General features: G+C 41.3%; 1 protein-coding gene across 1 annotated transcript; it reads left to right on the plus strand.

Annotated features, from left to right (window-relative positions):
* The first annotated feature begins 17,131 nt into the window (after positions 1-17,131).
* Positions 17,132-103,315, plus strand: LOC124799161 (odorant receptor 49a-like). Its single transcript, XM_047262700.1, has 7 exons — positions 17,132-17,389; positions 55,191-55,469; positions 77,122-77,396; positions 88,441-88,540; positions 89,189-89,293; positions 95,500-95,655; positions 103,259-103,315. The coding sequence occupies exons 1-7, from the start codon at positions 17,132-17,134 to the stop codon at positions 103,313-103,315; spliced, it is 1,230 nt and encodes a 409-aa protein (XP_047118656.1).
* The last annotated feature ends 40,864 nt before the right edge of the window (positions 103,316-144,179 follow it).

Below are 144,179 nucleotides of genomic sequence, written 5' to 3' on the forward strand. Positions count from 1 at the left end.
CATTCTGGACAGTTTGAGCGACTGATCTGGCTACCCCCATCGCCCGACATGAAAGGCATCTCACATTTATGGGACATACTCGAGAGATCAGTTGGTGCACAAATCCTACACAGACAACAATCTCGCAATTATTGATGGCTATATTTTTCTACAGGAGACTTCCAACGATTTGTTGAGTCCATGCCACGTTAAGTTGCTCTACTACGTAGGGCAAAAGGAGGTCGCACATGATATTAGGAGGTACCACATGAGTTTTGTTACCTCAGCGTATATTGGAAGACTCCATATCAAAAATCTTCTTTTCTTTGACCATGGTATTCGCAGTACATTTTTGCTAAAAAAACAGGATTACTCAGAGCTGGCCTCCAACACCCTTCCACCTATTAACGTACGCTTCCAGTACCACACACAACGAGCCATAAAGCAGCATGGATTATGTCGATATGTAACAGGTTCCCATATTTACTCCGTTCCATTAGAGACTTCAGTTTCTATGTAAAAAACTACAGTATTTTCTTAGACTAGCTGCGTTTTGTGCTAGATAAGGAACTTTTCAAGTGTGAAAGTGGAGTTTTAGGCCATTGAATGAGAAATTGACGCCGTTACATGTTGATCTATACCACATTGGTATGTAGAGCATTTGTTGACAAATGGCATATAACTCATTTTTGGTCAGTGTTACTTGATTATGTCATAGCTGTGGTTGTTATTGTTGATGCGATCCTAAGAGTGGTGTGATGCATGTTACTTTATCCTCTGGAAGTGTCTTGATCTCCTAAAAACTATTTCAATCTACATCCATCTGAAGCTGCTTACGGTATTCATCTCTTGATCTCCCTCCGCAACTTTTATCCCCTCCTGTCCGCAACACGTACCTCCAACAATAAATTGGTGGTCTCTTATTATCTCAGAAAGAGTCACGTTGTGCCTCATACTTCTTTCTCCCCTATTCTGTTCTGTACCTCCTTACTAATTGCATGATCTACCCGTCTATTGAGCTACACATTCTTCTGTAGCACCACATTTCAAAAGCCTATTTTGTGTTCTTACAGCAAAACTAATCTACTATCCTTACATCCTCGTTTCCTAATCTAATTTCTTCAGCAGTGCCTTATTTAATTCGACTACTTTGTACTGCCCTTCTTTGGATTTTGTTGAAGTTCGACTTATGTGCTCCAATCAAGACACTGTCCTTTCCATTCAGCTGTTTCTCCAAGTTCCTTGGTGTCCCTGACGGAACTATAATGTCGTCGACATGCACAAAGTTTGTATTCGTTCTCCCTGAACTTAAATTCCGTCTCCAAATTTTTCCTTGTTACCCTCTACTGCAGTAAGAAGTCAACCTACGGCCAATGAAATAGTTTGAAAGGAGTATGAGGCAGAAAAAACTCGTTCTTCCAAGTCCCTTGCTGTCCCTGACAGAACTACAATGTCGTCGACGTTCTCAAAGTTATTATTTGTTCTCTCTGAATTTCAATTCTTTCTCCAAATAATTACTTGTTTCCCTTTACTGCAGTACGAAGTTAGCTTATGGCCTATGAAATGGTTTGAAAGCAGTATGAGACAGAAAAATCTCTTGCTATAAAACATAAATCACAGGATGTAGGGACTATCTAGATCGACACCTTCATCTATACTCCTTTAGCCGCCTTACGTATTATGGCCCAGGGTACTTTATGTAGGTATGTCACTGCCCTCTCCTATGCTTTTCCTGTTCGAGGTGCATATGGTTCGAGTGAAGAACGATTTCTACTAAGCCTCTGTGTGGGCTCGAAACCCTCCAAACGTATCTCCATGGCCTTTTCGCGAGATACACGTAGGAGGAAGCAATATGCTGGTCGACTCTTCTAGGAATTTACACTACCGGAAATTTTATAGTATACCATAACGCGATGCAGAACGCCTCAATTGCATCGTCTGCCACGGGAGTTGATTGAACTTCTCCGTGGATCTTTCGTGATTACTAAGTGAGCCCGTAACGAAGCGTGCTCTTCTCCTTTGGTTCTTCTCTATTTCCTATATCAGTCCTGACTGGTACAGATAACATACTGACGAACAGTATTCAAGTATTGATCGAACGAGAGCTTTGTAAGCCACATCTTTGTTGATGGGCTGCATCGCTTGAGGATTCTTCCGATGACTCTTAGTCGGGCGACTGCCTTACTCGTGGTTAATTTTAAAAGAAGAAATGATGATTGGATTTAATGTCACGTTGACACCTCGGTCATTAGAGACGGAGCACAAGCTCGGATAGGTTAAATGACAGGGAAAGAAATACGCCGTGCCTTTTCAAAGGAACTATAACAGCATTCTCCTGGATTGATTTAGGGAAATCGCGGGAAACCTAAATCTGGATGGCCGGACGCTCATGTGAACTTCTCATCCTCCCGAATGCAATTCCAGAGTGCTAACCAATGCGCCACCTGGCTCGGACTAGATATGTTATGGAAGTAGCTGTTTCCAGTGATTGTTCCGAAATTTTGTAATCATACAGTAAAGGGTCTTGTTTTTGTATTCACAACCCGTTAAATTTGTTTATGTTGATGGTCAAGTGCCACTCCGTGCACCCAGTGTCTTTCCTCTACAGGTCTTTCTGCGTTTTGTTAAATTATCTGATGTCACGGCTTCTCTCTGTGCAACAGAATCACTCTCGAAAAGCCTCATGGATGTTCACAGTTTATCTACTAGCTCATTTACGTATATTGTGTGGAGTATTTGTGCCATAACAGTTCCCTGGGGTATGCCCAAAATCATTTTTAAACGTGAAGGCTTCCCTTCATTCACATTACATGCTGTGCTCTGTTTCTTAGAAACTCTTCAGTCAACCCACTCAGATTGTCTGATATTCCATACGCTCCTGTTTTGTTCATTAGATGGCAGTGTAGAATTGCGTAAACCGCTTTTCGGAAGACAGAGATCACGGTAACTACTTGGACGCCTCAATTCTGTGTCTCGTGAACGGACAAAGAGAACTCGGTGTACAGTATCCGTTTCAATTAATTGTTGTACTCCACCAGTTAGTTTTCAGAGAATATTACCGAATGCGAGGAAGAAATTCCTTTACGAACGTCGTTTCGGCGAGGCGTCCTCTTTTGCCGCACCAGGGGAACGCTAAGGTGGGCACTCTGCAGGCAAGCGCTTCACAACCTCACACTCTCACGAACTCCTGCCGGAGTCCACTTCGCGTACCGCCTTTGATCTTGCGCAATACGAGCCGCAGCACGCATTCCACTACGCACAGAAGGAATGTCTTGCTTTTGCATGCGGAGACGACTATCGCGAGATATTTTTACTGTGTGAACGGGCTGCTAGACTGCATTTGGTTTCACGCTTGACAGAGTCTGGGATACGAAGGGAAAGAAGTCAACACAAATCCACTTTGAAAATAGAGTAGATACCTTGCAAACAATAGAAGACATTAGCTTTTTTTCTTGCGTTTATTTAATGTCTATGTGGTTTTATTATGCTGGTAAAAGGGTTGATTGTCCTCACTTGTCATTTCTTATGATGCTATTAGTGACTATGAAATCATTTACTTCAGTTGAAAACGTAAGTTCTACCTATGTTGTCACACTCATTTTAACTCTGATATTACCACGTAACAGCCTTTTGGATGAAGGAATGCGCTATCAATATAAAATACTCCTACTTGAATTAAATATTTCTGAATGTAACTTTGTGAGATTGATGACTGATGTATTGCGCCAGGAATTATAGATAAGGTGACTGTTTATGTAGACAATATACCACTGGCAACTCCCACATGGGAAGGGTGGGTGGTTTGGGGAAGGAGACCTGACAGTGTGGTCATCGGTCTCATCGGATTAGGGAAGGCTGGGGAAGGAAGTCGGCCGTGCCCTTTCAGAGGAACCATCCCGGCATTTGCCTGGAGTGATTTAGGGAAATCACGGAAAACCTAAATCAGGATGGGCGGACGCGGGATTGAACCGTCGTCCTTCCGAATGCGAGTCCAGTGTCTAACCACTGCGCCACCTCGCTCGGTACCACATGGGAAGAACTTACCGCTATATTGGACAGGGTGCTATAGGAAAAGGAGGTATGAAATTAAAGTTACAGAGGTCTGAGTGTGGTAGAGACAAAATAAAATTCTTAGCAGGGAAAGTATATTACCTGATCTTTCAAAATTATCAGTCATGGAAAAGTTTGAAGCACCCAGGAATAAAAAGCAGCTCAGGCCAATGAACGATTTATTAGGGTTTTAACGCCATTTTGTAAAGATCACTTGTTCAATACACCTTGTTAAAGACGAACTTCCGCACTGAGTTCGGACTGAAGAGTGCCTGCCAGATTTTGAAGTATTAAAAAAACTGTTTGATGAGTAGTCCTCTATTACATATTTCAAATTTTTCAAAACACTGTTCCATATCAGTTGACGCAAATGGTTACGGGATTGCAGTAGAAGTGTTTCAGACTGAAACAGAAGGCGACCGAGAGGAACATAAAAAAAACTGCGTCTACGAGTCGTTCACTCAAAATTACGGAATGTCTCTACCAGAGGCACTGACTATTGTGTTTGGTTTACAGAATCATTATTTGTTAGGTCACAATGTGATAATATATAGTGACCACAGCGTATCACATTCTTATTCATGGTAGATTAAGAATCATTTGTACCTGAAGTAGAACGTTCTAATTATAGAACTCGATAACATTCATGAAATAATACAGATGTATCAAGTTTATAAACTGTATTGTAAATAATAACGGTTACAAAGAATCTTAAAGAGGCACTTCAGAGGTAAAGTTCTACTGTTAGTTCCATTCTAAAATTTCTGGCCGAGAAGTTTAAATGCAGTCGAGCTCAATTTTTTTTCTGTAACTGAACTCTATGTAAAAACTGAGAAGATTGTAAATTGTTAAACAACAGAGCCATTAATTATTACATGTCCTTTAAAGGAGCCATTTAAATACCTGTACCTAGAGCGGTTAACGGCAGACGTTGTTTGCGGTCCACTGCGCTCCTATGTAATTACAGCGAGGAGACAGTGGTGGGTCCACACTTTGCGCTGAGATACCAAACTGTCCGCATCAGACAAACGCCCGCATGCGTTGTACCTCGGCTGACATCAGAGCTCCGCAGACAGGAATGCGTTTTCGTTTAACGTAGGAAGTAAACTCTTGAGAACTGTATACCGTCCTGGATCCCTTGGATTTCACGGAAGAAAGTGTTTGTGTGCCACTCGTAATGGTGGCAGAACCGAGTGGCCAGTGACTACATTATTTCACGCTTTCAAGGCGTGCATTAACGTTTGTTAATTAGAAGTCATTTTACTTGGAAATTACCGTAAAAGTCGCCTCTGAACTGTTAATAGTGCTGTTACTTGCTGGGATATTAGTTACAATACTAAGACCTACATCTTTAGTGTGTAAACTCTTACAGTTTATAGCAGTGAGTTAAAACCCAAAACTTTTATTTACAGTCGTAAATGGTTCAAATGACTCTGAGCACTATGCGACTTAACTTCTGAGGTCATCAGTCGCCTAGAACTTAGAACTAATTAAACCTAACTAACCGAAGGACATCACACACATCCATGCCCGAGGCAGGATTCGAACCTGCGACAGTAGCAGTCGCTCGGCTCCAGACTGTAGCGCCCAGAACCGCACGGCCACTCCGGCCGGCTTTACAGTCGTAGTTCCGGACCTGCCGAGTAAGCAGCAAGTGGAAAGATTTTCCATAAGTGATCACAAAGAGTAATGTGGACTTTCAGACTGGAAATTATGGTCAGTTTGCTATCCACCGCTTTCTGGCTCTTGTAGGTTATAGATGTTGATGGAAAGGACGTACTGTCTATTCATAATGGCGTAATGAACTAACGACCATATGATTATTACTCGCCATTTCACAATTTGGTTTGCCATTGCTTCCTCTCTTTTAATTTTCTATTACCTACCCCTAACGATAGTTTGGGCTGTAGAAATTCAACAGACCTCTGTCAGGGGCTGTTCAATCAAATAACAGGCGAACAAGTGGTGGAGCATAAGGAGCCACACCTGATAATACTAATGGGAGGATTTTCAGTTTCGATCTTTTTCTTGCAACGAATGAGAAGAGCATCTTAACTCTGGTACAGTGAGCGCTGTACTCATATCTGAGTCGACTGCAGAGAATATGAATGGTGGCGACTGCTCCCCCTTCGCCAGAATGGCTTGTGCAGCTGTGGACTGTGCAACTGCGGTAGCTATCCATACAACATGTTGGCAATCTTCCGTCCTTGGTAGCATATTGATGCCCATTCAGGGCCAATTTTCATCAAATTGAGTGTCTCAGGCTTAATAGACTCTCACCAACACCTTGTACTTTAATCTCCGAACTACAAAACTCATGTCAGTTATTTCTTTCAGAATCGTTTAGTGTCTGTACCAGTTTCTATAGGGAAGACATTACCACTAGCCCTTAAATATTTCGCGGTCAACGGTTCGTCAAAACATGCTAGGTATAAGCATTTCTTTCGGGCCTCACGCGTGATTTGAGTCTACACTCGAAATTTCTAATGTCGACGTACGATATCAGTCGACAAATCTGGTAAATAACTTACTAGTAAACATTTTGTGAAGAGATAGACGAATGTGGGCAATGATCATGAAGATTGTTACTGAACGTATTATAGTTAATTTCTTATCTTTAATCTTTTTATCTTGTGCCTTCTACTTTGTGATTCTTTATTGGCATTCCAGCTGCCTCGCTTCTGATGTGAATTACACAAAAGACCCAAAGAAATTGGTAAACCGGCCTAATGTCGTGTAGGGCGCCCGCGAGCACGCAGAAGTTCCACAACACGACGTGGCATGGACTCGACTAATGTCTGGAGTAGTGCTGAAGGGAACTGACACCATGAATCCTGCAGGGCTGTCCACAAATCCGTAAGAGTCTGAGACGGTGGAGATCTCTTCTGAACAGCACGTTGCAAGGCATCCATGACATGCTCAATAATGTTCGTGTCTGGGAAGTCTGGTGGCCAGCGTAAGCGGTTAAACTTTGAAGAGTGTTTTTGGAGCCACTCTATAGCAATTCCGGACGTGTGGGGTGACGCAATGTCCTGCTAGAAATGCCCAAGTCCGTCGGAACGCACAATGGGTATGAATGGAAGGAGGTGATCATTCAGGATGTTTACGTACGTGTCACCTGTAAGAGTCGTATCTAGACGTACCTATCTCTCCAACTGCACAGGCACCACTCCATTACAGAGCCTCCACCAGCTTGAACAGTCTCTGAATGGTTCTCACGCTGACACTTGTTGATGGCCCAGCATTGAAATCTGCAGCAATTTGCGGAAGGAAGGCCCCTCTGTTATATTGAACGATTCTCTTCAGCCGTCGTTGGTCCCGTTCTTGCGGGATCTTTTTCCGGCCGCGGCGGTGCCAGAGATTTTATGTTTTACCGGATTCCCATATCCGCGGTACACCGGTGAAATGGTCGTACGGGAAAATCCCAACTTCATCGCTACCTCGGAGTTTCTGTGTCCCATAGCTCGTGCGCCGACAGTAACACCAAGTTCAGACTGACTTAAATCTTGATAACATGCCGTTGTAGCAGGTGTAACGGGTCTAATAACTGTTGCTTTACCGACGGCAGTGCCGTATTCTGCACGTTTACATATTTCTGTATTTGAATACGCATGCCCCTACAAGTTTCTTTGGCGCTTCAGTGTAGAAGTGAGATGGCCGTTATGGTAATTATGTCGGTAGTTGTTCGGCACGGTTTTGTAAATATATTTGCTGTTCTCATTGAACAAGTCACATAGAAACGCTGAGTCCTACACTCCGTTACCAAGCTTGCAGGTGAGGCAACAGCCATAGTGCTGCGAAGGTAAAATATTTAGGTCACACGGGCATTAGAATACGCGGAACCGCATGCTCTTTGTTTTAAAGATAACACTCGTAGAATGAATGTAACGTTGCCATAAAATTATGCTATATATAAAAGTACTTTGAGAGGATGTGTTTGCTTGTCTATTTTGCAAGAAGCCGAACTCTACAGTGAGGCTCTTTATTGCCCTCTACAAAGCAGTGTTTTACTCGGTTTTGCTACGGACAAGAATCTCCTCAACCAGCTGTCACATTAATACAGCAACGGAAAGCTGTTATGCCATTTCGTTAAATCTAATTACAAAATAACGCCGTATGTCGTTAGTTCTAGTATTCACGCTAATCGTCTAACAAAACGGGGAAAAGATTCGTAATTGTGGTGTACGATGGCTTGTCGGTAACAATAGCCTATCGCATTCTGGTTTCGTTTCACTGCCGTGGACGCGATAATAATGCTGCTTCAGTTATGATGGGCGTGTAGTAGTTGAGGAGCCATTCCTTGCCGACGTTACACGATAATCACGTACTGCTGGCACCGCTGAAGACAGGATGTAATTACACGTTTCTGCGGAATGTCAGCACGGAGACTACTTCTGAATATTCGCAGAGAGATGTGAGGCTACGCGTGCTGTAATTGACATGTTGTATCTAACACAGAACGCAGTGCCGTATTCCACTGACGGTAATTACCACGGATATGTTCGGCGCCGATCCTTGGGTAAATTTGCTGCCGTCATCGAACTGGCAGCGTAGTAGCGCTGTATCGTAAGCTCTGTTAGCAACCTCCAAGGTAAGGAAGCAGCCATCTTTCTACCCATTTATGTGTCTAAACTATTTTAGAATCACGGAGTAAATAGTTGATTGGAATTTCAAACAAATGACAGAACGGCTAAGAATAATGTAAAACTCAACATCTACAGTTGTCTTGGCCTTAGTTTCGTCCGTAATGACGATGGGACGTTGAAAGAAATACCCTTCCTTCTGGATACAGAGCGCTGACTACAAATTTAGGTTGACAGAGGGAAGTAGGTCTGTTATTGTGTTTGAAATGAAATGTTTGTCGCACAGCAAATCCGAGATACTAACGAAAATATGTAGTCGAATGTTTCTTGCATTATGGAAAGGACAATTGACTACAATGTTTGCGTATTATGATAAACACAGAGTGTTTTGAATATGAACGTAATACAAAAGAGCTGGATATTGAAATTTCTTGGTTACTTAGAAAATTCAATTAGGTCAACCTCCAACTACACATACTATGTGATCAAAAGCATCCGGACACGTGGCAGAAAATGACTTACAAGTTCGTGGCGCCCTCCATTGGTAATGCTTTAATTCAGTGTGGTGTTGGCCCACCCTTAGCGATGATGACAGTTCCACTCTCGCAGGCATACGTTCAGTCAGGTGCTCGAAGATTTCTTGCGGAATGGCAGCCAGTTCTCCACGGAGTGCTGCACTGAGAAGAGGTATCGATGTCGGTCGGTGAGGCCTGGCACGAAGTCAGCGTTCCAAAACATTCCAGAGGTGTTCTGTAGTATACTGGTCAGGACCCTGTGCAGGCAAGTCCGTTACATGGATGTTATTGCCATGTAACCACTCCGCCATAAACCGTGCATTATGAACAGGTGCTCGATAGTGTTGAAAGGTGCAATCGCAATCTCCGCTTTGCTCTTCAACAGTGGGAAGCGAGAAAGGGCTTAAAACATTAATGTTTTCCTGTGCTGTGATAGTTCCACGCAAGAAAACAAGGGGGCGAGCTCCCTCCATGAAAAACACGACCACTCCATAACACCACCGCCTCCGAATTTTACTGTTGGCACTACACACACTGGCAGATGACGTACACCGGGCATTCGCCATACCCACACCCTGTCATCTGATCGTCACACTGTGTACCGTGACTCGTCACTCCACCCAACGTTTTTGCACTGTTCAATAGTCCAGTGTTTACGCTCCTTACACCAAGCGAGGCCTCTATTGGCATTTACCAGCTTCATGTGTGGCTTATGAGCAGTCGCTCGACCATGAAATCCAAGTTTTCTCACCTCACACCTAAGTGTCGTAGTACTTTCACTGGATCCTGATGCAGTTTGGAATTCCTATGTGATGGTCTGGATAGATGACTGCATATTACACATTACGACCCTCTTCAACTGTCGGCGGTCTCTGTCAGTCCACACATGAGGTCGGCGTGTACGCTTTTGTGCTGTACGCATTCCTTCACGTTTCCACTTAACTACCACATCGGAAACAGTGGACCTAGGGATCTTTAGGTGTGTGGAAATCTCACGTACAGACGTATGGCCCAAGTGACACCCTATCACCTGCCCACGTTGTCCGCCCAAATAGCTGAGTGGTCAACGCGACGTAATGCCGTGAAAAGGGCCCGGGTTCGATTGCCGGCTGGGTCAGAGATTTTCTCCGCTCACGGACTGGGTGTTGTGTTATTCTCCTCATCATCCTATCATCCCCATCGACTCGCAAGTCGCCGAAGTGGCATCAACTCAAAAGACTTTCACCATGCGACTGGTCTACCCGACAGGAGGCCCTAGCCTTACGACATTTCAATTCTACCTGACCACGTTCGAAGACCGTGAGTTCCGCGGAGCAGCACATTCTGCTCCCTCATCATGTTGAATGACTACTGAGGTCGCTGATATGGAGTACCTGGCAGTAGGTTGCAACACAATGCACCTAATATAAAAAAGGTATGTTTTGGGGGTTTCCGGATACTTTTGATCACATAGTGTAAGCAGTGTGTGACAGAAGTATTCATCCAATAATTGGTTTAATCTCAAAAAAGAAATAAGAAATTGGCATGAATGTAGTGCTCACATTATTAGTAAAATATTAATATATTCCTAAGTAACTTTATGGCAACTGTTGTTCATGTATGTGAGGAGATTCACACGTATAGTAACAGTAGTACCATCTCATCGACCAGACTCTTACCTGACCTTCACCTCTCAACGATGTGAGAAGGGGCTGAATCTATGATTACCCCAATCGCAAAGATTGTGCGAAGCTGTTGCAGTAAGGTCACACAATAATAAGACATCATAAAATATGTATTTCAGTGGAGGAATCTTCTACAAAAAGTGGCATTTATTCCTTGTGGAAATTTTGCTTCAGTTGTTTTAGTAGGTACTGCAAGTTCTGGACAGGGTAACGATCTTATCTCAAGGTCACTGATAATGACTTCCAGTCTCCGGTTACATACTTGTGGTAGTTATATTCAACCCCAACCCCAGTCCCTTCCAACAGGAAATAATCACATGTCTACGTGGCTCATCCAAGGTCATACCTACACACTTTAGACTAGTTAAATTCAAAGTCATGACATGACTATGTACCGATTATGTCGTGTTGTGCCATATAAAATTGGCGGGAAACCCCTCCTCTCCCTCAGCCAATTGGAGCAAACTAAAATAGCACGAAAACTCTCACCTCTGATCTGGGACCAACAAGATTCGAGCTCCACATCCACTCCTCAGTCTTTATAGCTAGCTCAGTCGCATAGGCCTCTTCATTCGAGGTCAGTGGATTATTTACAGAGGTTTAAGTTTGTTATAAACATGTTTTAATAACAATAGGTCCATGATAAAAGAGTTTGGGAATAATTAGAATGATGTAAGAAATTAACTAATAACAATATTTGTGGAGTTCAGTTAGTTGACAGTATTGTTAGATTTTTGTTAGCAGTTTCTTCACCATTGGTCATTCTCTAAAAAAATTCGTCATTTTCTGTCTGTAGGTGGGAAATAAAAATAATGACTAACAGCAACAGGTGAACAGAAACCATACATACGCACACATAGATATACACATATTGTACAGTGAGGCAAGCGTATTCACACATACATAATTATGACAGGTACTTCATCCAAATATTCTACTAACATATTCGACATTTTCAAATAAAATAACCAGCCAGACAATCATTCAATTACTAGTATGTGTATGGGAAGGATCCAGTGTCTCCCCAACCCCCTCCGATGGACCATTCCCCATCAATACGTGTTAGCCCTGCTTTTAGCTACAGTGCAGTACGTACCTCACGGATTTGCGATCGGAAAACTGCTTGGCGCGCAGTATGTGAAGCGGCGCCAGTATAGTTGAGCAGACTCATCTTTTGTTCAAAAATGCCTGGCGTACAATATGTGAAGCAGCGCCAGTCTCCTTGAGCAGATCCAGCTTGTATTCCTCAACTGAGTGAGCCTTTGAAGCTGCCAAACTCTGTGTGTCACCTGCATAACAGCGGTATGTATACGTATTCGAGCTCAGCCCTGCTAACTCCACCATATGTAAACATTGACCTCACCTTTCATCAGTCTGATAACATTCTTGTTTTGTGGTGCAATTCCACAAGGATTATCGTTCACATATCGAGTTGTGTAGAATTTATCGTGATTGTACTTAATTACTTCATATGGTTTGCAACCTTCCATCCAGCCGATGGAAGTCTCTGTAAACGTACAAATTAACTTGCAATCGGTGAAGTTTTTCTTTGCAAACTTCTACTTGAGTCGACACTTATTGAGTCCGGAGAGGTTTGGAACATGTATACCAATACCGACAAGCTTCCTGAACTACTCTGAAACCTTCGCTGTCTCTACAGAGAGCTGTCCTTCATTGAAGATGGTGGCCTTTGTGTAATTTGGCTTTTCACTAACACCATATCCCAACCCCCAAAAAAGGAAAGTAATTTAGTTACATTTTATAATCTCTTCCATGTCTTTTTCCGAAAATTGATTCGTTCATTAAATAGGCGAAATATTTTTGAAAGTCACATGTCGCAGAAGCTCTCTGTTTCGTGTTTACATTAATGCACTCCTTCAAACACTGATGTTACTTGAAGAAGATGCTGCTGGTAATTCTAACACGTTTCATCCCCACACTGAGGCACTACTGGAGATTTCTGTAATGCAGAATATATCGCAGCTTATTTCTCGCCATTGTGAGCAGCTTCGTTTCAGAACAATTTCACAAGCCTAGGTGCTACAGAAGCAGTGAGAAGTCACTGTACTTACCATGCATACGGGCAGGATGTGCTAACTCTCCCTCCAGAATCCATCATCAAACTCTGCAGCCCAATGATTTCCTTTTCGGACAACCATCGGAACACTCTCCAAATGCCAGACTTCGCTCCATGGCATAGACATCCACATGGTGTTTACATCCAAGTGAAAGATGTGGCACACAATGCCATATCGCCTCACCCTCATCCAAAAACCAGCCTTCCCTCCAACAGCCATTAAGAAAACAACTATTAAGAAAACAACAAAACGCAGACATCATCTCTCCCACTCCCACATATAAAACATTGCAAACTACGCCAGATGACATTCAGCACATGGACACCAGACCTCGCCTTCCAAAATTTTCCCCTGCCATCCTTATCTTCATTCTCCCCAGGCCAGATCTAACGTTTCTCAAGTCCAGATTCCTGCTCTCAGAATAAAGAAATACCTTCCATACCTCCATGACCAACAAATTACCCCAAAAGAAGATTCCATATTACTGAAGTTGCTGAACTCCAGTTTTACACTGGCTAATTCTCTAAAATTCCTAGTTTCTCTTAGCTTTCTTAGCACCTCTCACCACCACACCCAGGGCCAAACAATTTCACCCTCCCCACTGCCCTCCCATCCTGACTGCAGTGATTGCCAAGATCGACCTTAACATCACAGATGAGGAAGTGGCATCTGAAATGGGAAACCACCTAGATACAGAAGTCCAGAAAGCCCCTCAGATCAATATCGACCTTTGCCACATTGGCCTCATTCGTTTTTTTCCCTGGATGTGTCTCCACTATGGGTTTTCTCCTTGCAAAGGGAATCCTTGTATGCCACTGATTTAAGATCAGACCTTCCAAAACCCATCTTGAGTCCTACCGCTGCCAGAAACGATTCCATTCAAATTATTACGTCATTGCACTTTGTGGAAAACCACCCACTTGTTCACACTGCAGAGCATTCCATTTTCTTTAACAAAGCCTTAGCTCTGCTTCCCATCTTACGTGCAACATCTGTGAAAACTACCACCCAAACTATTCTGAGAAACGCAAAGCCAAGTCACAAACTACAAACCAGCTAACGCCACACACCCCAAAAACTCATTCCAGTTACTTCCCACTTCTGAAGATATCATAAAATTCAGGAAAGTCACCCTCCAAAACATCAATCCAGCTTAACATCCATACCCATTGAAACAGGTATCCCTTCATGCCTGTTTCATCTTTGTTCTCAACACTCAAGCCACATACTGCAAGTATGAGGACCACTACGTCTTCACCAGCGTCAACATCCTGGTCTAAACCAATAAACCCTCTGGAGCCTTCACCCACACAAACAATTCTTATGCCTTATAATGGAGAGATAGCCCTACAAATTACAGTACCACAATGTCTGTTCCTTACCAACCAACAGACGTCTTTCAATACGTACCATGTCCCAGCACAATTTCCGTGCCATCATTCTTAATGAAACATTTCTCCCAAGCTGTGACACCAGTAGAACTTCTCCTTATATCCTAACTGGGTAAACTTGGGGACTACATCCCTTCACCATCCACATCGCTACATTGCCTTGATATTACCCATCATCTCATATGCAAATGTTGCATTTTTATCTGCCCAACCTAAGTTTTATAAGTTCCTCCAAACCATGCATTTCATCTCGCTTTCCCAATCAGTCTATTGCCCCCACTCCTCCCCCCCCCCACAAGGATCCTCCATCATCTCCTCAAATTCCCATCTCTCCCACACCAAGCCTCTTTCTATGTCCCGCATTATCCACAAACCTGATATGTGTGATCTCACTGTTTCACCTATCATCACAAAAACTTATATAGTGCCACGCCTTTATTAACACATCCCACCGTCCCTACACATACACACACTGCATAACTTATCACATCAGAAATTTAATCGACTTCCTCTTGCATCCAATTAATTTCAATCCATTATTTATCTGTCCTACCAGCCATATCTTTCTCCACCTATTTCCACTCCACATCAGGCTCTCCCTTCTATCCTCTCCACTCCTGATATCTCGACCTGTCTACCCTTTAAGCTGATCCTTCATTTCCCTCTTTGTCAGTATCGTCTCTCATTCCAAAAGCGTTAAAAGTTCAGACCCCCGACTAACCTAACGTTCAATCACCCCACGCTGTCTTTACTCAGCGCAGCTCCTTCAGCTTTTTAGTGAAAGGGCAGATCTTCTTTCTAATGAACTTCGCCATTCTGTTAGTTTTTGAATATCTATTTTATCTTTTTATCTTTACCTGTCACATGTTTTATTTCCTTTTTAAGTTTGAAATGAAGAAAACATCATTGTATATTTGTAATCGCATCTACACTATATCTCAAACCCTATCGTATTTTGCTTGCGTAAATATCACTTGTAATGTCTTCACATACTTCCTGTAAATAGTCTACGTTTGAAGATCGGTATGTTGTACTGCTGACAACCCAAACAAGGGCAAGATAGTCCATCATACAGACCATAGGTCCCACAGGTACTGATAAGACTGCTGCCCGTATTCAGAAACCACAGGTATCCGTCCATTGTGGTTGCACCTATGGTATCGCCCTCTGTGTTGTAAAGGTACATAAGCCACCCCACCTCGATAAGCTCCACAATTGATGGGGGAATATCTATGTTACATGTCTAACTTATTTTGTTTCATCTGGTTCATGAATAAATGTTTATGGTACACAAAGAAACGTATGGTCTCAGTTGGAGTGACTGTAAATTATCTGGTATTTCTTTTGTGTTCTTTCATGTGATAACAGGATTTTCCTTTCTTAGGCTCTGCTAGCTGATTGTAGATGGCTAGGTAAGTAAATAAAGGGTTATATCAACCAAGATACTGTAGACTTAAGAGTTACATTGAACGATAATTCTGTTGAAGTCTGTGGCACACTACATATACAGGTTTTCAGAACGTAGAACGCTTAGTCTAATTCGGTAGTATTCGGCACCACCAGTTCGTCTATGTAATAACACGAAATTTAATAGATCGTGAGGATTTCCAGAGAAATGCAGAAAACAGAAACCAATTATTTATTATCTGCTCCCGAGTAATCTATTTACAGTAGCTGTAATCAGTGTCGAACGGCCAGAAGTCAAACTCCTTTCCTAACTGAAGTGCCTAACGCAGCTATTGCATGCACACACGAACTTACAGAGTGTCTTGGTGGTGAAAGATTCCTGCCTCCCAGTTTGTAGCTCATGAGGAGAGGAGAGACACTAATCCTCACTTTCTGATTCCTAAACGTATCACCACAGCATCCAGCGTTAGTACACCTCTCCACAGTGTCTCATGGAGTAGGAGGATATGACAGTTTTGATTGTGGTAAGTTAATCAAACAGGGACGTGAAGCTCGGGATTTTGATGTTGTCAGAGAGAAATAGGTGGTCTCTCCTCGTCATCAACAATTTAAACATGACTCTAAGCACCATATATGAAGTTCAAAGTCGTTAATAGTGGTCAGACACATTTGAGACACAACATTCCTTCTATGCAATAGAAGAACAGGAGGTGAGAGGAGATGAAGGATGGGGAGACGAAAGGAGATGAGGGGATTCGAGTCAAGAGGAGGGGAAGGGAATGAGGAGAAGAGCAGGGAGAGGAGAGGAGAGGAGAGAGAGGGGAGCTTGTGGGAAGCAGTAGGGAGAGGGCTTGGAAGGGAGCAGTGGGAGTAGACACGGGAGTGGGTGCAAGGGGTGTGTTGTGCAGGAGCCTGGGAGTAAGGGTCAGGGGGCCTAAATGAGCCAGCTGGATGAAGAAGGTAATGAGAGGCAGAATGGAGAATACATGGGGAGGAGGAGGGGTAGGGAGCAAGGGGGATGGGGCATGGGGAGGGGCCAGGGGAGCAAGAAATGGTGGTGTTGTGGGAATGGTGAGGGTGATGGCTGTTGTAGAGCCGGAGGGATAGCCAGAGAGGAAGGTGGTGGGAAGAGTTGTGAGATAGAATGGAGGGGGAGGGGAGAGAGAATGGGGAGAGGAGGAGAGGTGATAGGGTATGAGAGAATAAAATAAGAGAGAAGTAAGCTTTTTCAAAGTAGGGTACTTCCAGCTAACAATCCAACCCACCTTTATCATCCTCTACAAATGTCAATTATTTCGAAGTTATTTTGATACTTGTTTTGTTTTTTATTAACATTATGCATTATGGAACTTTCGTAGACTCTGTTTTGAATGTGAAAATAAAATGCATGGTATGGTATTGCTCCAGTTCCATTTGCTGGAAGATCACCCCAAACTTGTGCACTTCCAGCATAGGTGAGTCATCATGAAGAGTGAACAAGAAGACAACAGGAATGTGGCGATGGACTTCCTGGTCACCCTGATGCACGCGTGGGCCCTCGTATCACGATCGATCTCTGGGCCGTGGCTGCTTGTCCATCACTTTTATAAAGCCATAGTATTCATCTGTATGGGTTCGCTGCTCGTCTCTGAGCTCATCGCCATAGGAATCGGCGGCGACGACATGCTCACCCTGTCGCTGAACACCTGCGTCATGCTTTCCAACGCAGTCGCTATATACAAGGTAATATCACAGTAAAATGGTGAAATTAATCTGATACAATGGTGTACAGTACAAAACTGAGTCGTTTTCCGACCAGCCCATTTTGCTTCACATTTTAAATTTGTCCTACGATTATGCTTTGTAGAACCTCAAAAAATGGTATACTTAGGATACATCCTTCTATGTCAAAACGAGAACGGCGACCAATGTATCAGTAAGAGCTGATGTGTGCCTTACTCACTTTCCTACTCACAAGAGTAGTCAATCGCTTTGTAACGAGGACAGATATGAAAATGAATTTCTGTTAATCAGAAACGAGTAATTTTCAAGTAGACGTTGCGTCACCACACTGCTGAATAATAACAAACCAGCTGTATTAAGAACATACACAGGTCAGAATTTACGTTTAAGTGAAACTTACAACAGAACGAAGTACATCCACTACTAGAGAACGAAGACCAGATAATTATAATTAAAGTGGACTGAAATTCATACAAGGATATACACTGCTAAGCCAAAACGCTATGGCTAGCGCCCGCTGCGAAAATGAATGTGGCAAAGTAATGTTACGGGCACATGATGCGATAAGGGCAGTATATAACGGAACAGAGGCGGGTGAGGAAACATCATGGCGACATTATGAGTTGCAGATTGGGGAAACGTATGGCGTCCGCGATTAAGACAAAGGGCAGACTTTTATGGCGCAGCACATTGGAAATGAGCATTTTAGAAACGGCGGAGGTGGTCGGCTGTTCGCATGCTGTGTAAGATGGCTGAAGGACGATTAAAATCTCGAGACTAAAACAAGTTGTTCGAAGTCCACGCCGCAGCAATGAAGATGGTGATAGAAGAAATGCCCTCTCTTTAAAGGAGGCGATCAGTGGCATATCTGAAGGCAGAGTATACTGGTGGTGCCGGCACAAACGTTTCGCAGCACACGGTTCAACGCATACTGCTGAACATGGGTCTCCACAGTGGACAAAATCTACATGTTTCAATTAGATACGGCATCATCGAGATTGAAGGGAAGGTCAATAGAATCGTGTTTCCCTGGTGGGTGAATCACTTTCCTCCTTACACTTAGTGGACTTTCGTGTCCGGATAAACCGTAATAGAGACGAACGATTGCTCGAAACACATTATCGACGCAACCCGGTGATGGCAATAGAAATCTACGTAGCACATGTACCTGGGCGTCCGTGAGACCTTGTGGCGGTATGCCACATAACATGATAGAAATGATATTGAATAACCTCGCAAAAATATCAAAACTGACGTCGTTACTCAGAAAAACAACAAAGACTCAGTAATCAATCATTATGATCTGCAAACGTAATTGCAATCTGTTTTTTGTGCAAACATATCGCTTGTTGTTCCTTTTTGTTTCTTCGTAGTGTAAGAAGCCATTTTGTTATGAGTCACGAAAACGTCTCATGTAATATGTTGCCTACATATAACCAAATATTACTTAAAAGTTTTACTAATGTTTATCTGTACCAGTGGTAAATTTAAATTCTTTACGCAAACTTTTATAGGGGAACTGGTGCAGAGGGCCATCGATCTAAATGGTAACGGCCCAAAGTCGTTATAAATATCTCAGTAATCGCCAAATTTGACAAATAAAATTAAATGTAAAATGTACGTTCCTGATTTTAAGCGGTTCTTCTTTCGAACCAAAAACAACATTCGCTTCGAACCCCTAGTTTTTATAACGGTAGCTGTCTGCTAGATGGTGGTGTCTTTTAATATAAAAACACCGTGTTGGGCAAACTAGCTGCGAGAAATACCACAGCCTACTTACGAAAATACACTGCTGGCCACCGTAAATGCAACACCCTGAAGGAAGCATCCGAATCAAGTGAAATTTACACCATGAGTTTGCAGCGATGAGATATGCAACTGATTAGAATTTCAGCGCAGACGCACATCACGCGCGCCTGTGGCGCCACCTCATAGCGCCATTTAAGGCTTGGCGATTTCGACGAGTGTACGTTCGGCACGTGTGTTTACCTTGTGGTTGTTTCACAAGACGATCAGTTATGCCTCGTAGACAACAGCGAACATCTTTTGATCAAGTATCTGAGTTCGACAGAGGAAGGATAGTGGCTTACCGAGATTGTGGATTATCATACAGAGAAATCGCTAGTCGTGTTGGACGAAACCAAACAACTGTAATGCGGATATGTGACCGTTGGATGCTGGAGGGTACGACGGACCGACGTGGTCGATCGCATTCATCTCGGTGCACCACTGCACGTGCTGATAGGCAAATTGTGCGCATGGCAGTGACGGATCGCTCAGTGACATCCCGAACCACAGCACAGCACATTGCGTCTGTAACGCGTCATCCAGTGTCTGCGCGTACCATTCGACGCCGTTTACAGCAGAGTGGTCTGTCCGCAAGACGTCCATTGCTTCGTCTACCATTGACGCAGAACTACAGACGTCTCCGTCGCCAATGGTGTGATGACAGACGGATTTGGACGGCAGAATGGAATGACGTTGTCTTTACTGACGAGGCACGCTTCTGTCTGCAGCACCACGATGGTCGGATTCGAGTGTGGAGACACCGTGGAGAGAGGATGCTGGACAGCTGCATTATGCACCGCCACACTGGTCTTGCACCGGGTATTATGGTATGGGGCGGTATTGGATATTACTCTCGCACGCCTCTAGTACCCATTGCCGGTACTTTAAATAGCCGGCGCTACATATCCGAGGTGCTGGAGCCAGTTGTCCTTCCTTACCTTCAGGGCTCGGCCACAGTCATATTTCAACAGGATAATGCGCGACCACACGTGGCACGCATTGTCCAAAGGTTCTTCGTCAATAACCAGATTGAATTGCTTCCCTGGCCAGCTCGCTCTCCGGATCTTTCGCCGATAGAAAACATGTGGTCCATGGTTGCTCAACGAGTGACCCAGATTACTTCCCCAGCTGCCACACCAGATGATCTTTGGCAACGTGTGGTAGCTGCTTGGGCTGCTGTACCCCAGGAACACATCCAACGTCTCTTTGACTCAATGCCGAGACGTGTGGCAGCGGTGATCTCCAACAATGGCGGCTCCTCTGGCTACTGATTCTGGCAGGAACCACATGTCACAGACGTCTGTAAACGTAATCATTTGATACTTGGTCAACATGTTATCTACAAAATAAATTTTGTTGTGCTACCTCTTGCCTTTCTTGGTGTTGCATTTACGGTGGCCAGCAGTGTAGTATTCCACTTATGAATTAGGCCCAATAACATTAACTCCAACTTTTCATAATATATAAATACCAACATATAAGGCACCACCATAACCTGTGGCAATAGCCTGGCCCGCATGAGACTTGTGGACAACGTAAAATATTATTGTACACCAACTGCGCTCCCTTCGTGCTTCACTTATTCCTTGACGGCGGTGGAATCTTCCAGTAGGATAACTCTTTGTGTTTCAGAGCTAAAATCGCGGAGCAGTGATCTAAGGAGCGTGACAGTGAATGCACGATGTGTTGGCGACACGCCCCCCCCCCCCCCCCCACCACCCCGCCGGAGGTACCACTCCTCCCTCGGGCATGGGTGTGTGTGTGTTGTTCTTAGCATAGGTTAGTTTAAGTTAATTTAAGTAGCAGTTTTGGCCCTTAGGAATTCACACACATTTTTTTGTTGGCGACATAATTCGTCTGTCACCTGATGTCAACCGTATAGAGTTGATCTGTCACACTGTCGGATCCCTTCTCTGAGCTCACAAATCACCAGACCATAATCTATGTGAACTGTACTTGTACGCTGGCGGAAACGTATTAAGGCAAGGACTTGTAGAATCCCTGGGAGGGAGAATCACTGATGTGTGGAATTCCGAAGATGGACCATATTGCTATTAAGCAGGTGGTCCAAATATTCTTGCTAATTTGTGTATTTGCATAAGAACAAGAATTATGAGGTGAGAGTTTCGTTATTTACGTTGACAATTGGCATGGTGGTCTAATAAAGTATCCTGTATACAAGTTTATGTCCTTGCGTCTCGTATTTCCGCATATTTTCAAGAAAATGGCTCTGAGCTCTGTGGGACTTAACATCTGAGGTCGTTAGTCTCCTAGAACTTAGAGCTTCTTAAACCTAACTGACCTAAAGACTTCACACACTTGCATTCTCGAGGCAGGATTCGAACCTGCGACCGTAGCGATCGCGCAGTTCCAGACTGAAGCGCCTAGAAACGCTCGGCCACAGCGGCCGGCCGCATATTTTCAAGAAAATAATGAAGTCAGTCGAGAATAACGGCTAGCAGGCCTCTGTAGGATGCATAGTATGAAAAACAGAAAAAACTATTATATTGAATTGAAATACAAAATAGGGAAACGGTTTATTACATTTGACATAATCGACAGATTCTTATTTAACAAAAATGTTAATAATTCCCTTGGATAGTAACACAATTAAGAGCAACATTTTAGAGAAATTGTACCGAACGACGCTGAGCTATTCTGAAACATTCGGCGTAGAATGACAGACACTACAGCTAAAATACTATAAAAAGTTATCAAGTAGAACACAATCTAACATTCGCCACCACCTGAACTGCTTAAATTGCAACCTAAAATTCATCAAGCAATGGCTGTTGAAGTGCATAGAGCTGTAGCCAGCCCGCGCTCCAACTTACTGCTTAAATGTGTAGAAACAGTAATAAGATACGCAGTTTTTGTTTTCTATAAAGTAATGTATACGTAATGTAGGGCTTAAGTCTCAAAGATATGTGCAGGTGAGGGCCAGGGATCGTTCCGCCATAGTCCTCCATGTGAGTTTGATGTTTCTCTGTTAAAGATGGTTAGCACTTCTTCGATCTGACGGCCCCGGGCCATTATGGTATGCCAGCCATGCCCCGCACCTTGGCGACCCCACTATATTTTCAATAGAGAATCTCAAATCTGCTATTGACCACCCACTTATTAGGCAGGGGTGACTAGTCGGCAGGCGGCGAATGTGTACGACTGACTCAGTGCACCTTGGAAAGATAAGATCCGTAGCGTGAGAGAGGAAACTCCGCCATTTCGACGAACTTTTCATATTGCCGACGTCTCGCGTGTGGGCACTGTTAATAACAAAGTCCACGTTGAGTAGTGAAGGGAAAGGAAGGGAGTGGCGATTGATCGGCACTTGTAAACTATGGGAACGGTGGCTTACCATTCGTTGGCAATCGCAGATTCCCGAAAATGATCCGACTGCTTGGCATAATGATCGCACCAATTTTTACACGAGAATTTACGTAGCCAGCGTCTGAGACCTTCGGTTGGGTTGATATACCACCAATTTTGATTAATTTAGGAGGGTACGGGTATAGAGAACAAGTGTTTAGAGCGAATAGAGTGAGATTTTTTTGTACACAGTGGCTGAAGGGACGCAAACTTGGCAGAGCATCACTCCCTGCCATTGCCTTTCACCTCTGCACTCTTTAACTTTACAGTTTACATAGCAATGTGGTGAGCGAGCGACTATCTTCAGGGATTACGCAAGCTCTGATATTACTTGATATTAATCGGTCACTCGTTTTGGCCGTGGCTTTGTTGTTGGGCTTCCTCGCATTCTTATCCACTACTATCACCAGATTGTGTCCGCCTGCTTAGCTGTGTGGTAACGTGCTCGCCTCCAGTGCAAGCGGGCCCGGGATCTATTCCCGGCCGGGTTGTAGATTTTCTCCGTTCGGGGACTGGGTGTTGTGTTGTTCTCATCATCATTTCATCTTCATCACCGGCGCGCAAGTCGCCCAATGTGGCATCGACTGAAATAAGACTTGCACTTGGCGGTCGAACGTCCCCACCTGGAGCCTCCCGGCAAACGATGTCGTACACTCATTTCATTTTTTTTTACAAAACTGTGGCAAATATCACGATCAGAGCGACCCTGCGATTAAACCCGATTACACTCTGTGTGCAGCTGAGTTACCTGAGAAATTTCCTTTCCTTTTTGACCTACACTGCTCACCCTAACAGATTATCGTACTCGTATCCATTAACTCTGGCCTTACACGCGTTTCCTTTAAGAAAGCTAATATGTTTACTGGTGTACGTCCGGCGATAATCTCCATTAAACTCAGTTCTCAATAGGTTATAAAGTGTGTGAACACCTATTTCGTTCCAGTAGGCATCTGTCTCCAATGCGGCTCTCATACTTACTATCATTTTCTTGTAAGACTCCCCGCTATAGTTCATATGTCAGCATCATCCTTTTCTTCTGTTTCCTTGCGTTTACGACATTACCATGCATTTGCATTCTAGTGGGACGATTTGCATATCGAGTGCGGGTACTCGGTGCATATCAAAGGCTCGTTTAGCACAACATAGCCCTAGCCAAAGAGGTGGCTTATACTGTCACATAAAGAGTGTTTCCTGCGGGTCAAAACGAAGTAGCGGCTCAGCACGTTATAGTGTTGGATGGAGATTTCAATTTACCAGATATATACTGCGACACTCAGATGTTTAGTACGTGAGGTAGGGGGACAGAGCATCGAGTGACATTATACTTAGTGCACTATCCGTCAGCATGTCAAGAGTCAGCACTGTCTTTCCGTTGGAAGGACAACATTACTTCTTCAAGACTGCATGGAAATCCACTACTTCCGTGTGCATTGTCTTTTACTGCTCAGACTTTGAGAAAAGAAACTTCAGTTTTACTGTGATGAATGATCAGGACTGTCTTAATCGACTGTGAGAAAATTTTAGCTTTTGACCAACATTGTATCAATAAGTGTGTTCATTTGATTTCTTTGTTATTTTAATTATGAAAAATTTTGTCAAATCGTTATTGGCCAGTGCCCAAAACAATTTGTAAAATTTTTTGTGGGGAGCATGGGGGCTATGTAAATAGGCTGTTTATGTTTTCTTATTGGCAACGTTACGTAGCGCTCTGTATGAAAATCACTGGCTGTGCTGTGTGCAGTCTGTGGCTAGTTTGCATTGTTGTCTGCCATTGCAGTGTTGGGCAGCGGCAGCTGGATGTGAACAGCGCGTAGCGTTGCGCAGTTAGAGGTGAGCCGCCAGCAGTGGTGGATGTGGGGAGAGAAATGGCGGAGTTTTCAAATTTGTAATACTGGATATTATGAACTGCTTTGTACGTTATGACTTTTGAACACTATTGAGGTAAATACATTGTTTGTTCTCTATTAAAATCTTTCATTTGCTAACTACGCCTATCAGTAGGTAGTGCCTTCCGTAGTTTGAATCTTTTATTTAGCTGGCAGCAGTGGCGCTCGCTGTATTGCAGTAGTTCGAGTAACCAAGATTTATGTAAGGTAAGCGATTTGTGAAACGCATAGGTTAATGTTAGTCAGGGCCATTTTTTTGTAGGGATTTTTGAAAGTCAGATTGCGTTGCGCTATAAACATTGTGTGTCAGTTTAAGCACAGTCGTATATAATTTTTCGAAAGGAGACGTTTCATAAGACTACCTTACAGATCAAAACGAAAATATCTGTTCCGAGACTGACAATGTTGAGTGTTTATGGAAAAAGTTCAAGACAATCGTAAAATGCGTTTTAGACAGGCACGTGACGAGTAAAACTGTGAGGGACGGGAAAAACCCACCTTGGTTCAACAACAAAGATAGGAAACTACTGCGAAAGCAATGAGAGCTTCAGTGCAAGTTTAAACGCAGCCAAAACCTCTCAGACAAACAGAAGCTAAACGATGTCAAAGTTGGCGTATGGAGGGCTATGCGTGAAGCGTTCAGTGAATTCGAAAGTAAAATTCTATGTACCGACTTGACAGAAAATCCTAGGAAGTTCTGGTCTTACGTTAAATCAGTAAGTGGCTCGAAACATCATATCCAGACACTCCGGGATGATGATGGCATTGAAACAGAGGATGACACGCGTAAAGCTGAAATACTAAACACCTTTTTCCAAAGCTGTTTCACAGAGGAAGACCGCACTGCAGTTCCTTCTCTAAATCCTCGCACAAACGGAAAAATGGCTGGCATCGAAATAACTGTCCAAGGAATAGAAAAGCAACTGAAATCACTCAACAGAGAAAACTCCATTGGACCTGACGGGATACCAATTCGATTCTACACAGAGTACGCGAAAGAACTTGCCCTCCTTCTAACAGCCGTGTACCGCAAGTCTCTAGAGGAACGGAAGGTTCCAAATGATTGGAAAAGAGCACAGGTAGTCCCAGTCTTCAAGAAGGGTCACTGAGCAGATGCGCAAAACTATAGACCTATATCTCTGACGTCGATTTGTTGTAGAATTTTAGAACATGTTTTTTGCTCGCGTATCATGTCGTTTCTGGGAACCCAGAATGTACTCTGTAGGAATCAACGTAGATTCCGGAAACAGCGATCGTGTGAGACCCAACTCGCTATATTTGTTCATGAGACCCAGAAAATATTAGATACAGGCTCCCAGATATATGCCATTTTCCTTGACTTCATGAAGGCGTTCGATACAGTTCCGCACTGTCGCCAGATAAACAAAGTAAGATCCTACGGAATATCAGACCAGCTTTATGGCTGGATTGAAGAGTTTTTAGCAAACAGAACACAGCATGTTGTTCTCAATGGAGAGACGTCTACAGACGTTAATATAACCTCTGGCGTGCCACAGGGGAGTGTTATGGGACCATTGCTTTTCACAATATATATAAATGACCTAGTAGATAGTGTCGGAAGTTCCATGTGGCTTTTCGCTGATGATGCTGTAGTATACAGAGAAGTTACAGCATTAGAAAATTGCACCGAAATGCAGGAAGATCTGCAGCGGGATAGGCACTTGGTGCAGGGAGTGGCAACTGACCCTTAACATAGACAAACGTAATGTATTGCGAATACATTGAAAGAAGGATCCTTTATTGTATGATTATATGATAGCGGAACAAACACTTGTAGCAGTTACTTCTCTATAATATCTGGGAGTGTGCGTGCGGAACGATTTGAAGTGGAATGATCATATAAAATTAATTGTTGGTAATGCGGGTACCAGGTTGAGATTCATTGGGAGAGTCCTTAGGAAATGTAGTCCATCGACAAAGGAGGTGGCTTACAAAACACTCGTTCGACTTATACTTGAGTATTGCTCATCAGTGTGGGATCCATACCAGATCGGGTTGACGGGGGAGGTAGAGAAGATCCAAAGAAGAGCGGCGCGTTTCGTCACAGGGTTATTTGGTAAGCGTGATAGCGTTACGGAGATGTTTAGCAAACTCAAATAGCAGACCCTGCAAGAGAGGAGCTCTGCGTCGCGGTGTAGCTTGCTGTCCAGGTTTCGAGAGGGTGCGTTTCTGGATGAGGTATAGAATTTATTGCTTCCCCCTACTTATACCTCCCGTGGAGATCACGAATGTAAAACTAGAGAGATTCGAGCGCGCACGGAGGCTTTCCGGCAGTCGTCCTTCCCGCGAACCATACGCAACTGAAACAGGAAATTGAGGTAATCACAGTGACACGTAAAGTGCCCTCCGCCACACACCGTTGGGTGGCTTGCGGAGTATAAATGTAGTTGTAGATGTACCGATCTTCATCTCAGTGTGTACTGTGTGAGATTTAGTTTTATAACACCTGCAAATTCAAAACAAATTCATTTTGACTAGAAGAACCGTGTTCTAGGTAGCCAGTTGACTCTGATATCTCAGTGATCCATTTTCACATCTATTCCGCCCCTGGTAGCCCCCGTCAAGATACACCTTTTTAGGATGTCTTTCAGCCTTCTTTTTTACCTTACTAATATGCATCCGCTCATAGTTTCAGAATAGTACAAAAAATTGTATTGACTTTCTTTGTCTAAAATAAGACGGTATAATCTCATTTACATTGCTGGCCATTATAATTGCTACACCATGAAGATGACGTGCTACAGACACGAAATTTAACAGACAGGAAGATGATGCTGTGATATGCAATTGATTAGCTTTTCAGAACATTCACACAAGGTTGACGCCGGTGGCGACACCTACAACGTGCTGACATGAGGAAAGTTTCCAACCGATTTCTCATACACAAACAGCAGTTGACCGGCGTTGCCTGGTGAAAAGTTGTTGTGATGCTTCGTGTAAGGAGGGAAATGCGTACCATCATGTTTCCGACTTTCATAAATGTCGGATTGTAGCCTATCGCAATTGCCGTTTATCGTATCGCGACATTGCTGCACGCGTTGGTCGAGATCCAATGACTGTTAGCAGAATATGGAATCGGAGGGTTCAGGAGGGTAACACTGAACGCCGTGCTGGATCCCAACGGCGTCGTATCACTAGCACTCGAGATGACAGGCATCTTATCCGCATGGCTGTAACGGCCCGTGCAGCCACGTCTCGATCCCTGAGTCAACAGATGGGGACGTTTACAAGACAAAAACCATCTGCACGAACAGTTCGACGACGTTTGCAGCAGCATGGATTATCAGCTAGGAGACCGTGGCTGCGGCTACCCTTGACGCTGCATCACAGACAGGAGTGTACCCAACGACGAACCCGGGTGCACGAATGGCAAAACGTAATTTTTTCGGATGAATCCAGGTTCAGTTTACAGCATCTTGATGGTCGCATCCGTGTTTGGCGACATCGCGGTGAACGCACTTAGGAAGCGTGTGTTCGTCATCGCCATACTGGCGTATCACCCGGCTGTGATGCTATGGCGTGCCATTGGTTACACGTCTCGGTCACCTCTTGTTCGCTTCGACGGCACTTTGGCAGTGGACGTTACATTTCAGATGTATTACGACCCGTGGCTCTACCCTTAATTCGATACCTGCGAAACCCTACATTTCAGCAGGATAATGCACGACCGCTATTGCAGGTCCAGTACGGGTCTTTGTGGATACAGAAACTGTTCGACTGCTGCCCTGGCGAGCACATTCTCCAGATCTCTCACCAATTGAAAGCATCTGGTCAGTAGTAGCCGAGCAACTGGCTCGTCACAATACGCCAGTCACTACTCTTGATAAACTGTGGTGTCGCGTCGAAGCTGCATGGGCAGCTGTATCTGTACGCGCCATCCAAGCTCTGTTTGACTCAATGCCCAGGCGTATCAAGGCCGTTATTACGGCCAGAGGTGGTTGTTCTGGGTACTGATTTCTCAGGATCTATGGTTCAAATGACTCTGAGCACTATGGGGCCTAACATCTATGGTCATCAGTCCCCTAGAACTTAGAACTACTGAAACCTAACTAACCTAAGAACATCACACAATACCCAGTCATCACGAGGCAGAGAAATCAGGATCTATGTACCCAAATGGCGTGAAAATGTAATCACATGTCAGTTCTAGTATAACATATTTGTCCAATGTATACCCGTTTATCTTCTGCATTTCTTCTTGGTGTAGCAATGTTATTGGCCAGTAGCGTAGTAACATAGTAATAGTATAACAGTTTATGTAACAACATTAAAAGTTTCTGGTTGAATTTGCCTCTTGTGATTTCCGTCAATGACAGTCTTCTTCTCTGATATTAGTAAGGCTCGCCCCCCCATCATCTTTCCTTGCTGCGTAAGTTTCGAAGCAGTCCACTGTCGCACCCTACAAGAGTAGTACGGCATATATGATAGCACTGAAGTGAAAATATTTTTTTTTTAAATGTAGCTGAACCGTTACAACAAGTATAAAGTTCGGAAAACAAGCAGTGAAGTCTAACATGCATGCTATCACATCAGCCAAACATTCGGCGATATTGTGTCAGCTATCGATGTGTCGGTACCAAAGTATTACGTGTACACTGTTCATTAAGACTTTCAGATCAATGTCGTGTATCACTTAATCCAAACCGAGCAATGGTGGCGCAGTGGTTAGACACTGGACTCGCATTCGGGAGGACGACGGTTCAATCCCGCGTCCGGCCATCCTGATTTAGGTTTTCCGTGATTTCCCTAAATGGCTCCAGGCAAATGCCGGGATGGTTCCTTTCAAAGGGCACAGCCGACTTCCTTCCCCGTCCTTCCCTAATCCGATGAGACCGATGACCTCGCTGTCTGGTCTCCTTCCCCAAACCAACCAACCAACTTATTCCAACTGGTACTGTATTTGTACTCTGGGCATCATTAATTGTTGGTGGAAAAAGTGTAACGAGTCTTAAAGGAAAATTAGAGCTTTACGTACCATCAAAAAGACGGTTCACCATTGACTCTTAAATTGTTTGTCAATGATGCTGTCGTTTACCACCTTATAAAGTCATCAGATGATCAATACAAATTACAAACTATATGGTGCGATACACGGTAAATCACACAAATCTAAAGGCTGTAAATGCAACTACATACTTATGGATTACAATTACGAATAACTTAAGTTGTAACGATCACTTAGCTAATGTTATGGGTAAAGTAAACGAAAAACTACTAGCACTGAGAAAATCATGCCGATCTATTAAAGGGGCGGCCTACATTTCGACTGTACGTCCCCTCCGGGAGTACTGCTAAGCGGTGTGTTTCAAATGGCTCTGAGCACAATGGGACTTAACTTCTGAGGTCATCAGTCCCTAGGACTTAGAGCTACTTAAACCTAACCAACCTAAGGACATCACACACATCCATGCCCGAGGCAGAATTCGAACCTGCGACCATAGCGGTAGCGCGGTTTCAGACTGTAGCGCCTAGAACCGCTCGGCCACTACGGCTGGCGAGAGGTGTGGTGTGGGGACAGCACCGGATAGAATCGACAGAGGACACCGAAAAAGTTCAAAGAAGGGCACCTCGTTTTCTACTATCGGGAAATAGGGGAGTGAACACGACCGATATGAAAAGTGAATCTTTAAAACAAAGACGTTTCTCGTTGCGGCAGGCTCTTTCATGGAACTTCGTTCACCAGCATTCTCCTCAGAGCGTGAAAATATTTTGTTGGCGTCCACCTACGTAGGGTGGAATGACCATCATAATCAAATCAGAGAACTCAGAACTCACATTAAGAGTTCGTTTTCCCCGCCTATGTTCGAGAGTGGGACGATTGAAGGTGGCCCGTCAATAGCTCTGCCAGGCACTTGATTTTGAATTACAGAGTAACGATGTAGATGTAGAACTGCCACATCTGTTACATGTTTGATAAGGTAGATATCAAATGAACGTACAGGCCAGGAAAATAGTGGTGTCAAAATTTCTATGACGAAGACTTTGACGTACTTCAACAAATGTGATTACTCTTTGTACGACATCAATACCGCTAGAGGAACGGCGGTACCATCGACTAAAGAACGTGCGTGAAAATGCATTATTGTCTGGATGAATTGTGATTCCGGTTCGCCTATTTGTTGATTGATCTGTTTTCTGGAGCAGAAATATTTCTGATGGTCGTCCCTTTCTCTTGCTTCAGAGACAACGTTTAATTAAGTGTGGCTTATTCATGAATTAGTTAGATGGTATGATTTTTCAGTCATTTAGAGTCTCGTAATTTTAAAGAACTGCAGTGAAGTCACACTAACTGTTAAACGATCATTAGTTTCAAAATGTGAAAAAGTTTCTCAGACTCCGTTTCGATTCCCAAATTTGTTAGTTACCTAAATTATTTAATGTTTCCACAAGTTTTGAAGTGTAAACCTCAGTCTCAGTGCACAAAGGCAATACAACAATATTTAACAAAGGTACAGACAGATGTTAAATTTAATCTGTACAGTCTTTTCATATGTAGTGGTCAGCTTTGTTCATATGAAATGGCTGTCTTCTTTTGGCGTGTTCAGTTGCCATCATTGCTATGAAGATAAGTGAACACCCAAAAAAAAGACAGCCATTTCGCGTGAACAAGGATGAGCATATCACATGAAGCACGGTATAGAATAACTTCAGTATCTACATGTAGTTCTGTTAAAAGTTTTTATCTTGCTGTTGTAACCTTAAGATGAGGTTTATATGTCGAAACATGTTGCATCATTAGATAGTTTATGTTGTTGACAAAGTTAGCGACTTTGGAGGACACCGAAAAGCCTATTTACACTCCTGCGAATCCTGATTGGCTACAAGCGTACACTTAAGAGAAAAACAAGAAATTTCTTGACCGTCTCAAATTCAGACGAAATTTATTTTTATTGTACACATGTTAATGTCGTGTGACTAGGGCCTCCCTTCGGGTAGACCGTTCGCCGGGTGCAAGTCTTTCAGGTTGACACCAGTTCGGCGACTTGGGCGTCCATGGAGATGAAATGATGATCATTAGGGCAACACAACACCCAGTCCCTGAGTCGGGAATCGAACCCAGGCCCTTAGGATTGACATTATGTCGCGCTGACCACTCAGCTACCGGGGGCGGACTTCGTTGCATGTGGTATAAAGTTCTCCCACCATTGTACTCCCATAGAAAACTAAAAATCGTTGATTTCACTGTTTAAACTTTTGCAGTGCCATCAAGATTTTCCAGTGCCATCAAGATCCATTGTTGCATCTTTTAAAAATATTCATGTGTTTTAGCAAGCAGCATATCAGTGGAGGCAATATGATCTGAACGTCGATATTAAACTATTTGATATCCATTAAGCGAACGATATGGAACCAGATTCCCACCATCATCTTACTATATTGTGATGTGTTACCGATTTCTCCCATTGTGAGAAGTAAAAAAATTATATATAACACCGCATCGTGAAACAGCTGCTATTGGTTTTTAATTTTCTTTCCCAGCTTCCTTTAGGCACTAATATGCTCTCTTCAGTTGGCCTCATTTCATTCGTGTAAAAGTATGGTACGGGTTTTAATAATTTAAGACTGAATTTGACTTGTATGTAACAAGATAACACTATGCACATTGTATGGCAGACGTCATGTCATGTGTAAAGTAAGGAGAAAAAATCACTTTATTTAATCTAGCTCTGTGATTTATGCCAATGTTATATTCTACAGTGACAGTAGGTTTCATACTAAGTTAATCTCCATTACTACATAGTGCTTCCTCGTTGTGTCGGTTGATATGTTTCCACCATACGTTCGCAGGTAACTTGTTTCCTCCGTCTGTGAAATATACGGAATGGAAAAAGTAGTCAAAGAGAGGTGTTATACGACTGCTGCTCTTCACCTTTACATCATGTTGCTTTTGCCTTGTGTGAAATCAATTTGAATATTAGTTTGTGTGTGCATGGTAGGGAAAAGCAATAGGTGTGTGTGTGTGTGTGTGTGTGTGTGTGTGTGTGTGTGTGTATGTGTGTGTGCGCGTGTGAGGGAGGGGCGGAGGGGTGGGGAGAGAAACAGAGAGAGAGAGAGAGAGAGAGAGAGAGAGAGAGAGAGAAAGAGAGAGAGAGAGACAGGGGGGGGGGGGCTGGTTTGTGTTGTTTGCGGAAGTGTCTTCCCGTAAATAGTTACGTATGGGAAATAAAAATACAAACAGGTTTATATTCACGCTGTAGCTTGTTGTGTGTGTAAAGCTTCCTCTGTTGTTAGTTTTAGGTACACACTATTACTTTCTGTAAAGCCGTTCATACCAGGCTCATTCTTATTTGAGCAGTCTTCTTCCTCCGTGAGAGGATCGCCAAAAAACGAGTGGAATGTGTTACGTTTTAATGCTCTGTACTGCACAATACAATTTTAAAACATACAATCGTTTGACCTGCTACGCAAAACAGACTCTCTGGAATGGCAGGTTAGCTAAGAGTTGTCACTTTCGTAGAATTAACCTCGAAAGATTTTGAATGTTCTGTTGTGTATTGTTTGTGAATGCGTTAAGTACTATATCTATATTGTCGCATCAGAAGCTGAGTAACATCGTGATGAAGTGGTTATGCTACTAAACTATTGAATAGACAGTCGGGAGTTCAAAACTCACCTAAACTTCAAAACTTTTATTCCTGTATTCGGTTCGAGTACATTCTACGAGTATCCACAAATGTCGAGAATCATTTTACTGGAAAGTTCTGTATCTGTATATATACTTTATGTGTTGTAGCCGGACACAGTTCCCTCCGCGCTCTTGTATGTGCAAATGCTGAATAAACCTTCATTAAGAGAAGTTAGTGTTCGTCATTCATCTAATTACACCATCTTCTGCGTGACATTATTCTGGTGGAGGCGCCGAGTATTGTGATAGCGCACATTATCGACGACACAGTGGCTCCCATCACGCCACTAAAGAGCCGCCGTTTACGTGGCGAGAAACCCGAGTTCCAGCCATGTTCAACAGATCGCAACCTATCGGAGACAGAAGAAGAAGAGGACGTTACGATGATAGTTGCTGTGAGCCACCATATGAGACATCCTTCCAGGTACTCTGGTGACGATGGCCAAGATCCAAACAAGGGACTGAAGATATATGAGCCTATAGCCAAATATAACAAATGGGATGACACAGTGTGTTTGGCTAACGTATTTTTCTACTTGGAGGGCTCTGCCAAGCAATGGTATGAGAACAACGATGAGAAGTTCATAAGCTGTGAAGTATTCCAGGCGCAACAGCGCGAGAATTTCGGCGACACATATCGACAGAAGTGCAAGGCTGAAGATAAACTAAAGTACAGGGCACAGTGTCCAGGAGAAACTGCAGCATCCTACATTCAAGACGTCTTGGAGCTGTGTAAAATAGTGGATCCTAGAACGAAGGAGGAAGATAAGGTTGTTCAGCCGCGCACGGCTCGTGTTCATGCCATTTATTGTTTTGTCATCTTCTATTACTTTTTCTTATTCCATTTGCTGGCGTCACTACCTTCCTGCCTTACTTGCCCGTGAGCGGCAGCAGCAGCGCGTATCGATAAGTCGATAAGTGCAGTGTGGTACCATCTGTGGAGCGACCGATAGTATTTCAGGGTCGGCGTGTGTCTGGCATTCAGTTAGAGACGGACCAGCAGTGCAGTCGGGACACAGCAGCATGAAGTCGGGGACTGAGCGCCGCCGGCCCGTGTGGCCGGGCGGTTCTATGCGCTTCAGTCTGGAACCGCGTGACCGCTACGGTCGCAGGTCCGAATCCTGCCTCAAGCATGGATGTGTGTGTGATGTCCTTAGGTTAGTTAGGTTTAACTAGTTCTATGGGAATAATGACCGTAGATGTTAAGTCCCATAGTGCTCAGAACCATTTGAACCATTTGACTGAGCGCCAGTGCTCGCCGACCGCTGGCGACACACATGAACTGTCCGACTGAGGGAGATTGGAGCGGGACGGCTGTTGGTTGGTCGTTCGGTTGGTCGTCTCATCGGCCGACGTATATTTGGCCCTTTCACAGTTTCCGGGCCTGGGCAGTCGGTGGGTTGGCGTGGAGCAGCAAGGAGGTCTCCACCGCTCTTACTTTGGCCGGAGCCGCTGGCGGGGTGCACGCGCGATTGCAGTGTGGGGTGCTGCTTACGAGTGCTACGAAGTTCGTCGCCCACCGATCTTGGACATGAAAGTTGAGTCCTCACTTAACCTACTATCAAAGCTCAACTGTTTACATTTCTTCGTTTGATCCTCGTTGTCGCTTTTTGAGACATTGCCACGAGCAGCGACGTGTGTGTATTCAAGTCGGCTAAGATTCCAGCTGTCATCCTGTGGTGTTTTACTTAATTTATTTCCCATTATTGAAGTCGACCTGCGGTATGCTCTGCCTTGTGGCCGTTGACGCTCCGATTACCTGCCCTGGTCGTTGACATAATTTTCGGCAGTGTATTTTCCTTGTCGTGTTGTTTCTGTCCAGCGCGGCGTGTAGCTCGACAGCTGAGGTGTTGTTGGTTGTTGTGGGCGCCAATACTCTGTGTGTCGCTGTATTGAAATCCTGTGGTCATTTTGCTGGTTGCGTGGAGCGGAACTGATCTTGTTGATTGGTCGGTCGGTTGGGCTGCCTTCAGATTAAGAAGTCGTTGGACAGGCTGCCTGTCTCACCTAAACGGGCGTTAGTGTTTCAACCCCAGGTCGACACTTGGGAACTTCTGAGCACCGTTCCTTGTGTGCTACACAGTAATTTCCCACTTCGAGTTTACACTATTTGGTTGATTTGTGGCCTTCAGCCGAGTATCAAGACCTATTAAATTTATGTTCTTGTCTTGCCCTTAAGGCATGAGATTGTTATTCTTTATAGTGGACTTTAACCGAATTTTATATAAAATGTTTTAAGATACGGCCTTCTGCCTTTTAAAATTGAATCTCTTCTTTCTAGGGCTTAAGCCGTTAAAGTATTTTCTGATGTGTGGCCTTCAGCCGAGTTTCAATATCTCTTAAATTAATCTTCTTGTAATGCCCTTAAGGCATAAGATTGTTATGCTTTGGTATGGGCCTTCAGCCGAATTTCGCGTGAAATATTTTAAGATATGGCCTTCTACCTTTCGATTGTAACTCTTTCTATTGCTTAATATGCGGCCTCCAGCCAAGTTCCGTTAAAATTAAATTGCTAAGGCCTTCAGCCTGATTAGATTGCGGATTTTGAAAATATTTTTGGGTGAACCCTCCAGAAGAACCTTGAATTTCAATTTCTTGCTTAGGCCTTGCGTTTTGAATTTTGAGTGTGGTTTTCAGCCGATCTAAAGTTAATCAAAGGAGGTCGATTAAAGTTGGGAGTGTTTTGCATCCTTATTGTAATATTGTGTGTTGATAAATATAGTTTGTATGTTGAGTGCAACGGATAGAAAGTTATTTTGGCTTCTTTCCACAACCTAATCCGCTCGTCCTGGTAGCCCAGGCATTTCAGTTAGGATTTGTATCAAGCCCTACTCCTGAAGGAGGTTTCGACAGCCGACGACTTCATAAAATGGTTGCAGTATAACGAGACAATGCACCAAAAAAGAATTACACGCAAGAAGCTTGAACGGATTCCAAACGTTGTATCGATGTCTGTGATGGAGAAAGCAACTGATTTCACAAGTGTTCTTCGTCAGATAATGAAAGAGGAAGTTCAGAAGGCACTTGGATTGCACGGCGAGCAATAAACCGAGACGTTTCAAGAGGTCGTAAGGGAAGAAGTGGAACAGACATTGAACCCAATCTCTCGTCCTTCATTTCCCTTTAAAAAGGTGAAAAAGTCGAGACCCGGGTGAAGTTAAGTCGCTGCAAGCCGCATGAGGAACCTGTTTGGGCACCAAGGAAAACTGACGTCAGGAGGACCACGGATTACCAACCAGTATGTTTCCACTGTGGACAACCGGGACATATGGTCCGCTATTGTCGAGAAATGTGGCGAATATTTGACGACGCCCGCGCTAGAAAACAGCAGACTGAACTTACCCAACGCCAACTCCGGGACGACGAAGATGAACAAAAAGATATGGGTGCAGGACGACGTAGGTCACCTTCGCCGCAAGCTAGCCGCTGGAGAGGACGCTCCCCAACACGCCCATCAAGGTCTCCATCGCTGTTTAGATGCTCCAGCCGATCACCTAGCCGCCAAAACTTGGAAAACTAAGGGGTGCGACCTTCCTTGGTGGTGAGGCCGCCGAAGAGAAAAATCCTCCGCCGTCGATAACTACAAAAATGATAGGAAACTACGTCGATATTCACATGGGTGGCCGACCAGCCCAAGCTCGTGTGGACTCTGGAGCATCATATTCAGTCATTTCGGAGAAGTACCGCCACCAGTTGCAGAAAAACGTATTCGTCGACAGCAAAACATCTCTGCTGAAGTTGGCTAATGGGAAACACGTAAAACTTACAGGAAGATGTACCATTCGTGTGGGTATAAGTGGCCATACACAGTTGTTAGAATTAATCATCTTACAAGAGTGTAGTCATGACGTCATTCTCCGATTGGACTTTCTGAAAGCTTCTCAGTCAATTATAGATTGCGGTCACTCGAAGATTATGCTAGACGAGATGAGATACTGTGGGCAGGAAGATGCGCATCCTGGTGTGTGAGGACTATGTGTGCTGGTTGAAGTGATCATTTCCGCGGTCAGCACTAGAAAGGTAGCTGTCACCTGTCATGCCATGAATCAACCCATGGATCTTGCAGTGGAAAGAAAGAGGAGCATACCACTGGAGAATAACTTGGTCATCCCAGCCTCTGTCGTCTCGTTTAAGAACGGATTCGGCGAATTGTGGATAGTTAACTGTCGCTGAGAACCACAGATCCTTCCAAGACGCACGTGCGTAGCAAACGCGGAGCCGTTAATTGATGAACAGCTGAGCATCATAGAAACCTCCCATGCCGAGTCTGTGGGTGAAATTAGCGTTACCACAACGAGATAAGATCTTCTAGGTCGACTATCACCAAATCTCAATAAGGAACAGCAGAACTCTCTGAATGCTTCAATCCACAGGTGAAGAGCAAATAAGACAAATTGACGGTGAAGCACCGGATTAGCAATGGAGACCAATCAGCCACTAAGCCAGAGAGCATACCGTGTGTCAGCAACGGAACGTCGAATAATTCGCAGAGCCCATGGTCATCACCAGTGGTCCTCGTCAGGAAGAAGGACGCTGGCAAATCGAAGCAGATGAGGCAGATCGTGAGAAGACTGCAATCATCACCTATGAGGGCCTGTATGAGTTTCACGTAATGCCATTTGGTTTGTGTAATGCACCAGCAACTTTCGAAAGGATGATGGATAGTCTTCTAAGGCACCTGAAGTGGACGATGTGTCTTTGTTTTCTAGATTACATTATACTGTTCTCAGAGACATTTGATGAACATATAAAAAGACTGACGGTCGTTCGTAAGTGTCTCCAGCAAGGCGGATTGAATCTTAATCCAAGAAAGTGTCTCTTTGGAGCAAATGAAATCAAAATACTAGGACACCTTGTGTCAAACGAACATGTGCGGGCAGACCCAGAAAAGGTGAGATCTATAACGGAATTTCCTATTCCAAACAGTATTAGACATGTGAAAAACTTCCTCGGATTATGTTCTTATTACCGTCGTTTTATCAAAGACTTTTGTTTCAAATACAGGCCACTGCAAGAGTTGATAAAAGCTGACGCTAAATTTATCTGGGGTGGTGCTCAACCAGGTTCTTTCGAAGTGCTGCGAAAAGCCCTGTGCTTGGTCTGTGTGATGAGAGAGCACCTTCAGAACTACACACAGATGCCGGCGGGTGTGGGATCTGTGCTGTTCTGGTCCAAATTTTGGATGCAAAAGAGAAGATTATAGCCTATGCTTCTAGGGCACTTACAAAAGCCGAGAGAAAGTACACAACTACAGAAAGAAAATGTCTTGCTGTGATCTGGGCCATGTGCAAATTTCGATAGTGTCTCTATGAAAGGACATTCGCAGTTGTTACAGACCATCATTCTCTTTGTTGGTTGTCAGGTCTTAGGGATCCAACAGGACGACTCGCCAGGCGGGCACTATGTCAAGAGTATGACATTGCCGTAGTGTACAAAAGTGGAAGAAAACACCAAGATGCCCATTGTCTGTCAAGACCATCAAGACTTTGATGAAAATAGTGAATGTCTCGCTGCACTGCAGGATCTCTCTGCTAAAGCAGAAGAGGGACGCCAAGATTCTCAAAAAAATTGTTCAAATGGCTCTGAGCACTATGGGACTTGACATCTGAGTTCATCAGTCCCCTAGAACTTAGAACTACTTATACCTAACTAACCTAAGTACATCACACACATCCATGCCCTAGGCAGGATTCGAATCTGCGACCGTAGCGGTCTCGCAGTTCCAGACTGCAGCGCCTAGGACCGCTCGGCCACTCCGGCCGGCCAAGATTATCAAATTATGCTTACATTAATCGGTCAGAGGATGTAAAGGACAATTTAAGGTAGTTAATGGATTACTTTGCAAGAAAAACTTTGATCCGTTTGGAAAGAGGTGGCTACCAGTGATTCCTAAACACATGCGCTTAGATGTTCTACAGGAATTCCAAAACACACCTGAGGCCGGACATTTAGGATTTATTAAGACGTATGATAGAATCCACAAGAGATTTTTCTGGCCGGGTTGATTTAGGAGTGTCCGTCACTATGTGACACTGTCGAGAGTGCCAGAGCAGAAAGGCAGTTCCTCAGAAACCACCTGGCCGACTTGTACCAATTGCACCAGCCGAAACGCCTTTCCAGCGTGTTGGGATTGACCTCCTCGGACGATTTTCAACGTCTGCTAGTGGCAATAGATGGATTACTGTTTGCACTGCTTAACTGACACGCTATGACATTACCAAAGCCGTGAAAACAGTCAAAGCAGCCGAGGTAGCCAAATTCATTGTGGAAGACATAGTATTAAAACACGGTGCCCCGAGGTCATTAATTACGGATCGAGGGAAAATTTTTCAATCAAATCTTGTGACAGAGATAAACCGTCGGTGCAACAATACTCATCACATGACGACTGCCTACCATCCGCAAATTAACTGGATTACTGAACGCCTTAATAAGTCCTTGGCCGACATGCTATCAATGTTTGCCAATGCTCAGCAGAGCAACTGGGATGAGGTGCTACCTTTCGCGACGTTTGCCTACAACACCGCCAAACAAGACACCGCATGACTTACGCCCTTTTTCCTGGTGCATGGGCGTGAGGCGACTGCGACAATGGACACTGCATGGGGGCTTAATTATAAATTTAATGCAAATAATTTTAATTTTTAGTAGCTAACTGTCCGGTTACGCAGTCTCGTAAACGGTTGGCCCTGACTAGTTTTAGTACGCAATCTGACTGCATGGAATAACAACAAAGAATGAAAGAAAATTTCCGTTAACACAATTAATTAATTAAGTCCCCAGCAACTATAAGACCTACGAAACCAAAGCACAAGTGTAACTGTTCTGTGTGTGGAAGTGTGATTCAACGTACACATCTGGCACGGTTCTCCTTCAATAAGACAAGAAATTTTAAATACCATTTATACTGAAGTAATTAATAAAAATAGAAATACTATAATTGCGCAAGAAAACCAGAATTACACTCTAATACAAGAACACAAGCCAGATGCTTTGTTGACTGAACCTGTAATGACGCATTATTTAAGACATTGAAATAATAAAAAGAAAAGGGAATTTTTTACCTTCATATATATATTGACGAAAAGCACTCTGATCATTACAATATATCCATTCGAACAACATCTGCTGTCTAGCCCATCAAACAACTGCATAAAACATGGAACAAGCACTCCCTACTACAACATCTCAACACCGACTCACTACTACCACATCTCGATAAGCACTCTCCACCACGACTTCTGGACACGAACTGCCAGTGGAGGCGGCGGAATAAAACTCTTTGGCGCAATCTCACGCGCTGTGGCTCAGTGTAGCCACCTTTCATATGCCCTTCCTCCACGGGCCAGAATTTGATGGTATTTTTGCCAGCATTGGTGGTGAAAATACCACCAAATTCGTCCACAAAAATACAGACAAAAATAAAAGATAATATTAATACATAAATATCACATAATTAGATAAAATTTTGGCTTTGCACTGACCTTTCGATAACCTAATATATAAAATACAATAAGCAATACAAATTCTTTCATACATGTGACTTTACATAATAGTTTACACAATACACAAAAAATCAGTTTATACACATATTCACATAAATGCTTTCCATAGTTCCAGAAACCAGTAGTTGACAGTTCCTGCAGTAGCACCCAGCAATGGTCAACAGGTGCAAACACCAACAAGTGACATCATTTTAGTAGAAGCAGTTCCATCAGTGGCAACCAGCAATGTTGAACAGGTGCAGACACCAACAAGTGACATCATTCAGCAGAAACGGTTCCATTAGTGGCACCCAGCAATGTTGAGTAGGTGCAGACACCAACAAGTGACATCATTCAGCAGAAACAGTTCCATTAGTGGCACCCAGCAATGTTGAGTAGGTGCTGACACCAACAAGTGACATCTTTTCAATAGAAGCAGTTCCATCAATGGCACCCAGCAATGGTGAGTAGGTGCAGACACCAACAAGTGACATTATTTCAATAGTTGCAGTCCATCAGTGGCACCCAGCAATGTTGAACAGTTGCAGATATCAACAAGTGACATCATTTCAGTAGAAGCAGTCCATCGGTGGCACCCAGCAATGTTGAGCAGGTGCAGACACCAACAAGTGACATTATTTCAAAAGATGCAGTCCATCAGTGGCACCCAGTAATGTTGAACAGGTGCAGACACCAACAAGTGACATCATTTCAATAGAAGCAGTTCCATCAGTTGCACCCAGCAATGTTGAACAGGTGCAGACACCAACAAGTGACATTATCTCAGTAGAAGCAGTCCATCAGTGGCACCCAGCAATGTTGAGTAAGTGCAGACACCAACAGGTGACATCTTTCAGCAGAAGCAGTTCCATTAGTGGCATTCAGCAATGTTGAGTAGGTGCAGACACCAATAAGTGACTTCATTTCAGTAGAAGCAGTTCCATCTGTGGCACCCAGTAATGTTGAGCAGGTGCAGACACCAACAAGTGACATCATTTCAGTATAGGCAGTTCCATCTGTGGCACCCAGTAATGTTGAACAGGTGCAGACACCAACAAGTGACATTATCTCAGTAGAAGCAGTCCGTCAGTGGCACCCAGCAATGTTGAGCAGGTGCAGACACCAACAAGTGACATCATTCAGCAGAAACATTTCCATTAGTGGCACCCAGCAATGTTGAGTAGGTGCAGACACCAATAAGTGACTTCATTTCAGTAGAAGCAGTTCCATCTGTGGCACCCAGTAATGTTGAACAGGTGCAGACAGCAGTGCATAATATTCAATGTCACTAATCACACTGTTCATCAGAGTTTATCAGCAGAAATTAAACATGTCCAAGTGGCACCAATCATGTAGAAAAAGTGCAAGTAACAGTCCATAATATTCACTATCACTAATCACTCAGTTCATCAGCAGAAATTAAACATTTCTAAGTGTCACACATCAATGTTGAACAGGTGCAAGTGTGAACAACAGTTTGAATGCACACACAATTGCTTTTACAAAATTATTATCAATGCTCTTACACTAAACATACAAATTATAATAAACACACAAATGATGTCAGATAATTCTCATATTAACTATTACAATACACAAATAACAGTAAAACTATAATATTTATGGGTGTTAGTGCAAGCCACAACAAACAAGTAAAATAATATTTAGGAGATAGGTAGGTACCATTTATCTGGGATTAGGAAAGGAAAACACACAAAACACACTCAGTCATCTTTCATCCACATTAAGTGCTACTGTGTAGTTGAATAGTGTTAATTGTGTAAATGCAATTCTGTCAAAATTGTATGTTCAACTAGTGTATCAAGTAGTAGTGGCACAGTGTATAACAGTCAATAAGACGAGTAGTTAGTCAACGTCATAGTCATCATGTCAAGACCAATGTTTGCCAAGCCAAATCAAAATGCACGGTTTCTGAACAACTGTCAGTGAGCCAAGATATGCAAATACTTCCTCTCTTCAAAAAAAAGTATATACTGCTTATTGATTTAACAAAGTGTGTGTGTAGACAATCTTCCTTCTACTTGAGTATTCTAGTCTGCCATCTTCATCCTCCTTGTTCCATATAAACCAACAAAAAAAAAATGCTCCTCATTTACTTTACCTCTTATCCACCAAAACTCCAATAATCATCAGCATTACATAAACTTAATACTTCAATAATACCTCTTATGTCGATACATATAAACCTTATCATCAATACCATTTACCTTACCTCTTGTCCACCAAAACTCCAATAATCATCAACTTCACACAATCTCAATACCTCAATAATACCTCATCAATACGTCGATACATATAAATCTTAATCACCAATATCATTTCACTACCATAACAACTCTTTCCTCTAGTCAGTCTCCTCGAATAAGTACAGATAAAATCCTAGTGCAAACTTCAATTCATCATCCCATGCAATCCAAAGACACAGTGTCCACACACAACCTCTGTGTAATCCATCTGACCCAAATCTTCTACTCATTATGAATTATAAGATACATTTTGGTTACCTTGTCCATCATTAAACAAAAGAAATGCATACATGACTTCTAACAGCCTTTAGTTCGAATAACTCTCAGTAAGTAAGTACGAGTACGTAGTATGGAAGATCACATAAGACTTTGAGTGAATAAATCGTAATATTTCACAGTGTGTACACCACTTCAAGAATCATGGCAAATCAGAAACATACATGTGGAGTATTTCTTGTGTCAAGTGTCACTTCCTATTTCAATTGCTCACGAAGAATGCAGTGCAATAACTGTCAATGGTCTAACCCTAGTGTTGGTATGTCATGTCGTTAGGTTCCTTCCTAGTAGCATAAATTTATAAAGCTTCCATAAAACCTCCAGCTCATGTGACTTCTATGAAGTTTCTTGTACTAATGTCGTTCGTCGAATTATAGCAGTTCATTTTCTTATCTTAAAAATATAAGGCACTGAGCGTAAGCAAAACATGCAACAGCAAGTAAATATACCAGTAGAGAACAGAATGTCAACAAGTGGATGCAGCACAATCCCTACAACGAGGCTCTGCCAAGCGAACAATAATTAATACCACGTTGTTGTTGCGGTCTTCAGTCCTGAGACTGGTTTGATGCAGCTCTCCATGCTACTCTATCCTGTGCAAGCTTTTTCATCTCCCAGTACCTACTGCAACCTACATCCTTCTGAATCTGCTTAGTCTATTCATCTCTTGGTCTCCCTCTACGATTTTTACCCTCCACGCTGCCCTCCAATACTAAATTGGTGATCCCTTGATACCTCAGAACATGTCCTACCAACCGATCCCTTCTTCTGGTCAAGTTGTAACACAAACTTCTCTTCTCCCCAATCCTATTCAATACTTCCTTATTAGTTATGTGATCTACCCATCTAATCTTCAGCATTCTTCTGTAGCACCACATTTCGAAAGCTTCTTTTCTCTTCTTGTCCAAACTATTTATCGTCCATGTTTCACTTCCATACATGGCAACACTCCATACGAATACTTTCAGAAATGACTTCCTGACACTTAAATCAATACTGGATGATAACAGATTTCTCTTCTTCAGAAACGCTCTCCTTGCCATTGCCAGCCTAGATTTTATATCCTCTCTACTTCGACCATCATCAGTTATTTTGCTCCCCAAATAGCAAAACTCCTTTACTACTTTAAGTGCCTCATTTCCTAATCTAATTCCCTCAGCATCACCCGACTTAATTAGACTACATACCATTATCCTTGTTCTGCTTTTGTTGATGTTCATCTTGTATCCTCCTTTCAAGACACTGTCCATTCCATTCAACGGCTCTTCCAAGTCCTTTGCTGTCTCTGCCAGAATTACAATGTCATCGGCGAACCTACAACGTTTTTATTTCTTCTCCATGAATTTTAATACCTACTCCGAATTTTTCTTTTGTTTCCTTTACTGCTTGCTCAATATACAGATTGAACAACATCGGGGAGAGGCTACAACCCTGTCTTACTCCCTTCCCAACCACTGCTTCCCTTTCATGTCCCTCGACTCTTATAACTGCCATCTGGTTTCTGTACAAATTGTAAATAGCCTTTCGCTCCCTGTATTTTACCCCTGCCACCTTTAGAATTTGAAAGAGAGTATTCCAGTCAACATTGTCAAAAGGTTTCTCTACGTCTACAAATGCTAGAAACGTAGGTTTGCCTTTCCTTAATCTTTCTTCTAAGACAAGTCGTAAGGTCAGTATTGCCTCACGTGTTCCAGTGTTTCTATGGAATCCAAACTGATCTTCCCCAAGGTTGGCTTCTACTAGTTTTTCCATTCGTCTGTAAAGAATTCGTGTTAGTATTTTGCAGCTGTGACTTATTAAACTGCTAGTTCGAATTAATACCATAGTGTAACCTAAACTCTAAGTTCGTACACTGTACATCAGCATTGTTATATTCTAAATTGAAGAGTAGTTATGACAACAAAACAGAAATGTGTAAATATGCAATCCATACGCTAAGCAGGAAATATATATCTCACATAATAAACAGGTCATTAGCATCATATCAGCATAAGCAAATAAATGTACATATGAAATCTTAATAAGTAAACATGAAGACGCAAGCAGATAAATCACAAAGTATAACTTACATACATATCAGCACAACTAATCAGGTGACAATTATAATTTAAATAAATAAGCACAGCAGGCACATAATAAAAAATGTGACATCAGTGAAAAAGCATAGCAGCCAAGCGATGCATAATATACATAAGTAATAACCCTGTTCATTAATCAATCATTGTCAAATCAGTTAATGTACGCAAGCACGTAGCTTCACAAGTAAATTCATAGAACATGAAATTTAGCACAAAGTATGAATCACGTAATCGCGAGCAGCAAATTACGTCTAAAGTGCGTACGTAAGTGGAAATATGATACCTGAAATATAAATTCAATTAATAGTTACCTTTTTAGTTTATTAGTTTCTTCTTCGAAATTACATTCTTCCTGAAATTTTCTCGATAGCAAGTCCTCTTAACGTCGGACAGACACAGAATTTACCTGAAGTTCTTAAATATTTTGTTCAACCGTATCCTGAAAAATACTGTACGTTAATAACATAATTTATCAAGTCACTATAGCTTTATACTGAATTTAATCAGAGAAATTAGACTGTGTATTTGTTTACGGCTGTCAGTGCATTCGCACTGAGCGCTCGATCAGCTGTAGGCGCGTGACTTAGGAAGTAACTGTTTGCGGTCAACGACTGCCTTGTGCGGCGCGCAGACTTGACTGTTGCTTTGAGTATGTGCCGCCGCCGGAACGCGGCGCGGTATCCTTATATTCTCTGCATGTTTGCATGTAGCTGTTATTTTCTCTAAAGTATGTCATTCCACAAAAATTTTAACGTTCGATATATGATGTATTCCCTTAGAGCGCCGAGATTTAAGAGTTTCTACTTCGACAGTGTTATCATGAATAATTTGGCGAATTCTATATGGACCGTTATAAAGCAGAAAAAATTTGCGACACAAGCCCTTTCCTTTGTGAGACAAACGATGAGACTTTATTAACACCTTTTGGCCAACTGACAAGATTTTTAAATGAGCAGGACGTTTAGCTGATTTCTCTCTTCTAGCAGCCGCAGATGCAATATTTTGCAGAGCCAGTTTCACATCTTCAGATTGCCGCAGTTTCCATGTAGGCGGAAAAGGTACGATTTCAGAAATGCGATTTGTCGGTGCTTTATTTTTTAATATCAATATAGGCGGTAAAGAAGTTGAATCATTAGGGAGTTCATTCAGAATGTTTTGAAAAATATGAAGATACTGATGCCACATTCTATGATTCTGATGACAATAAAGTCGACACAATTTATTGATTTCCTTCATCCACCTCTCTGAAGCGTTAGATTGAGGGTGAAAAAGTGAAATGAAGATTGGTTTAATCTTTCGCCGCCGTAGAGTACGAAGCCAAATTTTAGAGCGCAACTGTGATCCATTATCTGGTATAACCTTATCAACATGACCCACTTCTTTAAGAAAATGTTTGATGAAAGCGTTAGAAACTGAACGAGCTGTTGCTTTGCGTAAAGGTGTAAAACACACATATTTTGATGTCAATTCCACTGCTACCAAAATGTACGCAAAACCATTAGTAGAACGAACCACTGGACCGAACAAATCGACTGCAGGGCAGCTATCTCCTTTAATTTCGCTGGAATGATAGGAAACAACGGTGCTCTGTGAGAAATAGTTGGCGGCTTAGCCTTTTGACACAATTTGCATTTGGCAAGAACAGATCGAATACGTTTTTCCATATTACTGAAGTAACAATTTTCTCGTAATTTATGAAAGCATTTTCTGGGTCCAAAGTGTGCATAACTGAAATGTGTGTACCAAATCAATTTATTGACCCACTCATCAGGAATACAAACTAACCAAACAGAGTTGTTGACCGATTTTCGTCTAAAAAGAATATCATTACGAACTAAATAATACTGTCTAATCGCTATGCTTTCCTTTCTCCTCCACTTCTTCTTAATGTCCTTCCAGATTGGATCCTTATTTTGCTCCTTAGCGATGTCCTGGAGCGAAGACGAAATAAAATTCTCAAACGCAACACCTTGAATATACATCAAACAATAATTGTTTTCTTTGCAGTCCTCTTCAGCACTTTGTTTCAAACCCTTAGGTGCACGTGATAAAGCATCAGCAATAATATTTGAAGAACCCTGTAAGTAAACAATACTAAAATCAAATTCCTGTAGATACAACACCCATCGTGACAATCTTCCATGAGTTAATTTTGTTGACATATGAAATTCCAGAGCTCGATGATCGGTGTAAACCTTAGTATGTCTGCCAAACAAAAATGTGCGAAATTTTGTGAAAGCCCAAACAACAGCCAAAGCTTCAAGTTCCGTAATCGAATAATTCTTTTAGGATTTAGAGAGAACACGACTTCAAATGCAATAGTTTTCTGTATTACAACGCCGTTTTCTTCTATCTCTTGAAATAAATGAGCACCTAGGCCTTTGTATGATGAGTCCGTCGCCAAACAAAAATCGTTAGATAAATCCGGATGTGAAAGAAGTGGAGCAGCAACTAAAGCATCACGAAGTTGTTCAGATTCTGATTGAGCTTCCTCATCCCAACACCAATTAGATTTCTTTCCAGATAGTTCACATAAACGAGGTGTGGCCAAATTGTCCAATCTAACAAAGCGTCTAAGAAAATTACAGACACCAAGGAAACTACGAACATCACATTTTGTGGTAGGAACAGCATAATTACGAATAGCGTCTAATTTCTCTGGATCAGGAAGAATACCTTCTGTAGAAATAATGCGACCGAGAAATTTCACCTGAGAACGACCATATTCAGATTTTTCCAAGTTCACTGTAATGCCAACTCTTGCAAAAATACCTAATAATGAATCCAAAATTTTGTTGTGCTCACTCCAAGAACGTTTAGCAATAAGAGTATCGTCAACATAAGAAGTAATATTGTCACGAAGATAAACAGGTAAAATTTCGTGTAAACTACAATGAATGCTGATGAAGATACAGTAAGTCCAAATGGTAATTTCCGAAATCACTTTTAGGTAAAATAGTCATATCCGGTTACTTTTTACCGACTCTCTAGATAGATTGATAGTCGAAGAGCTGTTTTGACAGATGCAAAGAATAGTAAAAGAGTAGGCAGCGGTGCAGAAAACTAAAAGGGAAATAGCACCACTACAGTTCGGGGCCCTATGCACGCTACGGCACATATTCACTTAGTGTAGTGAATCCCCTGAGGAGTTAATAGCCGCACATAATTTCCAGTTTGTGACTTAGTGGCAAACTTGGCGGAAGTGCGTACGTAAATTGATCTAACCATGAACATGGATGTATGTCATTCTTAGAATTGCGAAAGATCTTAAATTTCCGAACAGTCAAAAAGTGTTTATAGTCAAAGTTTTCGCCTCGTGGCGACAAAGACCTACCGCGTCTGTCCCAGTCCCAATGTCGATTATTGTCAAGTTCGCGCGCCTGGCGCTCTCTTGTGGCATCCCGTAAATGAAACAAATTACTTTCTTCAAACCCCTTGGCTATCTGTGATTCTAAATTTCTTCTGCTATCTTTTCCTGCGATTTTGCCTTCAATTTGTTTGACTTGCTTTTGTAATGCTTCAAATTCCCTTTTAACGCGTTCATTAAATTTTCCCTGATTTTCAACATGCTTATTTATGTTCTGGTACTCTTCGGTTTCTGCAAATGGTAATGGAGCTGTATCATCTGAATCTCTATCCCCATTTAAACTAAGACTTGTCAATTTATCTGAAATCTCCTCAACTCTTTCCGATAAGTCACCTATTTTTTCTTTCTGTTTATTTACGTCTTCCGTAAGTGTCGCGACTCGGATTTCAGTATTGACACTTTTAGTAGTTAACTGTTCATATTGTTGTGTTAGGTTATTGATTCTGTCATTTGGTACGGATTCCTCGATTCTCTCAAATATTTCTTCCTTATCATGTGCACGTTGTAAATTTAACTCTGAAAATTTTTGTACTATCGCGCGATCTCTCTCTTCCTGTTCTCTATCCTGTTCCTTTTGTCTGATTTCTATCGAAATTAATCTATTATTGTGAGCATTCAAAATCGGTTGTACTTCCTCTCTAATTTCTTTCTTTATTTCATCTTTCATGTTTTTGAAACATGTCCCTATTCGTGAATCTAACCGTGTTTCCATTGTTTCCATCTCTGTTTCTAAACGTGTTGCCACTGTTTTTAATTCAGATCCTAACTGTGTTTCCATTGTTCCCATATCAGTTTCTAACCGTGTTGCCAAAGTTCTCATCTGTGTTTTTAATTCAGATCTTAACTGTGTTTCCATTGTTCCCATCTCAGTTTTAATTGTTCCTATCTCCGTTTTAAATTCAGATCGAAAATTTAATATTGCACTCATCAACTGCTCCATATTAACTTGTTCGAAATTCTTTTCGCCACTAACATTTCCCGCAAAACCAGTTTCCTTCGTCATAGCTGTAAAGCTATCTGTGTTCGATACTACTCCAGAATCTTGTATCGTTAATCTCGTATTCTGTGAATTTTCTGGTTGAGAAAAATTTTGAAATGGTTCCGGACTATCTTCCCGACTTATTAAATTGTTTTCAACTTCATTATTCATCATCCTGTTCTCTTGTGTTGGCGAGTTCGCCATGTTAACAATTTCGTCATTCTGACTATTCATCAATTTTCCCTTTTTCATCGATCGCGTAATCATTTACATAACATACAAAACTCGTCACTGTACGAAAATTACACACAATGACTCTTTATCTCCAACAATACCATTCACACGAAATGTTTCCCTCAAACACGATTAACGAACAATTAAAATAATTGCACTAAATTGTCAAACCCGTAGACAAGACAACAAAAATTAAATTCTGCAAAAAAAATACCATTAGAAGAAAGACAATTACCAAATCTACACATGCAATATAGACTATAATTACTAAACTACAAATTACTACAACAATACTACTGTCTGCTATTTATACAATCAGAAGAATTCCAAGGGACGATCCGAAGCAGCGGTCGCCTCGTGCATGGGGGCTTAATTATATAAATATGCAATTACTTTTAAATTTTTCAGTAGCTGTCTGTTCGGTTACGCTGTCTCGTAAACGGTTGGCCCTGACTAGTATTTGTACGCAATCTGACTGCACAGAATAACAACAAAGAATGAAAGAAAATTTCCGTTAACACAATTAATTAATTAAGTCCCCAGCAACTATAAAACCTACGAAACCAAAACACAAGTGTCATTGTTCTGTATGTGGAAGTGTGATTCAACGTACACATCTGGCACGGTTCTTCGTCAATAAGACAAGAAATTTTAATTACCATTTATACTGAAGTAATTAAAAAAATAGAAATACTATAATTGCGCAAGAAAACCAGAATTACACTCTAATACATGAACACAAGCCAGATGCTTTGTTGACTGAACCTGTAATGACGCATTATTTAAGACATTGAAATAATAAAAAGAAAAGGGACTTTTTTTACCTTCATATATATATTGACGAAAAGCACTCTGATCATTACAATATCTCCATTCGAACAACATCTGCTGTCTAGCCCATCAAACAACAGCATAAAACATGGAACAAACACTCCCTACTACAACATCTCAACACCGACTCACTACTACCACATCTCGATAAGCACTCTCCACCACGACTTCTCGACAAGAACTGCCAGTGGAGGCGGCGGAATAAAACTCTTTGGCGCAATCTCTGGCGCTGTGGCTCAGTGTAGCCATCTTTCAACACTGTGTTTCCGTTACATCCTGATGACGTGGACGACGACTATATCGTCCAGGTGTTAACCAGAGCTGAGGAAGCTCGGCAGTTAGCTCTACTCCGCAAGCTGCAGAATCAAGAAAACGATCGCAGAAGGTATGACGCTAGCCACTGCCCTGTTGTCTACCAGCCTGGTGACCTCGTCTGGATTTACTATCCTGTTCAGAAGGTTGGTCTCTCTGAGAAGCTCCTCAGGCGCTACCTCGGATCTTATAAGTTGAAGATTTCAACCCCGACACAAGACGACGAATGATCAAGGATACGGTCCACGTTCTACGAATGAATTCCTATAAGGATCCTGCAACCCTGGGTAAATTCGAAGCTCTAGTGACAGGCAACAAGCGGAAAGGTGACGAAGAGCGTAGCGGCAAAAGAAGTTTCTATGAAGATAACCGCCAGGGCGAGAGTCAGTCATCGGGAGTCGGAGTATGCAAGGCCGATGACTCGTTCCCGGATAAGGACGATGTAACACCGAGATGCTGTTCTCTTAAGCAGGGAGCAATGTTGAAAAAGAAAATGAGTAGTGCCGGGGTGTAGTGGGTATGATAACTGTTGAATGGAGGGTCGTGAGTTCAAACCTCACATGAATCGTAAGATTTTAATTGATATATTCGGTTCGAGTACATTCTACAAGTATCCACAACTGTCAAGATTCATTGTACTGGAACGTTGTGTAGCTATATTTATTCAGCACTTGCACATACAAGAGCTCGGAGCGAACTGCCTCCGGCCAGAACACACATATATATATGTATAATGTATGTGTCCTGGCCGGAGGCAGTTCGCTCCGAGCTCTTGTATGTGCAAGTGCTGAATAAACATTCGTTAAGTGAAGTTAGTGTTCATCGTTCATCTAATTACACCTACTTCTACGTGACAATATTCTCTCTTCTCTGCGCCGCATCCTGTGGAAATTTTTGTAACTAGAGTATAGTATTAGCCATGTGTGCTTCTGTGCTTATCACAACGTCATTTCTATTTTTGTTAAGACTGATATTGTACGTGTAATGTAATGTTTCCTCAGTGACTTACGTACTTCTTTTATCAAGCGGTATTTTTGTTTGATGTGCTATGACCAATTTCCCTTGGTGTTTTCAGTGTCACTTTTAGTTCTTGCATGTGCTTGATTTAGTACAGGGAGATGTGGTAAGACTGTATGGCATGTACGTGAATTATGAAACTTTCTAGGAAATGAAATAGCTAGGCAGTAGCAAATAAAGAAATCTTACTTATTCTGCGTCTGCAATATAGCAGGATAAATACATACTTATATTAGTATGTATGTATAGGGTATATAATTTAGTACACAGAGTTACCGCATCTTGCGCCAACAGTTCCTCCAATCTGGAGGAGGGGGAGATTACCTTTTAACGTCCCGTCGACAACGAGATCATTAGAGATGGAGCACCAACTCAGATTATGGAAGGATGAGGAAAGAAATCGGCAGTGCCCTTTCTGATGAACCTTCCCGGCATTTGCCTGAAGCGATTTAGGGAAATCACGGAAAACTTAATCCGGATGGCCGGACGCGTGTGTGAACCGTCGTCCTCCAGAATGAGAGTCCAGTGTGTTAACCACTGCGCCACCTCTCTCCGTGTTCCAATCTGGTTGGCCAACCAGTCGAACTGTGCTAGGATGACAGAAACGGTCTAGGTCATGTTGGGCCTTATAGCCGAGGTATTTAATGATTGATGATAACCACCTCATCTTGTAGCAACTGTTGCTCTTACCTGGGTGGGCAACGAGTCGAACTGAGCTTGGATGAAAGATATGATCTCGGTCATGTGGTGCACTACAGCCGATGTATTTTAACCGACAATAGAAACCATCTCAGCCGTATAATTATTCCACTGAGGTGGTTTTCATTAATCATTAAAATGACAGAAGTGCTTATGTCATTCGACGTATCTTCAACTCCATGTCAGAGTTCGTCACTTGCACCGGCTGGAAAGTGGTGGTGAGGAAGTCTCTCTACAGCTTATGAGCAGACGTTTCCAAGTGGAGGTGTAGGCTATCCGGAAGACGTGCTGCCGATTCTAACAGTCGAACACCTCTGTATCGAGACAGGGCAGGTAATCTTGGACAACATACGGTCTACCGTTATCTTGTGGAAAGATAATGTCGCGGAGAAAGAAACACCTACTGGCCTCAACCATAAATGCGGCGACTGTTGTCTACGTTAACCCGACGTGAAAGTGCTGTGTAGTCAGCGGCATCCCATATTCTTTCATGAGGTCCTGCTCCCAAATGAGGATGAAGTATACGATCTGACAACGTCCATTCTCCTTGGAACTTCCACAGACAGTTACATCTATTGCGACGCTGTACCGGAACAGATTCTCGTCTGTAAGAACGACATTCTGCCTCTCCTGTGTCCATTGTCTTTGTTGATCCCATCATCGTAGGTGCGCTTCGCGAGGCGAAAAGCCACAGCAATTGTCCACATCCTGATAAACCATAGAACACCAAAAGTCGCCACGCTGCCAGTGATCAAATCGTCTTTGTGTAAACGACGCCATTTCGTGACTCAGGGTAGAGGTGGTGGACAAAAGTATGAAAACATGAGAAGAAACGGATGCTTGAACATGGGTGCAGATGGTGGCAAGAACAACGGGCTGCGCTGATGTATTTGATTGCAGTGTGTTCCCAGCCACAGTGACTATGATGGGAAATAAGTATGTACACTTATGCTCATAAATTAAGGACAATTGCAGAATGTACTGCCACAAAACTGGCGCTAATAGCATAGGCACATGGGGAACACACACGAAGCAGATCTGTATGTCCACGGTATTGGTGATAGGTTGAGAAAACCGTCACGAAACACATGTGCTACAAAATCCCACTGTTACGTGCGTATGTGCCCCTATATCAATATGGGATTTGATCACCATGCATACGTACACAGGCGACACAATGGGTTGGCATACTCTGCATCAGGTGGCGAGCAGATGGGGTATAGCCCCTCATTCTTGCACCAGTGCCTGTTGGAGCTCCTGAAGTGTCCTCTCTACCGAGAGCATCTCAGACGTGTTCGATGGGGCTTAGGTCCGGAGAACAGGCAAGCGACTCCATTCGCCTGATATATTCTGTTTCAAGGTACTCCTCCACTATCGCAGATCGGTGGGGCCGTGAGTTGTCATCCATCAGGAGGAAGGTGGGACCCACTGCACCCCTGAAAAGGCGGACATACTGGTGCAAAAAGACGTCCTGATACACCTGACTTGTTACACTTCCTCTGTCAAAGATATGCAGGGGTGTAAGTGCACCAATCATAGTCCCAGCCCACACCATCAAACCACGACCTCCATACAGGTCCCTTTCAAGGATACCAAGGGGTTGGTATCTGGTACCTGGTTCACACCAGATGAACTCCTGGCGAGAATCAATGTTCATACTATACCTGGACTCGTCCGTGAATATAACCTGGGACCGCTGTTCCAATGAACATGTACTGTGTTCTTGACACCAGGCTTTACAGGTTCTCCTGTTACCAGGGATCAGTGGAATGCACCTTGCAGGTCTCCGGGCGAATAAATCATGTCAGTTTAGTCGTCTGTAGACTGTGTATCAGGAGACAACTGTTCCAGTGGCTGTGGTAACATACCGAGCAAGGCTATCTGTAGTACTCCGTGGCCGTCTGCGGGCACTGATGCTGAGATATCGGTCTTCTTGTGGTGTTTTATACTGTGGACGTCCCGTACTGTAGCGCCTGGACACGTTTCCTGTCAGAAGGAATCGTTGCCATAATCGTGAGGTCACACTTCGTGGCACGCAGAGCGCCCTTGCTACGACCAGCCTCCAGTCGCCCTAGTATTCTGCCCCTCATAACGTCATGAATATGTGTTCTTTGAGCCATTTTCAACACTCAGTTGCCATTAGCGCGTCTGAAAACGTCTGCACACTTACTCGCTGCACCGTACTCTGACATGCACCAACACACCTCTGCGTATGTGGACTGCTGCCAGCGCCATCGAGCGACGACCGCAGGTCAAATTCACCGCACGGTCATACTCCGAGGTGATTTAAACCCGCAAACCGCCCATCAGATTGTTTTTTCACCATGTATCGGCATTATCCTTAATTTATGAGCAGCAGTGAAGACATGAAGATGATGGATGATGGATGTTAATAAAATTTCTTTTATTTATAAAACCTTAGGGGTTTCAGGTAAGAAATTCTGAGGCATTAACTGCCAGCACGTCCTCGTAGACACAGGTAGTGCACTTCGTCAGTTTGCGTTTATTGCACGCCGCGTTCAGGAATCTGCGGTTGGACTTCACGGCTTCTTTTCTCGCTCTCCGCGCAGCTGGTGCTGTCGACAGTGTGGCCAGGGCGCTACCGCAGTCTGGTGGAGCACGTGGTGCGCGACCTGCCCGGCCACCTGAGCCACGACGCCACGGGGCGCCGCCGCCTGGGGGCAGACTCTCGCACCGCCTACACGTTCACCATGGGCTTCGTCGTCTGCGGACACGTCACGGTCGCCTCCTGGTCTCTGCTGCCTCTGCTGCTCAAGCCCGTGGAGAAGCTTCGCCTGCCACTCGTCGCCTGGACTCCGTTCGACTCCAGCTGCGGCGTCGGATTTCTAGTCAGTATTGTACACTCTGCAGTCTACATCTACATCAACATCCATACTCCGCAGGCCATCTAACGGTATGTGGCGGAGGGTACCTTGAGTACCTATATCGGTTCTCCCTTCTATTCCAGTCTCGTTCGTGGAAAGAAAGATTGTCGGTACGCCTATGTGTGGGCTCTAATCTCTCTGATTTTATCCTCAGGGTCTCTTCGCGAGATATACGTAGGAGGGAGCAATATACTGCTTGACTCCTCGGTGAAGGTATGTTCTCGAAATTTCAACAAAAGCCCGTACCGAGCTACTGAGCGTCTCTCTTGCAGAGTCTTCCACTGGAGTTTATCTATCATCTCCGTAACGCTTTCGCGATTACTAAATGACCCTGTAATGAAGCGCGCTGCTCTCCGTTGGATCTTCTCTATCTCTTCTATCAACCCTACTTGGTACGGATCGCACACCGGTGAGCTCTATTCAAGCAGTGGGCGAACAAGTGTACTGTAACCTACTTCCTTGGGATTCTTCCAATGAATCTCGGGCTGGCATCTGTTTCACCGAGGATTAATTTTATATGGTCATTCCATTTTAAATCACTCCTAATGCCTACTCCCAGATAATTTGTAGAATTAACTGCTTCCAGTTGCTGATCTGTTATATTGTAGCTAAATGATAAAAGATCTTTCTTTCTATGTATTCGCAGCACATTACACTTGTCTACATTGAGATTCAACTGCCATTCCCTGCACCACGCGTCGTTGCAGATCCCCCTGCATTCCAGTACAATGATCCATTGTTAGAACCTCTCGATATACCACAGTATCATCCGCAAAAATTCTTAGTGAACTTCCGACGTTATCCACAAGGTCATTTATATAGTGAATTGCAACGGTCCTACGACACTCCCCTGCGGCACACTTGAAATCACTCTTACTTCGGAAGACTTCTCTCCATTGAGAATGACATGCTGTGTTCTGTTATCTAGGAACTCCTCAATCCAATCACACAATTGGGCTGATATTCCATATGCTCTAGCTTTGTTCATTAAATGACTGTAGAGAACTGTATCAAACGCCGTGCGGAAGTCAGGAAACACGGCATCCACCTGGGAACCCGTGGCTATGGCCCTCTGAGTCTCGTGGACGAATAGCACGAGCTGGGTTTTACACGATCGTGTTTTTCGAAACACATGCTGATTCATACAGTGTGGATTTCTAGTCTCCAGAAAAGTCATTATGCCCGAACATAATACGTGTTCCAAACTTCTACAACTGATCGACGATAGAAATGAAGGTCTATAGTTCTGCACATCTGTTCGATGTCCCTGCTTGAAAACGGGGATGACCTGTGCCCTTTTCCAATCCTTTGGAACGCTACGCTCTTCTAGAGACCTACGGTACACCGCTGCAAGAAGGGGGGCAAGCTCCCTAGCGTTCTCTGTGTAAAATCGAACTGGTATCCCATCAGGTCCAGCGGCCTTTCCTCTTTTGAGCGATTTTGATTGTTTTTCTATCCCTCTGTCATGTATTTCGATATCTACGTCTGCATTAGGGTCATTTCAAACTTGTCCAGAAGTCGTCTAAACGCTTAGCTTCCCAGGTCGTTTTATGGTCACGCACTGTCCCCGGTGCGGTCTGAGTGACCGTAACATTTAAGTAGCCTTAAAATTGCATTCAGTACTTTCAGTGCTACAGTTCAGGTTTTATGTAAAAGGTTGCGCTAATGCCACAAAAATATATATTTTCAAACAATTTTAAAGTTTACCTTTTCGAAAAAAGGCATTTAAACTGAAAACTACACAACATGAACATAATATGACAAGCTAATGTTGTTACTATGGAAACTCAAAAACCCTGCACTCCAAATTTTACTTTCTGCTATATTTTTATTGTTCATTACACATGTAATAATAAAAACATAAAATTTACCGACAAAACTTTTAAGAAATGAAAATTGCGCTAGTATTTAAAAAGTCTTTAGTTTCCTTCTAGAGGTTTTCTGTACACTCACTGGAAATTTTTGTACAGATTTCAAGTCACATCTGCTTCTTGCTACAAATAGAAGGTGCGTTTCTCTTGTTTTTTGGGTCACAGTAGGAGCATGTTTTGCGTTTTTCCTAAGGTTATACAAGGACTCCAACTCTCGGTTCTGCTACACCCAAAATATGATGAGGTATGCACGTAGTTCACGGGGTATTCGATAATTGTTGACTCTCTTTAATCTCTGGTGTCACTAAAGAGTTTACAAACTTCTTCAAAACCCATGGTGCTTCACCTGAGTGTTTTCCTTGTAGGAAAAATAACGCCATTGGCCATCTTTGCCGGCCGGAGTGGCCGAGCGGTTCTAGGCGCTCCAGTCAGGAACCGCGCGACCACTACGGTCGCAGGTTCGAATCCTGCCTCGGGCATGGATGTGTGTGATGTCCTTAGGTTAGTTAGGTTTAAGTAGTTCTAAGTTCTAGGGGACTGATGACCTTCGCCGTTAAGTCCCATTGTGCTCAGAGCCATTTGAACAATTTTTTGGCAATCTTTGGAAGAGGCTTGGTCGAGCAGCCATATTTTTTTCCGATTTAATGTATTTCTGGCAGAACATATTTCTCAAGATTCGGTCTTCGCACTTCTGTCTTCATCAATTTGGCCACTTGCTTCATTCTAGGAATACACCGTTGGTAAAGTAAATTCGTCTTGACTTTCGCACTGTTCCTATACTGCATTACGTTCGCTTTCAGTTTCGTTGTCACTATATGATCCAACTTCGCTTCCTAAACAGTTATCAAACCATTTTAAAACAGTATCCTCAAAGTCAGAGTCCATTAAACATGAACAGTAGACGAAGATATGGCTACTGAATCCATAACGCAAAGTCAAGTTACGGTCTTAGAGACTGCTAGCATCAAAGGAGCAGTAATACTATAGGTCCTAATGGCTACTGGCAAACGAAACCACGGCAGTTTCGGGAAAGAACAACTAGACAAACGCTGTAATGTCCTACTCCACCATTATGTATTATTAACAGAGCAACAATAAGCTCTGTGCGGCTGGTCCCGGCGGAGGTTCGAATCCTCCCTTGGGCATGGGTGTGTGTGTTTATCCTTAGTATAATTTAGGTTAAGTAGTGTGTAAGATTAGGGACTGATGACTTTAGTAGTTAAGTCCCATAAGATATCACACACATTTGAACATTTTTGAACAATAAGCTCTGGCGGTCTGTGACGCCGCACCTGGCACGTTAAGGTTTAAACGGTTCTAGGTGTACGGTTTCTGGCTAACCACTTTCCTTATCAACAGGGCTGCCGTGTAAACCTTGGGGTAGCCTCTTGCGAGAGAACATAGCAGACTGTTACGACAGCAGAACACTTCTTACACATAATCCTCAGGTCTGACAGAGAATTAAGCAAATGGATCGCAGTAAATTACTAGTTTGGCTGGTGTTTTATGGCTGGTGTTTTATATTGATCCCAGAAGACAAGAAAATGAAATAGGATGTAGTGGTTTCAAGACTTGCACCAGGCGACAGGTCTATCTGAGGGAGGCCCTAGCCACACATTTCATTATCATCCGGTCGACAAGAGAAGAGACAATGATGGGACATTTTTCACACTTTCTGAGCACTTGAAAAATGGTGATAAATTTTTCAGCTATAATCTGAAGCAAAAAACACGACACACCACGAAGGAATTATCCGAATGGGATGAAAATCGGTAAATGTGAAGTACGTGTAAAGAAAAGCAGTTGATTACAGTTTCAGAAAATAATGGATGATATACAAGAGGAAGTGTTTCACAAATTGGGCAAGTCAATAATCCGTTGGTCCACCTCTAGTTCTTACGCAAGCAGTTATTCGTCTTGGCATTGATGGACAGAGTTGTTGGATGTTCTCCTCAGGGGTTTGTTGTGGTCTTCAGTCCTGAGACTGGTTTGATGCAGCTCTCCATGCTACTCTCTCCTGTGCAAGCTTTTTCATCTCCCAGTACCTACTGCAACCTACATCCTTCTGAATCTGCTTAGTGTATTCATCTCTTGGTCTCCCTCTACGATTTTTACCCTCCACGCTGCCCTCCAATACTAAATTGGTGATCCCTTGATGCCTCAGAACATGTCCTACCAACCGATCCCTTCTTCTGGTCAAGTTGTACCACAAACTTCTCTTCTCCCCAATCCTGTTCAATACTTCCTCATTAGTTATGTGATCTACCCATCTAATCTTCAGCATTCTTCTGTAGCACCACATTTCGAAAGCTTCTATTCTCTTCTTGTCCAAACTATTTATCGTCCATGTTTCACTTCCATACATGGCAACACTCCATACGAATACTTTCAGAAATGACATCCTGACACTTAAATCAATACTGGATGTTAACAAATTTCTCTTCTTCAGAAACGCTTTCCTTGCCATTGCCAGCTTACATTTTATATCCTCTCTACTTCGATCATCATCAGTTATTTTGCTCCCCAAATAGCAAAACTCCTTTACTACTTTAAGTGCCTCATTTCCTAATCTAATTCCCTCAGCATCACCCGACTTAATTAGACTACATTCCATTATCCTTGTTTTGCTTTTGTTGATGTTCATCTTATATCCTCCTTTCAAGACACTGTCCATTCCATTCAACTGCTCTTCCAAGTCCTTTGCTGTCTCTGACAGAATTACAATGTCATCGGCGAACCTCAAAGTTTTTATTTCTTCTCCATGAATTTTAATACCTACTCCGAATTTTTCTTTAGTTTCCTTTACTGCTTGCTCAATATACAGATTGAACAACATCGGGGAGAGGCTACAACCCTGTCTTACTCCTTTCCCAACCACTGCTTCCCTTTCATGTCCCTCGACTCTTATAACTGCCATCTGGATTCTGTACAAATTGTAAATAGCCTTTCGCTCCCTGTATTTTACCCCTGCCACCTTTAGAATTTGAAAGAGAGTATTCCAGTCAACATTGTCAAAAGCTTTCTCTAAGTCTACAAATGCTAGAAACGTAGGTTTGCCTTTCCTTAATCTTTCTTCTAAGATAAGTCGTAAGGTCAGTATATTGCCTCACGTGTTCCAGTGTTTCTACGGAATCCAAACTGATCTTCCCCGAGGTTGGCTTCTACTAGTTTTTCCATTCGTCTGTAAAGAATTCGTGTTAGTATTTTGCAGTTGTGACTTATTAAGCTGATAGTTCGGTAATTTTCACATCTGTCAACACCTGCTTTCTTTGGGATTGGAATTATTATATTCTTCTTGAAGTCTGAGGATATTTCGCCTGTTTCATACATCTTGCTCACCAGATGTTAGAGTTTTGTCAGGACTGGCTCTGCCACGGCCGTCAGTAGTTCCAATGGAATATTGTCTGTTCCGGGGGCCTTGTTTCGACTCAGGTCTTTCAGTGCTCTGTCAAACTCTTCACGCAGTATCATATCTCCCATTTCATCTTCATTTACATCCTCTTCCATTTCCATAATATTGTCCTCAAGTACATTGCCCTTGTATAGACCCTCTGTATACTCCTTCCACCTTTCTGCTTTCCCTTCTTTGCTTAGAACTGGGTTTCCATCTGAGCTCTTGATATTCATACAAGTCGTTCTCTTATATCCAAAGGTCTCTTTAATTTTCCTGTAGGCGGTATATATCTTACCCCTAGTGAGATAGGCCTCTACATCCTTACATTTGTCCTCTAGCCACCCCTGCTTAGTCATTTTGCACTTCCTGTCGATCTCATTTTTGAGAAGTTTGTATTCCTTTTTGCCTGTTTCACTTACTGCATTTTTATATTTTCTCCTTTCATCAATTAAATTCAATATTTCTTCTGTTACCCAAGGATTTCTACTAGCCCTTGTCTTTTTACCTACTTGATCCTCTGCTCCCTCACTACTTCATCCCTCAAAGCTACCCATTCTTCTTCTGCTGTATTTATTTCCCCCATTCCTGTCAATTGCTCCCTTATGCTCTCCCTGAATCTCTGTACAACCTCTGGTTCTTTTAGTTTATCCAGGTCCCATCTCCTTAAATTCCCACCTTTTTGCAGTTTCTTCAGTTTTAATCTACAGGTCATAACCAATAGATTGTGGTCAGAGTCCACATCTGCCCCTGGAAATGTCTTACAATTTAAAACCTGGTTCCTAAATCTCTGTCTTACCATTATATAATCTATCTGATACCTTTTAGTATCTACAGGGTTCTTCCCTGTATACAACCTTCTTTCATGATTCTTAAACCAAGTGTTAGTTATGATTATGTTGTGCTCTGTGCAAAATTCTACCAGGCGGCTTCCTCTTTCATTTCTGTCCCCCAATCCATATTCACCTACTATGTTTCCTTCTCTCCCTTTTCCTACACTCGAATTCCAGTCACCCATGACTATTAAATTTTCGTCTCCCTTCACAATCTGAATAATTTCTTTTATTTCATCATACATTTCTTCAATTTCTTCGTCATCTGCAGAGCTAGTTGGCATATAAACTTGTACTACTGTAGTAGGTGTGGGCTTCGTATCTATCTTGGCCACAATAATGCGTTCACTATGCTGTTTGTAGTAGCTTACCCGCATTCCTATTTTCCTATTCATTATTAAACCTTCTCCTGCATTACCCCTATTTGATTTTGTGTTTATAACCCTGTAGTCACCTGACCAGAAGTCTTGTTCCTCCTGCCACCGAACTTCACTAATTCCCACTATATCTAACTTCAACCTATCCATTTCCCTTTTTAAATTTTCTAACCTACCTGCCCGATTAAGGGATCTGACATTCCACGCTCCGATCCGTAGAACGCCAGTTTTCTTTATCCTGATAACGACATCCTCTTGAGTAGTCCCCGCCCGGAGATCCGAATGGGGGACTATTTTACCTCCGGAATATTTTACCCAAGAGGACGCCATCATCATGTAATCATACAGTAAAGCTGCGGGTATCATGCCAAATTCTGTACACTTGGCGCCTTAGATAGTCAAAATACGGAGATGATTGGGGGGCCCCGCCCATAATGCTCCAAATGTTCTCCAATGGGGAGAGATACAGCGACCTCGTTGGCCAAGCCAGTATTTATCAAGCACGAAGACAAGCGGTAGAAACTCTCGTCGTGCGCGGATGGGCATAATGGTGCTTCAGTGTGAGCCCAGGGTGGCTTTACATGATGGGCAACAAAACGATGCGTATAACATGGTCGACGTACTGCTGTGCCGCGGCCGACAACCAAAGGGGTAGTGTTATGAAAAAAAGAAATCGCACCCCAGACCATATCTCCTGGTTATCGGGCCATATGGAAGGCGTTAATGAGCTTGGTATCCCACGACTGATCGGGGCGCTTCCTGCCAAGCTGTCACGTGCCATCGGGTTCATTTGGTAGTGGGACTCGTCACTGAAGGCAATTACACTCCAGGCCAAAGAGGTGCCACAGTTTTTAAAATTTACTTTATTATGAATATTCGAACTTTTGACGATTTGCTTATAAGCATGAAGCCTGTAACCCAACGTCGCAACGAATCCTTCAGGCAATGAATCGTATCAGTACACATGTTGATACCAGAGTCAGGTGACTGACATAAACGAAAGGTCTCAAATATGACTGTAATTTTTATTCCTTTTCCAAAGCGTTCCAACAACATTATTTACCTGAAAGATATTTAACAGAACTACGTATTAGAAGTTAATGTTGTAATAGACAAAAATCTAAAATGCAAAACGATGTTTAAGGAAAAATCTAGTTACTTAATTTAGAAATCGAATGAATCAAGTTATTAGGTTTCGGAGTGGTGTAAGACAGCGGGGATGTGTAAAATATCCCTGTGAGGTCTTGGTGATGCCTGTTTTGTGATGAAATGAAACGGTCGTATCGTATTGATCACCGGGATTCCCCACATGCGGATGTTCGGCCGACGAGTTGCAAATCTTTTTGTCGACATCACACTGGACGCCTTGCATGTCGATGGCGATGAAATGGTGATGACAACAACACAACACCCAATCCTCGACCACCGACCCGGTCTTGTGATGAAAGCTACCCATACGATATGTTAGGATAAGCAGCCATACCTGGATTTACTGATGCTTTTTTGCGCTTATCTTAATTGCAGAAATGAACTGTAACATTCTCGGTTAGAATTCCAGTATTTCATCGTCGCTACGACTGTCTAAGGAAGTAATCATGCAAGTAAAATGACAAAAAAAGTTGAGATCAAATATAATTTCGCGCCAAAGGACAAACACGCAATTAAAAATACAACGGGAGTCAAATATCAAATACCGGCAGATGTGAACGCCAACCGTAGCCTCTATTCCTTTGGTCGCCCCTATTCCACACAGTCCACCGCTTTTGAATAGCAGCAATGGAGCCACCGTGCTTAAATAAACATCCGATGGACACATCACTACCACAAGTATCACGTGCGTTAGCTTCATGACACACTGCGGACAGATTTGGAATTAAATCAAGGACAATGACGCATATACCGATGGTCAGGAACTTTACGCCATCTTCCGTCTTCTCCTCCTGCTACAACCTGACAGTGTAAATACTAGTCCACCAGTATTGGAAGTGGCTTACCTACTAAGTGAGCACCAACAACCAACCGTGCGTTACCGTGTGTGTGTGAATTCCTAAGTGACCAAACTGCTGAGGTCATCGGTCCCTAGACTTACATACTACTTAAACTAACATGTGCTAAGAACAACATACACACCCATGCCCGAGGGAGGACTCGAACCTTCAGTGGGACGCCTTCTCTTGCTCTCTCTTTCCGAACAGCGGTTGGAAGCCCAACGGTACCGACCGGCCACCGTGTCATCCTCAGGCCACAGGTGTCACTGGAGGGGCCGCGCATTCCGTTACATTTTGAGATCTCGAGTAGTCGATTGTTGGAAAAATAGTAGTACAGCTATTAATTTTATAATTCAATTTATTGATTGTTTGAAAATTTATATCGCAGCTGTACTAAAAATGCATACGCGCAGAACGGCACGACATTCAGTAACAGTTGCAGCACATCTGCACTGCTAACACATACCATTTTTTTCTTTGTTACGTTAGCCTCTAAGTTGCTTAAGACTTAAAAGTATGTTCAGAATCATTTGTTCACTATCTCAACATGTTCTTCCTGTACCAAATGATAGTCTAACTGCACCTCAAAAAACACCGTACTAGATATTATTCAGTGTTACAAATAATAACAGTGGCTTTATATCAGTCCTAGTCTTTGTTGTTATATATCTAAAGCTTGCCAGTAAAGGTTTTGTCTCATCCACTACCACCCCGCAGCTGTGTCTACAGCTGTCACACTTTCGTCTCTTCTATATCAGTTCAACTGTTTCCTTTAACAAAAATGCAGGTTTCATCAGTGAGCAATACTGCCTCTTCAGTTGACAAGCGGTATATACCATTTCTATAACTAAAGAATTACAGAGGGCCCAACACAGAGTTTAGACGCACCACATCAATAACTTTCATGTATTCTGTAAAGCAAGTTTTGTTTTCATGATATGTTTCTCCCCTCTGCTATTCAGTTACTTGCCGAATGTTGCAGACAACTCTGCGTGTATACGTCAGTTGACAATCGTACATGTTTCTGTGATACATACTGACAGAAAAAATTAATGTCGCGTAGTGAAATTTCGGGAATATATATGTCTGTGTAGCATATTTAAGTGATTCCCATTGCAAGATGACAGGGTAATGTAAGCGCGAGGATGCCATTACCGATTTGAAGTGCTGGTACATTAATATCCAGCATAACTAGCAGAGTGTTGAATGAAAACATGAAAATGTTGATGATGGAGAAAAGGAAGACAAGCGACTCGCATTCCTTCCGTACGTGGGTCAGCTCTCGGCCAAAATTGCACGATGTCTGGGCAAACACAATATCAGAACCGTTCTCCGACCACCACCGAAGACGAGGGAGCTCCTACGTTCTGCCAAAGACGCGCTGAACATTAACACCCCAGGAGTATACAGCATACCATGCGAATGCGGAAAACAATACATTGGGCAAACACAGCGCTGTATATGTAAACGCTGCGAAGAACATATCAGATGTGTGCGACTAGGTCACACAGAAAAATCAGCCATAGCAGAACACAGCATAAATGAAGAACACAACTTCAACTTCGAAAACACGAAGGTACTGTGCCGAGCATCTGGCTTTTGGGAAAGCGTGATCAAAGAATCCATTGAAATAAGGATTCACGACAATCTGCTCAACAGAAAAGAGGGATACCAACTCAGCGCAGCATGGAACCCTGCGATAGCGGCAATCCGTCGCGAGCGCGCCCGTCTACTACTAATGTCTCTCCCATACGTCTGGAGCGAACTTCGAATACGCGTCACATTCCGTATGTAGAAACACACCTACCAACTTTCGTTTATGTCGCAAAGCTCCTTGTTGGAGTTGCCATTTTTTCTCCGTCATTGTGTATTTCTGGTCTTGTATTTCCTGTTTGTAACATTATTAAAGCCTGCACGTAATGAAAAATGTTCTGGGTTGATGTTACCAAATTTCATCTCCGTGAGTTCTTTTTCCATCCCTTAATTTGTCATCCTCCACATTTCCATATCTATATGCTTTCATGACTATCATACACTCCTGGAAATGGAAAAAAGAACACATTGACACCGGTGTGTCAGACCCACCATACTTGCTCCGGACACTGCGAGAGGGCTGTACAAGCAATGATCACACGCACGGCACAGCGGACACACCAGGAACCGCGGTGTTGGCCGTCGAATGGTGCTAGCTGCGCAGCATTTGTGCACCGCCGCCGTCAGTGTCAGCCAGTTTGCCGTGGCATACGGAGCTCCATCGCAGTCTTTAACACTGGTAGCATGCCGCGACAGCGTGGACGTGAACCGTATGTGCAGTTGACGGACTTTGAGCGAGGGCGTATAGTGGGCATGCGGGAGGCCGGGTGGACGTACCGCCGAATTGCTCAACACGTGGGGCGTGAGGTCTCCACAGTACATCGATGTTGTCGCCAGTGGTCGGCGGAAGGTGCGCGTGTCCGTCGACCTGGGACCGGACCGCAGCGACGCACGGATGCACGCCAAGACCGTAGGATCCTACGCAGTGCCGTAGGGGACCGCACCGCCACTTCCCAGCAAATTAGGGACACTGTTGCTCCTGGGGTATCGGCGAGGACCATTCGCAACCGCCTCCATGAAGCTGGGCTACGGTCCCGCACACCGTTAGGCCGTCTTCCGCTCACGCCCCAACATCGTGCAGGCCGCCTCCAGTGGTGTCGCGACAGGCGTGAATGGAGGGACGAATGGAGACGTGTCGTCTTCAGCGATGAGAGTCGCTTCTGCCTTGGTGCCAATGATGGTCGTATGCGTGTTTGGCGCCGTGCAGGTGAGCGCCACAATCAGGACTGCATACGACCGAGGCACACAAGGCCAACACCCGGCATCATGGTGTGGGGAGCGATCTCCTACACTGGCCGTACACCACTGGTGATCGTCGAGAGGACACTGAATAGTGCACGGTACATCCAAACCGTCATCGAACCCATCGTTCTACCATTCCTAGACCGGCAAGGGAACTTGCTGTTGCAACAGGACAATGCACGTCCGCATGTATCCCGTGCCACCCAACGTGCTCTACAAGGTGTAAGTCAACTACGCTGGCCAGCAAGATCTCCGGATCTGTCCCCCATTGAGCATGTTTGCGACTGGATGAAGCGTCGTCTCACGCGGTCTGCACGTCCAGCATGAACGCTGGTCCAACTGAGGCGCCAGGTGGAAATGGCATGACAAGCCGTTCCACAGGACTACATCCAGCATCTCTACGATCGTCTCCATGGGAGAACAGCAGCCTGCATTGCTGCGAAAGGTGGATATACACTGTACTAGTGCCGACATTGTGCATGCTCTGTTGCCTGTGTCTATGTGCCTGTGGTTCTGTCAGTGTGATCATGTGATGTATCTGACCCCAGGAATGTGTCAATAAAGTTTCCCCTTCCTGGGACAATAAATTCACGGTGTTCTTATTTCAATTTCCAGGAGTGTATTTTCATTACCGTTCCACTGGAAATTATATTTGTTGGTACATTTCCTGTTTCCTTGAACGGTTTCCTAAATATCGTCATTACCCTTCCACTACTTGGAGCAGGTTGTGAGGTTTCTATGTTACCCTTTCGTAAAACCCTTTTGGGCCATCGCTGCGATTTGTTACCCCGTCTGAATCCATCTCTGTTCCTTTTCATATGTATTCCTTCGAATTCTTGAATCACAATTTTCATGATTCCACGGGCGGAAATTCCCTTGCTGCTATGCGAAACGACTTTCCGGTGGCGGTCGTTGTGGCCGAGTGGTTCTAGGTGCTTCAGTCCGGAACCACGCAGCTGCTACGGTCGCAGGGTCGAATCCTGCCTCGGGCATGGATTTGTTTGCTGTCCTTAGCTTAGTTAGGTTTAAGTAGTTCTAAGTCTAGGGGACTAATGACCTGAGATGTTAAGTCCCATAGTGCTCAGAGGCCTTTGAATTTTTTTGACTTTCCGGTGTAAGCAATTCACTCTTGTTATTGCAATTCGTGACCCTTTAACAACCATTAGCGAAATCTTCTAGAGTCAGTATGAATTAGCCGGCCGGGGTGGCCGGGCGGTTCTAGGTGCTACAGTCTGGAACCGCGAGACCGCTACGGTCGCAGGTTCGAATCCTGCCTCGGGCTTGGATGTATGTGATGTCCTTAGGTTAGTAAGTTTTACGTAGTTCTAAGTTCTAGGGGACTGATGACCTCAGCAGTTAAGTGCCATAGTGCTCAGAGCCGTTTGAACCATTTTATTTTTTTCGGTATGAACTAGGACCGTTAGTAGTCTGCTGGAGACGATGGCATGATAATTAGTGAACTTTAATAAAGGTGATTACTGGAATAGACAAATTCTCCATTGCATGCATGCGGTGAGATCTGTCTTCGACTTACCCATCGGCTGCTGTCCTGATCTTAGCTGGCATCGAACTCTCTTTCTTCTAGCACAGGTTCATTTGACAGTTACTTGAACTAATGAACAGAACAACGGCGAAACTACAGATCAGAAAAGATGCAACTGTTCTGGTAAAATCATAGTATATTGCACTTGCAGTAGCACACAACGGGAAGATGAGTTAGCCTGATTTAAAAGTACGGCCGTACATTTATAAAAAAGCAGTTCCTGACTCTTCTTGCTGCAGGTCAACAATAACACATAGAAAACATTTAATCGACAGGAAAACCATGAATTAGCTTGGTCCAGACGCTGAACTATGCGAGAGTGTGAGGAGAGAAACCACGGAGACCGTTGATTATCGGCAGGAAAGGTAACGGAGCCCGGGCAGGGCGCTTCGTACAGTTACTCAGTAATCATTTCAAATAGCTCCCAGTCTATGGCTTGCCAAACGATAATCGGGATAACCGCCAACGCCGCTGAATGTAGATACTGATAGAACTTAGTTACTGTCATCTCGGCAGTGGAACGACCGCGACGGGGGACTGTATGCTAAATTTGATTGCCGATGCCAATGTGGCCGTTGGCGCCGGAGAAACGACCGTTGTAATTGTTCATATCAGTTTCACTCAGTCCACTAGTAAAAACTGCCTCTTCGTACCATCTCTCACGAGGAGCCCTCAGCACAATACGATTCTGTCGACAATAAGATGGACGATGGCTGTTAGCGTTGGTACCCCTGCGTAGTGGTCAGAGGCCCCAGCTCAAAGGTTTGTTCTCATACTTTGGCGGAAATTCAGCGCAAACGGTGGGCCCTCTTCTGTCCTTCCATGGCGAGTAACCATGGACTGAATTTGAAGCTAATCGCTGGCTAGCCTCCGCCAATATTCGCCTTCTTGCAGTATCGCAGAATTAATTGAAGCCTAAAAATTCAACCGCTATACTACCCCTATTCCAAGGTTAGCTAAGTCGAAAATTGTCTAGAATGGTTGGGCGATATTAATATGAAATAGTATGATTTAATTTAATCTGTGCAATCTTCCATTGTCACTGAACCGGACCATGCTTCAGTATAGGCTGGTCATTGGGTTTGTGACCAATCCACTGAAAGTCTGTATTCTGCAAACTGAAATGCGGTAGGGAGCTGGTGTTGAATTTAAAGATTCAAAGCCATAATGAATCTATTAACATTTCTAAAAACACTAATGAATTAATTTTTTAAAAGCAAACATCCAAGAATACCATTAACTGAAAGACTAAATTTCAATAACCAACTCATGGCAAACACCTCAAAAGGGCAACAGTATAAAATCACTTCCTTTTTGTAAAGAATATGAAATGAATCAAAATGAATTCATTAGCAACAGCAAAACATATGATCAAATGCTCATGTCACAAATATCGACCATCGGCTGTTGCCAGTAATTATCAAAAGCCATTACCATCGAAGCAGCCAAAATGACTGACAACGGTGGTTCAAATTTATGATGAGGCGGTGGCAGAGGCGACACCAGTATGAATAATCCCTCCTTCTCTACTAACATAAGACGGCGGTTGCCGCTACCGCAGTACTACTGTAGAAACCTTCTTTAAAAATTTCGTCATGATACCCAGGCATCTTCAACAAGATCACAGTTAACAAGAGATACAAACACTTATCCTGTAACACAGAGACAACCGGTCAATTATTTAATAAAAATTAACATACTACAAATTTTTGTAGATGCAAACAATTTAGTAAACAGCTCGAGCTTGTGGTACTAGCCAACAGGTTCAAATGTTTCAAATGGCTCTGAGCACTATGCGACATAACTTCTGAGGTCATCAGTCGTCTAGAACTTAGAACTAATTAAACCTATCTAACCTAAGGACATCACACACATCCATGCCCAAGGTAGGATTCGAACCTGCGACCGTAGCGGTCGCTTGGCTCCAGACTGTAGCGCCTAGAACCGCACGGCCACTCCGGCCGGCTAGCCAACAGGTAACTACAGAGATACGTTAGAAATAAGGTAGCTGGATTCAATAGTTTTCACTGAATATCAAGAACAATTCGTAAATCAGAAGAATTACAGCGGCAGTCTATATCTTTAGACTCTAAAATCAGTTTGGAATAGTGGCAGCCACAAATCCACATACACTGACAGAAATGGACGCAAGTAGTACCAGCATCCCATCCTCGTCAGCAGTTGTTGGGTCTCGCACACTAGTCTCGTATAGGGTGTCTAAGGAATTCTGCATTCTCGGAATGATACACAACAATTGAAGCAAGTAACATTAGTAGTATTATTCCTATAGCCGGCCGGAGTGGCCGTGCGGTTCTAGGCGCTGCAGTCTGGAACCGGGCGACCGCTACGGTCGCAGGTTCGAATCCTGCCTCGGGCATGGATGTGTGTGATGTCCTTAGGTTAGTTAGGTTTAATTAGTTCTAAGTTCTAGGCGACTGATGACCTCAGAAGTTAAGTCGCATAGTGTTCAGAGCCATTTGAACCATTATTCCTATATAGCAGATAGACAATACTTAACTTTGGAGTTACATCGGTGTCGCGAGTGACATGCAAACAGTAATAATCTTCGCTATAGACAAAGTCCAAGTAAGCATTTGATACGGATCGCTACAATCTGTTCTGCGAGTGCCAGTCTACAACTGTCCACTAATGTCGGGCCGAGGTTGGCAGGAGCGGGCTTATATTCACTTCTTGCAGAGGCCGTTCCCGCCGCGGCACGATCCTTGTCAGCGGGCTATTGACTGACGTTTCCTAACCGCCTTCTCTGGTCCTGCGTTCTTCCTCTTCGTTCCGTCGCTTGTGGTTACGCCAGAACAGAAATTACACTCCTTTCTACATCATCCGTGTTCACATCGTCTCATCCACTCTTCATTTGATGTCTTTTTCTGATTGTCCTTTGTATTTACGCCAGCTACGATTTTGGTATCAACATGTGCCAAGTGCAATTCTCGAAGTTTTCTCCTCCTAATTTATCTTCACGCTGGGTTAATTTTAAATTTTCCTTCTCAACCATCACCTCCTTCTGTAACATATTTTTTCTATTTCTCTTTACGTATTTCTCACTCTTTTTACTCTGCTGTCAATTTGTGTCTGTTGTAATTCGGCAATGCAAAGCTCCACTATGACTCTTAACTTCGTAATCTATCCCTCATGGCTGTTAAGTCTTTTATTCTGTTCCTATTGCGTGCCTGTTATTTCATTTTTCATTTATCTGTATTATTCATCACTGAGTTTTGTTCTCGAGGAAATTATTCGCTTTTCTTCCTTACGTAGTCCCTCTGGTAGCCGTCCATTTTTATTATTATTTGTTTTTGTTCTTCACCCTGTTTGATACCCGTCATTAGTTGGAACAGTAAATGTAAATGGCCTGGCTGTACTCCAGTATTCGCCGTGCAATTCCTGTGCGTGTCTCCAGCTGGCTCTGTAGGTCAGAGTATCGTAAAAATAAGGGCTGGAGGCCGTCTTCTGCGTGTTCACCGCCGCTGGTCTCCTGTCGGGTTAACTGCACGTGCGCCCGCTCCGCCAGCTGCGTACCTCGCATCGTCTCACCTCCTTCAGTGCTCTCTTTTTTCCGCTTCTGCGGTCGTATCCACTTGCACCGTCGCCTGTGTTTCGTGCGTAACGCCCACTGCAAGTATTTCGCGTGAGTCATCATTCCCCCCGCAATATCGAAAGGCCATAGTCCTCCGGGTCCGCTTTCGTTGCGCTTCTCCACCCCGTCCTTGCTACTGTCTCTGGCATTCGTTCTGGCGGCTACATTTGGTTTTTTCTCTTCATTTTCTGTTGCGCCTAATGGGTGTCTTTTTTGTGCCCACCCGAGCCGAGCCCGTCGCGCGATTCTAATATATGCTGCTCTGTTGATATGTTACACGAAACTTGTGCTGTCCGTTTTTCCTGTTGAGGTGTTCCTCCACGTGTCGTGTTCTGTGTGCCGCGTTGACTTTGTCACGTCACGCTTACCTGTTTCGTCGAATTCCGCTCCTACATTTCTCGAGAACTACAGTAACTTTTTTTAATATTCCGTTCTTCTAAACGTACCTCATCCTCCTCATTCTTTTTCCTGTCATGTAATTTACTGTCTCGTTCTCATAACTGTTAATTTAAATGTCCCACAAACAATCGAAAGTATCTCTGTCTTTACTTTCTTGTCTACTTACATGCATTCTCTTCCTATGTACACACTCTTTTGTTCCCAACATAATTAGTCCCACAAACATCCTTTAAATATTACACTATATAACTACTCATACTTCTAAATGCAGTTTATTCAAGTTGAGCACTGTTCAACGCCGTTTACGTGACTAGAACGCGTATCTCATTTATGATCTCATCACACAAAACACATTGTTTATATTTTCAAACAGTACTGGTACTGTTAGTATCCTCATATACTTCATACTGGTCTAAATGTCTACATGTGTAATTTCTCGGAATATCTCACTGTTCAAATAATGAAAATTTAGTTAGAAGTTTTAATGTTCTGCTCCTGTCGATTTACTCTGAATTTTTCACCTTTCTGAATCATAGAATCGTTACCAAATATAAATACCTACACAGGTTTCTTCATGCTTAAGATGCTACTAGCTCTAACGTCGCTGTATGATAAGTTCTTAAAGGCTGTATGTAATGGAATGTCTTATTGGCTGGTCTGACATTGATTTTGATGACACCTGACTACTTTTCTGAACTGCACTTCGTCTGGGGAAATGTGTTGTAAAGTAAGAGGTTGCCAATAGCTGACACGGTGTGCCATTGAGCTGCATTATTTCTATCCACACTGAAATTACGTATCATAGCATTCGATTAAAAAAATGTAAGGTCTATTGGCTGTCACTTGGTTTCTCTTTCTAATTTCACTTGAGTTATCACATCAACTGTTCATTACCAGATTTCATAGGCTTTACCTCCATTATTCAAAAATATACTTGTTCACGAGACTAGAAACGCACATTATTCCATTCCTGTTGTCTCTATATTATTCTTCCGTGTTAATCATTCCTAATCTGCCTCCTGAATCATAACTGTTTACCTGGTAAATCTGTGACTTCCTCCCCTATGCGTTGTCATTCCCTCTCTGTTTCTTTTTCGCCGTCTACCTCAAGCTTACTTTGCCCGTCGATATACAGGAGGGTCAGAAACAGTCTAAAAAGCTTTCAAACGTGCTGAATGGTAGGTTGTGCTGGGAAATAGCTACTAAGAAAAAAAATTGGTTTGTTGCGCCGTTTCGGAGTTGATTACCGTTGAAGTTAGCCGATCAGGCCGTTTAGCACCAGAATTCAACAGATCCATCGGATGCAATAAGATTCAGTAGTTCTCACAGCATAGATGATGCCGCAGGAGACTTCTCAGCCTTTTTTGGTCCCCTATTTTGGTCACCGTCTTGTTCGGTGTTAGGAAGGAAAACGAAGAACACGTTTGGCGACTCAGCGGCCTGATTGGCTAACTTCAATGCTCGGAAACGGCGCAAAGTACCGAAATATTTTCTTAACGATTATTTCTCAGCACAATCTACCCTGCAACACTCTTACAAGGCTTTTCAGACTATTGATTACCATCTCACTTAATTGGTGTCTCAAAAGGTACGGTATAACTTTAATGTTCTATAGCTTTCAGACTTGGCCTGAGACAGTGTATCACATAGGTTTTATACCATTCAGTCAATTTCTACATGTGCGTCTTTGATGACTCGCTTATAATCAAGTTTGTATTCGAGCTCTACCCACCCTCGACGTAACATGTTCGCATTAACCGTGGCAACTGCAGCAACTATTCGGTTCTTTAAATCATTGATTTTGCTGACAGACGTCTGACAAGTTCTGTCCTTGAAACACTTCCATAAAAAGCAGTCCACTCGAGCATAGTCAGTCGACCTAGGGAATCTGACCACAACTGCCAGTCCAGCTATCTGGAAACATCTGGTCTAGGACATTGCGCAAACTCTGAGCTCAATGTGGCAGTGCCCCAAATTGCTGGAAAACGACTGTGTATTCCGGGCCAGCCGGTTGTGGTAACGCAAACATCTCACATCAACGTAGGTTAACCTCTTTGGCTCCACAGTACGTGGTTTGGTCGTGCCCCAGATACGAACATAGCGTTTGGTTACCTTGGAAGGGCGCCTACATCTGTAGGCAAGGGGAGCCGAATACCCCCTCTCCACTCCCCCCCCCCCCCCCCAGAGCCCGCCCCTAGCTCTCAAGGAAATGAGAAAATATAGCGTATTCAGATGTTTCTATTTCAAGAAAAGATTTAAAAGCCAGTATTACACAGGTTTGCGACATGATCAGATCTGAAGTTCTGAAGTCGCCGTTCGCCTTCCAAAATATTAAAAATATACCATTTTCAAGGTCTGGAGCCACCCCCCCTCCCCCCCCCCCCTTCTACAAGTTACTGTGTGGGTGACCTTGATACCTTACACACACGTGGAATTTTGCTTCGTCTAAATGCTAGATTGTTAAGGTAATATGCATTCTTCTCTAAACGGTGAGGATCTCCACAGCGAATTGCAGTGTGTGCAACAGTTGAAATCGACGTGGATACATCTGCAAATGTTTCGAAGTGACCCAGTGCCAGATATGCAATGAACGCTGGAAAGCCAACCCTATCCGTTCTGCGTCGGCTACATCGTTCCAAGTCGCCCAGAATGATGTTTGACAACAAGGCTTCCTGTCTACATAAAATTCCTGTACCACCGGCGTATCGATATCTTCATCGACGGATACTTCCTTTAGCGTGTTTCGAAGTAGCTTGGGACTTGCGTGTCCGATTTGGTCTGAATAAATCATTCCAAACAGCGAGCTTTTCTTGAACAGTTGCCGTTATGCTCCACTCACACGATAACCAGAAACGCAAACAAACAAAATGTTGTAAATTGGTCTGTCAGATAAGCTGATTTGGTTAAAAATGGTTCAAATGGCTCTGAGCACTATGGGACTTAACATCTGAGGTCATCAGTCCCCTAGAACTTAGAACTACTTAAACCTAACTAACCCAAGGACATCACACACATCCATGCCTGTGGCAGGATTCGAACCTGCGACTGCAGCGGTCGCGCGGTTCCCGACTGAAGCGCTTAGAACCGCTCGGTGAAAGCGGCCGGCAGCTGATTTGGTGTGAAGATATTTACTCGTTTGGGTGCTATACCACACAGAGGTAGTAGCGTACTTTTGAACACACGGTGTACATTTTCAAAGGACGCTACGATGGCGTCATGCCACTGTCCACACCGCTTGCCCCGTTATTCACAATGCGTATCCATACCGCGCAACTGTGCCTTCAACATATGAAGGGCTTATTTCAATAGTGGTACAAGTCCATTACCGCCACTTTTCTGCCGATAACGCTTCTGAAATTAATGATCCAAACAAACAGAAAGAAAGGTTCATCTCTAGCAAGAAGCCATATGCTTGAATATTTCTGGTATCTCAATTGCAGATTATTCATTGCTCATTTAACCTTAGGTCACTGTATCTCAAAATGAACAAAATTCGACTTGTACCACTATTGAAATAAGCCCTTCATTTGATGTCTACACTAAGGAACTGTCTGTACTAAAGAAAAATCAAGATACTTTATAGGATTTTTCGACCTGGACAAGGCGTTTGACAAAGTAAAATAGGAATACGCTATAGAGGCAGAAAGTTAATTTACAGTAAGTACAAGAGCCAAGAGGGAATAATGAGACTGAACGACCAAGAACGAATGCTCGGACCAAATAAATATTGGAAACGAGACTCTATATGACGTAATAGATGAAATTACATGAAAATGAAAAGAGCCTCTTCCATCCTTCACTCCATCCCATTCTTTCACAACGCCCCCTCCCCCACATACTCACAGTTTCATTTCACTTCTAGCCCCACACCTTTTGCCGTAACTAACACTCCATCACACTGCTATACACTTATGTCCATTCATCCTGGTTTCGTGGTTTCGCCCTCCCCTATACTGAAAAAAAAAATTCCTGCTTCACTACTCCTTCCCTACTATCACACAGTAGTTGAATACACAAGAACATAATTAAATAGAATTACACACTTACATTAGTAAATAAATAAAAAAGGTTGTAGGTAGGAGACAAAGAAGTTGAAATATGATGTTGGCACACTACAAAACACAAACTGCAGCACGTGCTTAGAAATACGAAAACAAACAGAATACAGTGGTGTGCATTAAAGTGTGTTGTGGAAAACATATAAAATGCTTAGTGCTGCAGAACAACTAATTATTAGAGCAAAATTATCAGTGCCCAACGCAGATAAGCAACGATGTGCTAGCAGAAGGCATCTCCCGATGTAAATGAGAAATCAAGCCAAAATCACTGTAAGTACATATCAACATATTATTAACGAACTGTATTTCGATCTAAAAGCAAATCAAAACGTAAATAATTTAATTACAGACTACTGATGATGCTTTACGTCTATAAAGCGAAACGAGTCTGGTGAAAAATATCACGCTTTTTTGTAGTTGCGATGACAGAACAAAAATACCCTCAAAAATGTAGATATCTTTCCGTTTTTGTTATCTAGCATCAAATTAGAAATTAAAACATTCTTGTACGTCTTAGAATCCCTGGGACTGATATGTTGCCTGTATCATTGTCGATAACAGGCAAAACCCTTCAAGATTCTCGTTTCGTGGACTGTATGCATTGACTGTGTACATATTTAAGACTGTACGGAACCCCCAGTGTGTGACTTCTAACCTTACGTGATCATTTTCTTTTGAATAATTTTCTACTGCTCTAACGGAAAGACGTCTACGGATTTGCTGTTGCAGGTGACGTACGTGTACCAGTTTACGTGCACCCTGTTCATGGCGTGGACGTCTGGAGCGACAGATCTAATCTGCGTGAACGTCGTCATGCAGCTGTGCAGCCACCTGGAGATTCTGTGCTGTCACCTGCAGCGAGTTGGCGCCCAGTGCTGCAGCGATGCGGGTGGCAGCTGCGAGCACGGGTACCTCGGTAAGATCGCCGAGAAGCCCACTCCGAATAAAGACGACCTCCGCGATCAGCTGCGACGCTGCATTCGCTACCACCAGGAGATCATTAGGTATAGTCACTAGTGTCTGTAAACGGAGATACTTTTAAAATATTCGTTTTGCTTTTATTGTGTGATCTATCGCAGCCCCATACTGGGAGCCGAATCACAAGTATTTGTACACACTTTGTAATGATATAAATGCAAATTTTACTTACTGGATAGAGGTCCACCTGTTATGCAAAACACTGCCTTTCTTCCTTACGACACAAACATATTTCAGCACTTATGTCCCATCATCAGTATGTTCTCTTTATTCACACCTGGAAAATGTGAATGTGTAAAGTCATAACTAAATTACGAAAACTAGACCTACAAACAGTTTTTGTTGGTCGCTGTCATTATCTTAGTTTTACGTTATATGTTTATTCACGACCCTCTCTACATTATCGGATACTGGTAGCTTGGCACCTGTAGCTAAATGCTTTTAATGTGAATTACGTTGCCGGTTTAACAAATCGCTTTACAAGGCAACAGAAATTTTGTTGTGAGGAGAGATTTTGCGACTAAAATTTACGATTATTTAAATTTATTTTTAGCAATCCCTTTTTCATTTGCACTTCCATGAGGTGCTGAGAAGCACACACCAACGCTATATCTATCAGGCAGCAATTCTTTTATAAAGAAACACTTATCAGCGTTGCCAAAACACAGTGCAAATGTGCGGCCAGTTCCAATTTGCGTTCACCTTGTAACACCATAGCTCTAATGCTCTACTGATTTATTTTGCCTTTTGGTTTTATTTAATGTTACATCGTTGAGCTTCTGTAAACGTGTTTGATAGAATCGATAACACAAAGTTGTATACTCCTTTCTTTGTAAAAACTTTGGATCTCATGATTTGATCCTATGCAATGTAGTATATATCTCATTTAAATTCTTTGTCCCATTTGGAGGGAACAAGACTTACTGTATATATTTGGAATTTGTTTAAATAATTTTGTTTAGAACTACCTATATGTGCAAATGATATATTTTATTTAAAATGTTGGGTTTTCTGTTATGTAAACTGCTAACCTTCACTTAGGTTTCTTAGTTCTTTAGTATATACAACGTGTGGTGGTTCCCGTCGGGAACGGAACTGTGTAGCGCGCGCAAATTGTGGTTGGCTAGGTAGAAAAGGTGAAACCAAGAGTCAGTCGGGGACGAGCTACCAAACTGTGCACTGCCATGTTAAAGTTGTATATTGTGCTGGTTCCGAGAGAGGCTTTTTCTGCCACTTTCCAATGCCTCGGATGGATGAATAAATAGCTGGAACGATTCTGGAATTGGTATCCATCATCGCCACCAAGAAGGGACAGAGTCCAGCAATTCTGCCTGCAAATCCACCGACCAACATGCAGTTGCCACTACATTGCGCAATCACTGTAACGGAATGCTATAATAATGTACAATGAAGGATCAGCTTATTGGATGTGTTAGTGTGCCCCAATATAAGGTAACTTATAACTGAATTCATGTACCTACCTTGATTTTCCCTTATCACAACACCTTTCAGGTTCCTCTCCATTTAAACTATGATTACCGAGTGTTCTAGTTTGTGGAAAAAATGAAAGCCTCGGAACATTAAATAATGTTGTTTGATATTTGGTAAGAAGGGAATATTCAGATTTACTGTGGATCTGATGAAATTGTGGGAGGTAGTAAATGTAGTCTTGTGAAAGTCTCCCAGGGATGGAAACAGTCTAATTTAAAGTTTTGTGGAGTTTCAAAGTCTCCTATTTAATAATTTACTTGCAAGTAGAAGACTGTGGTAATAAAGACAATTTGTAGCTTCTTTTAAGGATTAAAACCTCTTAAAACTGAGGTTTACAAAGTTTTCCTTAGTAAATGATCACATTGCTGCCTGTAGTGAAGCTCTAAAAGGTGAGTTAGTTTCTTGCAAATTTGTTAACATTGTGTTTCACTGTAGTAAAAGTGGAAAACTGCAATAGTAGAAAATTATATGTTCATGATTGCTAAGTGCTTGTATCTCTTGTGTATTGGAAGTGAATATTAATAGTATAACAGGATCAACAGTTTGTCTATTGTGCTAATGCTAGGTAACAAGTAACAGAAAGATTACCATTTATGAAAACCATAATATCTTTATTCAAAAGATAGTGAGAAGCAACCTGTTAGAGGATTCCAATAAACTTTCATTTTAAATAGTAAAGTATATAACTGAGAGAGACTTAACGTATGTCCAATTAATGATTCTGCAGTGAATATTAATAGTAATGTTATAAAGACCATTCAGTTTGAATAAACCCTGAAAGTAATAGTGTGTTTCGTAATCTGTTATATTTTGCAAATAGTTTGTGCTGCTCTAGTTGTTAGTTCCAACCTTAACGTAAACATATGTATGTGTCAGAGTTCATTGCTCTCGCGTGTGGCCAGGTATAGGTCGTGTTTGTCCGTTAAAGTTATTCATACCTACTTTCTTAAACAAGAACGTTAATCTTTCTCTTGCCTAATTAGGCTGGCGACCGTTTTCCTTATTCTTTAAACAGTGTAGCTAGGTAAAACATTACTTGTTACTGTTTGAATATTTACGTAATTCTGACTTTCATTTCCGATAACACTTCCGTTAGGTACAACACGGTCAACATAACCAAATTCCTCTCAGAGGGTAACACTGCTCAGTTACTAAATACCATAATTGCTTTAATAAGCTAGTTTTATTTCACAACCAGTCTCCAACTTTAAGGTTATGGTACAGCAGTATACGGTAGTGTTATACATGGCTTTTCCGTGACAGGACTACTTTGTTCTGTCGGGGCGTAGTACGTAATAAGCCAAACTTGGTATTTGTTTGTACAAGCTACGTAATAACGCTGTTGCAGTGTTATAACCTGATCTTACGTGAGTTTGGTTCGGAATCTGGTATTTGTTTACTTTTTTTCACACCTTCCCTTCATTTTCCCTTTCTTTCTGTGTGTCTGTGTATATATGTGTTTTCTTAACTATTTAGGTTGCCTGCATTCCTTCAACACGTCAGATATTGTGGCATTTCACAGTGTAGTGTAATAATTTTAAATACGTTTTCTCTCTGCTAGTGCCTTCTGAGTGTACAAGTTTCCTTCTGTTCTCACTTCCAGATGAGTGATGGTTTCTTTTTAAATTCTTAGGTGTCTCGAATATCTTCTTTTAAAGGCCATATGAGTTCGACCTATGAATACTTACTGACAAGTGTTGCTTACAAGTTCATATATGTGTGAGCTTTGAATATAACTCTGGGCGTTTGTTGTATTCCGTAAATATTGTCGGACTATGATCGTTATCAACTTAAAATGAAATTTACCGTAATAACATGAATGAGAAAATTAATTACGAGACCGTCACATCTTTTAGACCCAAGCTGTATAAATGTACGCAAGTGGAATACTTGTTGTAGTCAAAGGTTAAGGCCCTAGCTGTGAAGGAATAGGCCTAATACCAAAACTGAAAACAATTAAGGTGCTAACAGAAATGAGATTGAATGGACACATAAATTCATTCGAACAAAGCGCTAATACAGAAATGAATATGATTATCTGACAAAGTTAAAATACAGAAAATGTACCACGAGCTTCAAATGATGTGAATCTTCATGTCGCTAAAGTTACTACGACAGATTCAAATACCACACATAAAAGCACCTCATGCTCTGAAATAACTGACGAATTTCCTATTGCTCGATTACAGGGAGGAATGTTAAATTGGAAGAAACGTGTAACCAAACCACAGATGAACATGTAACAATGAACTTGCAATGCTCAGATTTGTAACGAGGGATTGTACCACTGTGCCGTTCTGCTATTACTATTCTTCCTAATATATCTGAAACATGAGGAGAGTGCTCCCTTCATCTCTAGCTCTCTGATGTGTGATGGTAGGGTTGCGCTATTACAGACTCGAATTTACGACTGCAAATCCTTTGCTGCAGGCGAGGCTGAACCCAGACGAAATGTGCTCTGCACCACAACCTGCGCTGAAGTTCCCTCTTGTCTGTCCGTCTCGAGCAGCCTGCTCTTTCCTTCCCACAAACAAAACATAATGACCATTCATTTTAGAAGTACTCTTTGCCCACCAGTGGAGTAACTGTTTCTTCAGCAATACACCTTGCCAAGGACGTGTACGTTAAAAAACTGCTATGACTTCTCTGAGAAACTTCCCTCCATGTGATTTGTCTTCATGACGTCAAATAAATTTTAGCAATGGGCGTTTTTACGTCCAGCAACTAGCCTCGCTTCACATATACTGGGAAAGTTAAAGAACTTAACCTGCGGTTAGCTGGTAGTTCTGTGACATCTTCACGGTTTTTGGAAAGCCGGAAATTCATGTCTGCTTACACACTACTCTGAGCACAGGCAGTTATCTGGCCTCATGCTGATATGTGTTCCTTCTCCAATCCAACAGCTCTCCGCTCAGCCAGACGGAGTAAAAACATGACATAAAACTGAAAAATAACTGTGGTCTGGAAGGAAGCCTCCCAGAGACGCAATTTTCGCCATGAAAACCCTTCTGCTCTAAATGTGGCATGGCCTGGCTCTGTTTCTGTGAACACTTTTGTGGTAGCTGAATACCAAGGCCTGGTTCTTTTCTGCAGGATGTTACGTCATCTATGTTGAGTCAACAGTGGGTATGAGTCCCAAGCTCGCTTAGACAAGGAACGCATAAATCCAGCACAAGGTTAAATGTGAAAACCATAATTAAGTCAAGAGGTTGCCAACAAGTCAGCTCATACAGTCATTCCAGTGATATATTCTCTTCAAGGCTATTATTGTAGGTCCTGCCTCCTGATTATCCTCTGGTTGAATTAATTATCAATTTTTTTTTATTTCAGTCTTTGATCACAATATCAATTCTTTTGACGATGACCGGTTTCAGTCAGTAACGACTATCCTCATATCTTTTCTACACTATGTCCTAAAGTGATAAGGCCGTAATGGCATCGTCAAAACATATAAATATACTCAGCACAGCATCGTCACATTGATCAAAAATAAGGTGTTGCCTATTCTACACAAAATAAGGTGTTGCCTATTTTACACCTTATTTTAGATCTATGTGATGATGCTGTGCTGAGTATATTTATATGTTTTGACGATGCCATTACGGCGTTATCACTTTAGGACATGGTGTAGAAGAGATCTGAGGATGATCATTATGACTGAAACTGGTCATCGTCAAAAGAATTGATATCGTGAACAAGGACTGGAATAGAAAACATTTGTCAGCATTGGATCACTGTTATTATACGCGACTATGTCACAGCTTGTGGACTTAATTATCATTAAAAATAAAGAGAGAGAAGCAAAATGTCTTGAAACTTTTCATAACAACTTGCTTGTATCAAAATTTTACGCCGAAGGTGGTCCTCTTAAGAATGAAATTGACGCAAAAACAAGCAAAATTTAAAGGCAACGACAGACTGTATTCAATGAGAAAAATCAAGCTGATCTATGTGACAAACAACGTCAATGGCAGCCAAGAAAGTACATAAATGGAATCCTTCCCAACCCCATCATGTGGATAAGGATCAAGCAACTAAAGGAAAACACATTAAATGACAAGGAAACTACTGTAATACATTCACATTTAACACTGTCCTGGATACTGAAGGCAATCCTTGACAATTACTGAATGTACACAAATCGAAGCATGATTTCTTTTCCAGGTGGTCATATATCATTCACAACTTTATCAAGAACAGAGTTGAAATTAAATTATAACAATTATTTTTGTTACTCTACCCATCAGAAAGTGCAGTTCCTTGTCAGTTCACTACATGACAGGATAAAATATTGAAAGACTGAAGGTGCACTCATATCAAGTGCTTAGAAAGTGGATCCATATAGTTATGTCAAAGAATATACAGAAAATACATGTACTGCAGAAAACATAGAGGTTTTTATACTGATACGATTCTTCCTTTGAATAATACAGAGGTAAGAAATGAAAAACAATAAGACACAACAAGGACTGCTTCAAATAATTCAAATGACTTTATCTGTGATAACGTGATTTGTAATTATTCTAATGTGATAATGGCCAAAATGTACCTATGCTTTAAGTGGGTCATGGAATTTGTAAAAGAAATTGCATGCTATACTTTCTTGAGAATTAAAAATTCGGTTTCATTTGACCCCCAGATGCTAATGTAATAGAGTTGCAGAGGCTCTGCAATGCTATTTCAGTTTATGGGGTACCAAGTGGACTGAGTCATGAAGGGGGTTTTGGTTTGAGGAGGGAAAAACTCATGTTTTGTCGAATTGAAGGCTATACACACAGCTGGTTTGAATCATACTTAACGAACAGAAAGCTAAAAGTTGTGCTGAATAACACAAATAATGTTAGGAGGGTGGTAAATTCTAGTGAATGGGGAGTTATCACAAAGGGAGTCCCACAGGGTTCAATTTTGCGTCCTCTGCTGTTCCTTATTCATGTGAATGACCTCTCACTTAACGTTCAGCAAGCAGAACTATCACTTTTTGCAGATGACACGAGTTTATAATAAATCCGATTCGAGAAATATCTGCTGAAGATATTTTTAAGGATGTTTTTCAAAGAATTATTAAGTGGTTTTCAGAAAATGGACTCTCCATTAATTTTGAAAAAAACTCACTATACCCAGTTCTGTACACTGAATAGTCATACTGACAATTGATGTAGCTTATGAACAGGGTTTAGGTAACTGGGTGGACTTCTCCAAATTTATGGGTGTTCACATTGATGGCAACTTGAACTGGAAGAAGCATATTTGTGAGCTTCTCAAACAATTAAGATTTGCTTCTTTCACTCTTCGTATAATAGCTCGTCTTGGTAATAAACAGATCAGCCTCCTATGTACTTTGCATATTTCCATATAATAATGTCTTATGGAATAGTTTTCTGTGGTAACTCACCACTTAGATATAATGTATTGATTGTACAAAAGAGAGCAGTGAGAATAATTAGTGGTGTTCACCCAAGGACGTCGTGTATGCACCTATTCAAGGAATTACGTATTTTAACTGCACCATCAGAGTACATTTATTTGCTAATGAAATTCGTTACAAATAATCCATCTCAATTCACCAAGAACAGTGATGCTCATATGTACAACACTAGAGGGAAAAATGACCTTTTCTATTCGTTATTGAAGCTGTCACGTGTTCAAAAAGGAGTACATTGTCCAGCAACAAAAATCTTTGATCATTTGCCCAACAACATAAAGTGTCTGGCAGGTAGCAGATCAAGTTTTAAATCTAGCTCAAAATGATTTCTTTAGGACAACTCCTTCTATTCCATAGACGAGTTTCTGATTCAGAACTGGTAAAAAAGAAATTATACCTCTAAATGTAGTTGCATGTGTATAACTAAATATGTAATAATATTTATATTAGCACTATTCATGTGTGTATATATGTAGCTTGTAATCTGACTTGTTCCACATCATATCGATAAAATAATCGTAAAAATGATCTTTGGAAAATGACATAACTAAATTACCTAGTGATCCAGAGATGCAGATTCGACTCCTGGCATTGGTACAGATTTTCGTTCTTCGCTTCAGGCATATATGTGCATTATAAATTGATCTTGATACATAGAGAAATACCGAGAGTGATGGCAGACAGCAGTTGCGGTATTCTTACTAGGAGAACAGAAATATGAAAATCAGTGGTGTCCGTTTTAGCATAGTACTGTGTTGAGGTACAGCTAGACTACCTTGTAAATCTTTCATATGGAGGGAATGTGTGTCTGCATTGATGTAATGTGGGGGGGGGGGGGAGGAGGGGTATCCTTTACGTGATTATTTCTGTAGGCAAAAATGATCATTGCATACGGCACAGCACCAAAACGACCAATAGCCAGGACACGGGCACTAACATCCCTAGTAGACATCAACAGCTCTGTTGTCCCTGATTGTAGTACGACCACGATTTGAGTGGGAGCCATACATTTTTCTCTGTCCCCTCTCTTCCCCTAGGAGACTCCAGCCGACTCTCTTCTAATCAAGGAGTCCTTAATTAATGCCCCTGTCAACATTGAAAGCGATTAGCCCACTATAACGGGACGATCTTGGCCATTTCCACCTCTAGTGTGGTGCCCACTAACTGCCCGTCCTCCTGGTCTGTTATCGTAGCCCATCCCAACTCCTCGTTCGAGAATCTCCACAGTCCTTGACAACATATTCAGAACAAAATCATATCCTATTACAATATTAAACACTACACAGATACTGTAATTGCCTCTTCAGTAAAATGTTAAAACAGACAAATGACTTTTCTATCAATCGCTCTGTTCTAAGAAAAATTCCCTCTACGTGATCTGCTCTCATGATGTCACATGAATCTTATCGTATATCAGTTTCAAATGCAAATGGTAGCCTCGCTTCTCAGGTCTCGGGGCAGTTAAACAGCTGTGCCCAAGAATATGCCCTAATTCTGTACCAGCTACAAGTTTTTGGACAACTGAAGGCTCTGTTCTTCGTAAAGGCAATGCTCCAGTCTCTCGCTGACGCGTTCTTTCTTCCATCCTACAGCTGTCGGATCAGCTGGCCAGACTGGAAACATCCCATAAAATCGAACAATAGATGCGGGCTGCCAGGGAGGTGCCTGGGTACGGAACTTCTAGCCTGACAATGCTTCGCTCTCCACCTGTGACATGGCTGGCACTATTTCCACGAGTGCCTGTGTCTTAGTTGCATAAAAAGGCCCATATTTTTTCTGCCGTGCCCAAAATCGCGTTTGATGAGGCTTTTATGTATGCAGTTCTCAAGCTCTCTCAGTAAACTAGTAATATACTCAGCATCAGGTTACATGTAAAAATACTACTTAAGATAAGAAGTCAGCATATACAGTCATTCCAGTCACATTTACTTTCTGAAGCTTTTATTGTTGGATCCTGCGTCCCTTCCGTTGAATTAATTATCATGTAGGATGAACAGAGAGAAGCCAAATTGCTTGCTGCTTTTCAGTAGAAAAAAATATAATGAGAAATAACGGAGATACTTTTCATAAAACTAAACAGAGTTTACCAAAATGTATCTCATGTACCTGAAAAAGATAGTCTACAGCATGTGTGGGTCAAATGGCTCTGAGCACTATGTGACTCAACTGCTGAGGTCATCAGTTGCCTAGAACTTAGAACTAATTAAACCTAACTAACCTAAGGACATCACACACATCCATGCCCGAGGCAGAATTCGAACCTGCAACCGGAGCTGTCGCTCGGCTCCAGACTGTAGCGCCTAGAACCGCATGGCCACTCCGGCCGGCTACAGCTTGTGTGGAGCTATGTCACTGAGACATAAGCTATTGTTAAGAAAGCCTTTTAAAACCTAATGGTGCCTCGGAGAGCAATGGAGAAATTAATACTATGAATTGCTAGGAAAAACTGGAAAGGAAAGGAATTTAATAAGCTACATATTTGAGAGTAATGGATAATATTTACTCTAATTAGTGTTAAATATTGATACGACTGGCATTTTTAAGGAAGTAACTTCAAAGTCTGCACGCGACGAGGAAAGACACAATGACCTAACGGAAGATGAACAGGTTGCATCTTAATGCACTCAGCGTCACAATGCAAGCTTATCACCAAAGATGGTTACGCAAAGGCGTAGGAACGACATTTATCCAGTTGTAGAGGCCATGTGCCTGACACGGACAGTTATGCTGTTTGTTAAGGTGCTTACTGAACGAGTTTGCATCGTTTTCCATGGTTCAAATACGAGGATGAGTCAAATGAAAACCTTAAATTTGTAATAACAAATCGAAATTTAGCACCGTTATCCTGTAAGTTGGTAAGCGTGCTACAAACAGCGAGCAGAATGGCCTGTAGGTGGTCGCACAGTGCAGAGGCACATATTCCGTCGCAGGATCAGTATAAAGATGGCCGCCCCACTTGCGACTTGCACCAGGGAAGAACAGAGATCTGTCATTCGGTTTTTGCGTAGTTAAGGTGTGAAATCTATTGAAATTCATCGACGAATGAAGGTTCAGTACGGTGATGCACGTTTGTCATAGCGGCAAGTCTATGAATGGAATAGGAAGTTCGCAAATGGTGTGACTTCAGTGGAAGGTGCTCCTCGTCCACGTCTGGCACAACAAGTTGTAACTCCACGGAAAATTGCAGCAGTTGAAGCCATATTGAAGGACAACATTGTGCATGATGTGCTCCAGTTTCACAAAGTTTCTACAAGATGGGTGCCACAGCAGCTGATTCCTGAAATGAGAGAACGACTTATTGATGCTTATGAAGATCTTCTTCGGCGCTTGGAACAAGAAGGTGATGTCTTCCTTGCAAGAATCGTTGCTGGGGACGAAAGCTGGGTTCACTTCTACCAACCTGAAACGAAGAGAGCGAGCAACCCAGACCTTGCCCCCAAGTGATTTCCATATGTTTGGACAATTCAAAAGCAATGGGAGGAAAGAAGTTCCGTTCTGATGAAGAGGTACGCCACGCGGTGCATGAGTGGTTGCACAGGCTACCAAAAGAATCCTTATCTAAAGTAATTTATGCACTTTGTAAGCGCTGGAGGACTTGCATTGAGCCTGGGGGAGATTATGTTGAAAAGTGATACAGCTTCGTACCACTTCTGAACAATAAATAATATTTAAAAAAAATATTTAAGGTTTTCATTTGAATCACCCTCGTAACTTTAAGCTTCGTGGAATAAGGAGACCTAAGTAACAAATACACCAGTGCAGTTCTGTAATTCATATGGTGGATGGACGGTTGCATGAGGTGAAACTGTCTGGCATATAATGCAGGCAGAACAATAAAAAGATGGACTTCCAATTATGTTTTATTTATGATTCATAAATTTTAGAACATAAGATTGCTTTTTTCTTATTCAAGATAAGTAGTGTTGGTACGATTTGCATTCTAGGTTCAGGAAACGTCCGCAACGTGGTATTAATGAGCACAGTTCCTCTCAGATGCCATGTGTTAAAATGTTATTAAGACTTAGTCATACTTCTGCCGTTACAATCTATAGACGGGAATAGTTTTACAGTAAACTATATTACTTTGATCGATTGAATATTTTTTAATTTTCCAATAGTGTATCAATAAGATGTTTTTTTGTTTGCTCCTGGCTCAGTGTGGCTCGTGAAATGGACAGCCTGCTGTGGTCGATTGTGTTAAGCCAATGCCTTTGCGGAATGTCAGTCTTGTGTCTGCTGTTATTTCAGATGGCTCTGGTGAGTTCCATTCAATTAAAATACCTAACAATAAGAACAACATCCTACTGATTTCTTACTTGATAGCAGGAAACTACCTATAGTGTTATATACCCATCATTCATTTGCAATAAGTTCGAAGCTGGACAAACTATAAAAAACATGGGTCGAACTGCATGTTATCCAAAGAATCAGTTGTCAGTATCTGATTTTATTTATCTGTTTTGCCATTCTGTTTGAATAAATTTTCACAGTCGCCACCATGGTGTTAACATGTTATATAGTTTGTTTAAAAAAAAAGCCTGAATGGTTGAGCTTGGGTTCCGTCGATTCGTATACATAGGGCACAATCCACATGATACACGTAAAGAGATGTAAGCTCGTTGAAAGAACCATCCTGGCATTTAGTTTAACCCACTTTAAGGAAATATCCAATTGTTAGTGTGTAAGAGTGAGATAATATCAAGAAAGGAAACGTCCAAAAAATTTTGAATTACGACATAGGTTATAACTTCAAGAACAAAGAACTAAATAAGAACTCTGTTTAAGAATTTCAAGCGAAACATGTAAATTCGTGTTGCATGTATGACGTAAACACACAGTGACACTCCTGTAAGGAGCATCTTTCACACCTTATGTGATTTTTTTATATTATGTTTCTTTGGACAGTATACGTTGACTATCGAGACAATTGCCAAGTACCTGAGCTACATGGCGTCGATACTTCTTCAGATCTTCTGCTACTGTTGGTTTGGAGACAATCTAAGTTCAAAGGTAAGTAATAATAATATGCTCTTTTATATCCAAGCCACTTGATAACCGCGTATTGCCCGGTTCCTTATTTATGCAGTTCATGCATTACAGAGGACAGTAGTCAAATATATCAAGAAATCTTATCTACACGTGTTATAGGTATGAGAATTGTGCACAAATTGCAATGTAAATACTTCAGATATACCTTACATTATGTATTAAACTCAAATCTTATTTATAGTAAATAGTTTTAATTTCCCTGTAAAAGCAAGACTGATTTGTATGTGAATGTACTCTGCATCAAGTAATACAAAATAGGTTGTGAGAGATATACGGTTCTCTGCCCCAGTAACATTGCTTAACAGATTGCTTTGTGAGCTGTTGGTCACAATGCGCCAGTCCTACAGGAAATTTCAATACTGTAAAGAATGACGGATGCCGTTTTCATGACTTTTATTTGAATTAAAGCGTCTGGCAGCATCTACACACGTGCTGTTGAAACACTTCACAGTTTTAGCGATACGAGGAACATACAGATTAAAATAAAGCGAAACCACATTTTAAACAAAAGAGGTCATGGTAGTAACTGAGTTCAATATGAGAAGCTGGCTTCTTTCCGAAAAGTGGATCTATTTGGTGCGTTTATACCTTCCAACTGAACAACTATATTTGTGAGTTGAATGTCTATTTAGGAATTGTGTCTACTTAATCGGTTTATCAGTGCTTTGTGTTACTTTCAAGGTATCTAATATTTCGTTTCGTCTTGGCCCCCAGCAGTACACATCAGCAAAACAGAAACTTTCTCAACATAGATATCCATTGCTTCTATCCGACTCTGCGACAAGCTACCACGCACTCACCATTAGTGTAACACTTTGTTGCATACAAGAAAAATGTGGAGCACTTCCTCAGATACCGGCGGTATCCTTCCCATAAAAATTAACATATACGACAATTTAGCACTGTAAAACAATGAAGCGAAGCAAATTCCTGCTTCTATTGATCTTCCTACTCTTTTCGTAGCCGTAATATAATAATTTCTTATTAAGTAGTGCTACAGTATAATACGACTGCACTATTTGTGACGTTGCGTGCGAAGAACGGCCACGAGACCCGGAAGACAGCAGACACAACCGACCAAGTTGATACTGTGTTCTTTGTTATAAGGAAGGGGATCGATGTAGTTTAGACGTGTTACCTAGTGAATGTTAGTGATTAAAGGTCTTCTAAACCACCTACTTCGTAGATGAAATACATTTCTCCCAGCCCTGAGTATATGACCAGTTCAGATAATAGAGTTCCTAGCAAGCAAAGCACAACATATGGCTATTATCCGTGCAGAGTCTTCAGATTTAAACGTAAGTTAAACTGTATGCCAGTGGGGTGAGTTAACCATGCATATATTAGTAAATAAACTAGCGGATATTATCGGAATCTCGAGGATACTGTTCCCAGTTAACACAGAAGTTACAAAGCCAGAAAACTGAAGCGAAATTTAGGAAGACATGCACGTGTCCTTTGCTTGCAGATATTCTCACTGTAACCAAATTTAATTAACTGTACGTAATTGGACAGGATAGTTGCCGAATAATCACTGGAAACAACTGCATCCATTAAATATCTAGGAGACCACAAACAAACCGAAAGAACCACACAAAATCAGTCACGGGAGTAGCAAATACTAGACTCAATTTCATTGGAAGAATGCTCAGGTAATGTATCCCAGACATGAAAAGTGTAGATTACAAAACCATCGTTCGTCCGATATTTAAAAACTGTCACTCAATCTGGGAAGCTGTTAGACATTATTTTTATATTCATGCAGCCACCTCATTTTTACACAATTATTAAAGCTGCTTAATGCATATATTGACAAAAAGTTTCACATCGTGAGAGCAATCTTTCCCACAAACCCACTTACAAATATTGTCACATCCAAACATTTAATGCAGCATTTCTTACGTTCTTTTGTAATGCTTCATTGTCATATATCCACACCTTTAGCAGTAACCAAGCTTTGTAACAGTTTGAAGGTTTTTCTGTTGATGGTAGAGAGAAACGGTTGTGCTGCTGCGATGTACCATGCATCCCAAGTTAAGTAATTTAAGAAGTATCATATTCTATCACCAAAGATATTTATGTCTTTTTGCTTTCCTACACACAGGATTATCATGTGGTATTATTTATGATAGTTTAATACTTCTAGTTTGCTAAAAGGTTTGCAATAGGTATGTTTATAAATAATTAAATCTTCTGCTACCAGTCACGATTTTTCATTATTTTAATTTTCGCACGACGCGTTTCAAGAAATAATTCCCATTTTCAAGTGCGTTTTTTGTGTGTATTAAGCCATTTCTTTTGATGTTGTCAGTGTGTGTGAGTCTGCTTTATTTCGTTGACTTCTACTGCAATACATAAGAAACACGTGATTTTTTAGTTGGGTATCAAGTCTTTTTGTGAAGTTAGTGGCGAAATTTAGAAGAATTTGTACTTACAGATTTCTAATGGTCCATCTGTACAGAGTCTCACACACACTAAACATCACACACAACTTTTTCTATACTTTACACATTGAAAATACCTTATATAAACAAAACAGTAACAAAGATCGTCTTACAGGTAGTCCACAGAGATAACATTATAGGTCTTCCACAGATAATAATATTCTTTTGTACAGAGATTATTTATCTTAACAATTTAGCACATTAAAAAAGACCCAACCAAACAATTTCAAAGTAAAATTAAGGAACAATTAAAGAACACACATTTCCTGTTGACAGAAACTGAAAAGAAATACCTTACATGTATGAATCCAAAAGCACCACACCTAAGAGCAGAGCCAAAAATTCACAAAAATGGAAACCCGATACGTCCCGTGGTCAACTTTATAAATAGCGGAGCATACAAACTGTCACAAAAACTTAATAACATACTGATGAATAATTATACATATAAACAACATATCCTATAAATAACAGCATGATTCTAGCTAAAGAACTAGGAACCAGAAAGCTCCCCAAGATGCACAGTTTAAATCACCTGACATCACCAACCTATACTGAAACATACCCATACATGAAGCTCTAACAGTAATACAAAAGAACCTTATTCAACAGAAGAAACTTTCATACACAGAGATTGTCGATTTTATGGAACTCCTCCAGTTAACCCTAAGTTACAATTATTGTACCTTTAGTGACAACATTTATAAACAACCAGATGGCCTAGCAATGGGATCATGTATATACGGTACCATAGCTGACATATACACAAATCACTTAGAACAAAAATTATTTGACAGCCAAGAACCTTACCTAAAGAAAATAGAATTTTGTAGAAGATATGTAGATGACACACTACTGTTAGTGAAAGGAGATACCAAAGACATCACAGATTTTCTAAATCATTTTAATAATCGAAATGAAAAAATCAAATTTACAGTGGAAAATGAGCAAAATAAAAGTATCAACATCTTAGACCTAAATATTACAAGACAAAACAACACATGCACTTTCAAAAGTTATAGGAAGAACATAATGACTGACCCCACAATCCCTGCAACCTCATATCCATAAACAGGAAAAATACAAGTCAATGATGCATATGGCAACAAAAATACCATTGAAGCAAGAAGGTATGCATCAAGAAATAAACACAGTGAAAAAGATTGCTTTTGCCTTTGGTTACAATGCTTCCATGGTTGACACAATCCTAGACAAAGTAAAGAAAACCCAAGGTACAAACTGCACCACACAAGAAAAAGTGAAAAACAAATTATATGTAGTATTCCATACATAGGCAATGTATCACAGAAGATTGTTTTGTTTTTATACGATATTTTCGATGTGTAAAGTGTACATCAAGTTGTGTGTGATGTTTAGTGTGTGTGAGGCTCTGTACAGATGGACCATTAGTAAACTGTAAGTACAAATTCTTCTAAATTTCGCCACTAATTTCACAAAAAGAATTGATACCCAACTAAAAAATCGCGTGGTTCTTATGTATTGCAGTATAAGTCAACGAAATGAAGCAGACTCACACACATTGACAACATCAAAAGAAATGGCTTAATAATCACAAAAAATGCACTAGAAAATGGGAATTATTTCTCGAAACGCGTCGTGCGAAAAGTAAAATAATAAAAAATCGTGACGTAGTAGAAGATTTATTTATTTATAAACAAACCTATAGTTTCTACTGTGGCAGGCTTTCAAAAATTATTTATAATATATCAAAGTAAAAAGGTTTGCAAATAAGTTTATAGGATGTATACTTCAGGCCAGCCAAAACTACTGACAATACTTGTGTCATGACTCTTTTTTCTGGAAGAAGTTTAGATCATGTGGAGGATATGATGAACAATAAAAAGAAGAACGGTATTTTGATTCGTCCGTATACAGGATGAAGAAAAATTCGCGCTCTCGAATCCCGATTACTCACAAACTAGCAATACAAAGACACCTGTCACAAAATTTCGGCTTGCCCATGTTTCCGGTAGTAAATGGACGTTAAGGATAGGCAATATGGCAACGTTGTAATCACATTTACGGTAACTGTCTCCACCGCATATAACAGAAGTGCAGTGCTGTTGGTGCAATGGATAGCTTTTGGGTTAGTATCAAGGAGCTCGAGGGTTCGAGGGGTCGAGGTGTATTCGCTTTCATTTGCCAATTTCAATTTTCCTTATAGTACTGCAGTATACACCGTTTCTTAAGCTACATGCTTCCGACTTTTACTTAATATACTTTTATAAATTATTTGTAAAGCACGTTGCTAGCCCTGCTGGCGATTTAAGGTCACTAGGAAATGTAATGGACCTGACTGTGCCAAGACTAATAATAGTCGGTACTAATCGATGGAACTATTCGGGGACGCTACACAGAAAGCAGGTTTGGAATCTAGCATATTGTACAGGATGGGCGTATAGGCAGGCGGTGGGCGTTATGGAATGATTGGGATTATTTTTAGAGAAAGGCCATTTATTGGCTAAAGCATGTTGAAAGGGGCTACATAGGCCTAGGGAGGTAAGGGTGAGCCAGAACTTAGAGTTTGGCGAAACATTGTTCGCGAAGCTACCGAAAGTTGTCTGCCAAAACTAAGTCCACAGTGCCGCAGCACCGGGAGAAGCGGGAGATGTTCAATGCTACAGGGCGCGCATCCGACTCGCGGGTGAGCAAGAATACAAGAGCGCTGGCCCGGCGACGGGCGGCCGGGTATATTAGACGCACCACGTGGCTTCCTCCGCCCTGATTGGTCAGGACTGAGCAAACCGTGCGGGCAGTATGGAACATTCCAGAGCGTTGCCTGCTAAGCGACGCCTGCGACGGCGTTACCTCGTAAGCACATGAGAGAGGCGCATGGCCAAGGTGCCCTTCCTCGGTGCTGACTTCCTGTTGCTAAACCGTGGGACGAAATAATTTACAGGCAGCTAACACTGCCGGCCGTGGCTTGGCCTCAATGTGAAAATGAAGTAACCGTTTAGAAGCTCATATAATAAAGTAAATTCTCCTACTGTCTGGCTCATCCTTTACAATATGCAGTAGTGTGGAACAATTTGCGTCGACAATTAGTAAAAGGCTTGTTTAAAGGCTGACCAGTGAAAACGATTGTACTTTAATTTCCGTTTTCGTAGTATGTAAGAGTAAATGTTTTGTAGAAGATCCGTCGTAATGTGTGACGATTAAGACACCAAACACCGTACCACGTAGACTACATGTAGCAAATAAAAGCAAATATGCTTCGACGGAGAATCGAATCCTCGACCTCCTCCATGCTGACCCAAAACGCTACCCACCGCGCCAACATCACAGTTGTACGCCGCTAATTACCGTACATGTGATTACAGTATCGTCAGACTGCCAATCTTTAAAGTTCATTTACTACCTGAAATATGCGCAGGATGAATTTTTGTGATGGACATTTTTGTATTGCCAGTAAGTGAGGAATTTCACTGTGAAGTCCGAGTGCGTGAATTTTCTTCACGCTGTATATAAATGTTCCTAATCCTCTGTGACTCTTAGCCAGCAATACCGCGCTATTATTAACTTTAGTGTAGTACTCGGGTTGAGTGCAGTTAAGTTATACTTTGAAAGCGTGTATGCGGAAGAAAGTAAGATACTGTCAGAATGCAGGTAGTTTCCGGAGCATCAGGTTGTACGCCGCACTCTTAAGGCGTTACAGCTGCACAGATGCCTGTGATTGTTGTGTGCGGTCTACTGTGCCGGCAGAGCACTGCTGTGGCGCGGGTCGCCTACAGCTGCGCCTGGACCAGGGGCTCAGCGGGGTTCGGGCGGTCGCTGTGCATCCTGATGGCGCGCGCCCAGAGGCCGCTCATCGTGTCCGGCGGCAGCTTCTACGTCCTCTCCAGGGAAGCCTTCATCAGGGTCAGTTCTCTCACTGGCGCTCCTTAATGTAATTGATTGTTTACTAGATTTGCTGCAATCTCCAGGTGACTGCTGTTAAATGATGGACTGTTCGGCACCTAGTTTCGCTCCACCCCATTATATATATCAACTACAGATGGACCTAGAGGTAGCCCTTCCATTTCTGGTGATAGGAAAATGTGACGCACCTTGCGAAACACTGCCTACAGCAATCGTACACAAGCTGAGTCACATTTACCTGCCTTCAGTTGCCTCCATGACATGTTACTTCTGTCCGTTCAACATTATAACCGGTCCCAAGACAATGTTGTGCAATAGATCATTTGCAATTCTGTCACACTATATGTTGGTCAGGCTATCGGGACGTTGTAGGAGGGTGTACTTTGTATAAAAGTCGCCCAAGGTTACTACAGACGAGCAAATCAACTATTGCAGAACACTGTCTTGGCACTTGCCATCCTATGGAATCTAAGGGAGATTCAGGCATGCACTTATAGCTATTAGGATAGTCTTATTAAGCAAGCAGTTGAAATTAAATTACCACATAACATGATAAATAGAGCTGGAGGTTTTTCTTTAAATTCTGCGTGAAATCCTGCTCTCTTTCGTGTCAAATAACCGATTGACAGAATTAATGTTATCCCACCCTTTGCTTAGTAATTTTCACAATCTATAACTTCTGGCGTAGGTCATTTTAGGTTGTATGGTGGCGCTAGTGTGTACAGTGTGTGTGTGTGTGTGTGTGTGTGTGTGTGTGTGTGTGTGTGTGTATCTGTGTGTGAGTAGAGAGAGAATTATGTTTTTGGAACTGCTCTGCAAACCGAAGTTTTAAATTTGCTTGCACAGTGCTTACATTCTGCAGTTCTGCCTTGAAAACGACGGGATGCTCACCTGTCGAAATATAGTCGATTGTCGACGACGTCATCCGCCTGCCTTCCAGTAAGATATTTGGTAATTAACGGTTACTATGAAGTTCGTTATGGTCGTTTTAAACCATGGTACAGTGCTGATATATCAGAAAAAGGACAGAGAGTCGAAATGGTATTGCTTGGTTGGGCTTCCTGTTTTCACGTCAGGCAGCATTGTTTCAAAACAGTAAAAGCGCGGCGGTGTGACACGATTGTGTAAAGGTCGTTAAATGCGATGTCATAGCTTCAGCTTCCTGAGGAAGCAAAGTTCATGATAGTGTAGAACCTCTAACAATAGCCGACCAAGCGAAAGAAATTGGCATAGTGAGGAAGTCTAATAGATGTTGCAAAATTTGTAGAAGTAATTAAAGGCAATTTCTTGTTATATAAGTTGCAGGTAGTGCTGATATAGCGCCTGTACCTGAGAAAATTGTAGGATTATTGTACATCACGGGTGGTGTTGATATAGCGCCTGTAATAGGGAAATTGAGAAAATTATTGTGCAGAAGAGGTGGAGCTGATAACAGTGCTTATAGCTGGGTCAGTGTTATCTTTTAGAGAAAGAGGAATTAATGAGGAATGAAAACGATAACAGGTTATAAGACTTCATACAGTTTCCCCAGTCACAATGTCTTCAGACCATGGGCAAAGCTAGGTTACTATCGATCTTCTGCTACTGTAAATAAGCTTCTCCATATTGCTAAAATATTAGAATATGGAGCAAAAGGGCAATGCGGTAACGGCCAAGTTCACACAAGTCAGTATCATTAAATAATTGTGCAGTTGTGTTTGTATAGGTCAGTTTTATTCCCTATAGATTAAGGCAGGATTTGGCCCACAGTGACGTATTAGCGTAAACTTGTAGATGATGATACGGTAGTACGAAAAGTCAACCCGAAGCGGCACACAGATGAGAAAGAGTTATAACAAAGGACACCGTTAACTATGAACAAACACTCTGTGTTTTGTACGTTTGGTGTCGTGCAGCTTGTAGAAATTGAAAAGCATCGTAAATTTTTCGACGAAAGCTGCTTCTTGGTAATATTTTATTTCTCCGGACTATTTTCGGGCGTTGCCTATCATCAGAGGTATATATGTTAAACAAAAGACAGATATTTGATGTAATGTACTCGTAAGTTGCTCACAGTGTATATTGTACTGTTTTATGCACATGAAATGTTTAAATTCATTACTTGTGCTGGTCATTGAACCGCTTGCTCAGCACATGCGACTGTCTCTGTATTGTTATAACATGCATGAAATGATAAATTGTGTATTTATAAAACGCTACAATATAAAATGTACATGACTTATTACAGGAAATATGTGTCTTTTGTGTGATACGGATACTGGCGATGATGGACAGTTCTCGAAATTAGTCCGGTAAAAAGAGATACCACCACAAATCAGCTTTTTCTGAATAGCTAATTAATAATATGATATATTTACAAAACAGACTACATAAAGCCAAGTGTTAGCAAAGTAGAAATAAGTTAAGTAGTGAAAAAGGATCACACGTCACTATGAGGAAAGTTAAAATTAAAAAGTGTAAAGACTAGGAAACGAATTGGTGCCCACGTTGCAGCAAAAATTTCAGTTCAATCCGAGGATTGATATCTTATTAGGAAGGAGGAACCGAAAGGGACTGAAAATAAAACAAAACTTGGAGCGGAAGACGGAGCCAGATCAGTAATCACGCGACAGCCAGATTCCTCTGGTGCTGAGCACTGAACTGCTTGATCAGCAGAGAAGATGCTCCCTGCGTCGTCGCACCACGTGTACCACCCCAGGGCCAGCAACCACGAAATGCTACGGCCACGGCCGGTACCGGTTAAAACAGTCGCTTTTTAACTCATATCCAGATCGTTCAGCATGACATACACAAACAGCAGCTATTGTGACGTCAGCAGGCAACTGCAGCATTTAAACCAGAGTGGTACAGCCCATCATCACAGAACAGTTGGGGCAGTTACGTGATGGCGAGTGCCGTGCAGAAGAAGCAGGCGTATTTACGTCAACTCCGGACTTTGCCCCCTCCTGAGATAGTGTCGCGATGACCCAGTCATCCTACCTCCGCCGAGGTTTCAGATCAGGACTTCTACCCGCAGGGGTACGAAATTACCGCAGCAGGACCGCCCACACTATTACAGCGGAGTATGAGCTTCTCTCAACGCAGCAGAAGGGCAGCGGAGCGTACGATAAGGAACCAGAGACGCTGTGTCGGTGCATTCACGTCGCTCGCAGTCATCGTTTGCTTTTCCTATAAATGCCATAAGTGCCATGATTGTAATTAAACAACAACAATAAAAAAGTTTTTGTAATTTCAACATTCCAGCACTGTCAGCAATCGCGATAATCTAATATATAAGAAACTATCAGCCTCGATTGTGGTAATGAAACCAATCGTTACCTAGGTTTCGGTCCAAATAATTGAGTCTTCTTCACAAGATATACCAGAATCTATAATATCTCTAAGAGGGCATGGTCTATAAATAAAACTCAAACAGCCTGAATAGGCGTAGTCACATTTTAAAAATGCGGTACGTAAGTACCAAGTCGACATCAAGACTTGACTTAAGCTCCGGCGTGCGTCTCATCTCCATGGAGGCCGTGCAGTGGGCCTCGGGAGCTCACGTGAAACTAAGTAGGACTAGATAACGTGCCTAAAATCAACATGGCGGGGAAATGGAGCCCCAGGTGACAAGATGAAGTTTAGCTGGTCCGTCTCGACCTTTTTGGATTTAATTCCCTTTACATTTATTTGTAGTTGCAATCCAGAGACGACTTCATCCTTGTCCATTTATGGCATGCACTTGGGCATATTAGCAGCTATCTTTTATTTCTTTTTAATTCTTCCCTGTGAAGAACATGCCGTTTTCTCACATCAAGTGTCCATAATACTTTCCCACGTGTCCTTTCGGGTTAAGCACATTTTATCACATCATATCTATTTAACAATAGCCTTTAATTCTCTTTTGTAGCTGAAATTGACCTCTGTCGGTAGATAGAGTATAAGGGCGATGAAAGGGCGATGAAAAGGCGATGAAAGGGCGTTGCGCGTCCGTTCACGCAATTACCATATTTTTTAAACGTAAAAAATGAATTGACCTATGCTGATCATTTGCTATTACATGGCGATGAAGAGGCGTTGTTCGTTCACTCACGCGTTATTTTTAGTCATAAGATAAAAGGTTAATCTTGATAATATTCTTCATGCAGTGCGTGTCAGCAGTACGAAGTATATCTATACAACTGATAAAAACACCTACTCGACCATCTGTGTACAGGTTAATCGAGATTATTGCGTTATGGCGTTTACATACTACAGTTTCACTGTTTCATGTCCTATGTCATCTTTCATTAATAAAAATGGGTGCGTTATGCAGCATTCGCTGTGAAAGGGCCGATGTACTCTAATACTGTAAGTCGCGTTAGTGCGTTCGAACTTATATAAATCCATACATAGTTCGTTACATTTTACTAATAACCTGGTGCAGTGGCTTTATGTTTAAGATTTTCAACCTTTCTATAAGTTATTTGGTTTAAGATATAACTGCGTTGGTCTTTTATCTTTGGCAGTCATTGTCTCAGTTAGACATGCGCGATGTTCCCCACCATGTTGATCTGCAGCGCGTGTGCTAGTCCTACTTAGTTTCACGTGAGCTCCCGAGGCCCACCGCACGGCGTCAATGGAGACGAGGCGCACGCCAGAGCTTAAGTTAAGTCTTGGTGTTGACTTAGTACCTATGTACCGCATTTCTGAAATGTGACTACGCCTATTCAGGCTGTTTTAATTTTATTTCTAGGCCATGCCATGTTAGACAAATTATAGATTCAGGTTGATCTTCTGAAGAAGGCTCAATTATTTGGGTTGAAACCTAGGTAAAGGTTGGTTTCATTACCGCAATCGAGGCTGATAGTCTCTTATATAATAAATACGTTATTCTCTCGCTGCACCTTCTTCCATTTTCGGATGAGAACCGCCTCCCATACCCAGCCCTACTGTCGTTCCTTTATGCAGGCCATGCCACGGACTATAAAATTACTGAGATGTTCTATCCTTTCTTTCCTTTCTGGGTTTCTACTCTGAAATATGCCGTAGAAATTTGACGTGGGCTGAATGTGACAATGCGAATTCTATCTTAGCAATGTGTAACACCCTGTGTTTGATGCTCTGAGAAAGCGCGTGAAGGTGAATGTGATCCTAGAGCCGGAATGCTTCTTCTTCATAACAAAGCTCCATTCCCTCACCATCACTGCTGAGAGTCGCAGTGGAATGGAGCAAGTAAATCGAAGACAACTATTTTAATGTTGGGTGCTGTGTGACGTTGAAAGCGGCCAGAGGGAGAGGCCGATTGAAAACGGCGGGCTTGGATATGGGGAAAATTGCCCTTTCTAAATCTGCAGAAGACGGCTATCTAGCAGAAATTCCAGCTCCCTGATTGCGCCGTGAAATCTGACGACATTCTGTAGTGCCCACGAACATTTCGGGCCTTGGGTGGTCCCGTCTTTCCCGTTGGATGGCATCTGTTGGAATTTATTACGACTGCAAAATATGAATTAAAAATGTTAAATTATTCTGCAACACGGTCCTAGTAATACTAGGGACCGTATTGCGCAACAGCCTCGTTCTGCGGCTAAATCCCACTCGAGGTCACCCGCCTTACACAGCGGCATACGGTCAACGCACACAGCCATAGAAAACTCCAACCCACCTCCCCAGGGGTCGTGACCCCTGCAACCCATAGAAGAGAAAGATGCTTCAGTAACTGAATTAGTATTTTTATTTTAAAAAAAATATTTCACGGGATAGATAAGGATGGTTCTCTTTATTAGGAATGGTAATACAAAGTGATATCTCCTTGTACAACAATATATTTAGTTAACACACCAGACATCTTGCACCAAACATTCAACTTATCATCTGCATTAATCCTCCTGCGATTCCTTGTGTAGTTACTACAAGGACCTATTACTTTTGTTGGTTGCAAGATTCAATTTTCTTGTACTACAACAGAAGTAATTAGTGGCAGTTCATGGTTAACAATTGCTATTTTGAGAGGTACCGACAAACCTCTTCCAGGATTGGAGGCTTACAATGAGAGAGACATTATCTCTTATCGCACTTTTGCAGTCGGAATTGTACCCAACAGGGATTATGGAACATATGTTGTTACAACAGACAAGCCATTTTCACTCTACACAAGGAATCGCAGGAGGATTAATGGCTGTGTGCGTTGACCGTATGCCGCTGTGTAAGGCGCGTGACCTTGAGTGGGACTTAGCCGCAGAACGAGGATGTTGCGCAGCACGGTCCCTAGTATTACTAGGATGGTGTTGCAGAATAATTCAGTTCCGGTTGCGCAACGGCGCTGATAACTGCCGCGTGACGTCTTATCAGTGGCGTCATCCTGTCCTGAGGCAGCTGCAGGCTCATTCGACTCGAGGCAGCCGCACGCTACGGATCGCCGTACAGTTCGAGCTCATGATTGGTATGGAGAAGCAGATATAAGAGCCTGTCTAGAGAGAAGGGTTATCGGAATGCGACACTTGTTGTTGGATCTCCATGAGCGACTGACGTGCCAGACTTTGTAATCCATAGGTTTTAGTATAGTGACGTCTTACAACATTGGCGAGATGATGTATGCGTTATTTTGCTCTGTTGGTGCTGTCTCCTTCTCAATGTTCAGTTCAATGCGCAGATTTTCAAAGTAAATCATCTATATAGGAATTAACTTGTGCTGCAGATATGGAATGCGTGTAGTAATAACATGTAAACTTACCTTGCCTTTGGTTTATTTATTCCAGGTTGGAAACTGGTAGCACCTCGGTGATCTAATATTTCCTGCTCATGTTGTGCACCCGTTATATGCTCCGTCTAGAAAGATGCATTGTGTGAATTCCAAAGAGATAAAGGTATAAAATTGGCAACAGTATAGACAGAGCAATACAATGCTGATCTCGGTCCACTGGGTTCTGATGGTGGCGGAATCTTACATACCAGCCAGCTCAATAGTGACATTACCGATACCCAGTAAAGCTAATCACAACTTATACCATTGCAGGTTACAGACAATAGTTTAACAGGTCATCACAGAGGACCATTACATCATTCCCCAGCACTCACATGAAGATGTTAGCAAGTATCGCTGCCTCAGATTTATATAAAAATGAAACAACGATTGGACTAGCAGAACACTCGAAGAGTACTTTCAAAATGGGCTTAATATCCATTATATTAGCTCCTGATATTGTTTGTTAACTTATCTCAAATCATATTTATTTGTTTCGTAGTTTTATCAGATAATCCTATATCATAAGAATTATACATAAATTTAATAGATCTGTTAATAAGATATCCGATAATGTGAAACATTTCCCATTGGCAGCTCAAAATCAAATCGCAGAGACAGCTAGGATACACAGTCCCGTACGTTACATCCAACCAACGAACACTAAAAAGAACACATGTAGACATCTCAAATTAATATATACCTAACACATGATGTTTTCTCAGGAACACCTTTCTATGCACGTCTACAACAGTAATTCTTATCAAGATCGTTGCTAACGTAACGTTGTATCACTGAATAGTAAAAATTACATCGAAAAAAGATCAAATCGCACTTACATATAGCCTATAGTTTCTCTAATGCGTTTAAAAGAGAATTGATAAGATCTGTTTTGCTTTTCAGATACTGAATGCTTCGTACAGCTACTTTGCTGTCCTGTACAGCATGAGCGATAAATGAAGGTAGACATCTGGGAATAGCAGATGATTTCTCACGTCTGTGCGTTATACCCTACACACAAATAGATCCACATATAGACACACACATTCTAAATTACACGCATAAGCGAGCACACACACACATGCACACACACACACACACACACACACACACACACACACACACACACACACACGCACGCACGCACAGATATGCATATCAAAGTTATTGAAAACATTCTCCATTTCCAAATGAATTTCAAAATAAAACTCTCCTTGTGGACGCAGTGTCTGTATATCTGATCCACAAAATTATCTAAAACTCATAGGATATAAATGACTTCTAATAAGACCGTGGGCACAATTCCGAGCTGTTCTAAAACTTTGGGGCCTGAAGCTACGATAGAACTGTGAGAAGTATAGCTGTTCCTCTGATTAGATCATTCATCAAGTGTACTCTCCTTACCTAGAATCTCCAGGCATGTACGTACGTTGGTTTAAATACAAAGCTGTCTCTGTGTTTATATTGACAAAACCAGGTTAACATGGCGTCAACGATTCTCACGATACGTTGTGCTTCATATAATTCTCTGGATGCTTGATAGCAAGTAATACAATCGGTAAAAACTGTTGTGACACGGCGGAACTCATGTGTTCGTTTCGAGCTGATAATGTGACTATATTGAAGAGAATTCAAACTGTGAAAAACACAAATTAGTTAGGCCAGATTTTTACTTAGAATCATAGCAAATTTTGGGGAGAGGGAAACCATAAAATTGACATATTTCGCTTATTTTCATTCAGTAATGTCTTATGGAATAATCTTCTTGGTTATCTCATCTTTAAGAAAGAAAGTCTTCGTTGCCCAAAACCGTTCTGTAAGAATAATACGTGGTACTCAGCCGCGATCATCTTGTAGACATTTAATGAGTTGGGCATTTTGACTACTGCTTCACAGTGTATTTGTACCCTCATGAAGTTTGTTGTAAATAATCCGCTATAGTTCAAAAGGAATAATGAGGTACAAAATTACAAAACTGTAAGATAAAATGACATTCATTATTCAACATTAAGGTTGTCGTTAGCACAGAAAGCGGAGCACAACGCTGCAACAAAAATTTTTGACCAATTACCCAGTGATATAAAATGTCTAACAGACAGCAAGGTAAAATTTGAAAATAAATGGAATAAGCTTCTCCTTCACAACTCCTTTTCCGTAGAAGAATTTGTGTGTTTGAATGTGTGAAAGGTGGTGGGTAGGAATTGCTAACTCAATCTGTGTATCTTGTTTTAATTTCAAGAATAGAATAATTATATGGTGATGTTGAGAGTACAAATAGATGTACAAATTAATTTCCAATGTGAATGTAAAATGATTCTTTCCCCGTCGTGACGATTTATCGTGGAAAAAGATCCATGGAACATGAAAGAAACTAACTAACTAACTAATTGTTTTAAGAACTGTCGCTAAATTGTAGATTTTGGTAAGAAGATCGCGCCATTACCTTTCTAGTGCTATACTTTGCTCGTTATATTAAGTTAAATTTTATTGGCAAAATTTTATCTAAATAAATAATGATTTTGAAATTTAACTAGACAGATACAACTTTCGGTGTTTTGTTGTGACATGGAACCGTCATAACACAACACGAATGCTGTTAAAGAATAATTATTTCTGATAAATACGTTTCCCTGCACACTTAATTAACAGAACTGTTTTCCATTTTATGCCAAAACAAATATTTTTGATTGATGTACAGTGTACAAAAACTTCCGATTCAAGAAACGTATTATGTATTTTTAAATTCTGGAAAACAGTTTTAATATAAGCGTTGTTTAGTAAGAATGCTGACACTGCGTCTGAAGCAGGAGCCAAGCGAATGTAAAAAGAACATAAGGGTCCCTATTTCTTAGTACTTTTACTACACAAAGATTCACAATATATGCAATATGCCATGTTTCAGACTTAATACTAATCGTTTCGATAGACTATTAATAGGATTTTGCCTGTACTGGTCAGCATCCGCTGTATACTTCTTAAAGGATGTCATTTCCCTGCGTAGGCTGTTTTTTATTTTGGTATACCCAATGTCATCATCTAGCTTTCAGTTAATTTCGTCCCTTCGTGCATTATAAAGCTACTGCAGTGTCTCAGTCTAAAATTACGTAAAGTACTATGTTTTATGAACGAATAATTAATGTCTCTGTTCAAGTGCCGTATATCTGCTGCAACAAAGATGTGGCGCGGTTAATTACATCTCTGCAATACGTTTACTCGCTGCTGTGATCTGGCGAAATAATGCTTATTTAATCATTAGTTGTCCATCATATAATGATCATGTAATACGCTGTTAGTTGTTACGGGCAAATAATGGCGCCATTTCTGTAGACTGAAGTTAAGGAAATTAATTGGTGAGCATTACAAAAAAATACTGATATTATGTTTCACTTTCTGCAAGACACTAGGTTCAGGTGGAGTAGAAACAACGTCGGTCTAATTTGCTACTGTTTTCTAAACAGTCTGTAATAGCTGCCTTGAGAATTACATCAAAAAATGTTATCTCCGTGAGCGTAATCATCTCTTTTGCCTTTTTTCATTTTGACAAAGATGTAATTTCGTGTACCCATTTATTATGCATTCAGATAATGCGATGAATGGGAAGAGACAGAAGTATTGGAAATGGTGATCAGTAAATACAAGTCTCAGTATTTCGTTAATTCTTCATCTGTTAAGCAACGTAAATTATTATTAAATGTGAAAATTTAAATTTTTTAAAATTAGAAACATCGTTTTCTTTTTTACTTATTGGGTAGAGATTTTGCATGATAGAGAATAAGAATAATATCAAGAAATTATTCACTGACATAAAACAGCAGCAAAATTTCTAAATTTCTAAGACGGGCTCATCGGGGGTGGAGCGAGCCAAACGAAGTTCGAAATGAAAAATTTGCCATGCACCGTCTTCTGCTAGTATCTGAATACGCTCTAGTACTATCAGTATAGAAAATTCAGCTAGTAAAATTAATAACTATATCAGCATCGAAAATTTAGCTAGTAGAATTAATAGCTCTCACTAGTAGTGTAGTTATACTTATTACAGCATTTTAAAGGGACATAATGGACTGCAAATGTTCGGGAATACAGAACGCTGACAGACTCTAGCGCTACTTTAGACGAAAAAAATCTGTATATATTTGTAAGTTAAAATTATAGAAATTAATTTAAGAAAAATAAAAACAAGATTTTGATTCTATCTATTTTTAATGAGTGTGGCAGAGATTGGCAAACAGCAAAAAGTGGTTGCATACGAATCAAGTAATACCGATTATAACACAGATATGGAAGAATTATCGGTTCAGATAATTGAACTCGTCGATCAGATTGCAGAAACGTTTCACGCAGACGCAACTTCATCAAAGCAAATTACGATGACAGATGAGGTTGCTGAAGTTACCAAAGCACCGAGAGGGGTGGCCGAAACAGTCTAGAGATTAAATAAATAGTATTTATTTTGACGAGGACAGCAATACTACCCACATAGGTGTCTGCTGGCCTAGGAGATTTCTAAACTGACTTCTAAGAAAGACAAACAAACTGATGAAATAATAACCACAAAATTTATTGAATGGGGAGGAAAGGCTAACGAACAACTTAAATTATATCAAATAGAAAAACTAAAGATAAATTAAAATTAACATTGAATATTGTCTTCACTGACGTTCATGTTGAATAATAAGCCAGTGTATGGAGAGTCCAGACAGAACTTATAGCATTAACGGATCAATGCTGTTCCGGAAAACATAAAATAAGCTAAAGAGCAAATTGATTGTTTGTGAGAAAAAGTGTGGGGTATGGAGTCATTCGCGCGTGGCACTGACGGAATGTGTCGGTCTGTCGCGAGCTACAATACACCAAAACAGTTTCGTTACAAACCAGCACCTTAGGTTCGATTCGAGCAAACATATGGAAAAGGTGCTGCAAAACTCTAACGTCTTAACCGCTTAAAAATTCTAATACGGCATGGCAGTATTATTACCTCATAAGCGATTCATAGATCCAGTAGTTTCTAAATGTACTGCTACATTCATGGATCGATACAAAGAGGATCGGATTCATCAGAGGACACACATAAGTAGGCTACTGACGCAGAACAATCTTGTGAGAGTAATGAAGATTTCGAACCGTTTCTACTTGCAAAATATTGGTCCAAGGATTTTCGGGACAGACTTTGAAGGGAAGTATTCAGTGTGTCCTGATAAAGCACAAACGAGGGGAATCTGAGGAAACACTTCTAAATGTCCAGCAATAAAACCAAATAATGGGAAGAGGCAATTTGAAACAGATGTGTTTTAAATAGACCTAAGACCAAGTAGCATACTGAATTAAGGGAAAGTCTTATAATTATGACAAACTACCTATTGGCTTCTGTCTCGGGTTCTTTAGCCGACGTTCATCTAATGACTTTACTGACGTTTCGCCAGCACGAGTGGCTGGCATTGTCAAAGCTTCACCTTCCATTGCCGGTGGTGAACTGGAGCCGAGCTCGCGGCCACAGTCTATACGTACCTCGCGCGCTGACGACCGAGGGCTCCTCCACGGTCATTTTCGGAGCGGTTCTCCTCTTGCTACCTGCGACGGTCGTTCGCTGCAGTACGGGAAGCTAGTATCCGTTTACCTTAAGGCTTTCCTCTTTCTTGTTGAAACTGTTCGCGTGTTTTTGTATCTCTACACCTTCCGTGTCGGCGAATTTTATTACGTGGTCGGTCTCATTCAGTGCGTGCTCTGCCACGGTCGATTTCTCCACCTGCCCCAACCTGCAGTGCCGCTTATGCTCATTGATCCTGGTGTTAATTGATCGTCCAGTCATTCCGACATAAACTTTTCCGCAGTTGCATGGTATACGGAATACTCCCAACATTGCAAGTTGGTCTCATTTCTCCTTCGCCGATCGAAGACACTCTTTGATCTTCCTTGTCGGTTTGAAAATCGTCTTTACGCCATGTTTGCACAATATACGGCCGATTCTGTCCGTCACTCTGGGAATGTATGGCAGAAAGGCCGTACCCGACATTTCTTTTTCTGGTTCCTTACCTCGCCGAGTGTTTGGCTCTGTTACACATCTAATATAATTTGTGGAGTACCCATTGCTCCTCAGAACAGTTTACACAAATTATATTAGATGTGTAACAGAGCCAAACACTCGGCGAGGTAAGGAACCAGAAAAAGAAATGTCGGGTACGGCCTTTCTGCCATACATTCCCAGAGTGACGGACAGAATCGGCCGTATATTGTGCAAACATGGCGTAAAGACGATTTTCAAACCGACAAGGAAGATCAAAGAGTGTCTTCGATCGGCGAAGGAGAAATGAGACCAACTTGCAATGTTGGGAGTATTCCGTATACCATGCAACTGCGGAAAAGTTTATGTCGGAGTGACTGGACGATCAATTAACACCAGGATCAATGAGCATAAGCGGCACTGCAGGTTGGGGCAGGTGGAGAAATCGACCGTGGCAGAGCACGCACTGAATGAGACCGACCACGTAATAAAATTCGCCGACACGGAAGTTCTGGCTCGAGAGAAGCACTATCACACGCGCTTGTTCAGAGAAGCTGTAGAAATACAAAAACACGTAAACATTTTCAACAAGAAAGAGAAAAGCCTTAAGGTAAACGGACCTTGGCTTCCCATACTGCAGCGGACGACCGTCGCAGGTAGCAAGAGGAGTACCGCAAAGGAAATGACCGCGGAGGAGCCCCCGGACGTTGGCGCGCGAGGTACATATAGTCTGCGGCCGCGAGCTAGGCTCCAGTTCACCACCGGCAATGGGGGGTGAAGCTTTGACAATGCCAGACACTCGTGCTGGCGAAACATCAGAAAAATCATTAGATGAACGTCGGCCAAAGAACCCGAGACAGAAGCCAATAGGCAGTTTGTCAACAAGTGGCCACGAAAGCCTTAACAATTTTATCTTATCATTATACCGGAAACCAGTCTGGGTGCATTGATCTTAATAGTGGATTCTATTGACATTTTACAAGGTGAGAGGAAAGTGCAAATCAGTAATGTGCATCATCATAGCAACGACCCTGCATATTCAACAAACTTTCGTAAACCGACATAGGTCATAACACAGTCATTTTGGATCTTACTACCACGCTGGGGGTGATGTATGATTTCAGGTCATCTGTCTTTGGCACGCAAAAAGCGTTTATCATGGCGATGATGGTCAAGCAGGTGCTTTTTAGACCTGTGGTGGGCATAAACTGACCTAGATGTCGGGCTAAGGATGCAGATATGGTGTTAGTACACGCTTCAGGTGTTTACATGAACGTTCTCAAGAACAACGACTCTGGTTTATAACTTGAGCAGTGGGATCCACTTAATGTAAGTTTAAACCACAGACGAGGCTGGTAACCTCAAGCTATTACTAGTTATTCCAGTCAATTACTAGAGTGAATGACCACACCAGCTTATCACTCTATTAGGGTGCTCACAGTGATGTCAAATTACGCTATTCAAACCATGGATCGCCGGCTGCTGTGGCCGAGTGGTTCTAGGCGCTTCAGTTAGGAACCGCGCTGCTGCTACGGTTGCCGGTTCGAATCCTGCTTCGGGCATGGATGTGTGTGATATCCTTAGTTTAGTTAGGTTTAAGTAGTTCTAAGTCTAGGGGAATGATGACCTCAGATGTCCTTTAGTGCTTAGAGCCATTTGAACCATCAAACCATGGATCTTGAAAGGAGCCAGTTAGTATCGCTTTATCGAATCCCTTGGTTCATTCACACCTTATAATGGAAATGACAACCGTGCACAGATACACTTAGGCATACGTATGAAGGACACCTCCAGTCCCCTTCTAGAGGTACATTCAGCCAAGTTTTACTAGCTGTTTTTTGTGTACGAGATTAATTCAGTCTTCTCACTCACATAATTTCTGCTGTCAGTTGGAAATCATCCTAGGTGCTGCTTTCGAAGTACGTCAGGGTGAACTTGGCTTTTGGGTCAAACTTTGCTCCGGTTCTCGATTGACGATCTCTATATACTGCATTTTGGGCTGTTTTTAGTCCTCATAGATCGTCCCACTTTGCCAGAAGATAGTGGCAGCTATGGAAAGGTAACCAGTACAATGCCAATTGTCAATACGCAACCGGATGGCAAATATGTTGAGAAGAGTAGCAAAATAATTCAGAATTTGACCGTCGTGCTTTGTAGATGAGGGTGGAAGATGTTAATGGCTTTACTATCATCTCCAAATAGGAAAATTACAGGTACCATATTAAGCTTTAGAATGCTTGTTGCTTGCACAGTTGGGAACAGTAACAATGATGTGAACATGCTCCATTATAATAGAGGGAATGTTACACTTGATGAATTGACTTAAGTTACAGAACCCAGTATGTTGTCATCGACGGCGAATGTTCATCAGAGACGAGGGTACTGTCAAGAGTCCCTAAGGGGTGACCGCTGTTGCTCTCTATATACATAAATGATTTGGCGAACAGAGTGTTGTTTGCCGTTGTTTGCTGATGATGCTGTGGTGAACGGTAAGGTGTTGGAGTGTTGTAAATGTACATACAAGATGACTTAGACAAAATGTGTAGCTGGTGCGATGATTGGCAGCCAGCTGTAAATAAGTAAAAATGTAAGTTAATGCGGATGAGTAAGAAAAACAAGTCCATTGTGTTCGGATGCATTCTCCTTGACATCTCGTTTAAATATCTGGGAGTAGCGTTGCAAAACGATGTGAAACGGAACGAGCGTGTGCGGACTGTGGTAGGGAAGAGGAATGGTCGACTTTGGTTTATTGGGGCAATGTAAGGAAGTGTGGTTCATCTGTGACACGACCGCATATAGAACGCTAGTGCGACCTATTCTTGGGTACATCTAGAGTGTTTGGGATCCATACCAGGTCAGATTAAAGGAAGGCATCGAACCAATTCAGGGATTTCTTACGGTATGTTCGAACAACACGCAAGTGTTGCGTAGATGTTTCGGGATCTCATATGGGAGTCCCTGGAAGGAAGGAGACGGTCTTTTTGAGGAACAATTTTAACAACCGGCATCTGAAGCTGGCTGAAGAATGACTCTACTGCCGCCAACATACATTGCGTGTAACGAACACGGAGATAAGAGACGAGAAATTTAGGCTCATAAAGAGGTGTGTAGACAGTCGTTTGTCCGTTGCTGTGTTTTGGAGAGAAGCAGGAAAGGAAATGACAAGTAACACAGCATAAATATATGAAAGGGATTTGACAAATGTCTCTCAGTATGAAGAGGTAAAGCGATAACTAGGAATAACTACTACAATTAAGGTGAAGAAGTGACTGCAATCATAGCATATGAAAGTGTAGTCACTTGTATAGCCTAACCAAGCACTTTTGAACTGTGTCTTAATTGTAAAGGTTAGTAAACGTTTCTCATGGACTATGGACAGCAGAATAGTTCTTGAAATAATATCTACTCCTTTAGCCACTTTTTAGTTATATTTAATTAGCACGATGCTTTTAGCCAGCATGCTTGCATCATCAGGTGCATTATAGTTACACTCACATTTCATTTGTATGAACTGTGAAGAGGTTAATGTCACGTACACTCTTTGACATAATACCCGGCCGGCAGCTAGGAGACGCATAATCCAACTCCTCACAGATTATGACTGAAACAAATAACACTGCCACGCTGATGATACTCTGTGTCCACCTGCCTGCAAAAATTAGCAACGTTGTAAGCTCCAGCAGTTTCTGGAACTAGCCTTGTTTTCTGTTCGAGGTGTTATACGTTATGCCTATGCTCGTGGTCTTCCAGTGTGCCGCGCGTCGTTTGAATGCAATCGAAGCCTCTCATTGCCTAAGTATTACAACGCCTTACATGTGAATGCTTAATTGATGAGTTTAACAGTAGCATAACTTAAACGATTTTCTCTTTGTGACAAAACGGTAACAACACTTCTTTCCAGGAATATATTTGCCGCGTGCACCACGGCTCTCCAAGACACGTTTCCTGGATACCGCCAATGACTCTTGGCGTTGCTGTGCTACCCCACCCTTTGTCGGAAGTATCAGTTACGTATCATCGCTCTGGATAGCACAAAGTTAATTAATGTTGTTGAATGATGCTCTACAAAAAATGTCTATGAATTACGTATCACGCCCGACAGCAATGAAGGCAGACGACCCGTTTTAATATGATCTATATTGTATTACACTAATATGTAACACATGATGTATCTCTACTGGAGACTAAGACTGACGATGAGTGGAAATATTATGTGTATCGGGAATAATTTGCTTGGTTTCTTATTTTCGCGACCGAGTCTGCATTGAATGTCTAATGTGCACCAATATTGTTCGTATTAGCAATTCAGACTACGTAAAATTAAATAGCAAGCGGGTCCTGAATAATTATTAGGAGTTCGCAGTGATTTCAGTGAGGCAGCCGTAATGGAAACTAAACAGACGTAGCCCAAGCCAGTGATTCGTCTTCATACATTCGGACTCATCCGCATTCCAGGGCAAAATTTTTCATTAACATATCAAGGGTATTAGTGGTATAAAATAAAAGAATATGAAAATGTTTCAACAAAATTGTGCAATTACTCTCACTCAAAGAAACTTATATTGGTACAAGCGTCGTAACAGATCGTGGATTGGAGGAAACATGCTGAAGAGGGAAACTGCAAGTGAAACATGTCAGACAAGACTGATTTTGCTCTGTAAACATAACTTGCTTACGAAAGTATTTACTCCACACTTTGCGTGCTATGACAGTAGGTTCCATATATACGAGTATCTTTTTCACCTCAAATAACACATTTATAGGCACAATACTACGCATGTTGTAAGAGAAATAGTTTCATTGAAATAAAGGAAAAACGAGGAAATTACTAGTAATTGTTATAATCAGTATGAGTCAAATTAAATTTCATAGTTTTATGAAAAGAAAATGCCTCATCACTTTGTTTAGTGTTACGATTAATGATTTATATTTCGTTTCTTTTCCTTTTAGAAGCCACCGTTCATGCAATATTTTCGTTCGGAAACCATAAGTCGTTGTCAATCCACTCTGGTGTAATGTATTTTACTATCGTTGCTTGATTTCTTATTGTAAACTATGCAAATATCTTGCAGAGCATCCTCTATAGCAGTATATGGACACTGCATATTTTGAGGTCAATGTATGGATTTAGGCAGAACTCAACGCTGATTCAAAGTCATATTTAAGATATTTAATTAGATTTAAACAAAGAAAACAAAAAAGTAAGGATTTCCCTGACAGATGGGTACCATGTGACGAACAAATCTCAACTCCGTGCCTTTTGCGGTGAGTCTAAGCTCCTCAGAGCTCTTCGTGTAGTGAAGAAGCTTGGTATTCGCTAAGGAGATATCTGTGACCATTAACACAGCTTACTGTGAGTCGAGCTTGTTAGGAGACTTACTGCGTAAGGGGGTTCTTCAGGTTTAGTTATATATTTCCTATAGCAGTTTGCGGCTCCTTTGAAAACGGAAAATAAAAACGTAGAGTACACTTATCTGCTCTGCGATAAGAACTAACACACGCCGCCATTGCATCGCACGACACGTGCGGATACTTGGAGTTAACGAGACGCTGTTGGGAGCAGGTCTCTCTCATCGCAATATTGGTCGTTGTGCCTCACAACGCAACGTTAAAGCAACGTTAAAGGTAAGAACAGTTATTCTTATTTGAAGTACGGCATTCCTGTGGCTCAAAAATTAAAGTAAATCTGTTTATATTAGTTTTCAGTCCTGCATCGTACGGCTTGTGAAATTTGGAGGTATCTAATTTTGAAATGTGATTTCGAATTGGCAAAATATATAAGAATAATAAACCTACATTAAGAATTTGCAACGAAAACTTATGTAAGTTGAATAAAAATTTATTGGACGATTCAGAAGGAAAGAAACTGAGCACTGTGTTCATTAACACTAGTTTCTTAAACGCACAGAATATGCTGTTCAGCTCTTTCATAGGCCTTCCGTCTTGATAAACATTCATGTAATGGATGCCGTTTTATTGCTTTCATAACGTTCACAAATTGTTTCGTCCCCAAGTGATGGAAATAATCGAAATCCATGTCAGTGATTGTTCTTTGAATCTTTCCAGTGACTTATTTTATGTGTTGCTGCTTGGTATTCGTTTATCAGACCACAATGCTTGCTCCCCCTCAGTACTGTATGAGGCAGACAGATGGTCTACGAATTGTATCCGAAATGGAATGATACAAGGGATACTTACTGTTGGCTACCAGGAATTTCCATATCACTTCTCATAGATGTGTCAAAAATGGACGATGAAGCCCTAGTTTATGTATTGGCGTAACTTATTTGGACAGAAGCAGAGAAACATTACCCAACATGCCCGTCTATTTAGAACTTTTTAACAGCAACTGAGCCAGTGGTAAAACATGGTGGTGGTCACATACTCGTAGCCATCTGTTGTAGTGGCTGAGTCCATTTTACTTATTAGTTCTATAAATAATACACAATAACAAGCATTCCTCTGTGCTCACAGTGTTACATCAACGGAAATTGTTGCAGATTTCTGCCTGCATCATCAGTCTCTCATAGTAGTCTTTTTGTATTGGGCCTTCCCTATTGCCCTGGAAACGACATACCGACGTAATGTGCTAATTGATCATAGCCAAACATCCAACATTCAATTCTTCCACATTTACGGGTCATGTGCAACCGTACCAAACAGGAATCAGAAAAGAGCTTGCGAGTGAATGAATAACAATAAAAATAGTATCAGTTAAGAAAATAATAAACGAAGATTTTTGCATTACAGAAGATGGTTGCCGATTAAGAACTGCAAGAAAATAAAACGAGGCTGATCATTCAGCTGACGCAATGCAACATTTTGTTACTACTTTCTTACCGAATTGTGTTCTAGCTATTTGCAACGAAAAAAAGACTTAATTGGTGCACATCGGTAGGCCAACGAGATCTGAAACAGCAACTACCCTTGCCTTACATCACGAGACGAACGTCGCTTCAACGATCTAACACACCACGGCTTTGTTTAGCTCTCTGCCAATGCTCTGGTGGTTGTTAATGCAGACGCTTTACACCATCAAAAGCAAAACCAGTTGAAATATAAGCCTGGAATAAGCTTCTTAGGAGCCAAACTTACGTTTATGATCTCAGTGACGTATCAAAATGATGACTCTTCAGACTGCTTCATCAGTTCGAAAAGTCAATATCAGAGTTTAGAAGAATCACTCAATAGCGGCCTTGAAAGTGAGTGTAGGATCCAGGGCCGCCAAACATCTTCAGCGATGTTTCCAAGTCTCAAGTGCCCTAAAATATGAAGAAATTCATTAAAATCTCAAAGTATCCTCAGTGCTGCCCGCCTGGTTGGCCGTGCGGTCTAACGCACGGCTTTCCGAGCGGGAAGGAGCGCCTGGTAACCGGCACGAATGCGCCCGGAGGCTTTGTGTCGAGGTCCGGTGAACGGGGCCAGTCTGTGGATGGTTTTTAGGCGGTCTTCCATCTGCCTCGGTGAATGCGGGCTGGTTTCCTTTATTCCGTTTCAGTTACAGTGTGTCGGTGATTGCTGCGCAAACAAGTTCTCCACGTACGCGTACACCACCATTACTCTACCACGCAAACATAGGGATTAAACTCGTCTGGTGTGAGACGTTCCCTGGGGGGTCCACCAGGGGCCGAACCGAAAAGCAACCCTGAGTTCGGTGTGGGGCGGCGGGGACTTGAAGTGGACTGCGGTAGTTTTCGTGGAGTTGTGGACCACTGCGGCTGCGACGGGGACGGAGCTTCTTCGCCGTTTCTAGGTCCCCGGTTAACATACAATACAATACAATACAATACAATCCTCAGTGCTAGCCACAGCCTGTTCCAGATAGCCCTCAGTGGAACTGCGCTGCAAGGCGCAGGTCTAAGGGATGGCATCAAACAATATTGTTTGGCTTGTGGCGAAGGCTTATTTTAACAAAATAAAAAAGGAAGTGTGAAAAGTGGCGTTGTTCAAAATATCAGCTTATAGTGAGCTCCTGTGTACTCTTGATCTAACACGCACAGTCCTGTGTCACACACAGCTAGAATATCAGAGACAACCACAAAAATATGAAAACAATACAGACATAAAACTAATACATCAGTGAAACGAAGTAATGAATGAAATTGTGGATTCGCCGGAGAAACTGAATGTATGACTGTAGAAGCAGAATGAAAACAGAACAAATAGACAAATATGCAGTTGTGCACTTCCACACCTGTTTCACCTCCCAATCTGCCATTGTTGATGCGTAATAACAAACTTGTTCACGCGTCTGTAGCTTCTCCATCTTGTTTGATACCGAGGTGATAAAGAAAACCCAGATTTATGTCATTGTCAGTTGCATAAAATCTGTTCAAGAGAATTTCCCTTGTTTTGTTGGTGCTGTGCCTTGGTATAAGGAAGCAGATGATTCTGGCTACTCCTCTGTTGTTGCCAGGATGTTAAGATTTGTCACTTATTTACGACAATTAGCAGCATTATTAAAGAGGTTGTAAAAGCACGTAATAAGATACACGTTTTGCAGCCACCGCTTTAGAAAGTGAATACTTGCCAATTATACAGACAAGGCTTTGCATCAACAAACACTCTTTCATAACCAATGACTATTGTTGCATATTCTTGACTATGCTAGTGGGACGAAGGATCCGTTTTAGTAGATGAGATCCTTCCGAATCTACTACTCGATGGCACCTAAAGGCTTTATTGGTACAAAAATATCGACATATTCTAATGGGAATTACTATCGAGGTGTAATCGTTAAAATACCTTGGTACATCAGGTGCATTCAATTTCTAGATAAAATTAATTTCCATATGTCTCTTCATGATGTACAGAATTGATTCCGAGCTTCTCTCACTTTCTTTGCCTCACTGATCTCGTAAAGCGTTAGTCGCCTGGCAATCAGATGGTAAAGCAGACATGCAGAAATTTCTTTAATTTTGTATAGCATCGGATAGTTCCAGCTTGCAAGAGGCTCCTTACAGAAATTAAAAAATTAAAAAAAGTCTGAAATTTGGAGAGTACAGTGGCTAGCCCGAGACTAGATGTCCCGATCTGATCACGCACGATTCCAGCTACGAAAAAGCATTCTTCTTAGCATTAACGTAATCGAATATTTGCAGTGTCACACACATTGGATGATAGCTCTGTTGCATGTGTTTTGCAGCTGTGAGATTGATTTATCCTCCTAGAATCTACTATATTCAACTGGTCATTTCGGTGAAATATCCCAAAAAATCTCACTTAATGTATCAGTATAGTTTTAAAACTTCGGAAATTATTATTTATCCTGCTATCCTGATAACCTGTAATAACTAGTACCTGCGTGGTTAAGTTATTACTTATATTAATTAAGATTCAAATGCAGCAGCGAAAAAGTGCTTTATGAGGAACGTCGTCTCAAATTTTATTATCTCCACCAATGGATTACATTGAGGTTGACACATCTGGTTTCCATACCGATCTTTATGCTGTGAGGTCAGAACATAACAAAACCCATTCACTGACAACGTCAATAGTTTCTAAAGCATTGCTATTGCTTCAAATCGTATTCATTCCCCTGCAGTGCGTATTTCAACTCGTATTGTGACCAAAGTTAAATCTACATAAAATAGTTTTGTCATTTTGCTGAGTTGGCCATACTGACAACTGCTGCACATTTCTCGACAGTGCTACATCTTGATTAATGACTGTTATTTTGTGAATTTTGTGTAGTGGTGCTGCTTCTTCGATTATAGAGAAGGAAATTGCCGTTGGTGATAATTCAAGAGGAAGCCAAAGGAGACAAAAAAAACATGCTCATCAACTTAAATCTGGGGCCACAAAAATAAAGTGTAGAAATGAACACTGAGACTGTATATCTTCCTACAAATGTAAACGCGATCTATAAAATCACTAATGAAAATTTAAACCCTGTAATTTCATGCAGTGCTGACTTAACATTCAGGTTTATGACTCTCTTCCAGGTTTTTCTTTTTTTAGTTGGAACTCCGATAAAAATCCTAATATGACCGTGTTCACACGACAATGCCACCTCAGAATAAGTCGTTTCCATTGATGTAATATAACAGCTCGTTTCCCACTAAATGGCAGAAATTAAGTATTTGGAGTTATAGAAGAAAGTGTACGGTATCGGCGCGCTTCATTGATGATTCCTTTTCTTCACCAAAGAGAAGCCACCTAACAACTTACATTAATGATCGTTAAGTATCTCACTGCAATAAATAGAGTTTTTGAACCAGTGTATGCAAAATATTTTGCCACACTGTTTGGATTCGTGGCGAGTCCACTAAATATAATTTATGTATCAGTTATGGATTGTGGAGATTGTAAAGAACTCATAGTATGTCGTCACAAAAAAGAGAAATTTGGAGAAAAGATAGATAATTTCTTTCAAGTCAGTACCACCATTACACTGTCCTTTTTTTTTTAGTTTGCAGTGTCGCATTTACACGATCATGATTTCGGCTTTAAGATGCCATTATCAAGTGTTTTAATGTTATACAGTGCCTAATAAGGCATACTGTCGTATTTAAAATACACTATTAGACACATTGTCTAAGGGTCAATATTTCTGGTAAAAGCTTTGCTTTGTTTTATCACTGAGTATACCATCTTGACTTAATACGACTGCAGCCCCACGTTATGAAAAAAATTGTTAAAGATAGATAAAGTTATTAGTTTCATTTTGCATCTAAGGACTAGGGAGAGCCATTGTTCTAGGAAGAAGTGCCAACGATTGTACACTTCTTCACAGCTAAGCATCAGTAAACTGCCCACAATTAATAATTCAAGTGTATCAAGTCAACAGCAAGTAAAAGACTGGTTCTTTTAAAAATATTCAGCTCAAAATGTTACTTAGGTTTCCAAACAACTGCCTCACATACCTGTAGCTTTTGCCGTAACATATCTCATAGATTGGCTACAGCTGCACAAAATGAGAAACCACATAGTCTGACCAATTTGAGTGCTTTTAGATAAGGGTAAAGCTTTCCTTCAAATTATGAGAGAGACGCCCAATAATTCAGCAACCATATGCTTGGATATGTGGCAATTACAAGTCCTTCCAAAACTGTCACTCAGTCAGGCATAAATACTCAAGTCAGACAAGCTATCACACTCTATGTAACAGATGTGGATAATAAAAATCGACACTTCTGTGTTAGAAGAGAAAGTGAAGCAGAGAAGTTCTGTCGAGATTGCTTTAGGTGTCTGTCATTACCTGGATATATTGAGTTGCCTACTGAGAATGGGAGCTTGATGATTTTTGTAACTGACTTTGGAGGGGAAAATGAAGTACCTATGTAGTACATGCTTTGTCTTTTTATACTTAAGAAAGCTCCTGAGAAGCTTAAGAACATAACACTGTTTTTTTTCAGTAAGAGGCCACTCGTTTATTCCTGCTGACACAGTTTTAGGAGTTTTAGAAATCTAAACTACTGACACAAAGATTACATAAATCTGTAGGTTCAGTTCACATTTTAGTTAAAAAGAATGGAAATTTATCGCCATAGTGATGCATTCAAGAGGTTTAACCCAATGCAAAATAAATGGAAACCTATGCACTGTGTTGCTGGACCATCTGTAACTTCACCACACATTAGAATGAGTGACGCAAGGAAGACTGATGTGAATATTTTCGTACACAAACCTTCTGGGGTTGATTGGGAATATAGACGAGATTTAGATTTTTATGTTAACATCATCGATGCCACTCCTACAGGACCTGGCAGTGAGGAAGAAGTTAGTATGTAAGCTTGTAAAATGATTGTAAAATTTTGTAAGAAGATTCTACAAATCAAAAATTTTACCACATGATTTATAATCTTGGGTAACATTGTTGTTTAATAATGAGACAAACAAGTATTTATATAACACAATATACTGTTAAAGATGTAACGCAGAAAGACATTGTGAATTCCATGTATAAGGATTAATGTGAATATTTTTACTATGTAATAAAATGGTTTTCAATGTCGATTGGGAGCAAAAAGGTCGTGATGAACACTCTTTAAATCAAAATTTCTTACGAAAACTTTAATTTTGTGTTAACACATGGTGGTATCCTGTAACAATAACAAAAATAAATGCTTGGTTATGTATTTACCTTATTAATAGCATCTTATTTGTATAATTTACAAATTATTGAATCAAAGCATATGGAGTCCATCACATTTTCCTTACGCCTGAAGAACACAATTGCAAATTGATTTCGCTTTTTCGTGTTCCTAGAAGTATACCTGAAATGCAACTTCACGTTTTAAGATTTCTGAAAAATTTGTTTGGTTAAATATATTTAGCTTTTTGCCTTTTTTGTAAAGTGGGATTTTTGGACATAAAACAATTTGAAACGATGCTCCTCTTCTGGTGTGTTACAATACGAATGAAACACACAAAACACTGGAGCAACGTCCCACAATATTTATTATTTGTTTCAAAAAACCGGCTTCGGCTCTTACGCTATCATTGGGTACAAAGATACATTGTGTAGATTATGTTCAAGGCCAGAGAATTCTCTGAATCTTATGATTCGGAACTGTAATATTATCAGCATTATTGGAAAAGGAAGAAGTGATCTAAAATAGCTGAAACATAGAAATTAGCGAATTACTACTTCTTGTAATGCTAACACTGCTAGATGAAAAAAATGACGTATCTTAAAGGTCAAGGTCATTATATGGGAAGTGAAGCGGTAGATAATTCATCATTGATGGAGTACATGATAACGAATTCAGATCAGATGAAGCACACGTATCACAGCTAAGGTTGCTTAAACGGTCGCATCAATACACGATGCACCCTGCTCTGGCGGTGACGAAGACATGTATTTCCGCAAGCAAACGATCACAAAGGTGCCGAATGGCTTCTTGCGACAGGTTGTCCCAAGCATTTAGAACCTTTTGTTACAGTTCAGCAATGGTTCTCGCAAGTATTGGAGAAAGAGTATGTTCTCGTTTTATCATATCCTAGATATATTCAATCGGTGAGTTATCCGATGATCCTGCTGGCCAGTGCAATTGCTTTGCACCTCGAAGAGCACATTGCGTTGTTGCAGTCTTATGTGGATGTACACTGCCCGGCTGAACACGCACATCACCTTCCTGTCAAACAAATTGCAGTAGCACCGAGATAACAGTGTAGCGGGCATTGGTTACTTTACCCTGCAGAAACACAAAATGAGACAGTTAGATGTAACTGATGGCAGCCCACAGAACGAAACCTGGGATGGGACCTGTGTATTGTCGACAAATGCACCCTGGGAAAAGGCAGTTTCCCAGGTCTATGCTCTACATGTATATGTCTATAACAAAGCCAACTCTCATCGTTAGAGATAACTTAGCGCCCTTTCATGTGTGCTCTCTATAATACTTTGATGGTACTACATTAAAATGACAAAAATAGTAATTGACACTACAGTAGTACTTGAAAAATATAAGATACAGCGTTATTTTTAGAGAATAAGCACTACAAGCTCATATTAGGCTGAAAAATGAACGCTTTGCTTAAATTATACAGTGGATTAAGTGGAATGAGCGCAAGGAGGAGCAGAAACGCTTTTGTAAGACATTATATGCTTTGAGTAGTATTACCATTATGAGAAATAGGGTAAAGTGTAACCCAGCAGTTAGCTAACGAAAGGAACTTTCTCTGACGAACAAATTACTCTCTTAGATGTGGAAGATAATGGGAGACATAAAAGCTTATTAACTAAAACTCTGACAAAGAGATGATTGTGATGTATCCAAGTCTACTGTATAAAGAAAGTAAATTGCAGTCTCAAATTACGATTTCAATTTAGTCAAAATTAATCATTAACATATATTATATACAATACAGAAGGTATAATGAGGTAATTATCAAGTAAATGAGGTAATTATCAAGTGAGTAATATAACAAAGCAACGAAAACTGCCAGTTTGGCTGCCGTAATTAAAAAGAATAGATCACTAACCCAAAATATTCTGTGAATAATAAAGCAATTGCTGGAGAAATTGGCCAGAACTAAACAGTAACACGGATTTGAGTAACATACAGAAAAACCATTCACAGGACACCTAAAATTTCTTTTCTTCTGCTGTTCCCGCACTAGACTTTAAATACAAAGTGGTACTGAAAAGTAATGCCTCTGAATTTCTTATGTGAAATCTTTAAAAGCTTTTTAAATAAAGCAAATATTACTGACATTCAACACATTTCTTCTTCACGACTACGAATGTTCAATCCTCTGCAGCTAATGGGCTGCGAATTTTAGCGGGTAACATGTTGTTGTTGTGGTCTTCAGTCTTGAGACTGGTTTGATACAGCTCTCCATGCTACTCTATCCTGTGCAAGGCTCTTCATCTCCCAGTACTTACTGCAACCTACATCCTTCTGAATCTGCTTAGTGTATTCATCTCTTCGTCTCCCTCTACGATTTTTACCCTCCACGCTGCCATCCAATGCTAAATTTGTGATCCCTTGATGCCTCAAAACATGTCCTACCAACCGATCCCTTCTTCTAGTCAAGTTGTGCCACAAACTCCTCTTCTCCCCAATTCTATTCAATACCTCCTCATTAGTTATGTGATCTACCCATCTAATCTTCAGCATTCTTCTGTAGCACCACATTTCGAAAGCTTCTATTCTTTTCCAAACTAGTTATCGTCCATGTTTCACATCCATACATGGCTACACTCCATACAAATACTTTCAGAAACGACTTCCTAACACTTCAATGTATACTTGATGTACAAATTTCTCTTCTTCAGAAACGATTTCCTTGCCATTGCCAGTCTACATTTTACATCCAATCAACTTCGACCATCATCAGTTATTTTACTCCCTAAATAGCAAAACTCCTCTACTAATTTAAGTGTCTCATTTCCTAATCTAATTCCCTCAGCATCACCCGATTTAATTTGACTACATTCCATTATCCTTGATTTGCTCTTGTTGATGTTCATCTTATATCCTCCTTTCAAGACACTGTCCATTCCGTTCAACTGCTCTTCCAAGTCCTTTGCTGTCTCTGACAGAATTACAATGTTATCGGCGAACCTCAAAGTTTTTATTTCTTCTCCATGAATTTTAATACCTACTCCGCATTTTTCTTTTGTTTCCTTTACTGCTTGCTCAATATACAGATTGAATAACATCGGTGATAGGCTACAACCCTGTCTCACTCCCATCCCAACCATTGCTTCCCTTTCATGTCCCTCGACTCTTATAACTGCCATCTGCTTTCTGTACAAATTGTAAATAGCCTTTCGCTCCCTGTATTTTACCCCTGCCACCTTCAGAATTTGAAAGAGAGTATTCCAGTTAACACTGTCAAAAGATTTCTCTAAGTCTACAAATGCTAGAAACGTAGGTTTGCCTTTTTTTAATCTTTCTTCTAAGATAAGTCGTAAGGTTAGTATTGCGGGTAACATGGCGGTCGTTAACGTAACTACGTCGGTACGTGAGAAATAGCGTTCTGCAATCGACTTTCGAATCCGCTGAGTTAGTCCGTACTTGGAGCATCCTCTCCTTCAGCATAAAAATGTCAAATCACACACGAGCGCAGCGGCATCTGCCACAATCCGACGCCTTGGGGTCATTGGCGTCGATATTCCTCTGTCCAGTGCCAAATTGGCCTCCTAGGACTTTCATTCATTTCCAAAAATTAAAGAACACCATCGAGGATATCACTTCGAAAGTGATGAAACGGTATAAACAGAGCTGAGGTTATGGCTCCGTCAATGAAGTGAAACATTCTACAGCGATGGTGTCAGGAAACTGGTGTTTCGATGGGAGAAATGTGTTCGTCGCCATGGTAACTATGTTCAGAAATAAATATGTTGGCATGAAGAGTAAGGATTTAAATGTTATTAACGTTTGTCGTACTTTAAAATGTGTAATAGTTTTCAGATATAAAAATAGGAGACATTAATTTTCAGCACGCCTTCGTATATCTTCCAAGGCGCTAGTATGTATGACGTGGAAACGACCAGAATGTGGGGGAATATTCTGGATTAAAAGTTGTTGTTCATCGAATTGATTGTATGCCTCTCCGCCGAACTAAAATGTTTTCAGTAGCGCATGAAAGATTTATGTAAGTGGATGCTTCATTCCTTATTTCAACTTATTTATTTTACGGAGAATTCAATGGTCTTCATATTGTACTCAAATGGAACACTGTTAACAAATCCTTCTCGTTTCCGAGAGGTGTGTGGTGAGGTTGTAGCTGCCCTCCGATCTTCAATGTGTCAAAACTTCAGTATGCTAATTAGTGTTGTTCTTGTTCTTCTTCTTCAGTTGAAGCCCGTTTCTTCTTGACTCAAGCCATTGGTTTCGCGTTGTTCAGCATTTGTCTTTCCTTTATTTGTTTCCGAGTCATCAGTCTTCTGACTGGTTTGATGCGGCCCGCCATGAATTCCTCTCCTGTGCTAACTTCTTCATTTCATAGTAGCACTTGCAACCTACGTCCTGTATTATGTACTGGATGTATTCCAGTCTGTGTCCTCCTCTACAGTTTTTGCCTTCTACAGTTCCCTCTAGTACCATGGAAGCAATTACCTCATGTCTTAACAGCTGTCGTATCTTTCTGTCCCTTCTCCTTATCAGTGTTTCCCACGTATTCCTTCCCTCCACGATTCTGCACAGAACCTCCTCATTCCATACCTAATCACAACTTCAACATTCGTCTGTAGCACCACATCTCAAATGCTTTGTTTCCTTTCTGTTCTGGTTTTCCAACAGTCCATGTTTCACTACCATACAATGCTGTACTCCAGATGCACATTCTCAGAAATTTCTTCCTCAAATTAAGGCCGATATTTGATATCAGTAGACTCCTCTTGGCCAGGAATGCCCTTATTGCCATTGATAGTCTGATTATGATGTCCTGCTTGCTCCGTCCGTTACTCGTTGTTTACTGTAGCAGAATTTCTTAACTTCGTCTACTTCGTGACCATCGATCTGGATATTAAGTTTCTTGCTCTTCTCAATTCTACTACTTCTTATTACCTTCGTCTTACTTCGATTTATTCTCAATCCATACCCTGTACTCGTTAGACTGTTCATTCCATTCAGCAGATCATGTAATTATTCTTCCCTTTCACTCAGAATAGCAATGTCATCAGCGAATCATATCATTGATATCCTTTCACCTTGAATTTTAATTCTACTCCTGAACCTTTCTTTTATTTCCATCATTGCTTTCTCCATGTACAGATTGAACAGTAGGGGCGAGAGGCTACAGCCTTGTCTTACACCCTATCTAATACGAGCACTTCGTTCTTGGCCGTCCACTCTTAATATTCCCTCTTGGCTGTTGCACGTATTGTATATGACCCGTCTCTCCCTATAGCTTACCCCTATTTTTCTCAGAATTTTGAACATTTTGCATCGTTTTACATTGTCGAACGCTTTTTCCAAGTCGACAAATCCTATGAACGTGTCTTGCTTTTTCTATAGTCTTGCTTCCATTATTAACCGCAACGTCAGAATTACCTCTCTCGTGCCTTTACCCTTCCTAAAGCCAAACTGATCATAATTAGCGCAGCCTCAATTTTCATTTCCATTGTTCTGTATATTATTCTCGAAAGCAACTTGGATGCTCGAGCTGTTAAGCTGATTGTGCGGTAATCCTCGGACTTGTCAGCTCTTGCAGTCTTCGGAATTGTGTCGATGATGTTTTTTCCGAAAGTCAGATACATTCCGCCAGACTCAAACATTCTACACACCAAAGTGAATAGTCGTTTTGTTGCCACTTGCCCCAACGATTTTAGAAATTCTGATGGAATTTTATCTACCCCTTCTGCCTTATTTCATCTTAATTCCTCCAAAGCTCTTTTAAATTGTGATTCTGTTACCGGGTGCCCTACTTCTTCTAAATCGACTCCTGCTTTTTCTTCTATGACACCAGCCAATTCTTCCCCATCTTAGAGGTTTTCAATGTTTTCTTTCTACCTACCAGCTCTCTCGCCTGCATTTAAGAGTGGAATTCATTACTAGAGTGGCGCGGCCTCAGTAATTATAGATATTAGATGGTGTTTTTTATCAACACTGCTTTTACGCCATCTTGTATCTACGTTGCCGAGTGAAGGGACACCGAGCAGAAGTCGTTCTGAGGTAGGTGGATGCTAATGTGCAGCCTGCAGAGAACAAAACCCCGCTCCGCCGCACCCTGCACTTCTTTGGTCGTCGTCGACTTTTACTGCTCCCACTTGGTTCTTGCAGATATAGCATATTATCCGTTTTTACCTTTAGCTTACCAGTATTTTTCTCGAGATTTAAAACACCTATGAATATGTTACACTGGTATCCGCTTCTTCCAGGTCTACAAAACCAATGAACTTTTCTTGAATTTTCTTCAGTCTTGGTTCCCTTATCAACCTTTACGCCAGAACTGCTCCTCTGGTGCCTTTACCTTTCCTAAAGCCAAACTGACCGTCATTTAACACATTCTCATGTTTTGCTATTCTTCTGCATATTGTTCTTATCAGCAACTTGGATGCGTGGGCTGTTAACGTGATTGTTCACTTGCCGCCTCTTGCAATCTTGGGAGTTGTTAAGATGATGTTCTTCCGAAAGTGTGATGGTATATCGCCAGTCTCAAACATTCTACAACCAACGCGAATAATTGTTTTGTTCCCACGTATCATAGTACCTATAATAATTACAGATAACGTAACAGACACTTGCAAGTGAGAGGTATACAGGGTTGGGGCTAAAGTATGGGAACACTGTATGCTTGAACATATATGCAGATGCTAGCCAAACCTGCTGGTGGGGTGTTGTATTTGACAACAAACGGCACCTGCGAAACGTCGTCAATACGTTGCAAGTGTCATTCGTGGTTAGAAGAGTGTTCTGTGTAGTTGTGAGCGCATTATGTCGGAGCTAAGTGAATAACAAAGAGAACAAATTAATGGTGATCGTATGATGGGCGCTTCCGTAACCAAGGGAAGCTTTACGTAAAAGATTTATACTGCTTGCATCAAAAGCGGAGAAATATCATCCACTACGTCACAACTCGGACGCAAGTGTGTGTTACGTGATCGTGACTGAAGAGGACTTATAACACTCCCCGTCTGCTAACTATTGTACCATAACCTCAATGCCAGAAGCAGGTTGTAACATAAAACAATTTTGTAAAAGTAACTATGGCACAAAGCAACAGAGCAGTGTTACCCTCTGAGAGGAATTTTGTTAAGTTGACCGTATTGTTCTTAATGGAGGTGGCTTATCGGAAATGAGAGAATTACGTTAATATTGGAATAGTGACAAACAAAAGTTTGCCTAGCTATACTGTTTATAGAATAAGGGAAACGGTCGCCAGCCTAATTAGGCAAGAGAAAGATTAACATTCTCGTTTATGAAAGTAGGTATAAGTAACTATAATGGACAACACAACAGACACAACCTAGACTTAGCAACACGCGAGTGCAATGAACTCTAACACACATATGTTTTAAGATTGAAGCTAACAGTTAGAGCAGCAGGAACTATTTTCAAAATTATAACAGGTACAGAAAAACACTATCACTTTCAGGGTTTACACAAACTGAGTGGTCTTTATACTGTTAATATGCACACAAGAGAGACAAACACTTGGCATACATGATAATGTAACGTTTCACAACTGCAGCTTTCTCACTTTTACTACAACGAAACACAATGTTGACAAAATTGCAAGGAATTGACTCTCCTTTTTAGAATTTACTACAGACAACAACGTGATCATTTACTTTATAAGACTCAGCCTAAAGTTTGAAGTTGGTAACAGCACTTTAAATAACAGTTTCAATAGGAAAATTATTATTGGACAAATAACATTTGCTTTAACTCACTCTGTTACCACATTAGCTTTAACTATCTTTCAAATAAGTTCAAGAGGCATTATTTAACAAAGCTCTAGGCTTCAACGTACTTTGAGTAAGGACACTCGGTAATCACTTTACTTCAAACGGAGAGGACCCTGAGAGGTGTTATGATGAGGAGTAAAATCAAGGTAGGTAAATAAATTCCGATATGAATTACCTTATATTTCAGCACACTAACACATCCATTAGGCTGATCCTTCACTGTACATCAATATAGTATTACGTTACAGTGATTGCGCAATGTGGTGGCAACTGCATGTTGGTAGGTGGAATTACAGGTAGAATTGCCGGACTTTATCGTATCTTCATGGCGATGATTCATACAAATTCCAGAATAGATCCAGCTATTTATCCACCCATCCGAGGCATTGGAAAGAAGCAGTAAAAGCCTCTCTCTGAATCAGCATGATATGCACCTTTACATTGACAGTGCACAAACTGGTAGCTCCTTTCCGACTCGTGGCTCGTCTCCGACTGACTATCAGTTCCACCTTTTCCACCTAGGCCAACCACAATTTGCGCGCGCTACACAGTTCCGTTCTCGAGGGGAACCACACTACCTCTTACATACAGAATAACTGAGAGCCCTAAGTGAGGATCAGCAGTTTACATAATAGCAACCAAATGTATTAAATAAAACAGAACATTTTCACATATTGACACTTCTACAAAAATTATTCACACAAAATTACAATCATATACAGTAAGTATTGTTCCCTCCAAATGGGACAAAGAACTTTAAATTACAGATACACTACTTTGCATAGAATCAAATGAAGACACCAAAGTTTTTAACAAAGAAAAGAGTACACAATTTTATGTTATCGATTCAAACACATTTGCAAAAGATCAACAATGTGACATTAAATAAAGCAAAAGCAAAATAAATCCATACAGCATAAGAGCTGTGGTGTTACACATGCCCCATGTTTCGTTGAAGTTTCCCATCAGGGATACTTCAAGGAAACATCCATAACACCTAAGTGGTGCTGGCTGCAAAAAAAAATTTATTCCATCCAACTTCAGTTGGGAGAAAAAAAAAACACACACACACATTACAAATATACAGTATATACACTAAGAAATTGCATGTATTTCTTCCAAAATATTTTCAAAGTAAAATATCTAAAGCAATTTTCAATTTCACACTGGTTTAAGGAAACTAATTTTGCACCATTACCCAAGATATCTTTAAGCATGTTCTTTTCATACACACACAGTTCAATTAATAGGCAATCAGTACACAAACTCATCTACATATAAGTAGAATAGGAAAAGCCTTTAAATAATACGAAAAAAAATTTAAACACATATACAATAACACAGGACATTCTAAGTTAGCAAAACAGAATTTTGTCTCTCAATAATTATAGAGGAATGTAAAATTTCACAGACACACAAGCATATTAATGATCACAGTATATTCTACAAGGATCAGCAATTAATGAAATATTGAAAATTTCAGTTTGCATCCGGATATGCACAATTATTTATACAAACAACTATGAGAAACCTTTTCCAACTGACTCCTTAAATACCAAAGTAACTTTGCAAGGTTGTTTCAAAATAAATAACTTTAAAACTGCTCTTCATTAATAGCAGTCCAAAATATTTGTTACACATAAACACACTAACATATTCAGAGCCTATCTTTAATCATCACTGCTGTGTTTCAAAACAAGGCAGTCCAAAACTTTACGTTATTTCAAAAAACCTAGTATCAAAAACATCTACATCCATTTAAATAAGATTCCTTATACATTTTATAATAACTTTTCACTGACTTCAATAAGAATAGTCAGTTTATAACATATTGCTCAAAAAAACCTAACTTAATTCACTGCTTGCCTCAGCACTAGCAGTCCATGTTACACACTCTACCCATTATTGGTTTAGCAGTCTTTTTCCATACACATTTAGACACAAAAACACAATTTAGATTAAGAATACACAAAAAACAAACATTTTTCAATTAGTACACTGCCCACATCCTCTAGGTTTGGCAGTTCGTGACCACTTATCAACTTTTTGCCCCACAATGGCAAGTTCTTTGGCCACTGCTCACACAGCATATTTGGGTAGCCCTCAGCTTTAGGACTACTACATTTTTATTCTTTTGTCTTGTTTTGCTGCTCAAAACCATATTTTTGAGCAGTTTATTGACATCATTTCCAGGTTTTTTCATCTTTATGTCACATCTTTGGAAAAATTTGCTTTAATGGTATAAAACATAAAACCTGCAACTTTGAAATGGCAATTAGACACTGGCAACAAAACCATTTCTTTTCAAATGACAACATCAGGTAACATATACATTAATCAAGAAAAATTTAAATGTCCTACTTGGGATTAAGTCAGGATTAAGAATTTCTTATTACTCCTTTACCACTGCTTTTCCACACACAGTTAGGTCATTACATACATCAAGATCAGGACAATAATTTCATATGCTATTGCAAGTGATTTCTGCCAACTCTTTTGCTGGCACTAGACACATACCTCACATCTACTTTACACATACCTTAGCCAGGTTCATCTCCTCAGTTTTAAACACATATACAGTTTTTTAACACCATATTTGCCCCTTTCTTTTTCAAAAACATTTACATTTAATTATATTATGGCAATCATTTACCTTTTCTTTTCAATATTCTTACCTTTTCTCATCCATATTTCTCTTTCCAATTACTTTTTAATTTCATTTTTCCTTTACAGTACCCACTATATTGTCATTATTCTTTGCCATTTTCTAGTGTACCCATATTATTTTTCTATTTACTTGTCCACAAACAATACACAATATCTTACATCATTGCCACACTATTCAATACACTCTGATAGAGAAGAAGGAAAGAAGACAGTAAAAGTTCTGAATGATGAAGAGGAAGGTTGGCAGCACGAAAAGAAAAGGAAGTAGTGCTGGCAACGACTCGGGTCCCTGGTGCTTGTCAGGCACCTGACAATGCAAAGAGTGCATTGTCCCCTGAGGATCCTACATTTCATTTATCATTGGTTTCTGTGGACATACAACTTCAGGTCAACTATATTTCTAACTCCTAAAGGTTTCCTTGACCTAGGGTACACAAGAAAGTAAGCATTTGCATGTGGAGTTCCTTGCACTTCAAAAGGCCCATTGTAAATGTATTTGAATTTTGAAATTTCATTATTAATTTCGCTAGATTTTTCATGGGTTTTCACTAAAACATAATCTCCAAGCTTAAATTTAGTTGTTTTTAGGTTATTATCATGCCTTTTAGATCTAGCGGCCGCTTTCTCTTTCATTCTTTTCTTAACTAACTCTTTTTTCTCATGCAGATTAATTCCTACAATAGGTGGAAATTGCAATATTTCTTCAATAATACTTTTACTTTTACGGTCCAACAGAATTTCTTCAGGGGTAAAACCGGTGGTTTCATGGTATAAGGTGTTCATAGTTTTTTCAAAGTCATTTACAAATCTGCCCCAAGCCTTAGGGTTATGGTGACAGTAGGTTCTACCTAACCTTCCTAATTCACGCATATATCTTTCGACAGGGTTACTAGCTGGGTGGTAAGCTGAAATATATTTAACTTGAACATCATGTTGCTTCATGCCTTCCTTCCAAATTTTTGAGATAAACTGTGGCCCATTATCAGACAAAACTGCTTTAGGTTTACCAATGGTGTTAAAATACTCAGTCATCTTGCTAAAGACTGCTTTAGCAGTGGCTTTCCTAATTGGGTATAATTTAATAAATTTGGAGAATACTTCCAACACTACAACAATGTAAGACCAATTACCTGAGGTTTTTGGTAAAGGACCATACAAATCCACTGACAGTAATTCTAATGTGTCCTCTGGTATTGTATTCTGCATGAAACCTTGATTTATTTTATTTGTTACTTTTGCCCTCTGACATACATCACAAGATCTTATTCTCTCCGTAATTTTCTTAATAGCACCTACATTAATTGCAATGACATCAGTTAACTTTTCAATACACTTCTTGGGACCACAATGCCCTAAGGCAAGATGAAAGTAATCAATCACTTCAGTTTCAAATTGCCTAGGCCAACACACCTTCCATTCTTCAGTGCTGGTATTCTTTCTCCTATATAAAATTCCATTAAATATTTTATAAAATCTGCAGATTTGTGGGTAATTAGGATTACTAAAATTAACCTTCACTGACTTCCATATTTCATCCTCATTCTGATGGAACCTCATACTTTTACAAATTTGCTCTATTCTTTTCCTACCTGGCACCTCCTTAATATATCTTATATGAAATTTGCCTTCTTCATTACATTCCCTTGGTAAGCTGTTCATACCCTCAGGCAATCGTGATAAAGCGTCAGCTACATAATTGTCACTACCTTTAATATATAATATCTCATAATCAAACTGTTGTAAGTACAGGGCCCATCGACTCAATCTGCCAGTAAACAGTCGACAGTTTTTTAAAAAGGTTAATGCCTTGTGGTCTGTATGAATTATAGTTTTATGTCCCCATAAATAATTCCTAAATTTCTTTAATCCCCAAATGATTGCTAAGGCCTCTTTCTCTGAAATAGTATAGTTTTTCTCATATTTAGTTAAAGTCCTACTAGCAAAAGCAATGGTATTATGTTTTGTTTCCCCAAATTCTGTGTTTTCCTGAAATATTTCAACACCAATACCATAAGCACTACTGTCTGTAATCATGTGGAATGGCTCACTTAAAACTGGATGATGTAAAATGTTTTCCCTTACTAACTCGGTTTTCAAATTTTCAAAATCTTTCTGACATTCAGATGTCCAAATATATACACTATTTTTCTTTAACAAGCCATTCAAATGTGGGCTGTTAAAAACTTGCCCTTTCACAAATTTGCGGTAAAACCCACAAAGACCTAAAAACGCTTTCAACTGTTTCCTGTTCTTTGGAGGAGGGCAATTTTCAATAGCATTAAGCTTTTCTGGGTCCTTGCTAATCCCAGATGTGGTTATTATGTGTCCTAAAAACTTAATTTCTTGTCTCACAAATTCACACTTTTTTAACTTTAAAGTCATGCCCCCTGCTTGAAGAGCAATAAGGGTTTTCTTTAACAGGTCACAATGTTCTTCCCAGTTATCAGTAGCAATCAATAAGTCATCCACATATACAGTCAATCTAGCACAAAGTTCTTTTCCCAACACAGAATCCAAAGCCCTAATGAAAACAGAAACAGAAGTATTCAAACCAAATGGTACAACTTTGTATTGGTAACATTTTCCTGCAAACAAAAAAGCTGTGTATTTTCTAGAATCTTTGTGTAATGGGATCTGCCAATATCCAGCAGTAAGGTCTAAACTGGTTAGATATTTCACATTATGGAACTTTTGTAATAAATCATCTAAATTTTCAGGCCTGTCTACTTCTCTCCTGACAATTTTATTCAATGTTCGTGCATCAATGACTACTCTTACACCTCCATCCTTTTTGTTGACTATAATAAGTGGACAATTGTATTCACTATTGCTTCTTTCTATTACCCCCCATTCCAACATTTTATCAATTTCAGCTTGTACTGCCTCTTTCTTAGCTATAGGTATTGGATATGGTCTGACAAAGAATGGTTCATGTTCCAGGATATCCATACGGTAATCAAAGTTATTTACGACACCTGATTTATCAGAGAACACTTTCTTATTACTATTCAAGATATCAAATAAATCATCTTTCTGTTCACATGATATTCCTTGGATAACACCAACAATTTCCCTTAGACTGTCAGTTTTTTGATCATCCTGCAATAAACCTCTCACATGGTATATTTCATATAGTTGGGATAAACCATCATTTTCAGATTCTATTTTTAATAAAATGGATTCCACATTCATAGCTTGGACCTGGTTGTTACCTTCAAATTTAATTTCTATTGTCTCGGTTTCCCTACTAATCTTAACAGTTCCACTACCACAATCTAAAATTACTTTTTCCTTGTCTAGCCAATCAATACCTAAGATCATTTCAGCACTTAGTTCAGGGACCACTAAAAAATCATTTTCAAATTTTTGGCTTCCTATTTCAAAGTCCATCAATACTTGTTTTTGAATGGGCTTGCTGGATCTACCAGTAGCTCCTATAATTTTCACTCCACTAACAGACATTATTACTAACCCTGGATTACATGAAATATGATTAAAGAAAGATTCAGATATGGCACTGATTTGGGATCCTGTGTCTAAAAGTACTTGCAGTTCAGTGTTACAAACATTTACAGGTATTATAGTTTGTTTAATAATTCTCTGTTCCTTTACCTCCTGTTCTTCCCATAATAAATCCTGCTCAACCATTATATCTTTCCAGGAAATATTACCTACTGATTTCAATCGTATATCAGGTGGCTTTTTGGGTTTGTGGACCTCTACATCTTTACAGATCTTTAACAGTTCACGGTCTACTATATTTATCTCTGAACATTCTTTAGGTCTCTGTAAATCTATTTCTGTCATTTCATTTAGTAAAGCCCGCCCTAATATAGTATCATTCGGCGGCTCTTTCGGTTTTGTTTCAGTTACACATTCCGGATTTTGTTTCGAAAAGATGTCGTTAAATTTTTCGTAACCTCTTTCTGTAAAGGTATAATTATGTTTGTCGACCTCCGAAAATTCATCTGTATCTGAATCTGTCGTCTCTCCTTCGTCTGAACTATCACTAGGTTCTATTTCGTTATCAGATTCGAGCAGGAAAGCAACTTTTAGACAGTGAGGCAGATTATCACTAGATGTCTCAGCCACTTCGTTTTCCGACTCCTTTTCTACATAATGCACATCGTTTGGACACGCAGGCACTTCAGTTATATCACTTTGAACGATTTCAGCCTTAACTTCATATTTAGTATAATCGTCATGTACTTCGATAACTTTCATTCCATTTTCCCCTTTGTTATCATTCTCAGGTAATCGTGCGAAATACTTACTAGACCCTTCTGCATTAGAATCATAAAACACTTTTCCATCAACAACAATTTCATCTGCACTGTTCATAATGTCATGATTACTAACGTCCTCCTCTACCTCATTTTTGCCTATTATTAATTGTGCACACGTCTTTTGCGTGGCATATTCTACCTCCCTTTCCTCTTTATTCATCACAACCTCCCCCACATTTACGTCTTTTACTTCATACACATCATTAACAGTACAAATGTTCTCCTTTCCACTCGCCTTTTCTGGCTCCCTTTCATTCTTTAAAAAAGTCTTTTCACACGATTCCGATACCGAGTTATCATTATCATATGACATATGAACTTTATTTTCATCTCTACATTCATCTACTACTGAAACCGGCCATCGGAAGTGTCCGATCCCGCCTCTTCTGTCTCTCTCTACGGCAGCCATCTTGTTCCGACGTCTGCCATTTGTGTCTGCTGCCAAGTGCAATGTACGCTGCTTCGGCAACGGCTGGCCCGAGCACAAACCGTCACGTGACTTCGCACTGGGAACGCCACTATGTATCATTCCGCGCCCGTCTGCTATAGGCGCGCCCTTAACCTTCCTGCCCCGTAGTTTACGTCTTTCCTTCTCGAATCTAATATTTGGCATCTTTTCTTTGGGCCCAAAACCGGTTTCCGCGTGAATCCGGCCCGTAACACACGCGGTCTTTAGTTTTCCATTTCGTCTCTAGTTTGGGAATTTCGTGCTATGTATCCTCTGCCGCGCGTCGTATAATTTCCTCTACCTCTCGCACGACCTCTTTGAATCGTGTTTACACGAAATCTATCGTTTTCCTGTCGTTCAGCTTGGTCATTACTTTCTCGCGAATAATTATTGTTATTATGGGGACGGTACTCGCGATTTCTTCGCCAGTGATCTTCATCCTCTACCCTTTCCAAGAACGCAGAAAAACTACTGTGTGTACTCCCAACATATCGTTTCGAATCCTCAGGCAGTTTCTGCCAAAGAACCCAAACGATCTCAGCTTCAGTTCTTCTAGCCTTCAAATGTATCAGTTTTCTGTACCATGATTCGCAGAATTCTTTCATGGTTTGCCTACCTCTGATGTCATACAACCTGGCCATTAAAAACTCACGCCACAACTGGTCTTGTTTTTGTTCTGACCAGTATTCGTCAATAAATTTTTGTTTGAAGGTTTCAAAAGACATCTGGTTAATATCAAGATTCAACCCCCACCTTTTTGCTTCTCCCGTTAGTGCACTAATTACAACATTAAGTTTTTCCTGATCAGACAAATATTCAGGAAAATTTCTTTCGCAGTTCTTTACAAAGTCTAGGGGGTGCCAGCCGTTATGTCTCTTCGCTGGGTCGAATTTTTCCTCGCCCTCTAATATTTTACTGAGAGGCATTCTTTCAGTAAAATGTGTAGGTCCGGTTTGTATTTTCCTTTCCAAGTCATACACTTTGCCTTGGATTTGTGAAGTGTTATGTTCACACTTCTTTTCGCAGGTAAGAATCTGTTTGGTTAGAGCTCTGCTTGTTTCTGTTACAGATTGTTTAATCTGTGCAAATTCCGCGTTACATTCGGTTTGTATTTCGGATTTAATACCGAATACCTTTTCGTCAACCTTAGTACAGACTAAGGGTTCAATTTGATCTTGAATTTTAATTACTTCAGAGTCAAATCTTTCGTTAATGTCATCAATTTGTCCTTGTATGTTGGCAATATTGCCATTGATGACAGTAATTTCGCTTTTGAGGTTTTGATTTCATTACTCACTGTTCCTACCCTTGAGTTGACTTCTTCAATTTGTTTACTAAGTCTGGTACTCTGCATTTCGATTTGTGCATTAATATTGTCACTGTGTGCTGTAATTTGTGCCTTAATATTGTCATTTTGTGCAGCGTTTTGTTGCCCCTGTGCTGCAATTTGTGCCTTAATATTGTCATTTTGCGCAGACAGTATTCTAAGCAAATCAGTCAGATCTAGTGTCTTTTCACTTTTAGATTCCACTGCCTTTTCGTGTTCAGATCCTACACCCCTTTCTGGTTTTGGTGATTCAAACATATCCCTCGATTCATCAGCATAGCCACTGTCTTCGACAACATCGCCTACATTGTCTTGCTTAGTACGCGCTACACACATAGCTTCGATCTGTTTATTAATGTCTGCGTGATGACGTACGTAATTTAACTCGCGCGTCATGCCATCTGTTGGTGTGCTGCCTGAACTGCTCTCGGTTGCATTTTGCTCTCGCGCGTCTAAATTTATTTCTAATTTCCTGTCCATTTTAGCTATTATTAAGTACTGATACCTTTTATTTTTAATTTAAACTGAACTTTCACTACTAGTTCTGTCAAGTAATGTACAGGTTCGTGCCGCTGGACGTTTTATGTTCACTCAATGTTTGTAAAATGCTAACTACTTATAATTTTTTCCGTCTGTAGGTGCAAACTGAACAACGTCCTGTCACGCGGCGCCACGTATAACACTCCCCGTCTGCTAACTATTGTACCATAACCTCAATGCCAGAAGCAGGTTGTAACATAAAACAATTTTGTAAAAGTAACTATGGCACAAAGCAACAGAGCAGTGTTACCCTCTGAGAGGAATTTTGTTAAGTTGACCGTATTGTTCCTAATGGAAGTGGCTTATCGGAAATGAGAGAATTACGTTAATATTGGAATAGTGACAAACAAAATTTTGCCTAGCTATACTGTTTATAGAATAAGGGAAACGGTCGCCAGCCTAATTAGGCAAGAGAAAGATTAACATTCTCGTTTATGAAAGTAGGTATAAGTAACTATAATGGACAACACAACAGACACAACCTAGACTTAGCAACACGCGAGTGCAATGAACTCTAACACACATATGTTTTAAGATTGAAGCTAACAGTTAGAGCAGCAGGAACTATTTTCAAAATTATAACAGGTACAGAAAAACACTATCACTTTCAGGGTTTACACAAACTGAGTGGTCTTTATACTGTTAATATGCACACAAGAGAGACAAACACTTGGCATACATGATAATGTAACGTTTCACAACTGCAGCTTTCTCACTTTTACTACAACGAAACACAATGTTGACAAAATTGCAAGGAATTGACTCTCCTTTTTAGAATTTACTACAGACAACAACGTGATCATTTACTTTATAAGACTCAGCCTAAAGTTTGAAGTTGGTAACAGCACTTTAAATAACAGTTTCAATAGGAAAATTATTATTGGACAAATAACATTTGCTTTAACTCACTCTGTTACCACATTAGCTTTAACTATCTTTCAAATAAGTTCAAGAGGCATTATTTAACAAAGCTCTAGGCTTCAACGTACTTTGAGTAAGGACACTCGGTAATCACTTTACTTCAAACGGAGAGGACCCTGAGAGGTGTTATGATGAGGAGTAAAATCAAGGTAGGTAAATAAATTCCGATATGAATTACCTTATATTTCAGCACACTAACACATCCATTAGGCTGATCCTTCACTGTACATCAGTATAGTATTACGTTACAGTGATTGCGCAATGTGGTGGCAACTGCATGTTGGTAGGTGGAATTACAGGTAGAATTGCCGGACTTTATCGTATCTTCATGGCGATGATTCATACAAATTCCAGAATAGATCCAGCTATTTATCCACCCATCCGAGGCATTGGAAAGAAGCAGTAAAAGCCTCTCTCTGAATCAGCATGATATGCACCTTTACATTGACAGTGCACAAACTGGTAGCTCCTTTCCGACTCGTGGCTCGTCTCCGACTGACTATCAGTTCCACCTTTTCCACCTAGGCCAACCACAATTTGCGCGCGCTACACAGTTCCGTTCTCGAGGGGAACCACACTACCTCTTACATACAGAATAACTGAGAGCCCTAAGTGAGGATCAGCAGTTTACATAATAGCAACCAAATGTATTAAATAAAACAGAACATTTTCACATATTGACACTTCTACAAAAATTATTCACACAAAATTACAATCATATACAGTAAGTATTGTTCCCTCCAAATGGGACAAAGAACTTTAAATTACAGATACACTACTTTGCATAGAATCAAATCAAGACACCAAAGTTTTTAACAAAGAAAAGAGTACACAATTTTATGTTATCGATTCAAACACATTTACAAAAGATCAACAATGTGACATTAAATAAAGCAAAAGCAAAATAAATCCACACAGCATAAGAGCTGTGGTGTTACAGACTGTCAGGAAAAATAAGAGGACGACAGCTGCGAAAGCCACAACGGAACTGAATATCTCCCTAGCGAACCCCGTCAACGTGAAAACAGTATTAAAGGAGTTCCAGAAGCAGAGAGATCCAAGGCGTGCTGAAATTACTCATCAGTAGTACAAATGCCTGTAATAGTAAAACGTGGGGCTGATGCCATTAAACGTGGAATTCGAAGCAATGGAAAAAAGTCGTTTGACAGGAGGAATCTTGTTTCACACAATTTCCAACTTTTATAGCAGTTTGCGTCGTGAGATTAAAATACGTCGGTTGTACGACGATGATTTGGGCAGCTGTATAATTGTATACCATGGTCCCAAAGATCGTTCTGCAAAGTCACATTACTGTAATGGGTTATGTGACCTTTTTGGTTGATCAGGTTCACCCAGTGGAGCAACGTTTGTTCCCCTATGATGACGCTGTGTTCCGAGATGATAGAACTCCTGTTCACACAGGTTCCATAACCCAGAACTGATTGTGTGGGCGGGAGGATGAGTTTTCACACCTCCGCTGGGCCCCACAGTTACTAGATCTAAATGTTATTGAGCCTTAGTAGTCTGGTTTGGAGAGATTGGTGCGTGATTGCAGCTCAACTCGGCGACATTTACGTGAACTTGCCACTGTTAGGCAGGAAGAATAGCATAAAATACCCTCGAAGACCATACAGAACATGCATTATCCATTCCGAAACATCTGGAAACTGATCTGAATGGCAATGGCTTTCTTACACGTTATTAGGTGAGGTAGTTTATTGTGTTTGTGAATTCCCAAATTTTTGTCGACGACCTGTAGTTTGTATAGGTGTTACAAATGAAATGAGGAAATTCTTGATGGTGGAATCCAAAAGAGCAGTTACTGATATTAAGAAGGCAAACCAATTCTCAACATCATTCACTTACTTGTGTGTCTTAGTCAGCAGCGTTACAACCAGTGATTGATGACTAATTTTCCAATGAACTTGTTTGATAGGACTTAAATTTAGCATATCGCAATTACTTAATAGTCAGTATTACTGACTGCGGTAAACGACTTGCTAGCAAAATGTAGCAAAAGGTTCTTACATCCGAGAACCGATGAGTAAAACGGAAAGACAATGTAAGTTGATGATGTCTACTAGAGGAACTCCATACCGAGGACAGCTCACTTACTTGTTCCGCTTCTCAGTTTATCCTGCTCGAAAGTGTCAGAGCATTAAACAGCAGCGCTTCTCTGAAATGCGACATTCCTCACCGGAGTAAGTACGCAAGAGCGTAAAGCGGGTGCTGAATGTCGGTGAGCGTAAAATTACAAGTCGTCAGCCATTTCCAGGAAGGATTCCGAAGGGGAGAGCTATTCAGGAGAAACAGAGGGGCGAACGACCGCGTTTCGCCTTGCACGCAGGCTAGCCCGCGCAGCATATCGCCCACTCTTATTGTAACGGCCGCCTCGTCCGCGCTTTCACGTATGCAGTCGTGAACTGGAGCGACGCTTAGCATTCAGCTGGCGCGCTACGGTGACAGTGAGGGGATAGGTTGGGCACGGGGGTGGGGGGAGGGTCTTACAGGGAGGGGGCAGGGAAGAGTGCCCGACGCAGTCAGTTCTCACCACCCCCACTCAATTATGACGGAGCGAAATCCGTCGCAGCAGAGAGCGAGCGAGAGGCGAGTCTACACACAGTGGAGAGTATTGTTCCCCTCGCGTCTGGTTTCGCCCCCGAGCGGGCGCATAAGGTCCAGGTACGGTATGAGGCCTGTCCACCGCGTTCTCTTGCCCATTACGTGTTGGCCAATTAGAAGCGCCGCTGGGTGCTCGTTATGGGTGCAGCTTCGGCGGCAGTGCAGTCCCTCGCCGTCGCGCGGAATGAACTCGGCCGTAATCAGAGTTCCTTCGGGATACGTGACTGCCGACCGTGGCGCCGTTCGTACGCCGGTCTCGTCGCCCACGTCCAATTGTCACCGAGAAGAACTTTTCTCGGCTTGTCCGCGCGCTGTCCAGAATAGAAATCAGACTTTAGTGGCTCCCCAGGGAACAGTCTGCTTAGTGTGTTGGCGGAAGTGGAAACAGTGAAATTGGTCGCAGGATTCTCCGGCTATGTAATATCCTAATTTTGTCTCCCTCGCTTCTTAAACATGAGAGCCCATGGAATGTGGAGCTATGTCATTAACGTTACCGACAGCATTGCACTGCATACTACTCACCGCATTGGTCTGTTCAGAATAGCACCAGACAGAAGTACCAACAACTATAGTCAGGTAGCACTAGTCAGCAGTTACTAAGGACCAAAATTCATACAGAGTTCTTTCTGATATGACGCAGTTCCTCAGCCGAGAACGAATATTGCCACATATCTTCAGCAGTAAGACTTACATAAACTCACAACACAAATCATTAATTACGCTATAGTGTAGGATGTGGGTGAAGTGGGGTTCGGACTGGTGTTTCGCTGTTGAGGGCTCAGTTTTGTAAAGAATTTATTAGACACAAAATAAAAGGTAAAAATGGAAGTAAGCGTATGGCGTCATTGGCTGGGAGGCCCCTTGCGGGGCAGGTCCGGCCGCCTTGGTGCAGGTCTTATTACATTCGACGCCACGTTGGGCAACCTGCGCGCCCAATGGGGATGAAATGATGATGAATACAACACAACACCCAGTCCCTAAACGGAGTAAATCTCGACCCAGCCGGGAATTGAACCTGGGCCGTAGGACGGCAATCCGTTACGCTGACCACTCAGCTATCGGGGTGGACAAAATAAAAGGTGTGTACAATATTGTTCTTCACAATACAGAAAGGTAGCTAACAGAACTTGATATACAATCTTCAATTCTCCACAGAGGGTAAGCTGAGATAGAATACTTACGAGACAGTCCGCTTGCTTAGCTGAGTGGTGACGCGTTTGCCTCCTATGCAGCGGGCCAAGGTTCGATTCCCGGCGCGGCTGGAGATTTTCTTCGCTTGTGGCCTAGGTGTTGAGTTGTCCTCATCATCCGTTCATCTTCATCCCCACTCACTCACTCACTCACTTAAAGCACGGACTGAACATCGAGTCCGATGGGGCAGGAGTCCAAGCAGCGAAGCTGCTGTTCCTCCATGGTAGGCAATGGTGGTAAGGATGGCCTTTGGTACGGGTAGTCCTCAGGCTACTTTAGAAGATTTTCGAAGTAGGCGATGGCGGCTGCGTCCTCTGGGGCAGGTTTTACTCTGCCGGAGATCTTCATCCCCGACGCACAAGTCACCCAATGTGGCGTCGACTGAAATAAGTCTTGTAACCCCGGTAGGGGTCTCAAAGTCAACAATGCCACACGATCATCCCATTTTCGTTTTTATTTTTTATTTTTTTATGAGACGCGAATGTTTACTTCTTAGGAATAAAAGGCTTGTCTTCTAGCTTTCCCGACCGAAAAACATTTTAATAACTCAAGTGTGCCAATTTTATTCCCCGGACTTCGTGAGTTAAATGACAAGGAAGCTCTAAGAATATACTACAATTCTTAGTTATCGCAGTGAGAGGGCCATAATGGCGGCTAAGCAGTATCGGCCCAAGACCCCAAGCAAGTTACTTCCATTATTTGAGTATCTGTCATTGTAGGACGTGACGTTGTCACTGGATTATCTGCCTTTTTCTGTGAGCAAGTTCTGAAGTAAAGAAATACGTAAATGAAAAGTCACTGAAGGGTTTATAGGAAGTGCTATCAGCTACATCACAAGGTGCGATTTCCACAGCCATAGATCTGTAGATCGGTGACGTATTCAAGCGTCCTAATGTGTTGTATTTACCCGAGTTGGTATGAATTCGAAGTAATATCTGAAGTCTGCGGATATATGTTTGTAATTTTAATAGTTGCGGAATCAGATCGTTCAAATTTCGTGAGTCAAACCACCAACTGGTAACTTTTCATCTCTGTATGAGAATTTTCCAGTATAGCTTTAAAGTTCTTTTCTCTCTATGCTTCCTTACAATAGTTTCAAGAAATTATTTGATTTAATATCAGCCGAATTAAAATCGAATCGAAGTAATTACTTACTTAAAAGACTGTTCGTTTTCGGTATAGTCATTTCTGCCGCAATAAATATATTTCTGACTATCTTTACTTTGTTTAATCGGTAGCCCTCTGTCTGTGTTACCGAGTCTGTCAATCGAGACAGATTAATGTTCTTGTTTAAAATGGGAACAGATCACTAAACATCTAAAACATTTACTCAAAATTGCACTACTCTTAAAGGACATCCCAGTATTTCGTATGAATGCTATCTTTGGCGGTATTTTTTATGGTGTGAATTTCACTTGTACAGCATCATATGTAAGTAGCCAGTAACCACGAAATGTGAATATACAAACTTTTTATCTTACACGCCTACTTACATCGTAATACAAAAGGTTTAATACAGGGTTAACTTCTGCTTCAGTATGTGTAGGCTGCTACAATATGTTAACGACAGATGGTTTCCGATCGAACCTCCACAGAAAAGCGAATCGTCGATAACTGGCGTGGTTATACGTTGTGAAATGTTAATAGCAAATAGTTTTTGTTAAAGCACTAAAGCTTATCTATTTACACAACATGCTCTGTCACATAGAATCATTTTAAGATTTCTGTTTTCCTTTAGTAACGTATATCAATTAAATGTCAGTTATAAACCAAATACTAAGTGCACGAGATCAGTCTCAGCATGATACATTACCCGCAAATGGACGTTAATGAATACAGAAACCATGAGGATTATAGAGGTAGTGGACATATTGTCGGAGCATACGCTGACCGGGAAATTTTCTAGTTTGTTTCGTACACAATTCTCTTCGTTATCAGTGGTTAGATTTTTAATATCAGCATTATTAAAGCTACTGTAGTAAAATGTTGATTTTTGGAGAAAGACAATGTATCGCAA

Source organism: Schistocerca piceifrons, chromosome 5 (assembly GCF_021461385.2).
Source record: "Schistocerca piceifrons isolate TAMUIC-IGC-003096 chromosome 5, iqSchPice1.1, whole genome shotgun sequence".
Taxonomy (NCBI): Eukaryota; Metazoa; Arthropoda; class Insecta; order Orthoptera; family Acrididae; genus Schistocerca; species Schistocerca piceifrons.

What these genes read in the sequence shown, in the direction of transcription:
- LOC124799161 (XM_047262700.1), top strand. Translation starts at nt 17,132, where the DNA reads ATGAAGAGTGAACAAGAAGACAACAGGAATGTGGCGATGGACTTCCTG. An exon ending in GCTGCGGCGTCGGATTTCTA is followed by an intron (nt 55,470 to 77,121) that starts GTCAGTATTGTA and finishes TTGCTGTTGCAG; the next exon opens with GTGACGTACGTGTACCAGTT. An exon ending in TACCACCAGGAGATCATTAG is followed by an intron (nt 77,397 to 88,440) that starts GTATAGTCACTA and finishes CTCCTGGCTCAG; the next exon opens with TGTGGCTCGTGAAATGGACA.